General features: G+C 46.1%; 1 protein-coding gene across 2 annotated transcripts; it reads right to left on the bottom strand.

The window, feature by feature from the left end:
- Positions 1-239: 239 nt before the first annotated feature.
- On the bottom strand, positions 240-103,118 carry LOC148443084 (protein-arginine deiminase type-1-like). Of its 2 annotated transcripts, none has more exons than XM_088463249.1 (16): positions 102,892-103,118; positions 81,706-81,886; positions 29,829-29,901; positions 29,678-29,739; positions 29,485-29,602; positions 28,087-28,212; positions 26,147-26,310; positions 22,561-22,652; positions 18,045-18,156; positions 15,037-15,144; positions 10,563-10,717; positions 7,356-7,497; positions 5,213-5,306; positions 2,093-2,169; positions 1,867-2,007; positions 240-660 (listed from the first exon to the last, which is right to left on the bottom strand). In XM_088463249.1, exons 1-16 carry the CDS (start codon positions 102,981-102,983, stop codon positions 427-429), a joined length of 1,971 nt encoding a protein of 656 aa, XP_088319375.1. In that variant the 5' UTR covers positions 102,984-103,118; the 3' UTR covers positions 240-426. The 2 variants fall into 2 exon arrangements, with proteins under 2 accessions (XP_088319375.1, XP_088319376.1); XM_088463250.1 differs by having other exon boundaries at positions 639-660; positions 1,904-2,007.
- Positions 103,119-144,179: the final 41,061 nt, after the last annotated feature.

Here is a 144,179-nt window from a genome sequence, read left to right on the forward strand (position 1 = left end):
GCCATGGAACGCGTGGTCTGTGCATTACTTTGATTTATCCTTATTAGGGTTACACACCGGGTAAAGTGTAATGTAGCATAAGTGATGATCATGTTACATTGTATCTATGATAAATGAAGGATAGTGACATCACATGGGAGTCTGGTCATATGATGTCACTAATCCCTGACAAATGACTGTGAACACACACCTATCAGTACTATTAATAAGGTATTACACTACCTGGTACCTGTTTAATGTTACATTAAATGCAAGGTATAAGTCACAGTTCTAGTTAATACTTCAAACAGCCCACAGTGTCTCATTGTACCACCCACAGTATGTCCCTATATTTAATGTGGGTATAGCAGTCACTGACAGGTCCCACCCCCCAAATTGTTTATCTCCTGCACTATCTGGCACCATAGCCGAGAGGTGATGCTGGCGTTAGAGGACGCAGTCCCACCACTTGAAAGAAAATGGCTTCCGGACAACGTTGGTGCCGCAGTGCACTTCTCCGCTGTACTTATGGTAAGTAGAAAAATCATCGAGGAAGGTGCAGATGAGCCCCAGAGGCTCCAACAGCGAGCGCACCTTCTCCTCCAGGCAGCACACACCATCAATCTGTGGCCCGAACGGCTTCGGAATCCCCAGGTTCTTCCCCAGGACCAGCATGTTCACCTGGTGGGAGGGAGGGGAGAGACTGATTAGACAAAGGTGTATATAGCATGGGCTCTCACTTCACCTTAACGGGCACTTGTCAGGTCCCCCTCTGTGTACCCAGCAGCTGCCCGCTTTATAACCCAACAGTGATAGACTCTAGACCGTTAGTTACATTGTTCATTCGCTTCATCCTTATGTATATCCTCAAGGAAATGGCATGTATCCAAAGGGATGAGAAGATTACTGTATATTAAACCGCTGCAATTTACGTTTCCACTGTCTTATGTTTGGGCGTGGGGGGACGGGGAGTAGGAATAAGAAGTGTCAGCTTCTCTGCCGCACTCCGAGCTATCAGTTTCTGCAGAGAGCTGTAATATTGTTGGAACAAGAGAACAGTAACAATGCTGAATCTCTATAACGGGTCAGGGAACTTTTTTACCTTTTAGCCCAAAATATATTTAGATACGTCGACGTTACCGCCTTGATTTGAAAGGAAGGAAATCATATAGTAGTGCCCCCATAGTTATGCCCCTGTAGTAGTGCCCCCATATAATGCCATTGTAGTAGATCCCCCATAGTTATGCCCCTGTAGTAGTTCCCCCATATAATGCCCCTGTAGTAGTGCCCCCATATAGTGCCCCTGTAGTAGTTCCCCCATAGTTATGCCCCTGTAGTAGTGCCCCCATATAATGCCCCTGTAGTAGTGCCCTTGTAGTGCCACTTGTACAAACAAAAACACCTTAATCCCCGCTCCTGCATTCGCCGCCGTCCTGTCCGCCCGGCTGCTCCTCGGAACTATGGAAGAGATGTCATAGTGCGCATGGAGAGAGGCGGAAGCTGGAGTTTAGAAGAGAACTCCAGCCTCCGGCTAACGCAGCGCTGCAGGGAAGGAGCCGGGCGCCCGCTGGTAATAACACCTCAGCGGGCGTCCGGCTTAGAGCCTCCCTGCGGCACAGCCGGGCATGCATATGAATCATTATATATTATAGAATGATTCATATGCATGCCCGGCTGTCCATCCATTACCCCCAGGAATTTCATTTTTACCCCATGTGGGGTAATTTACCCCTGTTCCCTGACCACTGCTCTATAGGTACATTTATACAGCTATGGAGGCATATTAAATATTTCTGACAAGGTTAGTGGATAACTTGTATAGTAGCTATAGCCTCTGCTGTACATCCAGCTGTCCCCCCGTGTTCTACCCCTCTCCGTCACTCTCACCATGTTGGGGTAGAAAGCCCCGGCCTGTACGTCATACTTTTCAGATGAACTGCATTTGTACAGTACAGGTACATCGATGATATCCTCCTCGGACAGTCCCAGCTCCCGCCTCATAATCTTCCTGTTCATGTCAATGTACTCCTGAGGGGTGACACACAGGACATTGGGTCTCACACACCAGCAGACTTATAGTTACTATATACAGAGAATAAGCCCCAATACTTACCTGACACATATTGGTAGCCTTCGCCATTTTCTTGTCTGCCAGGATCTCGTCAATGGTATATTTTGTTGTTTTTAATCCTGAAAATAATACAAACACCATAATTTCTACCTACTGCGCCGGGTAAAATGCGCCCATCTCACCATAGGGTATATCCAAAAAGCAACAAATAGTCATATGTAAAATCCAGAAAGCTGTCATTTTGAATTGAATGGCCTCTCATAATACAGAACATGTGTGTAATACCACTGACAGGAGCCAGATTGTGGGCACAGTATGTAAGTGCCCTGCCACCTGCCCTGTGCAGAGCAGAATAAAACGGTTTACGCGGTGACATCACCCCATGTGCGCATATCAAGCAACTAGGAATTAAGGCTGTTGCACAACAAGCTGCCAGTAATATGCCAGGTTGGATTTCTCTAAAGAATTCAAGGATAATAGGAAAATGTTCATAAAATATGTTGAATATAAGCCACTGGCCTAACGTGTGTGTGTGATCTGTGTCCCAGCACCACAGAGGCTGCATACCACTAGCCTAACGTGTGTGTGATCTGTGTCCCTGCACCACAGAGGCTAGATACCACTGGCCTAACGTGTGTGTGATCTGTGTCCCAGCACCAGAGAGGCTGGATACCACTGGCCTAACGTGTGTGTGTGATCTGTGTCCCAGCACCAGAGAGGCTGGATACCACTGGCCTAACGTGTGTGTGATCTGTGTCCCAGCATCACAGAGGCTGGATACCACTGGCCTAACGTGTGTGTGATCTGTGTCCCAGCACCACAGAGGCTGGATACCACTGGCCTAACGTGTGTGTGATCTGTGTCCCTGCACCAGAGAGGCAGGATACCACTGGCCTAACGTGTATGTGATCTGTTCCCCAGCACCACAGAGGCTGGATACCACTGGCCTAATGTGTGTGTGATCTGTGTCCCAGCACCACAGAGGCTGGATACCACTGGCCTAACGTGTGTGTGATCTGTGTCCCTGCACCACAGAGGCTAGATACCACTGGCCTAACGTGTGTGTGATCTGTGTCCCAGCACCACAGAGGCTGGATACCACTGGCCTAACGTGTGTGTGTGATCTGTGTCCCAGCACCAGAGAGGCTGGATACCACTGGCCTAACGTGTGTGTGATCTGTGTCCCAGCATCACAGAGGCTGGATACCACTGGCCTAACGTGTGTGTGATCTGTGTCCCAGCACCACAGAGGCTGGATACCACTGGCCTAACGTGTGTGTGATCTGTGTCCCTGCACCAGAGAGGCAGGATACCACTGGCCTAACGTGTATGTGATCTGTTCCCCAGCACCACAGAGGCTGGATACCACTGGCCTAATGTGTGTGTGATCTGTGTCCCAGCACCACAGAGGCTGGATACCACTGGCCTAACGTGTGTGTGATCTGTGTCCCTGCACCACAGAGGCAGGATACCACTGGCCTAATGTGTGTGTGATCTTTGCCCCAGCACCACAGAGGCAGGATACCACTGGCCTAACGTGTATGTGATCTGTTCCCCAGCACCACAGAAGCTGGATACCACTGGCCTAACACGTGTGTGTGATCTGTGTCCCTACACCACAGAGGCTGGATACCACTGGCCTAACGTGTGTGATCTGTGTCCCAGCACCACAGAGGCAGGATACCACTGGCCTAACGTGTGTGTGATGTGTCCCAGCACCACAGAGACTGTATACCACTGGTCTAACGTTTGTGATCCGTGTCCCAGCACCACAGAGGCAGGATACCACTGGCCTAACACGTGTGTGTGATCTGTGTCCCAGCACCACAGAGACTGTATACCACTGGTCTAACGTTTGTGATCCGTGTCCCAGCACCACAGAGGCTGGATACCACTGGCCTAACGTGTGTGTGATCTGTGTCCCAGCACCACAGAGGCAGGATACCACTGGCCTAACGTGTGTGTGATGTGTCCCAGCACCACAGAGACTGTATACCACTGGTCTAACGTTTGTGATCCGTGTCCCAGCACCACAGAGGCAGGATACCACTGGCCTAACACGTGTGTGTGATCTGTGTCCCAGCACCACAGAGGCTGTATACCACTAGCCTAACGTGTGTGAGATCTGTGCCCTAGCACCACAGAGGCAGGATACCACTGGCCTAACGTGTGTGTGATCTGTGTCCCAGCACCACAGAGGCTGGATACCACTGGCCTAATGTGTGTGTGATCTTTGCCCCAGCACCACAGAGGCAGGATACCACTGGCCTAACGTGTGTGAGATCTGTGTCCCAGCACCACAGAGGCTGGATACCACTGGTCTAACGTATGTGTGATCTGTGCCCCAGCACCACAGAGGCTGGATACTACTGGCCTAACGTGTGTGAGATCTGTGTCCCAGCACCACAGAGGCAGGATACCACTGGTCTAACGTGTGTGTGATCTGTGCCCCAGCACCACAGAGGCTGGATACTACTGGCCTAACGTGTGTGAGATCTGTGTCCCAGCACCACAGAGGCAGGATACCACTGGCCTAATGTGTGTGAGATCTGTGTCCCAGCACCACAGAGGCAGGATACCACTGGCCTAATGTGTGTGTGATCTGTGTCCCAGCACCACAGAGGCAGGATACCACTGGCCTAACACGTGTGTGTGATCTGTGTCCCAGCACCACAGAGGCAGGATACCACTGGCCTAACACGTGTGTGTGATCTGTGTCCCAGCACCACAGAGGCAGGACACCACTGGCCTAACGTGTTCTTAAGAATAAAGCATATTTTTATGCTTTTGTAGTATGAATGGTGTATTTATTGATTACCAGTCATTTATATAGCACACACATATTTCGCAGCTCTTTACAGAGACTATTTCAGTCAATGTCAATCGTCCCTGTCCCTGCGGAGCTTGCACTCTATATTACCTGTCACATGGACACACACACACTAGGCTTAATATGGCAGAAGACATTAGCCTACACGTATATTTGTAGAGTATGGGATGAAACTAGTTCCCGGAAGAAACACATGGAGAACATACAAACTCCTGAGATTTGTGAAATCGGCTTCTCCGTGCCCACTAACCAGACCATTTCGCAATGAGAAAATGCATGTGCTCTGCCAAGATGAGGCGCATTCAGTAAGGATCCTGGTAGGCTGTACCCACCTTCAAACATGACCGCACTTCCGTGACCTTCTTCCTGCTTCTCTGTGAAAAGCTCCAAACATGCCCTGGGACTCGCCAAAAGCAGTCGGAAGCCCTGAGGAGCAAGAAAAAACATACACTCCTGATATGAGGGATAGACGGCAATCCGTGGCGGGTTCACGGCCGTTGCATTCGCACGTGCCACCTAAACCTTTCCTTCTTTGCAGGTCACTCACTGCCACCCCCTGCGGGAAGGTACTCGCCCCATGTCAAGCACTCCTCTGCGTGGACTTTTGCAGCTGTTAGAGACATAGGCCGTATTCAATTCGAAGCAGAAAAACGAGATACGCAGAAAAGTATGGCCGATTGCGACTTTTCATCAGGCAGAAACTTATCTCTGTATTCAATTGCAAACACTTTTCGCGTACGCGAAAATGCGATGTAATAGGCGAAAAAGATTTCCCTCTGAACAGCAGGAGAAAAAAAGTGCAAAATCGCGATTTAGGGGTGCAAAGGTGGGGAAACCACTCAGCACCCTTGGGACAGCCCCCCAAAGGATAGCCGTGTAAAAAAAAAAAACGAGGAACACCTCTAAAAAGCACTTTGAAAATGGGGGCGAAAAAGTGCAAAGTGGGGGTACAACTTAAAAACTAGCTAAATAGACTTTTGGGGGGTCTGCAAGTATGGGTGAGGTGTTTTTTTTTATTACAGGTGTTTGCTGAAGGTGCGTTTCATAAAACTTCACTTGAGCGACTTTTAAATATGCTTGCACCCATTTTCAAGTACCCCAAATTTGTCTGAATACTCATTTTCACCCCAAAAAACTGCTAAATGCCATTCTTCACCACTTGTGCAAACACGCTAATTAGAGGCCATTGGACCACCTTAAGCACCCCAAACAGTTTAATTAGGGCTAATCGGGTACTACTACATTGATCCCCAATGTTTCTGCATTTTTTGGGGGGGAGGTTCAGGTTAATTTCCCCAATTCTGGCACCACTTTTCGCGTTTTGCCGTTTTCGCATCTTTTGGAAATTTATAGGGCGAATTGCCGGTACGCGCACGATAGGTTTCCGCGGCTAAAATACACAATGTAGGCTAAAACTCCGGCATGCAAAACTTTTATCGCATACGCAAAACTAATTGAATACGGGCCATAGATGTAAAAATCCTAGTAGCGATTTCCCCGCTATTTATAACTGCCCCATCCCTTAGTGGGTAACAATCTGAAGCATGCTATCCTTAGCAACCCCCGAAATAGAAAGGGGGCTGCGGGTAGTATAGAAGCTACAGTTTCCATGACAGATTTGTTATTTACTTAATATACAGATTTGGAGATACAAGTGAACATGGTTAGTGATATCAGAGTAACTGACATGCTGTGCTTTACAGTTTGCACTTTTTGGATATCATCACATTCCACATCTTGTGGCTCAGAGAGGCGGCTACAGCCGTTTGGGATGGAGTGTGGAAAGATAACGTGAGAAAACCCAGGTGTAATGCTGCAGAACATTAAGATGGAGTCATGTATGCTACACGGTTTCCTAGCGTGGCGCTAGGTTTATGTCTGAAGTCTATGGACTATGGCCCTGATTCAGAGCCGGACGCTCTGACAGAACGCTCGCTCTGAATCAGGGCCGTCCTTCTCTGAGCGGCCTCCTGGTCGCTTGCATAGCTGTGGGTCAAGACCATCGCGACCATCGGGCTTGCGACAAGACCCTTGCGGTAGGGTCTCAATGCTGCAAACCCAAGAGTGCTTTTGGCCTCCGTCTGGGCAGACACGCCCCCGGCCCGCCCACCAAAGGGGGCATGCTGTCACTCAACATCGACAGCACGCCCCCTTTGTAGCGAGACCCGGAGCAACGGCTTGCCCGTCGCTATCCGGGACTTGCGCATGCGCACGACGGAGCCGGCTCCGTCGTGTGCATGCGCACTGGGCCAACATCAACCCGCTTGCGAGCGGGTCTGAATCAGGCCCTATGCCAACACTTCCGTTCAGGAAGAGTGTATAGAACTGGACGCATTCATTCTGACCGCTGCCCTGGCAGTGGGCGTGATCCTAGCACATAGTTACACCAAGTTCTATGGGAGATTCCGCAAGTACACAGGAAGCCACCGCTAAACAAGCTTTTGCCAGTTTGTGTAGCAGCTGTGCCATCCGTACCTTCCTATCAGGCGCTGGCACAAAGCTCAAGAATTCATCGATGTGGGACACATGGAGCCAGGTGGAGAAGAGATAAACCGGCGCCTGAACCTGCTGCGCGTGGAGGAAGTCGGTGACAACTTTGTTCATGTGACTGTCTGACCTGTAAATAAAATTAGGTTTATTTTTTATTTTTTTTCAAAATAATTTTTATTGAAACACTGGACACATTTACAATCACAAGTTCCAATAACACTAGTACAATAAGTATAACATCTGGTATGCATTGCAGATACATAGCATTATCAATATATCCATATAATATTGAGATCACATTCACCAAATAATTGCATTATTCTATCAAATGCTTTGCATTTATCATTTTGAAAAAGGTACAATATATTTGTTTTAACTGTAATACAATACAATTCTACAGATAACATGTGAAATTTTCAACATCATACCAGATATTATAAACATCAAATATTAACTAAAAAGAAAGAAAAGAAAAATAAATAAAATAAAAATACTCTCTCCCCCCCCCTACCCCCCGCACCCGGAAGAAACAAAGCTCCTCCCACATTTAATATGTTTAGGGACCAACAGAAGTGATATCTATTGGAGGATTGTTTTCAATTGTCTGAAGTGTATACCATGAGGTATCTTTTACACTATTGTAAATTTGACGTCGCATTTCTAGGGATAAAGTAGATATAAATGACTCCCACGTATTGAAAATTTTTTCTACTTTAGTTTCTTTTCTTAATACTACTTCTAACCAATCCATTCGAAAGATATTAAATAATTTTGCCTTGAATAACGCAAAAAATGGGGCAGTATTTGAGATCCATTCCTGCGGTATTGTCTTGCGTGCTGCCGCACTGATTGCTAAAAGCAGTCTCCTACGCCCCTTACTAGCCCTCATGTCTGTAGGAATAATGCCAAAAATGGCCCTCTCTGCTATAAGAGGGACGTAGTTAAGTATAGATGATGCCGCATATCTTTTTACTTGTACCCAAAATCCTCTAACTATTGGGCACGTCGTGTATGTAGGAAATTTCTGAACCCACTGTGAAAGTCCCCTAGTGTTGGATGTACGATCCGTAGTAGTTTTAAAGTGTTGATAATAATTAGAGACGGCCTTCTTCAAAATTGGTGGTTCAGAAGGAAGACTATCTATTGGATTATTCCAATCTCCCTCTGCAAACACCTGAATAAAAATGAGGTTTATTAAAGATATTTTTAAAAAACTATTTTCCACTCCAGGACTCTGCTGTCTTACAAGGTGCCGTGCGCCCAACTCTGTCATTCTACATAATTACATGTCATTATAGGGAGATACATGGAATGGGACATGTAGGCAGGTTACGCCCAGTGATTACAACTGTGGAGTTATTAAAATAAGGGTTTAAAGTTTACAGGCAGGAAATCCTACAACAATCTAATGAGGATGTGGTGATTTGTCTATACTTTCCTGTGGAGATAGAGTATTATTCACCCTCTTTATACACATGTAGGGCCTGATTCAGAGGTGAACGCGGGCTCGTCGCGGCTGCATATATTGGCATATATCTCCCGTCTGCGACTTTACTGCAAATGCAGCTGCAAGGTCCTTCCCTGGCGCACATCTCAACGTATGAATGTGCGAGGACTGAGATGCCCACTGTCAGCGTCCGTATACGCTGTAATACCGCCTGCTGCGTCTTTAGGTGCCGCCATCGGTTTCGCCCTCTAAACTTGTACCAGCCCTATGCCAGGTGCAGACTTTCAATCTGCGTACGGCCTCCGATGTGAGCCATTGAGTATATGCAAAGACGCCCGCGACACTCCCATAACACGCCCATAAGACGGACTATGGGCTGATTTAGCGCTTAACACAGGTTCCCGGCAAGGCCAGGGCTTGCGTCGATCATTGGCAACAATTATTTCGGCCATTAGGCCCCAAGAACCCTAAAGAGTAACTACACACTTGGGCATAAGGCCCTGCGTTGGGCATCGTTCGTGTTGGGCATAATGCCTTGGCAACAGACGCCTGGCACTAGGCCTAAAGACCACCATTATTTTTGTTTGAGGGCTCCAGCCCATGTCACATATCAGGGCGCTAAGCTCCAGTTTGTGAGGAGGAGGTCCTGGCCGCACTGTAGATATTAGTAGAAGGTCACCACAGGATAGGCCTAGAGGTGCCTGTGGGTGGTAAACCTACGCCCAGGCCTACAACACAGATAGAAGGTTGAAACCCATTCTTTGCTGTCTGGGCGCAAATCTCTAGACACCATGTAGGTGTAAATAGGCCCTTTTGCCACACAGAGCACCTCACCCATTTCCTGCCAAAATAGGCAGTTGCAGTAGCGGAAGTAAGGAGAGGGTTGCCCTGACCATACTCACAGTCATAGCAAACCAGGGGTAACCTCTGTTATGGTGGGTATGTAGCGGCCGCCGGTCACAATTCCGACAGCAGAATGCCAGCTAGGGATTCATGATAGGCGGGCCCGAACAAGGTAAGTCCGGGGCGCCCGTCCTATACGCTGCGGGGGGTTCTTAGGTTTAGGGCACCCCGAGGGGACTTAGGGTTAGGCTAGTGGAAGGAGGGGTTAGGGCTAGGTGCCACCGGGGGGAGGTTAGGGATAGGCACCCCGCCCCCCCCCCCCCCCCCCAGGAGGGTTAGGTTAGGGTGTGGGGAGGGGGGTTAGGTTTAGGCACCTCTGGGGGGAGGTTAGGGTTAGACACCCCTAAGGGAGGGTGAGGTTACTTACGTGCCGCTGTCGAGATTTCCTCCCTTCGGGCAGCCGCTGTCAGGATTTGAACAGCCGCCAGCATTTCAATCCCACTCCCACAATGGTGTACTGTGATTTATTACTAGTGTGCATTTACCAGGAGTGTTATGCAGACAAGGATAGTGCACTGCACTGGGAATGTATCATAGGGTCCTTGTGTTAGACTGGTGTGGATGGGAGATACTACACTGTGCAGTGCAGCCATGAGGGAGGGCTGTGTGTGTGTTTTGTTGAGGTACAATAACGTGACCATCATGAAAGTGATGAAGACATAACATACCTCCCAATTATCCACAGTCCCTATTCATGGGCTGTAAAATACATGGCGCTGGGTAGGATGTCATTTAGTGAAGCAGCTACTTGTACATTACTGGTTGCAGTGATCTGGGGTCTCTCTGTACAGGGAAGATATAAGAAAGAACTATATATGGTGGATGGTAGAAGAGATACCTACATGTCCAGCCCATCGCCAATGAGAATCCTCCCCAGGGGGTAGCTTTCTCCCCTCACAGTCACAGGGGGACTGACTTCCAGGTTCCCAAATGCATCCAGGGTGCTCACCGAATTACGGTCTTTCGGTTCCCGTGTCACATATCCAAAATCTGGCCCCTAGAGAAACAGAATCCTATAATACACACATAATACATAATATATATATATATTTTATTCATTATTCTAAAGCGAAAAACAATAAAGCAAAATATAGAAGGATCAGATAACACATAAAGTGTTAAATAAAGAGAACATAAGTAGCCAATAGCTGCGTGAGCTAAGGCCCTGCCGCAAGCCCCAGTGAGCTTCCGACTCTAATAGAGCGGGCCGCCCTCAAACGGCAGGCGTTCCTTTGGCGAACGCCTCCATTTGGCCAGCCACGCCCCCCTCCCCGCCTACAAAACTGGACGAGCTGTTGATCAACATCGACAGCCGCCCCGTTTTGCTGCGAGCCCCGGAGCAAGTGATTTCTCGCTCGCTCCGGGGCGAGCACACGAACGCACTGCCCGGCCATCGACCCGCTTGTGAGCGCATAGCGCTTGCGAGCGAGTCTGAATCAGGCCCTATGTGCCCCCACCAGTATAGGAGGATTATTCTCTACAAACCTTCGCACCACGATGTGCAGGAAAAGCACTGATAAAGTACACACTGTGCGCAGGGCGAGCGGGGTGCGTGCCCTGGGCACCGTTGGACCGGCGGTGCGGGGGGGGCGCCGCCGGCCACGGTACCGGCTCGCCCGCCCTAGTTAGCCAGTGTAGCACCAACCGCAATGAGTGCGGTCAGCGCTACACATTTACACAGGACCGGCGCTAGGCTTCCAGCGCCAGTCCTGTGCTGCACAGCTGAGCCCGTTCCCTCCCCCTGAGCGCTTGCCCAATAGCGCCAGGAGGCGGGCTCAGGCTGTGCATAACACACGTGCGTGTGTTAAACAGCAGCCAATGAGAGCCAGATAGACTCTCATTGACTGCTGCAGCACCCACTGCAAGAGCCAGACTTCCGTCCGGCTCCTGCAGTGGGTAATGGGACTGACGTCATGACGTCTGTCCCATAATGCTGAGCGCGCCAGCCCGGGCGGCGGCGGGAGCGGCGTCGCGGACAGGAGCAGCGTGGATTCAGGTAAGTATATTTTTATATATACATTTTATTTATTTTTTTAACCTATCTGCACAACGGGGGAGGGGGTGGCTACTACTGGGGGGACCTCTACTGGGGGAGGGGTGTCTCCTACTGGGGGCACAATTATTGGGAGGACCTCTACTGGGGGGGGCTACTACTGGGGGCACTTAATCGGGAGGGGGAACCTCTACTGGGGACTGCTACTTGGGGGGGAACTACCACTGGGGGCATTATAAAAGGGGCTTACTACTAGAGTCACTGCACTCGGGGGACCACTACTGGGGGGCAATAATAGGAAGGGCCACTACAGGGGGCACTGGATAGGGGGGATCACTACTGGGTGCCTGCATAAGGGGACCACTACTGGGAAAACTGCATGGGGGGGACTACTGCTGGGGGCACTATATAAAGGGCACTGCATTGGGGGGGGACTACTACTGGGGGCACCATATAAAGGGCACTGCATAAGGGGATACCGCTACTGGGCGCACTGCATTGTGGGGACTGCTACTGGGGGCACTGCATAAGGGGGAACACTACATGGGGCACTGCATTTGGAGGGGCCACTACTGGGGGTACTGAGTAAGGGGAACTAATTGGGGGCTGTATAAGGGGGACCACTACTGGGGATACTGTATAAGGGGCACTACTATGGGCCTGCATAAGAGGGGTACTACTGGGGTTAAGGTGCATATGGATAGGAATGTTCAGTGTGAAAATAAAGGGGTGTGTCATGTTGACACGCCCCATTTTTAAGTGACCACGCCCATTTTTTTGCCCAAGGCGAACGCACATAGGAGGATGGGGTGGGGGGGCTCCCTTTTCAAATTTGCCCTGGGCTCCAAATACCCTAGTTACACCACTGATCATGCCCCCTGCATACATTACTTATCCAAGCTGCTGTACAACGCAACATTGTATAATATGCGGGAACATCAGGCTAAGTGACCCATGAGGTCAGGGAAGCTGGCCGCCGCAGATGAGAGAAAGAGCCCAGGAAATCTCCGTCAGCCGATGGAAATCCTGGCCTCCTCCCTCCCCCCCCCCCCCCCCCAACAGCGGCGACACGCCTCTGTTTCAGGAAACGGAGGCCGCAGACGACGCCTCCCGTCCACAAACTGCAGCAGACTGTCACTCACTGACAGACTGCTGCCGATCTGTGTGCGATCAGATTCCGGACCATCGAGAATCTGCGTTCAGAAGTGCATTAGCGTGCATTGCCGAATAATGGCCTGTGATATGTAAATGCTTGCATTCGCATTGCGATCGCACCCTGACATAAGGACGCTCACTTCCCCTTACACACATCCTTATACTTGGCCAACATATCGAAACAATCGGTAACATGGAGTAACACTGGACCCATACGCACAGGTAAGGCAGGTCAGAACTCACTCAGGAATTGCTAACTTCTGCGCACGCTATGAGGCCTCAGGCTGTGTATGGTATTGCAGTGGATAATGTATGCACGCCCATGCAACGGCATTGAAACATACTGGCACGCCTGCGTTCACCCACAAACGGCACTTCCTGTCAATCACTCTATCATGAGTCTGCGTAGCCTCTGTGTACGCAGTTCTGCGTATTAGCAACCAAGTTCCTCGCTGAATCAGGCCCTGTGTACACAATGCGAGAATAGCTATATAGCTTTGCCAAACCTCAAACATTTACCCACTGTATACCCTTTGGCCCGGGAGGCTCCCACCCAGCCCTTTCTAAATAAATGAAATACATTTTATTGACCTCTATATGCCGGTGACACGTGAGTAGTGTCCGACTGCGCGACCTCAAAGCTGTAAAGCTGACTGGTGATTTCTCCGGCATTCAGGTGTATATTGGAACTCAGTCAGATGTGAACGCGATACAGATATTTACGCAGATCGAGCGATTGTTAGCCATTGCGAATGCGTGTAAACCGCACTGCGCAGCGATTAAACTGCAAAATCGCTCACACGGAGGATTACCTCTCAAAGGGAAAATAAATCAGCCCCGGCGTGTCTGAAGACCCGATATGTATGCAGCAGCTTAGATTTACTCAGAGGACTGATGGGCGCCTGGTCTGCGTTCCATGTCCGGTTTTGTGCGTGAGCGGCGGATGTGAGATGCTGTCAGTGGGTGTGTCTATGCACTGGGTGGTGAGTCAGTCATTAACATATATTCGCAATTGCGAATCCGTGAGAGATCGCAGCTGCGATGGCATTTGCGCCTACATTTGAATCGGGCTCATTATGCTTTTGTGATCAGCTTTCAGCAGTTTAATTGATCCTTAATAGTAAATGCATTAGTTTGAAATGAATGGTAAAAAACTTGGGTGCAAGTGGGACGTATGTGTCACTGGCGTAATCCAGACTGTCACCAGCCAGCACACATCATACGATATTGCCGCTTAGCATATGGTGGCTATTGTAGCGTTTTTAATTAACACAAATAGCGCCTGCGATTCTCAGTTGCGGCCAATTTTACAAGTGTAGGAAATGTATACATTGGACTGCTCTGAATGGACAGTCGAAACTTTTTTGTGGGTTACATGGGGTGCACTTTATAAATTACCTCAGATAGAGGCAGCCATTTTGTGGGCTGAACCAGTATTCAGCCTATTCCCTAAGAGCTAGCAACATAGTCAAAGCACTAATCTCTAATAAATTAATAGTCTGCACTCTAAAGCTGGGTATACACTAAATGTTATGTTGGTCAATCTTGCAATCCGTTGTATAGTGTGTACCCCCAATTCCACTCAGTTCATTGTTTGATGAATTGTGTGGTCCTATCTTTCTATCCGATGTGCTGCAAATCAAAAGGGGCGATGCGACAGACCACGTGGTATAGTTACATCAGTGGTAGCCAACCCTGGTCCTCAAGAGCTACCACCGGTGCATGTTTTGCAGGTCTCCTCACAGAATCACAAGTGATATAATTAGCTCCACCTGTGGATCTTTTCAAATGTGTTAGTTAGTAATGACTACACCTGTGCACCTGCTGGGTGGTCTGGAAAACGTGAACTGTTGGTAGCTCACGAGGACCGAGGTTGGCTACCCCTGAGTTCCATTAAGCATGTAACAATGCATTGCATCATCATAAAGCGGATTGTGCAGTGTGTATGGCGATGCAATATACGTATCTATACATCACATTGCCGCAGCGCTAAGTTGGGGCATCACTGAGGAGTGTACCCAGCTTCGGCCACCAATGTTGATGTCTTCACTGCACACAGGTGTTAGGTTACCTGTACAATAGAAGAAACTTCCTATGTCTATCTTGAAACATGAGACAAATCTCCAAATAATATACCTCATATAGAAAGGGGAACAAAATGAACAAACCAGAACTTCTTTGATGGGAAAATCTTTGAGTCCTCTGTTTCTTGGTGAGTCCAACACAACCGGGAAGCATTTGTGAGGGGCTTCTATATAGCCAAACTCCATCTCATCCTGCAGATTGAGAGAGAGGACAGGAAAGAGATGTTATTGGAGATGTAGAGGTGAACACTCCAAACTTACATTAGCTGGAGGTGAGATGGGAGACATGTTATAACCGTGTTATTGGAGATGTAGAGGTGTACAGTCCATCCTTACATTAGCTGGAGGTGAGACTGGGGACATGTCATAGCTGTGTTATTGGAGATGTAGAGGTGTACAGTCCATCCTTACATTGGCTGGAGGTGAGATGGGGGACATGTTATAACTGTGTTATTGGAGATGTAGAGGTGTACAGTCCATCCTTACATTAGCTGGAGGTGAGACTGGGGACATGTCATAGCTGTGTTATTGGAGATGTAGAGGTGTACAGTCCATCCTTACATTAGCTGGAGGTGAGATGGGGGACATGTTATAACCGTGTTATTGGAGATGTAGAGGTGTACAGTCCATCCTTACATTGGCTGGAGGTGAGACTGGGGACATGTCATAGCTGTGTTATTGGAGATGTAGAGGTGTACAGTCCATCCTTACATTGGCTGGAGGTGAGACTGGGGACATGTCATAGCTGTGTTATTGGAGATGTAGAGGTGTACAATACACTCTTATATAAGCTGGAGGTGAGAGAGTGGACAGGACAGAGCTGTGTTATTGGAGATGTAGATGTGAACTGTACAGTCCACTCTTACATTGGCTGGAGGTGAGATGGGGGACAGGTCATAGCTGTGTTATTAGAGATGTGGAGGTATAAAATCCATCCTTACATCGGCTGGAGGTGACATAAGGGACATGTCATAGCTGTGTAATTGGAGAGGTAGAGCTGTACAGTCCATCCTTATATTGCCTGGATGTGAGATAGGGGACATCATAGCTGTGTTATTGTAGCAGTAGAGGTGTACAGTACATTCTTACATTGGCTGGATGTGAGATAGGGGACATCATAGCTGTGTTATTGTAGCAGCAGAGGTGTACAGTACATTCTTATATTGGCTGGAGGTGAGATAGGGGACGTCATAGCTGTGTAATTGGAGATGCAGAGGTGTACAGTCCATCCTTACATCAGCTGGAGGTGACATAAGGGACATGTCATAGCTGTGTAATTGGAGAGGTAGATGTGTACAGTCCATCCTTATATTGCCTGGATGTGAGATAGGGGACGTCATAGCTGTGTTATTGTAGCAGTAGAGGTGTACAGTACATTCTTACATTGGCTGGATGTGAGATGGGGACAGATCATAGCTGTGCTATTGGCAATGTAGAGGTGTACAGTCCACTCTTACATAAGATGGAGGTAGAGGACAGAAACAGAGCTGTGTTATTGGGAATATAGAGGTGTACAGTCCCCTCTTACATAAGCTGGAGGTGAGATGGGGGACAGATCATAACTGTGCTATTGGCAACGTAGAGTTGTACAGTCCACTCTTTCATAAGATGGAGGTAGAGGACAGAAACAGCTGTGTTATTGGGAATGTAGAGGTATACAGTCCATCCTTACATCAGCTGGAGGTGAGATGGGGGACAGGTCATAGCTGTGTTATTGGGAATGTAGAGGTGTACAGTCCACTCTTACATAAGCTGGAGGTAGAGGACAGAAACAGAGCTGTGTTATTGGCAATGTAGAGGTGTACAGTCCACTCTTACATCAGCTGGAGGTAGAGGACAGGACAGAGCTGTGTTATTGGGAATGTAAGAGTCAGCTACACACATACTGTATACATCAGCAGGAGGTGAGACATATGACAGGACAGAGCTGTGTTATTGGTGATATTGAGGTGTACAGTCCACACTTACATCAGCTGTAGGTAAAAGCATAATAATCATGTATCCCAGTGATGTCTAACACTTTAACCACACAATAAGTGAGCTCAGGTCTCGCTGACAGTCAGACAAAAGTGAACCTATACATGATCTTAGCAAAGAGATGGATCACTTTGGCTGGATCTCTCTGCGATTTGGCAATACATGGGCATGACCAAATTGGACAGGATTCGGTCTGTTTTGCGTTGGGATCACTGCACATGGGTGCTGGGTAGCAGAGAAAGATGTTTCAAATTTCATCTGGGACCTCAAAGTTGTTTATTCTTTCTCAGCAAAGTAAATAGTGATGCAATTAGACTGACAGACAAGAGCTACGGAGGTAACACCTGCTGCGCAGCCTTATGGGGAATACAATAGATTATAGAACTACTGTCCTCCAAATGAATGGACATCTCCCAATCTCCTAGCAGATAATGGAAATTGGGTGTGGGTATGCAGTGATGATGCCTGTGTCACTCATGGCCTAAAGACAAACTAAGTATTGCTCCGCCAGTTTGGTACAGCGAACTGCGTTATCAGGTTACACCCGCTACACATCTCCTGGAGAGCTCTTTAGAAAACAAAAAAGCTTTTTGTCAATATGATTGAATAAACCTGCAATTTACAGTAGAAGCAAAATAGTACATCAGAAACGTTTAATTATTGTGCAAGGAATTCCATGTTAGATAATAATACCAAAGTGGCAGAATGGCATTAATAATTACAAAAAGTGTTCTGCAAAATCCCTGTTCATTTGTCTGTGAAGCCACCAGTTGCCATGTATGAAAGGTTGTGTGTTACTGGGCTTAGCAATGTACTGACGCGTTTCTCTCCTCTGCAGTAGGTGTCATGTTAGGAGTTTGGAGCTTCTGGATTGGCTGATTCATACAAAAGGGTGGGACCAGTGATGACACCGTAACACTCTAACAGGGGTGTAATACATTACAGCATCTGCAGTGGAATATCGGGGAAACACCAATCGATGTGTTCTTTCATGCTTCAAATTTTAATATTTAGGGTCCATACATTTCTTCCCTACTCTACATTACATTAGTTGATTGCAGGATTTACAGTCCAGTGCCCGTCCTCTCCCCTTGTAATATGACCGGCGGGCTCACCTGTATCCATTGGTCTCCTTGGTTTTCTGTGTATGTGCATACGTTCAGCGAAGACCGCGTCTTCTTCACAAACGCCGCTAACAACTTAACAAAGTCTTTATTGCCATCCACACTGGGCAAAAAGAAAAGTATGTTATGTCTGTAATTATCACATAAACAGATCACTGACACTAGTAGCTGGCAGTGCGAGAATAGGCGCTGAGAGGAAATCTTAAGTAAGTAGACATCTGTATATAGCAAATCATATGGACTACAGTGGATTTCAGGATGGAGATCTGCGTGGAGGCGCTGACTTATAAACTGTCTACTAACTTATATATTGTCCAGTCCAGAATGGAGAGTCCTATCAGCGGGTCCCTAGAGTAGCTCTTCTTGTAGACTCATTGTGCAGAATTGGGGAGGGGGCTTACAGTCACTGCCTAACTGGTACAGAGCGTGAGAGCCAGCCTCTAACGAACCCATGAAGATGCGCTGAAGCAGACACAGTAGCCAGGGGTGGCATAGCTATCAGGATTTAATAAACACAAAGAACCATGGGAACACCATCAAATGATTTTCCATAGAGTGTGCCCCCGCTGTAATAGTGCTGGTAGGACCTGTGCTGCTGCCTCATAGAGGGGTGGGGGGCGGAGGTGTACACACAGGTGGCACAGCCAGGGGAGGTGGTGCTGCCAAGAGGTTGAGGACCCCAGGGCCGGATTAAGGGGGGGGACGACAAGCGGCGGTCGTCCCGGGGCCCCCACACACAGAGGGGCCCCCACACTTGAGCACGCAGGGGGGGGGTTCTGAGTACCTAGAAACCCCCCCTGGTGGACCAACTCCCGTCATCACTGGCCATAATGGGGGTGGATCCAATACAACAAGCCCCACCCCCATATCAACCGCGAATCGTGGCATTACGACGTGAGGGGGCAGAACCTAATGATGTGAGGTGCCCGCTCCCATTAGCAACCTGCAGCTGCTGGATACAAGTAAGTGTATGTGTACTGTGTGTGTATATACAGTATTTGTATGTGCTATTGTATTTACAGTATGTGTGTATATGTGTATGCAAGTGTTAATGTGTATATATGTGTTAGTGTGTGTATACTGTGTATGTATATGTGTTAGTGTGTTTGTATGTGTATACTATATATGTGTGTGTTAGTATGTTATATATATATATATATATATAATATATATAAGTTTGCTACATATATAATATATATATATAACACACACACGTGGGGGAGGTAGGATTAGACTCCGTGGGGTGGGGGGAGCAGGCTCCGTGTTGCTTGGTGGGGCCTCCCTGTCTTAAAGCCCTAGAAGGCTTAATCCGGCTCTGCTACAGTGCATGGTCTGGGCCCCTTTAAATATAGTTTATAAAAATGCATACAGTACAATAAACCAGACTGATAATAGCAATGCACTGAAGTGCAAACACTATAGGTCTAGGATAGCAGTATAATGTATACATATGTATAATATTTAAGCATATGATGGTGATTTTGTCTATATATACCACATTAATGCACTGCACATGTAATAGGGGATTCTGCACTCACCAGCCCATGCATAAACCTCCATGAGAACTGCATTAGGTCCAGTAAAGGCCATTGTGAAAATATTTATATTATTTACGTTTTTACCACTGAGACGACTTTTTGCAACTACATTCTGAGTCTGCAACATGCTTAGGGTTTTCTAATTTTCACAACTATGATTTGCAAGAGGACCAAGCACCCATGTTCAACAATGGTCCTGCTACACCAGGTAACCTAGAAGAGGGGATGGAGCTCGCCCCCATGCAGTGGGGCCCACCAGGGATTTCCCCTGTTCCCCTGTGGGTCGGTCCGACACTGGGTGCTTGTGGTTGCATTATGGTCCCTGGAGCAGTGAGCAGGACTTGTGCGTAGAGAGAGCCCCCAGATCCTGCAGGACCCCCCTTACACTGACCGGTCATGGAGGAGTCACTTTTACACCTCTCTACTTCTGACATGTACATTTTATTGTCATATTGCCGAAAGTAAAAATACTTCTTGGGCGTCACTTTTCCTGACAGAGTTCTCCTCCCTTTTATTCTTCATTCGTTCTAATTAAATATAGGTGCGGGGCTCTGGAGACATTACTGGTGGGTGTGTATCTAGTTATTATACTATAGTTACTGCCAATCTGCTCATTGTAACTGGCTCCTAAGTGCTATGTACTGTCTTCTCCACCTCTGACCATTGTTCTGTGTTTGGAAACTGCTATACTTGTATATCATATGTAAAATACAATTAAGTAGGTGAGTCAATAGTTACAGATGCAGCAGAATCAGGTGTGAAAGTATTAGGGGCCTTTTTACCAAAACCTTTTTTCATAAAATGATGTAGAAACCGCAGTCATTTTATGTATTCCCGCTATGTACTAACAGCCTAATGCAGAAGATTTCACAGAAATCTCCTGCAAAAGGCTAATTAGCACTGCAGACCGCAGTCCCCAGTCCCCATTATCATCAATGGGGCTATGTTCTGACCCCTCTGTACCTAATTCCAAATAGCCCAGCTTTACAGAGTTTTGCCCCATTGGTTTACGCCATACTACCACTTTATGCCGATGGAGGCATTCTCCTAGGAGAGGGAGGGATCTTACGATCCCTCTCCTGCAGCCTCCGTCCGGATCCGGAAGCTGATACTATCTGCATCCGCAGTGTCAGATTATCAGGAGGAGTGTTTTGAAGACATGAAAGACCCCTGGGATGTAGGTGTAGCTGTAACGCTCAGGGACAGCGATTCTCTCAACATAAACATTAAGGGGATATTTTAAAGGAAAACTTGTGTTGCAATACAGACTGACAATAATTACAGCACTGCCACAATTATTATTACATAGGTCCCCTAAGACCACCTGTGACTGATTATCGCAATTCCCCGGTTCTGCCAGGGTCCCCAACTCGTCTGACATCAAGCAGAGGGGTCGGGGACCGGCAGCCCCAGAGATTACAGCTCAGGATGCGGTTAGAGCTGTTTGGTGCCCGCCTGGAGCGTTCAGCGGCACTGAAGCAGGGATTCTGGCTGCAGGGTGCCGTTCCAGCAAGGATAGCAACTGCGATTATGCACGCAATTGGCCGATTGTTGTGTTCTGCACATGCAGTGCGTGTGTGTGAACATCACACTGCGATTGGGACTGTGATCGCAGTGACTAGGCAGACATATCGCAGAGTGATTGACAGGAAGCGCCATTTGTGTAAGGTGACGGGGGGTGGTCGGGGAAGCGCAGGCGTACCAGGGCGTTTGAACGCCGTTGCAGGGGCGTGCATGAATTTCCCACTGCGATGCCGTACGCATAGTGATAGCACTCATAGCGTGTGACGAGATTAGTAAAGTGTGCGTGAGGCTGCGATGGTACTCCATGTTACCGATGGTTTCGCAGTCTTGCTAAGGATTACGGAAGGTAAGGTGGGCGTCCTTATGTTGTGCTGCGGCGGCATGGCGAGCGCGATGGATTAGCATACTATCGCAGTGAGGCTGCGTGTGTAATTGCTGTTGCATTCGCAGTTGCGATCCGTAATGAATCAGGCACCACTGGCACACCCCTAGTGACGGCCCTGTTGGCAGACACTACGGTGGTAGGTGGTAGGTGGTGTGCAAATGGGGAGGTTAATCCACACGGCAGATGACACAGGGCTAGCAATAATGCAGCAGGTACAGGATGAGAGATATCCCAGTTGCAGCCAAGACCGTACAGGGTATTCTGGGCATTGTAGTGCACCCGTGTTACTGTAATACACTGTGATATGCTTTTTGCATCTTTGGAGCAGTGGGATATACTGTATGTATATTAGATAGTAAGCGGTGGTGGCACAGTGGGTATTGGGGTCTCATGGGGCTCCAACAATTGTGGCACTACTCGGGGACGTCCGTATATGCCGGAGAGAGAGGAGAGGAAGAAAGCGCATGTCGGGTGGAGAGTCGCCAATGCTGCGCGTTAACAGATGCAGCACATAGCGCCTCCACAGTGCCCTGGCCGGCGGGGTCCCACTGAGAGAGGGTGCCGGGTGCACCCAGCCCCCATGCCCCCCTCCTTAATCTGGTTCTGATTCACAACAAAGCACAAATCGTACAATGTGCCAAAAGCAGCTTTAGACCAGCTGGGGACCTAGATTTATGCCAATGAACATGGCTTTACAGAGTAAGATGGCGGCGTTGGCAGACGAGTAGAACTTTGCCCAGCCAGAGGGGAGGAATTGGGCAGAGATGTTCCAGGTAAAGTCTGGAATAAAACATAAGTACCAGTTATTGAAAGGGGTGGATATAAAGTGATAGGCGGTGGCACTGTCATGTGACCCTTTTGCACAGTGCGCCTCTTTTCACCTCTCTGCGCACCTCTGCCCCCTTCTAGGTTCCGGGCGGCAGCTCCCAAGACCAGGCAAAAGACTTGCACTGTGGACTGTGGTGTGCTTTGTGACCCACTGCCACTCTCTTCTCCTAGTGTATCAGTAATAGGTGCCAGGAATTACATCGTGAGCTCATAATATCATATGTGTACGTACTTGCAGACATAGACTTCTAGGGGCTTCTGAGTGTTCGGTGTCATGATCCACGGAGAGACTCTGAAGACCACCTGCTCTTTGAAGATCTCGGTCTAATAAGAGGCACAAACGTATCAGCTGCAAATAATATATAGTAATAAACATACATTTTAAGACAAAACAACTGTTGAGCCCTGCCTCCTGTGCTCTGCCTCCCTCCTGTGCTCTCTGCCTGCCTCCTGTGCTCTGCTTCCCTCCTGTGCTCTGTCTGCCTCCTGTGCTCTGCTTCCCTCCTGTGCTCTGCTTCCCTCCTGTGCTCTGCCTGCCTCCTGTGCTCTGCTTCCCTCCTGTGCTGTGTCTCCCTCCTGTGCTCTGCCCTACTCCTGTGCTCCGCCTGCCTCCTGTGCTCTGCCTGCCTCCTGTGCTCTGTTTCCCTCCTGTGCTCTGTTTCCCTCCTGTGCTCTGTTTCCCTCCTGTGCTCTGTCTCCCTCCTGTGCTCTGTCTCCCTCCTGTGCTCTGCCTGCCTCCTGTGCTCTGCTTCCCTCCTGTGCTCTGTCTCCCTCCTGTGCTCTGTCCTACTCCTGTGCTCCGCCTGCCTCCTGTGCTCTGCCTGCCTCCTGTGCTCTGTTTCCCTCCTGTGCTCTGTTTCCCTCCTGTGCTCTGTTTCCCTCCTGTGCTCTGTCTCCCTCCTGTGCTCTGTCTCCCTCCTGTGCTCTGCCTGCCTCCTGTGCTCTGCTTCCCTCCTGTGCTCTGTCTCCCTCCTGTGCTCTGTCTCCCTCCTGTGCTCTGCCCTACTCCTGTGCTCTGCCCTACTCCTGTGCTCCGTCTCCCTCCTGTGCTCTGCTTCCCTCCTGTGCTCTGCTTCCCTCCTGTGCTCTGCCTCCCTCCTGTGCTCTGCCTCCCTCCTGTGCTCTGCTTCCCTCTTGTGCTCTGTCTCCCTCCTGTGCTCTGTCTCCCTCCTGTGCTTTGCTTCCCCCTGTGCTCAGGCTGCCTCCTGTGCTCTGCTTCCCTCCTGTGCTCTGCCGGCCTCCTGTGCTCTGTCTCCCTCCTTGGCTCTGTCTCCCTCCTTGGCTCTGTCTCCCTCCTGTGCTCTGATTCCCCCTGTCCTCTGCCTGCCTCCTGTGCTCTGCCTGCCTCCTGTGCTCTGCTTCCCTCCTGTGCTCTGTCTGCCTCCTGTGCTCTGTCTGCCTCCTATGTGCTCAGCCTGCCGCCGGTGTGCTCAAACTGCTGCCTGTGTTCTGCCTCCCTCCTGTGCTCTGCCTGCCTCTTGTGTTCTGCCTGCCTCCTGTGTGCTCTGCCTGCCTCCTGTGTGCTCTGCCTGCCTCCTGTGTGCTCAGCCTGCCTCCTGTGTGCTCAGCCTGCCTCCTGTGTTCTGCCTCCCTCCTGTGATCTGCCTCCCTCCTGTGATCTGCCTGCCTCCTGTGTGCTCTGCCTGCCTCCTGTGTGCTCTGCCTGCCTCCTGTGTGCTCTGCCTGCCTCCTGTGCTCTCTGCCTGCCTCCTGTGCTCTCTGCCTGCCTCCTGTGCTCTGCCTGCCTCCTGTGCTCTGCTTCCCTCCTGTGCTCTGTCTCCCTCCTGTGCTCTGTCTCCCTCCTGTGCTCTGTCTCCCTCATGTGTGCTCAGCCTGCCTCCTGTGTGCTCAGCCTGCCTCCTGTGTGCTCTGCCTGCCTCCTGTGTGCTCTGCCTGCCTCCTGTGCTCTCTGCCTGCCTCCTGTGCTCTCTGCCTGCCTCCTGTGCTCTGCCTGCCTCCTGTGCTCTGCTTCCCTCCTGTGCTCTGTCTCCCTCCTGTGCTCTGTCTCCCTCCTGTGCTCTGTCTCCCTCATGTGTGCTCAGCCTGCCTCCTGTGTGCTCTGCCTGCCTCCTGTGTGCTCTGCCTGCCTCCTGTGTTCTGCCTGCCTCCTGTGCTCAGCCTGCCTCCTGTGTGCTCAGCCTGCCTCCTGTGTTCTGCCTCCCTCCTGTGATCTGCCTCCCTCCTGTGATCTGCCTGCCTCCTGTGTGCTCTGCCTGCCTCCTGTGTGCTCAGCCTGCCGCCAGTGTGCTCAGCCTGCCTCCTGTGCTCTCTGCCTGCCTCCTGTGCTCTCTGCCTGCCTCCTGTGCTCTGCCTGCCTCCTGTGTGCTCAGCCTGCCTCCTGTGTGCTCAGCCTGCCTCCTGTGTGCTCAGCCTCCCTCCTGTGCTCTCTGCCTGCCTCCTGTGCTCTCTGCCCGCCTCCTGTGCTCTGCCTGCCTCCTGTGTGCTCAGCCTGCCTCCTGTGCTCTGCCTGCCTCCTGGATGCTCTACCTGCCTCCTGTGTGCTCTGCCTGCCTCCTGTGTGCTCTGCCTGCCTCCTGTGCTCTGCCTGCCTTCTGTGCTCTGCCTGCCTCCTGTGTTCTGCTTGCCTCCTGTGCTCTGCTTGCCTCCTGTGCTCTGCCTGCCTCCTGTGCTCTGCTTGCCTCCTGTGCTCTGCCTGCCTCCTGTGCTCTGAGGCCCTGATTCAGAGCCGGACGCTATTTGCGCTCGCTCGTTCAGAAAAAAGGGGTGGCTATTCAAATGAACCGTTCGCTCTTTGCGGTCTGTTGACGCCTCTATGTCTGAACGAGCGAACAAAACATGCGGTCGTAATTTTGAAAAAGACGCCCCAGGCCGCTCGCACCATACGTCATGTCCGCTATTTATTAGATTAATCGAGTACATCGAACAGCGTATGAACTGCTCGCTATTCTTGTGGTTGGTTTTTCCTACCGCAATCTTGCGAGCAGTTCTGACTATAAAATAACCCAGTGACGTGGTCAATGACGCTGCTGTATTAATTATGCACACCCATAAAACGCCCGTTTTGACCTTTAAGCACGCCTGCGTTCGGATCTCCACTCCCCGTTTTCAAGCACCTTCCCCTGCTACCACCCACATACGCCTCCTCCTGTCACTCAAAATAGCAGGCATTCGCTATTTAGCGAACAAACGATTTTCGGCCGCACTGACTGGTTCGCGCATGCGTATTACAATCCGTACGCATGCGCAGATGTTCGAACATCGCTCATAATGAACGAGCGGCTTTGAATGAAGCTCTGAATGCCTCCACTGCCCGGTCTCCCTCAGCTGGAAACGCGGTTTCTATAGCTATTGCCTAGCATTCAGACCACTGGAGACAGAGAAGCAGAGTCTAGTGCACCGGTGGTTTTCCCCAGTGACCCTGTAAGGAGATTTGGGCATTGCTGTACCCGGTATGCAGGTCGCTGCACCCACAATGTAACAATACATAGGATGCATTCACAACCATTTACACTTTAGATTAAAGTATAATTAACTTTCCTTGGATTAAACACTGGTTGTATTAATAGCAGCTACATCTGTCTCCTCTATACTAAAAAGCTCAGGACACTACACACCCTGTGACATATTCCTGTATTGAGCTAGGCAGTCCATCCCGTGGTGGATGGCAGCCTGTGACTGGTTATATATGGTTTAGGTTGTATTCAGTCATATGCCAGAAACCTTTAATATTTCAAGAAATGGCAACTGATTTGTTGGTAATCCTGGAAGCTAAAATAAAATATGTTGCAAACAGAAGATAACTGATGACCTCAGGACAGCTGTAAATGTCTACATCCATGTCCCATCCGATCACTTACCCCACATTCAATCTTCTGAAATGTTAGCTTGATATAAACCAGACCAGGGAAGTCAGCGTCCGGGAACTCAAGACCTTCCACGTAGAACGTTACCTCGTCCCTGTTCTTGCGCTGGACCTCATAGGACAGCTTCCCCTTCCCCAGCACATGGGAGTAATTTTTCTCTAAATCAGAGGAGCAAAGGTATCAACATCTGGCACCTCTGATATTCATCTTCTCATAATACTGATACAGGGACGCCGAATGGGATATTTATTTATTATTCAGTAACATTTACCATATTCTGCAGCACTTTACAATTTGGGAACAAAAACTCATATAATAATCTTACAATCTATAGGATAATTGCAGTGTGACACAAGAGGGTAAGTGCCACCTAAACCTGATGATGTAGATAGAGCCATGGGAACCATAGACTTGAGTGTGGAACAACATGTTTATTCCCTAATCACGGGAAGGTGTCATGACATGTGGATAGCCCTGCAGGCAGCGAATGTACATAAAGGTCTCAGGACGAGAATAAACTCAAGGCATCTACCGTATAACACAAAATTCAGTGAATGCAAAAGTATGAATGTCTATATCTCGTCAATTAATGTCTGTGGGTGTCCAAGTCGATGATGAGCACATAGCAATGGTAATTCTGCATAATTTAATGACAGAATTAGATTTCCTGGTAATAGCTTTAGAATCCACTATGGCAAAGCTATCAAACTGTAAGGACTAAACGGCAATTCCAAAAACACATACCGATTGAATTAACTGCTGAGAATACTGCATTGCACACAAAAAGTACTAAGCCTAAAAAACTTAAGTACTAGTGTTTCGTATGTCAGAAAGTTGGACACAAGGTCTCTGCATGCAAAATGAAAGATACAAATGACACGCAAGAAAAGAAGCGTGACAGGGAAAAGGAGCCAGCATTAAGTGCCACAAACAGCCGCAAAAGAGATTGCTGGTACATGGACTCGGGAGCCACAAGGCACTTCAGCTTTAATCAGTAATGGTTTACAATGGTAAGCAGTGCAACCTTATAACAGTCAGAGGAATTGGAGACAAGATTCTAACAGCCACAAAAGTCGGGACAATCATTGTCCGTCTAAGAATAAGAGCTGAAACCATAATCACAGGCATCCAAAGTGTGTTATTCGGACCAGATATGGGGACAAACCTCATGGCCATAAGTTTCCTAGAGAAGAAAGGGTTGTAGGTCAAGTTTTCAGAGGGGAAATTAGTTGTGCAGAATAAAAGAGGGACTGCGATAGTGACCCAATGCCAGCAACTGTACGTCCTGGACATGAAGGAGTGTTGTGCGATGATGGCCTCTGATACACAATCTATGGAACTCTGGCACAGGCGGCTAGTCCACCTGGGATATGATCACTTCCAGAAACTCCTTCATGATATGGTGACGAGAATAACCGTGAGTGAAACAGAGGCACCAACATGTGAAAGTTGTATAATGGGTAATAAGTAAGATTACAGATTACAAGAGATCAGTAGAAACTCAAACCGGTCAGAAGTTAAAAGTCTTGAGATGTGACAATGGTGGGGAATATGGGAATTTAGATGTAGCAGCCTTCCTAAAGAAGTATGGCACTGAGCACCAACTAACTATGGCATACAAGCCTGAGCAGAATGGTGTCAGTGAACAGCACAATTATTGGAATGGCTCGATCTATGCTACATGATCTGTCATTTATCTAGCACAGCCTATGAAATGTGAGTTATAGGCCTACTGGTTGCTTTGGGAAACTTCTCCACTATATCTCTCTCCAAATCTTGATACATCTCCCCCTAAAAGTCTTTATTAACATAAATGTGCTGGAGCCCACAAAATTTACATTGACACCCTTACAGCGTCACACTGACACCCTCACACTGACACGCCCACACTGACACAGGCACCTGCACTTGTCCCCTTATGCAGAGATACTTACTGCCCTTTTGATAGACTCTCAGCTTGCTGGAGTCAGGTACAGATGTGGACAGAATCACTCTATAGTCATCGAAGACATCATCAGGACCCTCAGCCGTGAGGACCATCGGGGACATGTCCTTCAAATCTGATGGAGAGAGAAGGTTACATCAGGACCAAGACAAAGTAATGAAACTTCTATTAAAGTGCAAAGAAATGATACAGAGTGAATGTGTTCCTGGTGACCTAGAAACCAAGGGTGTAGTAGGTATTACCGCCGGACGCATGGCCGGCGGTTCAAATCCCGACAGCGGCAGCCCGGCAAGGGTGAAAATCCCGATCGTCCCTAAGGTAAGTATCGCTAACCTAATTCTACCCCCTAACCCTCCCTTAGGGGTGCCTAACCCTAACCTCCCCCCCAAGTGCCTAACCCTAATCCCCCCTCTGTGTCTAACCCTAACCTCCCCTTCCCCTAGCCAAAACCTAACCCTCCCAGGGGGGTGCCTAACCCTAAGTCCCCCCAGGAGCCCTAAACATAACCCTCCCCCTCCTCGCGGCTGCCCGCGCCCGGCTTACCTTCGTTCAGTATGCCGGGCGTTGGTCTTCCGGCGTCTAGTTAATGACAGGCGTTGAATTTTCATTAGTACCACGCCGGGATTAGAAAGTCTGGAAGCCGGCGGTCAGCATTTAGACCGTCAGCTTCCAAACTACAACCCGAAACCATCAATAGGTGAGCATCCAAAATGGCTGCCCACACTGGGCCTAATGCACAGACCGGCGCAATGGCAATATTTACGCAGATCGAGCGATTGTTTGCCAGTGCGTTCGCTCAGAGGATCCACTCCCAAAGTGAGTGACAGTCAGCGTTTGGGGGGAGTAATGGGGTGGTCAGGAAAACGCAGGCGTGACTGACTGTTAGAACGCCGTTTCATGGGCGTGCATAAATTAGCCATTGCGATTGCATTCGCAGCCTGAGAGCTCTCAGCGTGTGAGGAAAGCTACAGGGTTTGCGGCGGGTGAGACTTTCCGCAAGGGCAAGATGGCTGCTCAATGTGAGTCGATGTTACTGATATTTACGCAGGTAAGCGACGTCGTACGCAGATGAGAAGGCAGCAGTGGGCGTCCCTATGTTCGGGTGATCTTAGCAACCATTAGCATATTTTTGCAGCTGCGTTCCGTGCGAAATCGCAGCTGAGATCGCATTGGCTTCCATCTCTGAATCAGTCCACTGTGCAGAGCTGGCAGGCGCACTTTAAGGTTAGATACTCTTTAAAATAAATACTGTATATTTAAAAATAAAATAAATGTATTGAGGTGAGAAAGTCAGGTACAACGGTAACACATGAAATGACGAATTATAATTAGTTTTTTTAATATATGATAAAACTTGGACTGTGATGATAAAAAGCAAGGTTGGTACCAGCAGCATTGGGAATCTCTGTGGTTTGGTTGTCGGGAAGACCGGAACTCTCTCGATCGCGATCACAATTCACCAGCAAAACCGCGCCCTTCCCACCGGGTCCCCAAGACCAGGAGTCCTGTGACACGTTAACATGAGATTACCGTGGATTCTACATCATAATGGACGTGCTGGAGACCGGAACACACGTTACCTTACTCTTTACCCCACGGGTCACCGCTCCGATGCGATTCACATCCACATCCAGGGAGATGCCTGGAACACAGCAGATCAGAGTGACGCAAACTTCTCAGCCCACTAACCCCATTGTCCTGAGGCTCCTTCCATTCCCCCTAATTACTCACCCACACACGTCAAGTACAGCATGGCGCTGCCCCGGACATCTGCCCGCCGAGATCCGTAATACCAGATTTTAATCTGGAGAAAAAATTTACAATAATAACAGGTCATAGCGTAATAGATACATAGTGATATATTCTGCAGATTATTACATGACTGGCCTCTCTAGTGATCTGCAGAACATTGCTCTGACCCATCTAACCCCTGACAGATGCACAGTGATATATTCTGCAGATTATTACATGACTGACCACTCTAGTGATCTGCAGAACATTGCTCTGACCCATCTATCCCCTGACAGATGCACAGTGATATATTCTGCAGATTATTACATGACTGACCACTCTAGTGATCTGCAGAACATTGCTCTGACCCATCTACCCCCTGACAGATGCACAGTGATATATTCTGCAGATTATTACATGACTGACCACTCTAGTGATCTGCAGAACATTGCTCTGACCCATCTACCCCCTGACAGATGCACAGTGATATATTCTGCAGATTATTACATGACTGGCCTCTCTAGTGATCTGCAGAACATTGCTCTGTCCCATCTACCCCCTGACAGATGCACAGTGATATATTCTGCAGATTATTACATGACTGGCCTCTCTAGTGATCTGCAGAACATTGCTCTGACCCATCTATCCCCTGACAGATGCACAGTGATATATTCTGCAGATTATTACATGATTGACCACTCTAGTGATCTGCAGAACATTGCTCTGTCCCATCTACCCCCTGACAGATGCACAGTGATCTATTCTGCAGATTATTACATGATTGACCACTCTAGTGATCTGCAGAACATTGCTCTGTCCCATCTATCCCCTGACAAGTACATAGTGATATATTCTGCAGATTATTACATTACTGACTTCTCTAGTGATCTGCAGAACATTGCTCAGTTCCATCTATCCCCTGACATATACATAATGATATACTCTGCAGATTATTACATTGCTGACCTCTCTAGTGATCTGCAGAACATTGCTCTGTCCCATCTACCCCCTGACAGATACACAGTGATATATTCTGCAGATTATTACATTACTGACCTCTCTAGTGATCTGCAGAACATTGCTCTGTCCCATCTATCACCCGACAGGTCCATAGTGATATATTCTGCAGATTATTACATTATTCATCTCTCTAGTGATCTGCAGAACATTGCTCTGACCCATTTACCCCCTGACAGGTATATAGTGATATATGCTGCAGATTATTACATTACTGATCTCTCTAGTGATCTGCAGAACATTACTCTGACCCATCTACCCCCTGACAGGTATATAGTGATATATGCTGCAGATTATTACATTACTGACCTCTCTAGTGATCTGCAGAACATTGCTCTGACCCATCTACCCCCTGACAGGTATATAGTGATATATTCTGCAGATTATTACATTACTGATCTCTCTAGTGATCTGCAGAACATTACTCTGACCCATCTACCCCCTGACAGGTATATAATGATATATGCTGCAGATTACTACATTACTGACCTCTCTAGTGATCTGCAGAACATTGCTCTGTCCCATCTATCCCCTGACAAGTACATAGTGATATATTCTGCAGATTACTACATTACTGACTTCTCTAGTGATCTGCAGAACATTGCTCAGTTCCATCTATCCCCTGACATATACATAGTGATATATTCTGCAGATAATTACATTGCTGACCTCTCTAGTGATCTGCAGAACATTGCTCTGTCCCATCTACCCCCTGACAGATACACAGTGATATATTCTGCAGATTATTACATTACTGATCTCTATAGTGATCTGCAGAACATTGCTCAGTTCCATCTATCCCCTGACATATACATAGTGATATATTCTGCAGATAATTACATTGCTGACCTCTCTAGTGATCTGCAGAACATTGCCCTGTCCCATCTACCCCCTGACAGATACACAGTGATATATTCTGCAGATTATTACATGACTGACCACTCTAGTGATCTGCAGAACATTGCTCTGACCCATCTATCCCCTGACAGATGCACAGTGATATATTCTGCAGATTATTACATGACTGACCACTCTAGTGATCTGCAGAACATTGCTCTGACCCATCTACCCCCTGACAGATGCACAGTGATATATTCTGCAGATTATTACATGACTGGCCTCTCTAGTGATCTGCAGAACATTGCTCTGTCCCATCTACCCCCTGACAGATGCACAGTGATATATTCTGCAGATTATTACATGACTGGCCTCTCTAGTGATCTGCAGAACATTGCTCTGACCCATCTATCCCCTGACAGATGCACAGTGATATATTCTGCAGATTATTACATGATTGACCACTCTAGTGATCTGCAGAACATTGCTCTGTCCCATCTACCCCCTGACAGATGCACAGTGATATATTCTGCAGATTATTACATGATTGACCACTCTAGTGATCTGCAGAACATTGCTCTGTCCCATCTATCCCCTGACAAGTACATAGTGATATATTCTGCAGATTATTACATTACTGACTTCTCTAGTGATCTGCAGAACATTGCTCAGTTCCATCTATCCCCTGACATATACATAATGATATACTCTGCAGATTATTACATTGCTGACCTCTCTAGTGATCTGCAGAACATTGCTCTGTCCCATCTACCCCCTGACAGATACACAGTGATATATTCTGCAGATTATTACATTACTGACCTCTCTAGTGAGCTGCAGAACATTGCTCTGTCCCATCTATCACCCGACAGGTACATAGTGATATATTCTGCAGATTATTACATTATTCATCTCTCTAGTGATCTGCAGAACATTGCTCTGACCCATCTACCCCCTGACAGGTATATAGTGATATATGCTGCAGATTATTACATTACTGATCTCTCTAGTGATCTGCAGAACATTACTCTGACCCATCTACCCCCTGACAGGTATATAATGATATATGCTGCAGATTATTACATTACTGACCTCTCTAGTGATCTGCAGAACATTGCTCTGACCCATCTACCCCCTGACAGGTATATAGTGATATATGCTGCAGATTATTACATTACTGATCTCTCTAGTGATCTGCAGAACATTACTCTGACCCATCTACCCCCTGACAGGTATATAATGATATATGCTGCAGATTACTACATTACTGACCTCTCTAGTGATCTGCAGAACATTGCTCTGTCCCATCTATCCCCTGACAAGTACATAGTGATATATTCTGCAGATTACTACATTACTGACTTCTCTAGTGATCTGCAGAACATTGCTCAGTTCCATCTATCCCCTGACATATACATAGTGATATATTCTGCAGATAATTACATTGCTGACCTCTCTAGTGATCTGCAGAACATTGCTCTGTCCCATCTACCCCCTGACAGATACACAGTGATATATTCTGCAGATTATTACATTACTGATCTCTATAGTGATCTGCAGAACATTGCTCAGTTCCATCTATCCCCTGACATATACATAGTGATATATTCTGCAGATAATTACATTGCTGACCTCTCTAGTGATCTGCAGAACATTGCTCTGTCCCATCTACCCCCTGACAGATACACAGTGATATATTCTGCAGATTATTACATTACTGATCTCTATAGTGATCTGCAGAACATTGCTCATTTCCATCTACCCCCTGACAGGTACATAGTGATATATTCTGCAGATTATTACATTATTCATCTCTCTAGTGATCTGCAGAACATTACTCTGACCCATCTACCCCTTGACAGGTACATAGTGATATATTCTGCAGATTATTACATTACTGACCTCTCTAGTGATCTGCAGAACATTGCTCTGACCCATCTACCCCCTGACAGGTATATAGTGATATATGCTGGAGATTATTACATTACTGATCTCTCTAGTGATCTGCAGAACATTACTCTGACCCATCTACAACTTGACAGGTATATAATGATATATGCTGCAGATTATTACATTACTGACCTCTCTAGTGATCTGCAGAACATTGCTCTGACCCATCTACCCCCTGACAGGTATATAGTGATATATTCTGCAGATTATTACATTATTCATCTCTCTAGTGATCTGCAGAACATTGCTCTGACCCATCTATCCCCTGACAGATGCATAGTGATATATTCTGCAGATTATTACATGACTGGCCTCTCTAGTGATCTGCAGAACATTGCTCTGACCCATCTACCCCCTGACAGGTATATAGTGATATATGCTGCAGATTATTACATTACTGACCTCTCTAGTGATCTGCAGAACATTGCTCTGACCCATCTACCCCCTGACAGGTATATAGTGATATATGCTGCAGATTATTACATTACTGATCTCTCTAGTGATCTGCAGAACATTACTCTGACCCATCTACCCCCTGACAGGTATATAATGATATATGCTGCAGATTACTACATTACTGACCTCTCTAGTGATCTGCAGAACATTGCTCTGTCCCATCTATCCCCTGACAAGTACATAGTGATATATTCTGCAGATTACTACATTACTGACTTCTCTAGTGATCTGCAGAACATTGCTCAGTTCCATCTATCCCCTGACATATACATAGTGATATATTCTGCAGATAATTACATTGCTGACCTCTCTAGTGATCTGCAGAACATTGCTCTGTCCCATCTACCCCCTGACAGATACACAGTGATATATTCTGCAGATTATTACATTACTGATCTCTATAGTGATCTGCAGAACATTGCTCAGTTCCATCTATCCCCTGACATATACATAGTGATATATTCTGCAGATAATTACATTGCTGACCTCTCTAGTGATCTGCAGAACATTGCCCTGTCCCATCTACCCCCTGACAGATACACAGTGATATATTCTGCAGATTATTACATGACTGACCACTCTAGTGATCTGCAGAACATTGCTCTGACCCATCTATCCCCTGACAGATGCACAGTGATATATTCTGCAGATTATTACATGACTGACCACTCTAGTGATCTGCAGAACATTGCTCTGACCCATCTACCCCCTGACAGATGCACAGTGATATATTCTGCAGATTATTACATGACTGGCCTCTCTAGTGATCTGCAGAACATTGCTCTGTCCCATCTACCCCCTGACAGATGCACAGTGATATATTCTGCAGATTATTACATGACTGGCCTCTCTAGTGATCTGCAGAACATTGCTCTGACCCATCTATCCCCTGACAGATGCACAGTGATATATTCTGCAGATTATTACATGATTGACCACTCTAGTGATCTGCAGAACATTGCTCTGTCCCATCTACCCCCTGACAGATGCACAGTGATATATTCTGCAGATTATTACATGATTGACCACTCTAGTGATCTGCAGAACATTGCTCTGTCCCATCTATCCCCTGACAAGTACATAGTGATATATTCTGCAGATTATTACATTACTGACTTCTCTAGTGATCTGCAGAACATTGCTCAGTTCCATCTATCCCCTGACATATACATAATGATATACTCTGCAGATTATTACATTGCTGACCTCTCTAGTGATCTGCAGAACATTGCTCTGTCCCATCTACCCCCTGACAGATACACAGTGATATATTCTGCAGATTATTACATTACTGACCTCTCTAGTGAGCTGCAGAACATTGCTCTGTCCCATCTATCACCCGACAGGTACATAGTGATATATTCTGCAGATTATTACATTATTCATCTCTCTAGTGATCTGCAGAACATTGCTCTGACCCATCTACCCCCTGACAGGTATATAGTGATATATGCTGCAGATTATTACATTACTGATCTCTCTAGTGATCTGCAGAACATTACTCTGACCCATCTACCCCCTGACAGGTATATAATGATATATGCTGCAGATTATTACATTACTGACCTCTCTAGTGATCTGCAGAACATTGCTCTGACCCATCGACCCCCTGACAGGTATATAGTGATATATGCTGCAGATTATTACATTACTGATCTCTCTAGTGATCTGCAGAACATTACTCTGACCCATCTACCCCCTGACAGGTATATAATGATATATGCTGCAGATTACTACATTACTGACCTCTCTAGTGATCTGCAGAACATTGCTCTGTCCCATCTATCCCCTGACAAGTACATAGTGATATATTCTGCAGATTACTACATTACTGACTTCTCTAGTGATCTGCAGAACATTGCTCAGTTCCATCTATCCCCTGACATATACATAGTGATATATTCTGCAGATAATTACATTGCTGACCTCTCTAGTGATCTGCAGAACATTGCTCTGTCCCATCTACCCCCTGACAGATACACAGTGATATATTCTGCAGATTATTACATTACTGATCTCTATAGTGATCTGCAGAACATTGCTCAGTTCCATCTATCCCCTGACATATACATAGTGATATATTCTGCAGATAATTACATTGCTGACCTCTCTAGTGATCTGCAGAACATTGCTCTGTCCCATCTACCCCCTGACAGATACACAGTGATATATTCTGCAGATTATTACATTACTGATCTCTATAGTGATCTGCAGAACATTGCTCATTTCCATCTACCCCCTGACAGGTACATAGTGATATATTCTGCAGATTATTACATTATTCATCTCTCTAGTGATCTGCAGAACATTACTCTGACCCATCTACCCCTTGACAGGTACATAGTGATATATTCTGCAGATTATTACATTACTGACCTCTCTAGTGATCTGCAGAACATTGCTCTGACCCATCTACCCCCTGACAGGTATATAGTGATATATGCTGGAGATTATTACATTACTGATCTCTCTAGTGATCTGCAGAACATTACTCTGACCCATCTACAACTTGACAGGTATATAATGATATATGCTGCAGATTATTACATTACTGACCTCTCTAGTGATCTGCAGAACATTGCTCTGACCCATCTATCCCCTGACAGATGCATAGTGATATATTCTGCAGATTATTACATGACTGGCCTCTCTAGTGATCTGCAGAACATTGCTCTGACCCATCTATCCCCTGACAGATGCACAGTGATATATTCTGCAGATTATTACATGACTGGCCTCTCTAGTGATCTGCAGAACATTGCTCTGACCCATCTATCCCCTGACAGATGCACAGTGATATATTCTGCAGAATATTACATGATTGACCACTCTAGTGATCTGCAGAACATTGCTCTGTCCCATCTACCCCCTGACAGATGCACAGTGATATATTCAGCAGATTATTACATGACTGGCCTCTCTAGTGATCTGCAGAACATTGCTCTGACCCATCTACCCCCTGACAGATGCACAGTGATATATTCTGCAGATTATTACATGACTGGCCTCTCTAGTGATCTGCAGAACATTGCTCTGACCCATCTATCCCCTGACAGATGCACAGTGATATATTCTGCAGATTATTACATGATTGACCACTCTAGTGATCTGCAGAACATTGCTCTGTCCCATCTACCCCCTGACAGATGCACAGTGATATATTCTGCAGATTATTACATGATTGACCACTCTAGTGATCTGCAGAACATTGCTCTGTCCCATCTACCCCCTGACAGATACACAGTGATATATTCTGCAGATTATTACATGATTGACCACTCTAGTGATCTGCAGAACATTGCTCTGTCCCATCTACCCCCTGACAGATACACAGTGATATATTCTGAAGATTATTACATTACTGACCTCTCTAGTGATCTGCAGAACATTGCTCAGTCCCATCTATCACCTGACAGGTACATGGTGATATATTCTGCAGATTATTACATTATTCATCTCTCTAGTGATCTGCAGAACATTGCTCTGACCCATCTACCCCCTGACAGGTATATAGTGATATATGCTGCAGATTATTACATTACTGATCTCTCTAGTGATCTGCAGAACATTACTCTGACCCATCTACCCCTGACAGGTATATAATGATATATGCTGCAGATTACTACATTACTGACCTCTCTAGTGATCTGCAGAACATTGCTCTGTCCCATCTATCCCCTGACAAGTACATAGTGATATATTCTGCAGATTACTACATTACTGACTTCTCTAGTGATCTGCAGAACATTGCTCAGTTCCATCTATCCCCTGACATATACATAGTGATATATTCTGCAGATAATTACATTGCTGACCTCTCTAGTGATCTGCAGAACATTGCTCTGTCCCATCTACCCCCTGACAGATACACAGTGATATATTCTGCAGATTATTACATTACTGATCTCTATAGTGATCTGCAGAACATTGCTCAGTTCCACCTATCCCCTGACATATACATAGTGATATATTCTGCAGATAATTACATTGCTGACCTCTCTAGTGATCTGCAGAACATTGCTCTGTCCCATCTACCCCCTGACAGATACACAGTGATATATTCTGCAGATTATTACATTTCTGATCTCTATAGTGATCTGCAGAACATTGCTCAGTCCCATCTACCCCTTGACAGGTACATAGTGATATATTCTGCAGATTATTACATTACTGACCTCTCTAGTGATCTGCAGAACATTGCTCTGACCCATCTTCCCCCTGACAGGTATATAGTGATATATGCTGCAGATGATTACATTACTGATCTCTCTAATGATCTGCAGAACATTACTCTGACCCATCTACCCCCTGACAGGTATATAATGATATATGCTGCAGATTATTACATTACTGACCTCTCTAGTGATCTGCAGAACATTGCTCTGACCCATCTACCCCCTGACAGGTATATAGTGATATATGCTGCAGATTATTACATTACTGATCTCTCTAGTGATCTGCAGAACATTACTCTGACCCATCTACCCCCTGACAGGTATATAATGATATATGCTGCAGATTACTACATTACTGACCTCTCTAGTGATCTGCAGAACATTGCTCTGTCCCATCTATCCCCTGACAAGTACATAGTGATATATTCTGCAGATTACTACATTACTGACTTCTCTAGTGATCTGCAGAACATTGCTCAGTTCCATCTATCCCCTGACATATACATAGTGATATATTCTGCAGATAATTACATTGCTGACCTCTCTAGTGATCTGCAGAACATTGCCCTGTCCCATCTACCCCCTGACAGATACACAGTGATATATTCTGCAGATTATTACATTACTGATCTCTATAATGATCTGCAGAACATTGCTCAGTTCCATCTATCCCCGGACATATACATAGTGATATATTCTGCAGATAATTACATTGCTGACCTTTCTAGTGATCTGCAGAACATTGCTCTGTCCCATCTACCCCCTGACAGATACACAGTGATATATTCTGCAGATTATTACATTACTGATCTCTATAGTGATCTGCAGAACATTTCTCAGTTCCATCTACCCCCTGACAGGTACATAGTGATATATTCTGCAGATTATTACATTACTGACCTCTCTAGTGATCTGCAGAACATTGCTCTGTCCCATCTATCACCTGACAGGTACATAGTGATATATTCTGCAGATTATTACATTACTGATCTCTCTAGTGATCTGCAGAACATTACTCTGACCCATCTACCACTTGACAGGTATATAATGATATATGCTGCAGATTATTACATTACTGACATCTCTAGTGATCTGCAGAACATTGCTCTGATCCATCTACCCCCTGACAGGTATATAGTGATATATGCTGCAGATTATTACATTACTGATCTCTCTAGTGATCTGCAGAACATTGCTCTGTCCCATCTATCACCTGACAGGTACATAGTGATATATTCTGCAGATTATTACATTACTGATCTCTCTAGTGATCTGCAGAACATTACTCTGACCCATCTACCACTTGACAGGTATATAATGATATATGCTGCAGATTATTACATTACTGACCTCTCTAGTGATCTGCAGAACATTGCTCTGACCCATCTACCCCCTGACAGGTATATAGTGATATATTCTGCAGATTATTACATTATTCATCTCTCTAGTGATCTGCAGAACATTACTCTGACCCATCTACCCCTTGACAGGTATATAGTGATATATTCTGCAGATTATTACATTACTGACCTCTCTAGTTATCTGCAGAACATTGCTCTGACCCATCTACCCCCTGACAGGTATATAGTGATATATACTGCAGATTATTACATTACTGATCTCTCTAGTGATCTGCAGAACATTACTCTGACCCATCTACCCCTTGACAGGTATATAATGATATATGCTGCAGATTATTACATTACTGACCTCTCTAGTGATCTGCAGAACATTACTCTGACCCATCTACCCCCTGACAGGTATATAATGATATATGCTGCAGATTACTACATTACTGACCTCTCTAGTGATCTGCAGAACATTGCTCTGTCCCATCTATCCCCTGACAAGTACATAGTGATATATTCTGCAGATTACTACATTACTGACTTCTCTATCGATCTGCAGAACATTGCTCAGTTCCATCTATCCCCTGACATATACATAGTGATATATTCTGCAGATAATTACATTGCTGACCTCTCTAGTGATCTGCAGAACATTGCTCTGTCCCATCTACCCCCTGACAGATACACAGTGATATATTCTGCAGATTATTACATTACTGATCTCTATAGTGATCTGCAGAACATTGCTCAGTTCCACCTATCCCCTGACATATACATAGTGATATATTCTGCAGATAATTACATTGCTGACCTCTCTAGTGATCTGCAGAACATTGCTCTGTCCCATCTACCCCCTGACAGATACACAGTGATATATTCTGCAGATTATTACATTTCTGATCTCTATAGTGATCTGCAGAACATTGCTCAGTCCCATCTACCCCTTGACAGGTACATAGTGATATATTCTGCAGATTATTACATTACTGACCTCTCTAGTGATCTGCAGAACATTGCTCTGACCCATCTTCCCCCTGACAGGTATATAGTGATATATGCTGCAGATGATTACATTACTGATCTCTCTAATGATCTGCAGAACATTACTCTGACCCATCTACCCCCTGACAGGTATATAATGATATATTCTGCAGATTATTACATTACTGACCTCTCTAGTGATCTGCAGAACATTGCTCTGACCCATCTACCCCCTGACAGGTATATAATGATATATGCTGCAGATTATTACATTACTGATCTCTCTAGTGATCTGCAGAACATTACTCTGACCCATCTACCCCCTGACAGGTATATAATGATATATGCTGCAGATTACTACATTACTGACCTCTCTAGTGATCTGCAGAACATTGCTCTGTCCCATCTATCCCCTGACAAGTACATAGTGATATATTCTGCAGATTACTACATTACTGACTTCTCTAGTGATCTGCAGAATATTGCTCAGTTCCATCTATCCCCTGACATATACATAGTGATATATTCTGCAGATAATTACATTGCTGACCTCTCTAGTGATCTGCAGAACATTGCCCTGTCCCATCTACCCCCTGACAGATACACAGTGATATATTCTGCAGATTATTACATTACTGATCTCTATAGTGATCTGCAGAACATTGCTCAGTTCCATCTATCCCCTGACATATACATAGTGATATATTCTGCAGATAATTACATTGCTGACCTCTCTAGTGATCTGTAGAACATTGCTCTGTCCCATCTACCCCCTGACAGATACACAGTGATATATTCTGCAGATTATTACATTACTGATCTCTATAGTGATCTGCAGAACATTGCTCAGTTCCATCTACCCCCTGACAGGTACATAGTGATATATTCTGCAGATTATTACATTACTGACCTCTGTAGTGATCTGCAGAACATTGCTCTGTCCCATCTATCACCTGACAGGTACATAGTGATATATTCTGCAGATTATTACATTACTGATCTCTCTAGTGATCTGCAGAACATTACTCTGACCCATCTACCACTTGACAGGTATATAATGATATATGCTGCAGATTATTACATTACTGACATCTCTAGTGATCTGCAGAACATTGCTCTGATCCATCTACCCCCTGACAGGTATATAGTGATATATGGTGCAGATTATTACATTACTGATCTCTCTAGTGATCTGCAGAACATTGCTCTGTCCCATCTATCACCTGACAGGTACATAGTGATATATTCTGCAGATTATTACATTACTGATCTCTCTAGTGATCGGCAGAACATTACTCTGACCCATCTACCACTTGACAGGTATATAAGGATATATGCTGCAGATTATTACATTACTGACCTCTCTAGTGATCTGCAGAACATTGCTCTGACCCATCTACCCCCTGACAGGTATATAGTGATATATTCTGCAGATTATTACATTATTCATCTCTCTAGTGATCTGCAGAACATTACTCTGACCCATCTACCCCTTGACAGGTATATAGTGATATATTCTGCAGATTATTACATTACTGACCTCTCTAGTGATCTGCAGAACATTGCTCTGACCCATCTACCCCCTGACAGGTATATAGTGATATATACTGCAGATTATTACATTACTGATCTCTCTAGTGATCTGCAGAACATTACTCTGACCCATCTACCCCCTGACAGGTATATAATGATATATGCTGCAGACTACTACATTACTGACCTCTCTAGTGATCTGCAGAACATTGCTCTGTCCCATCTATCCCCTGACAAGTACATAGTGATATATTCTGCAGATTACTACATTACTGACTTCTCTAGTGATCTGCAGAACATTGCTCAGTTCCATCTATCCCCTGACATATACATAGTGATATATTCTGCAGATAATTACATTGCTGACCTCTCTAGTGATCTGCAGAACATTGCTCTGTCCCATCTACCCCCTGACAGATACACAGTGATATATTCTGCAGATTATTACATTACTGATCTCTATAGTGATCTGCAGAACATTGCTCAGTTCCATCTATCCCCTGACATATACATAGTGATATATTCTGCAGATAATTACATTGCTGACCTCTCTAGTGATCTGCAGAACATTGCTCTGTCCCATCTACCCCCTGACAGATACACAGTGATATATTCTGCAGATTATTACATTACTGATCTCTATAGTGATCTGCAGAACATTGCTCATTTCCATCTACCCCCTGACAGGTACATAGTGATATATTCTGCAGATTATAACATTATTCATCTCTCTAGTGATCTGCAGAACATTACTCTGACCCATCTACCCCTTGACAGGTACATAGTGAAATATTCTGCAGATTATTACATTACTGACCTCTCTAGTGATCTGCAGAACATTGCTCTGACCCATCTACCCCCTGACAGGTATATAGTGATATTTGCTGGAGATTATTACATTACTGATCTCTCTAGTGATCTGCAGAACATTACTCTGACCCATCTACCACTTGACAGGTATATAATGATATATGCTGCAGATTATTACATTACTGACCTCTCTAGTGATCTGCAGAACATTGCTCTGACCCATCTACCCCCTGACAGGTATATAGTGATATATTCTGCAGATTATTACATTCATCTCTCTAGTGATCTGCAGAACATTGCTCTGACCCATCTATCCCCTGACAGATGCATAGTGATATATTCTGCAGATTATTACATGACTGGCCTCTCTAGTGATCTGCAGAACATTGCTCTGACCCATCTACCCCCTGACAGATGCATAGTGATATATTCTGCAGATTATTACATGACTGGCCTCTCTAGTGATCTGCAGAATATTGCTCTGACCCATCTATCCCCTGACAGATGCACAGTGATATATTCTGCAGATTATTACATGATTGACCACTCTAGTGATCTGCAGAACATTGCTCTGTCCCATCTACCCCCTGACAGATGCACAGTGATATATTCTGCAGATTATTACATGATTGACCACTCTAGTGATCTGCAGAACATTGCTCTGTCCCATCTACCCCCTGACAGATACACAGTGATATATTCTGCAGATTATTACATGATTGACCACTCTAGTGATCTGCAGAACATTGCTCTGTCCCATCTACCCCCTGACAGATACACAGTGATATATTCTGCAGATTATTACATTACTGACCTCTCTAGTGATCTGCAGAACATTGCTCAGTCCCATCTATCACCTGACAGGTACATGTTGATATATTCTGCAGATTATTACATTATTCATCTCTCTAGTGATCTGCAGAACATTGCTCTGACCCATCTACCCCCTGACAGGTATATAGTGATATATGCTGCAGATTATTACATTACTGATCTCTCTAGTGATCTGCAGAACATTACTCTGACCCATCTACCCCCTGACAGGTATATAGTGATATATGCTGCAGATTATTACATTACTGACCTCTCTAGTGATCTGCAGAACATTGCTCTGACCCATCTACCCCCTGACAGGTATATAGTGATATATGCTGCAGATTATTACATTACTGATCTCTCTAGTGATCTGCAGAACATTACTCTGACCCATCTACCCCCTGACAGGTATATAATGATATATGCTGCAGATTACTACATTACTGACCTCTCTAGTGATCTGCAGAACATTGCTCTGTCCCATCTATCCCCTGACAAGTACATAGTGATATATTCTGCAGATTACTACATTACTGACTTCTCTAGTGATCTGCAGAACATTGCTCAATTCCATCTATCCCCTGACATATACATAGTGATATATTCTGCAGATAATTACATTGCTGACCTCTCTAGTGATCTGCAGAACATTGCTCTGTCCCATCTACCCCCTGACAGATACACAGTGATATATTCTGCAGATTATTACATTACTGATCTCTATAGTGATCTGCAGAACATTGCTCAGTTCCACCTATCCCCTGACATATACATAGTGATATATTCTGCAGATAATTACATTGCTGACCTCTCTAGTGATCTGCAGAACATTGCTCTGTCCCATCTACCCCCTGACAGATACACAGTGATATATTCTGCAGATTATTACATTACTGATCTCTATAGTGATCTGCAGAACATTGCTCAGTTCCATCTACCCCCTGACAGGTACATAGTGATATATTCTGCAGATTATTACATTATTCATCTCTCTAGTGATCTGCAGAACATAACTCTGACCCATCTACCCCTTGACAGGTACATAGTGATATATTCTGCAGATTATTACATTACTGACCTCTCTAGTGATCTGCAGAACATTGCTCTGATCCATCTTCCCCCTGACAGGTATATAGTGATATATGCTGCAGATGATTACATTACTGATCTCTCTAGTGATCTGCAGAACATTACTCTGACCCATCTACCCCCTGACAGGTATATAATGATATATGCTGCAGATTATTACATTACTGACCTCTCTAGTGATCTGCAGAACATTGCTCTGAACCATCTACCCCCTGACAGGTATATAGTGATATATGCTGCAGATTATTACATTACTGATCTCTCTAGTGATCTGCAGAATATTACTCTGACCCATCTACCCCCTGACAGGTATATAATGATATATGCTGCAGATTACTACATTACTGACCTCTCTAGTGATCTGCAGAACATTGCTCTGTCCCATCTATCCCCTGACAAGTACATAGTGATATATTCTGCAGATTACTACATTACTGACTTCTCTAGTGATCTGCAGAACATTGCTCAGTTCCATCTATCCCCTGACATATACATAGTGATATATTCTGCAGATAATTACATTGCTGACCTCTCTAGTGATCTGCAGAACATTGCTCTGTCCCATCTATCACCTGACAGGTACATAGTGATATATTCTGCAGATTATTACATTACTGATCTCTCTAGTGATCTGCAGAACATTACTCTGACCCATCTACCACTTGACAGGTATATAATGATATATGCTGCAGATTATTACATTACTGACCTCTCTAGTGATCTGCAGAACATTGCTCTGACCCATCTACCCCCTGACAGGTATATAGTGATATATTCTGCAGATTATTACATTATTCATCTCTCTAGTGATCTGCAGAACATTACTCTGACCCATCTACCCCTTGACAGGTATATAGTGATATATTCTGCAGATTATTACATTACTGACCTCTCTAGTGATCTGCAGAACATTGCTCTGACCCATCTACCCCCTGACAGGTATATAGTGATATATACTGCAGATTATTACATTACTGATCTCTCTAGTGATCTGCAGAACATTACTCTGACCCATCTACCCCCTGACAGGTATATAATGATATATGCTGCAGATTATTACATTACTGACCTCTCTAGTGATCTGCAGAACATTACTCTGACCCATCTACCCCCTGACAGGTATATAATGATATATGCTGCAGATTACTACATTACTGACCTCTCTAGTGATCTGCAGAACATTGCTCTGTCCCATCTATCCCCTGACAAGTACATAGTGATATATTCTGCAGATTACTACATTACTGACTTCTCTAGTGATCTGCAGAACATTGCTCAGTTCCATCTATCCCCTGACATATACATAGTGATATATTCTGCAGATAATTACATTGCTGACCTCTCTATTGATCTGCAGAACATTGCTCTGTCCCATCTACCCCCTGACAGATACACAGTGATATATTCTGCAGATTATTACATTACTGATCTCTATAGTGATCTGCAGAACATTGCTCAGTTCCATCTACCCCCTGACAGGTACATAGTGATATATTCTGCAGATTATTACATTACTGACCTCTCTAGTGATCTGCAGAACATTGCTCTGTCCCATCTATCACCTGACAGGTACATAGTGATATATTCTGCAGAGTATTACATTACTGATCTCTCCAGTGATCTGCAGAACATTGCTCTGACCCATCTACCACTTTACAGGTATATAATGATATATGCTGCAGATTATTACATTACTGACCTCTCTAGTGATCTGCAGAACATTGCTCTGACCCATCTACCCCCTGACAGGTATATAGTGATATATGCTGCAGATTATTACATTACTGATCTCTCTAGTGATCTGCAGAACATTGCTCTGTCCCATCTATCACCTGACAGGTACATAGTGATATATTCTGCAGATTATTACATTACTGATCTCTCTAGTGATCTGCAGAACATTGCTCTGACCCATTTACCACTTGACAGGTATATAATGATATATGCTGCAGATTATTACATTACTGACCTCTCTAGTGATCTGCAGAACATTGCTCTTACCCATCTACCCCCTGACAGGTATATAGTGATATATGCTGCAGATTATTACATTACTGATCTCTCTAGTGATCTGCAGAACATTGCTCTGACCCATCTACCCCCTGACAGGTATATAGTGATATATACTGCAGATTATTACATTACTGATCTCTCTAGTGATCTGCAGAACATTACTCTGACCCATCTACCCCTTGACAGGTATATAATGATATATGCTGCAGATTATTACATTACTGACCTCTCTAGTGATCTGCAGAACATTACTCTGACCCATCTACCCCCTGACAGGTATATAATGATATATGCTGCAGATTACTACATTACTGACCTCTCTAGTGATCTGCAGAACATTGCTCTGTCCCATCTATCCCCTGACAAGTACATAGTGATATATTCTGCAGATTACTACATTACTGACTTCTCTATCGATCTGCAGAACATTGCTCAGTTCCATCTATCCCCTGACATATACATAGTGATATATTCTGCAGATAATTACATTGCTGACCTCTCTAGTGATCTGCAGAACATTGCTCTGTCCCATCTACCCCCTGACAGATACACAGTGATATATTCTGCAGATTATTACATTACTGATCTCTATAGTGATCTGCAGAACATTGCTCAGTTCCACCTATCCCCTGACATATACATAGTGATATATTCTGCAGATAATTACATTGCTGACCTCTCTAGTGATCTGCAGAACATTGCTCTGTCCCATCTACCCCCTGACAGATACACAGTGATATATTCTGCAGATTATTACATTTCTGATCTCTATAGTGATCTGCAGAACATTGCTCAGTCCCATCTACCCCTTGACAGGTACATAGTGATATATTCTGCAGATTATTACATTACTGACCTCTCTAGTGATCTGCAGAACATTGCTCTGACCCATCTTCCCCCTGACAGGTATATAGTGATATATGCTGCAGATGATTACATTACTGATCTCTCTAATGATCTGCAGAACATTACTCTGACCCATCTACCCCCTGACAGGTATATAATGATATATGCTGCAGATTATTACATTACTGACCTCTCTAGTGATCTGCAGAACATTGCTCTGACCCATCTACCCCCTGACAGGTATATAGTGATATATGCTGCAGATTATTACATTACTGATCTCTCTAGTGATCTGTAGAACATTACTCTGACCCATCTACCCCCTGACAGGTATATAATGATATATGCTGCAGATTACTACATTACTGACCTCTCTAGTGATCTGCAGAACATTGCTCTGTCCCATCTATCCCCTGACAAGTACATAGTGATATATTCTGCAGATTACTACATTACTGACTTCTCTAGTGATCTGCAGAATATTGCTCAGTTCCATCTATCCCCTGACATATACATAGTGATATATTCTGCAGATAATTACATTGCTGACCTCTCTAGTGATCTGCAGAACATTGCCCTGTCCCATCTACCCCCTGACAGATACACAGTGATATATTCTGCAGATTATTACATTACTGATCTCTATAGTGATCTGCAGAACATTGCTCAGTTCCATCTATCCCCTGACATATACATAGAGATATATTCTGCAGATAATTACATTGCTGACCTCTCTAGTGATCTGTAGAACATTGCTCTGTCCCATCTACCCCCTGACAGATACACAGTGATATATTCTGCAGATTATTACATTACTGATCTCTATAGTGATCTGCAGAACATTGCTCAGTTCCATCTACCCCCTGACAGGTACATAGTGATATATTCTGCAGATTATTACATTACTGACCTCTCTAGTGATCTGCAGAACATTGCTCTGTCCCATCTATCACTTGACAGGTACATAGTGATATATTCTGCAGATTATTACATTACTGATCTCTCTAGTGATCTGCAGAACATTACTCTGACCCATCTACCACTTGACAGGTATATAATGATATATGCTGCAGATTATTACATTACTGACATCTCTAGTGATCTGCAGAACATTGCTCTGATCCATCTACCCCCTGACAGGTATATAGTGATATATGCTGCAGATTATTACATTACTGATCTCTCTAGTGATCTGCAGAACATTGCTCTGTCCCATCTATCACCTGACAGGTACATAGTGATATATTCTGCAGATTATTACATTACTGATCTCTCTAGTGATCGGCAGAACATTACTCTGACCCATCTACCACTTGACAGGTATATAAGGATATATGCTGCAGATTATTACATTACTGACCTCTCTAGTGATCTGCAGAACATTGCTCTGACCCATCTACCCCCTGACAGGTATATAGTGATATATTCTGCAGATTATTACATTATTCATCTCTCTAATGATCTGCAGAACATTACTCTGACCCATCTACCCCTTGCCAGGTATATAGTGATATATTCTGCAGATTATTACATTACTGACCTCTCTAGTGATCTGCAGAACATTGCTCTGACCCATCTACCCCCTGACAGGTATATAGTGATATATACTGCAGATTATTACATTACTGATCTCTCTAGTGATCTGCAGAACATTACTCTGACCCATCTACCCCCTGACAGGTATATAATGATATATGCTGCAGATTACTACATTACTGACCTCTCTAGTGATCTGCAGAACATTGCTCTGTCCCATCTATCCCCTGACAAGTACATAGTGATATATTCTGCAGATTACTACATTACTGACTTCTCTAGTGATCTGCAGAACATTGCTCAGTTCCATCTATCCCCTGACATATACATAGTGATATATTCTGCAGATAATTACATTGCTGATCTCTCTAGTGATCTGCAGAACATTGCTCTGTCCCATCTACCCCCTGACAGATACACAGTGATATATTCTGCAGATTATTACATTACTGATCTCTATAGTGATCTGCAGAACATTGCTCAGTTCCATCTATCCCCTGACATATACATAGTGATATATTCTGCAGATAATTACATTGCTGACCTCTCTAGTGATCTGCAGAACATTGCTCTGTCCCATCTACCCCCTGACAGATACACAGTGATATATTCTGCAGATTATTACATTACTGATCTCTATAGTGATCTGCAGAACATTGCTCATTTCCATCTACCCCCTGACAGGTACATAGTGATATATTCTGCAGATTATTACATTATTCATCTCTCTAGTGATCTGCAGAACATTACTCTGACCCATCTACCCCTTGACAGGTACATAGTGAAATATTCTGCAGATTATTACATTACTGACCTCTCTAGTGATCTGCAGAACATTGCTCTGACCCATCTACCCCCTGACAGGTATATAGTGATATTTGCTGGAGATTATTACATTACTGATCTCTCTAGTGATCTGCAGAACATTACTCTGACCCATCTACCACTTGACAGGTATATAATGATATATGCTGCAGATTATTACATTACTGACCTCTCTAGTGATCTGCAGAACATTGCTCTGACCCATCTACCCCCTGACAGGTATATAGTGATATATTCTGCAGATTATTCCATTATTCATCTCTCTAGTGATCTGCAGAACATTGCTCTGACCCATCTATCCCCTAACAGATGCATAGTGATATATTCTGCAGATTATTACATGACTGGCCTCTCTAGTGATCTGCAGAACATTGCTCTGACCCATCTATCCCCTGACAGATGCACAGTGATATATTCTGCAGATTATTACATGACTGGCCTCTTTTGTGATCTGCAGAACATTGCTCTGACCCATCTATCCCCTGACAGATGCACAGTGATATATTCTGCAGATTATTACATGACTGGCCTCTCTTGTGATCTGCAGAACATTGCCCTGACCCATCTATCCCCTGACAGATGCACAGTGATATATTCTGCAGATTATTACATGACTGGCCTCTCTAGTTATCTGCAGAACATTGCTCTGACCCATCTACCCCCTGACAGAAGCATAGTGATATATTCTGCAGATTATTACATGACTGGCCTCTCTAGTGATCTGCAGAATATTGCTCTGACCCATCTATCCCCTGACAGATGCACAGTGATATATTCTGCAGATTATTACATGATTGACCACTCTAGTGATCTGCAGAACATTGCTCTGTCCCATCTACCCCCTGACAGATGCACAGTGATATATTCTGCAGATTATTACATGATTGACCACTCTAGTGATCTGCAGAACATTGCTCTGTCCCATCTACCCCCTGACAGATACACAGTGATATATTCTGCAGATTATTACATGATTGACCACTCTAGTGATCTGCAGAACATTGCTCTGTCCCATCTACCCCCTGACAGATACACAGTGATATATTCTGCAGATTATTACATTACTGACCTCTCTAGTGATCTGCAGAACATTGCTCAGTCCCATCTATCACCTGACAGGTACATGGTGATATATTCTGCAGATTATTACATTATTCATCTCTCTAGTGATCTGCAGAACATTGCTCTGACCCATCTACCCCCTGACAGGTATATAGTGATATATGCTGCAGATTATTACATTACTGATCTCTCTAGTGATCTGCAGAACATTACTCTGACCCATCTACCCCCTGACAGGTATATAGTGATATATGCTGCAGATTATTACATTACTGACCTCTCTAGTGATCTGCAGAACATTGCTCTGACCCATCTACCCCCTGACAGGTATATAGTGATATATGCTGCAGATTATTACATTACTGATCTCTCTAGTGATCTGCAGAACATTACTCTGACCCATCTACCCCCTGACAGGTATATAATGATATATGCTGCAGATTACTACATTACTGACCTCTCTAGTGATCTGCAGAACATTGCTCTGTCCCATCTATCCCCTGACAAGTACATAGTGATATATTCTGCAGATTACTACATTACTGACTTCTCTAGTGATCTGCAGAACATTGCTCAGTTCCATCTATCCCCTGACATATACATAGTGATATATTCTGCAGATAATTACATTGCTGACCTCTCTAGTGATCTGCAGAACATTGCTCTGTCCCATCTACCCCCTGACAGATACACAGTGATATATTCTGCAGATTATTACATTACTGATCTCTATAGTGATCTGCAGAACATTGCTCAGTTCCACCTATCCCCTGACATATACATAGTGATATATTCTGCAGATAATTACATTGCTGACCTCTCTAGTGATCTGCAGAACATTGCTCTGTCCCATCTACCCCCTGACAGATACACAGTGATATATTCTGCAGATTATTACATTACTGATCTCTATAGTGATCTGCAGAACATTGCTCAGTTCCATCTACCCCCTGACAGGTACATAGTGATATATTCTGCAGATTATTACATTATTCATCTCTCTAGTGATCTGCAGAACATAACTCTGACCCATCTACCCCTTGACAGGTACATAGTGATATATTCTGCAGATTATTACATTACTGACCTCTCTAGTGATCTGCAGAACATTGCTCTGATCCATCTTCCCCCTGACAGGTATATAGTGATATATGCTGCAGATGATTACATTACTGATCTCTCTAGTGATCTGCAGAACATTACTCTGACCCATCTACCCCCTGACAGGTATATAATGATATATGCTGCAGATTATTACATTACTGACCTCTCTAGTGATCTGCAGAACATTGCTCTGAACCATCTACCCCCTGACAGGTATATAGTGATATATGCTGCAGATTATTACATTACTGATCTCTCTAGTGATCTGCAGAATATTACTCTGACCCATCTACCCCCTGACAGGTATATAATGATATATGCTGCAGATTACTACATTACTGACCTCTCTAGTGATCTGCAGAACATTGCTCTGTCCCATCTATCCCCTGACAAGTACATAGTGATATATTCTGCAGATTACTACATTACTGACTTCTCTAGTGATCTGCAGAACATTGCTCAGTTCCATCTATCCCCTGACATATACATAGTGATATATTCTGCAGATAATTACATTGCTGACCTCTCTAGTGATCTGCAGAACATTGCCCTGTCCCATCTACCCCCTGACAGATACACAGTGATATATTCTGCAGATTATTACATTACTGATCTCTATAGTGATCTGCAGAACATTGCTCAGTTCCATCTATCCCCTGACATATACATAGTGATATATTCTGCAGATAATTACATTGCTGACCTCTCTAGTGATCTGCAGAACATTGCTCTGTCCCATCTACCCCCTGACAGATACACAGTGATATATTCTGCAGATTATTACATTACTGATCTCTATAGTGATCTGCAGAACATTGCTCAGTTCCATCTACCCCCTGACAGGTACATAGTGATATATTCTGCAGATTATTACATTACTGACCTCTCTAGTGATCTGCAGAACATTGCTCTCTCCCATCTATCACCTGACAGGTACATAGTGATATATTCTGCAGATTATTACATTACTGATCTCTCTAGTGATCTGCAGAACATTACTCTGACCCATCTACCACTTGACAGGTATATAATGATATATGCTGCAGATTATTACATTACTGACATCTCTAGTGATCTGCAGAACATTGCTCTGATCCATCTACCCCCTGACAGGTATATAGTGATATATGCTGCAGATTATTACATTACTGATCTCTCTAGTGATCTGCAGAACATTGCTCTGTCCCATCTATCACCTGACAGGTACATAGTGATATATTCTGCAGATTATTACATTACTGATCTCTCTAGTGATCTGCAGAACATTACTCTGACCCATCTACCACTTGACAGGTATATAATGATATATGCTGCAGATTATTACATTACTGACCTCTCTAGTGATCTGCAGAACATTGCTCTGACCCATCTACCCCCTGACAGGTATATAGTGATATATTCTGCAGATTATTACATTATTCATCTCTCTAGTGATCTGCAGAACATTACTCTGACCCATCTACCCCTTGACAGGTATATAGTGATATATTCTGCAGATTATTACATTACTGACCTCTCTAGTGATCTGCAGAACATTGCTCTGACCCATCTACCCCCTGACAGGTATATAGTGATATATACTGCAGATTATTACATTACTGATCTCTCTAGTGATCTGCAGAACATTACTCTGACCCATCTACCCCCTGACAGGTATATAATGATATATGCTGCAGATTATTACATTACTGACCTCTCTAGTGATCTGCAGAACATTACTCTGACCCATCTACCCCCTGACAGGTATATAATGATATATGCTGCAGATTACTACATTACTGACCTCTCTAGTGATCTGCAGAACATTGCTCTGTCCCATCTATCCCCTGACAAGTACATAGTGATATATTCTGCAGATTACTACATTACTGACTTCTCTAGTGATCTGCAGAACATTGCTCAGTTCCATCTATCCCCTGACATATACATAGTGATATATTCTGCAGATAATTACATTGCTGACCTCTCTATTGATCTGCAGAACATTGCTCTGTCCCATCTACCCCCTGACAGATACACAGTGATATATTCTGCAGATTATTACATTACTGATCTCTATAGTGATCTGCAGAACATTGCTCAGTTCCATCTACCCCCTGACAGGTACATAGTGATATATTCTGCAGATTATTACATTACTGACCTCTCTAGTGATCTGCAGAACATTGCTCTGTCCCATCTATCACCTGACAGGTACATACTGATATATTCTGCAGAGTATTACATTACTGATCTCTCCAGTGATCTGCAGAACATTGCTCTGACCCATCTACCACTTTACAGGTATATAATGATATATGCTGCAGATTATTACATTACTGACCTCTCTAGTGATCTGCAGAACATTGCTCTGACCCATCTACCCCCTGACAGGTATATAGTGATATATGCTGCAGATTATTACATTACTGATCTCTCTAGTGATCTGCAGAACATTGCTCTGTCCCATCTATCACCTGACAGGTACATAGTGATATATTCTGCAGATTATTACATTACTGATCTCTCTAGTGATCTGCAGAACATTGCTCTGACCCATTTACCACTTGACAGGTATATAATGATATATGCTGCAGATTATTACATTACTGACCTCTCTAGTGATCTGCAGAACATTGCTCTTACCCATCTACCCCCTGACAGGTATATAGTGATATATGCTGCAGATTATTACATTACTGATCTCTCTAGTGATCTGCAGAACATTGCTCTGTCCCATCTATCACCTGACAGGTACATAGTGATATATTCTGCAGATTATTACATTACTGATCTCTCTAGTGATCTGCAGAACATTGCTCTGAGCCATCTTCCACTTGACAGGTATATAATGATATATGCTGCAGATTATTACATTACTGACCTCTCTAGTGATCTGCAGAACATTGCTCTGACCCATCTACCCCCTGACAGGTATATAGTGATATATGCTGCAGATTATTACATTACTGATCTCTCTAGTGATCTGCAGAACATTGCTCTGTCCCATCTATCACCTGACAGGTACATAGTGATATATTCTGCAGATTATTACATTACTGATCTCTCTAGTGATCTGCAGAACATTGCTCTGACCCATTTACCACTTGACAGGTATATAATGATATATGCTGCAGATTATTACATTACTGACCTCTCTAGTGATCTGCAGAACATTGCTCTTACCCATCTACCCCCTGACAGGTATATAGTGATATATGCTGCAGATTATTACATTACTGATCTCTCTAGTGATCTGCAGAACATTGCTCTGACCCATCTACCCCCTGACAGGTATATAGTGATATATACTGCAGATTATTACATTACTGATCTCTCTAGTGATCTGCAGAACATTACTCTGACCCATCTACCCCTTGACAGGTATATAATGATATATGCTGCAGATTATTACATTACTGACCTCTCTAGTGATCTGCAGAACATTACTCTGACCCATCTACCCCCTGACAGGTATATAATGATATATGCTGCAGATTACTACATTACTGACCTCTCTAGTGATCTGCAGAACATTGCTCTGTCCCATCTATCCCCTGACAAGTACATAGTGATATATTCTGCAGATTACTACATTACTGACTTCTCTATCGATCTGCAGAACATTGCTCAGTTCCATCTATCCCCTGACATATACATAGTGATATATTCTGCAGATAATTACATTGCTGACCTCTCTAGTGATCTGCAGAACATTGCTCTGTCCCATCTACCCCCTGACAGATACACAGTGATATATTCTGCAGATTATTACATTACTGATCTCTATAGTGATCTGCAGAACATTGCTCAGTTCCACCTATCCCCTGACATATACATAGTGATATATTCTGCAGATAATTACATTGCTGACCTCTCTAGTGATCTGCAGAACATTGCTCTGTCCCATCTACCCCCTGACAGATACACAGTGATATATTCTGCAGATTATTACATTTCTGATCTCTATAGTGATCTGCAGAACATTGCTCAGTCCCATCTACCCCTTGACAGGTACATAGTGATATATTCTGCAGATTATTACATTACTGACCTCTCTAGTGATCTGCAGAACATTGCTCTGACCCATCTTCCCCCTGACAGGTATATAGTGATATATGCTGCAGATGATTACATTACTGATCTCTCTAATGATCTGCAGAACATTACTCTGACCCATCTACCCCCTGACAGGTATATAATGATATATGCTGCAGATTATTACATTACTGACCTCTCTAGTGATCTGCAGAACATTGCTCTGACCCATCTACCCCCTGACAGGTATATAGTGATATATGCTGCAGATTATTACATTACTGATCTCTCTAGTGATCTGCAGAACATTACTCTGACCCATCTACCCCCTGACAGGTATATAATGATATATGCTGCAGATTACTACATTACTGACCTCTCTAGTGATCTGCAGAACATTGCTCTGTCCCATCTATCCCCTGACAAGTACATAGTGATATATTCTGCAGATTACTACATTACTGACTTCTCTAGTGATCTGCAGAATATTGCTCAGTTCCATCTATCCCCTGACATATACATAGTGATATATTCTGCAGATAATTACATTGCTGACCTCTCTAGTGATCTGCAGAACATTGCCCTGTCCCATCTACCCCCTGACAGATACACAGTGATATATTCTGCAGATTATTACATTACTGATCTCTATAGTGATCTGCAGAACATTGCTCAGTTCCATCTATCCCCTGACATATACATAGTGATATATTCTGCAGATAATTACATTGCTGACCTCTCTAGTGATCTGTAGAACATTGCTCTGTCCCATCTACCCCCTGACAGATACACAGTGATATATTCTGCAGATTATTACATTACTGATCTCTATAGTGATCTGCAGAACATTGCTCAGTTCCATCTACCCCCTGACAGGTACATAGTGATATATTCTGCAGATTATTACATTACTGACCTCTCTAGTGATCTGCAGAACATTGCTCTGTCCCATCTATCACTTGACAGGTACATAGTGATATATTCTGCAGATTATTACATTACTGATCTCTCTAGTGATCTGCAGAACATTACTCTGACCCATCTACCACTTGACAGGTATATAATGATATATGCTGCAGATTATTACATTACTGACATCTCTAGTGATCTGCAGAACATTGCTCTGATCCATCTACCCCCTGACAGGTATATAGTGATATATGCTGCAGATTATTACATTACTGATCTCTCTAGTGATCTGCAGAACATTGCTCTGTCCCATCTATCACCTGACAGGTACATAGTGATATATTCTGCAGATTATTACATTACTGATCTCTCTAGTGATCGGCAGAACATTACTCTGACCCATCTACCACTTGACAGGTATATAAGGATATATGCTGCAGATTATTACATTACTGACCTCTCTAGTGATCTGCAGAACATTGCTCTGACCCATCTACCCCCTGACAGGTATATAGTGATATATTCTGCAGATTATTACATTATTCATCTCTCTAATGATCTGCAGAACATTACTCTGACCCATCTACCCCTTGCCAGGTATATAGTGATATATTCTGCAGATTATTACATTACTGACCTCTCTAGTGATCTGCAGAACATTGCTCTGACCCATCTACCCCCTGACAGGTATATAGTGATATATACTGCAGATTATTACATTACTGATCTCTCTAGTGATCTGCAGAACATTACTCTGACCCATCTACCCCCTGACAGGTATATAATGATATATGCTGCAGATTACTACATTACTGACCTCTCTAGTGATCTGCAGAACATTGCTCTGTCCCATCTATCCCCTGACAAGTACATAGTGATATATTCTGCAGATTACTACATTACTGACTTCTCTAGTGATCTGCAGAACATTGCTCAGTTCCATCTATCCCCTGACATATACATAGTGATATATTCTGCAGATAATTACATTGCTGATCTCTCTAGTGATCTGCAGAACATTGCTCTGTCCCATCTACCCCCTGACAGATACACAGTGATATATTCTGCAGATTATTACATTACTGATCTCTATAGTGATCTGCAGAACATTGCTCAGTTCCATCTATCCCCTGACATATACATAGTGATATATTCTGCAGATAATTACATTGCTGACCTCTCTAGTGATCTGCAGAACATTGCTCTGTCCCATCTACCCCCTGACAGATACACAGTGATATATTCTGCAGATTATTACATTACTGATCTCTATAGTGATCTGCAGAACATTGCTCATTTCCATCTACCCCCTGACAGGTACATAGTGATATATTCTGCAGATTATTACATTATTCATCTCTCTAGTGATCTGCAGAACATTACTCTGACCCATCTACCCCTTGACAGGTACATAGTGAAATATTCTGCAGATTATTACATTACTGACCTCTCTAGTGATCTGCAGAACATTGCTCTGACCCATCTACCCCCTGACAGGTATATAGTGATATTTGCTGGAGATTATTACATTACTGATCTCTCTAGTGATCTGCAGAACATTACTCTGACCCATCTACCACTTGACAGGTATATAATGATATATGCTGCAGATTATTACATTACTGACCTCTCTAGTGATCTGCAGAACATTGCTCTGACCCATCTACCCCCTGACAGGTATATAGTGATATATTCTGCAGATTATTCCATTATTCATCTCTCTAGTGATCTGCAGAACATTGCTCTGACCCATCTATCCCCTGACAGATGCATAGTGATATATTCTGCAGATTATTACATGACTGGCCTCTCTAGTGATCTGCAGAACATTGCTCTGACCCATCTATCCCCTGACAGATGCACAGTGATATATTCTGCAGATTATTACATGACTGGCCTCTTTTGTGATCTGCAGAACATTGCTCTGACCCATCTATCCCCTGACAGATGCACAGTGATATATTCTGCAGATTATTACATGACTGGCCTCTCTTGTGATCTGCAGAACATTGCCCTGACCCATCTATCCCCTGACAGATGCACAGTGATATATTCTGCAGATTATTACATGACTGGCCTCTCTAGTTATCTGCAGAACATTGCTCTGACCCATCTACCCCCTGACAGATGCATAGTGATATATTCTGCAGATTATTACATGACTGGCCTCTCTAGTGATCTGCAGAATATTGCTCTGACCCATCTATCCCCTGACAGATGCACAGTGATATATTCTGCAGATTATTACATGATTGACCACTCTAGTGATCTGCAGAACATTGCTCTGTCCCATCTACCCCCTGACAGATGCACAGTGATATATTCTGCAGATTATTACATGATTGACCACTCTAGTGATCTGCAGAACATTGCTCTGTCCCATCTACCCCCTGACAGATACACAGTGATATATTCTGCAGATTATTACATGATTGACCACTCTAGTGATCTGCAGAACATTGCTCTGTCCCATCTACCCCCTGACAGATACACAGTGATATATTCTGCAGATTATTACATTACTGACCTCTCTAGTGATCTGCAGAACATTGCTCAGTCCCATCTATCACCTGACAGGTACATGGTGATATATTCTGCAGATTATTACATTATTCATCTCTCTAGTGATCTGCAGAACATTGCTCTGACCCATCTACCCCCTGACAGGTATATAGTGATATATGCTGCAGATTATTACATTACTGATCTCTCTAGTGATCTGCAGAACATTACTCTGACCCATCTACCCCCTGACAGGTATATAGTGATATATGCTGCAGATTATTACATTACTGACCTCTCTAGTGATCTGCAGAACATTGCTCTGACCCATCTACCCCCTGACAGGTATATAGTGATATATGCTGCAGATTATTACATTACTGATCTCTCTAGTGATCTGCAGAACATTACTCTGACCCATCTACCCCCTGACAGGTATATAATGATATATGCTGCAGATTACTACATTACTGACCTCTCTAGTGATCTGCAGAACATTGCTCTGTCCCATCTATCCCCTGACAAGTACATAGTGATATATTCTGCAGATTACTACATTACTGACTTCTCTAGTGATCTGCAGAACATTGCTCAGTTCCATCTATCCCCTGACATATACATAGTGATATATTCTGCAGATAATTACATTGCTGACCTCTCTAGTGATCTGCAGAACATTGCTCTGTCCCATCTACCCCCTGACAGATACACAGTGATATATTCTGCAGATTATTACATTACTGATCTCTATAGTGATCTGCAGAACATTGCTCAGTTCCACCTATCCCCTGACATATACATAGTGATATATTCTGCAGATAATTACATTGCTGACCTCTCTAGTGATCTGCAGAACATTGCTCTGTCCCATCTACCCCCTGACAGATACACAGTGATATATTCTGCAGATTATTACATTACTGATCTCTATAGTGATCTGCAGAACATTGCTCAGTTCCATCTACCCCCTGACAGGTACATAGTGATATATTCTGCAGATTATTACATTATTCATCTCTCTAGTGATCTGCAGAACATAACTCTGACCCATCTACCCCTTGACAGGTACATAGTGATATATTCTGCAGATTATTACATTACTGACCTCTCTAGTGATCTGCAGAACATTGCTCTGATCCATCTTCCCCCTGACAGGTATATAGTGATATATGCTGCAGATGATTACATTACTGATCTCTCTAGTGATCTGCAGAACATTACTCTGACCCATCTACCCCCTGACAGGTATATAATGATATATGCTGCAGATTATTACATTACTGACCTCTCTAGTGATCTGCAGAACATTGCTCTGAACCATCTACCCCCTGACAGGTATATAGTGATATATGCTGCAGATTATTACATTACTGATCTCTCTAGTGATCTGCAGAATATTACTCTGACCCATCTACCCCCTGACAGGTATATAATGATATATGCTGCAGATTACTACATTACTGACCTCTCTAGTGATCTGCAGAACATTGCTCTGTCCCATCTATCCCCTGACAAGTACATAGTGATATATTCTGCAGATTACTACATTACTGACTTCTCTAGTGATCTGCAGAACATTGCTCAGTTCCATCTATCCCCTGACATATACATAGTGATATATTCTGCAGATAATTACATTGCTGACCTCTCTAGTGATCTGCAGAACATTGCCCTGTCCCATCTACCCCCTGACAGATACACAGTGATATATTCTGCAGATTATTACATTACTGATCTCTATAGTGATCTGCAGAACATTGCTCAGTTCCATCTATCCCCTGACATATACATAGTGATATATTCTGCAGATAATTACACTGCTGACCTCTCTAGTGATCTGCAGAACATTGCTCTGTCCCATCTACCCCCTGACAGATACACAGTGATATATTCTGCAGATTATTACATTACTGATCTCTATAGTGATCTGCAGAACATTGCTCAGTTCCATCTACCCCCTGACAGGTACATAGTGATATATTCTGCAGATTATTACATTACTGACCTCTCTAGTGATCTGCAGAACATTGCTCTCTCCCATCTATCACCTGACAGGTACATAGTGATATATTCTGCAGATTATTACATTACTGATCTCTCTAGTGATCTGCAGAACATTACTCTGACCCATCTACCACTTGACAGGTATATAATGATATATGCTGCAGATTATTACATTACTGACATCTCTAGTGATCTGCAGAACATTGCTCTGATCCATCTACCCCCTGACAGGTATATAGTGATATATGCTGCAGATTATTACATTACTGATCTCTCTAGTGATCTGCAGAACATTGCTCTGTCCCATCTATCACCTGACAGGTACATAGTGATATATTCTGCAGATTATTACATTACTGATCTCTCTAGTGATCTGCAGAACATTACTCTGACCCATCTACCACTTGACAGGTATATAATGATATATGCTGCAGATTATTACATTACTGACCTCTCTAGTGATCTGCAGAACATTGCTCTGACCCATCTACCCCCTGACAGGTATATAGTGATATATTCTGCAGATTATTACATTATTCATCTCTCTAGTGATCTGCAGAACATTACTCTGACCCATCTACCCCTTGACAGGTATATAGTGATATATTCTGCAGATTATTACATTACTGACCTCTCTAGTGATCTGCAGAACATTGCTCTGACCCATCTACCCCCTGACAGGTATATAGTGATATATACTGCAGATTATTACATTACTGATCTCTCTAGTGATCTGCAGAACATTACTCTGACCCATCTACCCCCTGACAGGTATATAATGATATATGCTGCAGATTATTACATTACTGACCTCTCTAGTGATCTGCAGAACATTACTCTGACCCATCTACCCCTGACAGGTATATAATGATATATGCTGCAGATTACTACATTACTGACCTCTCTAGTGATCTGCAGAACATTGCTCTGTCCCATCTATCCCCTGACAAGTACATAGTGATATATTCTGCAGATTACTACATTACTGACTTCTCTAGTGATCTGCAGAACATTGCTCAGTTCCATCTATCCCCTGACATATACATAGTGATATATTCTGCAGATAATTACATTGCTGACCTCTCTATTGATCTGCAGAACATTGCTCTGTCCCATCTACCCCCTGACAGATACACAGTGATATATTCTGCAGATTATTACATTACTGATCTCTATAGTGATCTGCAGAACATTGCTCAGTTCCATCTACCCCCTGACAGGTACATAGTGATATATTCTGCAGATTATTACATTACTGACCTCTCTAGTGATCTGCAGAACATTGCTCTGTCCCATCTATCACCTGACAGGTACATAGTGATATATTCTGCAGAGTATTACATTACTGATCTCTCCAGTGATCTGCAGAACATTGCTCTGACCCATCTACCACTTTACAGGTATATAATGATATATGCTGCAGATTATTACATTACTGACCTCTCTAGTGATCTGCAGAACATTGCTCTGACCCATCTACCCCCTGACAGGTATATAGTGATATATGCTGCAGATTATTACATTACTGATCTCTCTAGTGATCTGCAGAACATTGCTCTGTCCCATCTATCACCTGACAGGTACATAGTGATATATTCTGCAGATTATTACATTACTGATCTCTCTAGTGATCTGCAGAACATTGCTCTGACCCATTTACCACTTGACAGGTATATAATGATATATGCTGCAGATTATTACATTACTGACCTCTCTAGTGATCTGCAGAACATTGCTCTTACCCATCTACCCCCTGACAGGTATATATTGATATATGCTGCAGATTATTACATTACTGATCTCTCTAGTGATCTGCAGAACATTGCTCTGTCCCATCTATCACCTGACAGGTACATAGTGATATATTCTGCAGATTATTACATTACTGATCTCTCTAGTGATCTGCAGAACATTGCTCTGAGCCATCTTCCACTTGACAGGTATATAATGATATATGCTGCAGATTATTACATTACTGACCTCTCTAGTGATCTGCGGAACATTGCTCTGACCCATCTACCCCCTGACAGGTACATAGTGATATATTCTGCAGATTATTACATTACTGATCTCTCTAGTGATCTGCAGAACATTGCTCTGTCCCATCTACCCCCTGACAGGTATATAATGATATATGCTGCAGATTATTACATTACTGATCTCTCTAGTGATCTGCAGAACATTGCTCTGTCCCATCTATCACCTGACAGGTACACAGTGATATATTCTGCAGATTATTACATTACTGATCTCTCTAGTGATCTGCAGAACATTGCTCTGACCCATCTACCACTTGACAGGTATATAATGATATATGCTGCAGATTATTACATTACTGACCTTTCTAGTGATCTGCAGAACATTGCTCTGACCCATCTACCCCCTGACAGGTACATAGTGATATATGCTGCAGGTTATTACATTACTGACTTCTCTAGTGATCTGCAGAACATTACTCTGACCCATCTACCCCCTGACAGGTATATAGTGATATATGCTGCAGGTTATTACATTACTGACTTCTCTAGTGATCTGCAGGACATTACTCTGACCCATCTACCCCCTGACAGGTATATAATGAATATGCTGCAGGTTATTACATTACTGACTTCTCTAGTGATCTGCAGAACATTGCTCTGTCCCATCTATCCCCTGACAAGTACATAGTGATATATTCTGCAGATTACTACATTACTGACTTCTCTAGTAATCTGCAGAACATTGCTCAGTTCCATCTATCCCCTGACATATACATAGTGATATATTCTGCAGATAATTACATTGCTGACCTCTCTAGTGATCTGCAGAACATTGCTCTGTCCCATCTACCCCCTGACAGATACACAGTGATATATTCTGCAGATTATTACATTACTGATCTCTATAGTGATCTGCAGAACATTGCTCAGTTCCATCTATCCCCTGACATATACATAGTGATATATTCTGCAGATAATTACATTGCTGACCTCTCTAGTGATCTGCAGAACATTGCTCTGTCCCATCTACCCCCTGACAGATACACAGTGATATATTCAGCAGATTATTACATTACTGATCTCTATAGTGATCTGCAGAACATTGCTCAGTTCCATCTACCTCCTGACAGGTACATAGTGATATATTCTGCAGATTATTACATTACTGACCTCTCTAGTGATCTGCAGATCATTGCTCTGTCCCATCTATCACCTGACAGGAACATAGTGATATATTCTGCAGATTATTACATTACTGATCTCTCTAGTGATCTGCAGAACATTACTCTGACCCATCTACCACTTGACAGGTATATAATGATATATGCTGCAGATTATTACATTACTGACCTCTTTAGTGATCTGCAGAACATTGCTCTGACCCATCTACCCCCTGACAGGTATATAGTGATATATGCTGCAGAATTATTACATTACTGATCTCTCTAGTGATCTGCAGAACATTGCTCTGTCCCATCTATCACCTGACAGGTACATAGTGATATATTCTGCAGATTATTACATTACTGATCTCTCTAGTGATCTGCAGAACATTACTCTGACCCATCTACCACTTGACAGGTATATAATGATATATGCTGCAGATTATTACATTACTGACCTCTCTAGTGATCTACAGAACATTGCTCTGACCCATCTACCCCCTGACAGGTATATAGTGATATATGCTGCAGATTATTACATTACTGATCTCTCTAGTGATCTGCAGAACATTGCTCTGTCCCATCTATCACCTGACAGGTACATAGTGATATATTCTGCAGATTATTACATTACTGATCTCTCTAGTGATCTGCAGAACATTGCTCTGACCCATCTACCACTTGACAGGTATATAATGATATATGCTGCAGATTATTACATTACTGACCTCTCTAGTGATCTGCAGAACATTGCTCTGACCCATCTACCCCCTGACAGGTACATAGTGATATATTCTGCAGATTATTACATTACTGATCTCTCTAATGATCTGCAGAACATTGCTCTGTCCCATCTACCCCCTGACAGGTATATAATGATATATGCTGCAGATTATTACATTACTGATCTCTCTAGTGATCTGCAGAACATTGCTCTGTCCCATCTATCACCTGACAGGTACATAGTGATATATTCTGCAGATTATTACATTACTGATCTCTCTAATGACTGCAGAACATTGCTCTGACCCATCTACCACTTGACAGGTATATAATGATATATGCTGCAGATTATTACATGACTGACCACTCTAGTGATCTGCAGAACATTGCTCTGACCCATCTATCCCCTGACAGATGCACAGTGATATATTCTGCAGATTATTACATGACTGACCACTCTAGTGATCTGCAGAACATTGCTCTGACCCATCTACCCCCTGACAGATGCACAGTGATATATTCTGCAGATTATTACATGACTGGCCTCTCTAGTGATCTGCAGAACATTGCTCTGTCCCATCTACCCCCTGACAGATGCACAGTGATATATTCTGCAGATTATTACATGACTGGCCTCTCTAGTGATCTGCAGAACATTGCTCTGACCCATCTATCCCCTGACAGATGCACAGTGATATATTCTGCAGATTATTACATGATTGACCACTCTAGTGATCTGCAGAACATTGCTCTGTCCCATCTACCCCCTGACAGATGCACAGTGATATATTCTGCAGATTATTACATGATTGACCACTCTAGTGATCTGCAGAACATTGCTCTGTCCCATCTATCCCCTGACAAGTACATAGTGATATATTCTGCAGATTATTACATTACTGACTTCTCTAGTGATCTGCAGAACATTGCTCAGTTCCATCTATCCCCTGACATATACATAATGATATACTCTGCAGATTATTACATTGCTGACCTCTCTAGTGATCTGCAGAACATTGCTCTGTCCCATCTACCCCCTGACAGATACACAGTGATATATTCTGCAGATTATTACATTACTGACCTCTCTAGTGATCTGCAGAACATTGCTCTGTCCCATCTATCACCCGACAGGTACATAGTGATATATTCTGCAGATTATTACATTATTCATCTCTCTAGTGATCTGCAGAACATTGCTCTGACCCATCTACCCCCTGACAGGTATATAGTGATATATGCTGCAGATTATTACATTACTGATCTCTCTAGTGATCTGCAGAACATTACTCTGACCCATCTACCCCCTGACAGGTATATAATGATATATGCTGCAGATTATTACATTACTGACCTCTCTAGTGATCTGCAGAACATTGCTCTGACCCATCTACCCCCTGACAGGTATATAGTGATATATGCTGCAGATTATTACATTACTGATCTCTCTAGTGATCTGCAGAACATTACTCTGACCCATCTACCCCCTGACAGGTATATAATGATATATGCTGCAGATTACTACATTACTGACCTCTCTAGTGATCTGCAGAACATTTCTCTGTCCCATCTATCCCCTGACAAGTTCATAGTGATATATTCTGCAGATTACTACATTACTGACTTCTCTAGTGATCTGCAGAACATTGCTCAGTTCCATCTATCCCCTGACATATACATAGTGATATATTCTGCAGATAATTACATTGCTGACCTCTCTAGTGATCTGCAGAACATTGCTCTGTCCCATCTACCCCCTGACAGATACACAGTGATATATTCTGCAGATTATTACATTACTGATCTCTATAGTGATCTGCAGAACATTGCTCAGTTCCATCTATCCCCTGACATATACATAGTGATATATTCTGCAGATAATTACATTGCTGACCTCTCTAGTGATCTGCAGAACATAACTCTGACCCATCTACCCCTTGACAGGTACATAGTGATATATGCTGCAGATTATTACATTACTGACCTCTCTAGTGATCTGCAGAACATTACTCTGACCCATCTACCCCCTGACAGGTATATAGTGATATATGCTGCAGATTATTACATTACTGATCTCTCTAGTGATCTGCAGAACATTACTCTGACCCATCTACCACTTGACAGGTATATAATGATATATGCTGCAGATTATTACATTACTGACCTCTCTAGTGATCTGCAGAACATTGCTCTGACCCATCTACCCCCTGACAGGTATATAGTGATATATTCTGCAGATTATTACATTATTCATCTCTCTATTGATCTGCAGAACATTGCTCTGACCCATCTATCCCCTGACAGATGCATAGTGATATATTCTGCAGATTATTACATGACTGGCCTCTCTAGTGATCTGCAGAACATTGCTCTGACCCATCTATCCCCTGACAGATGCACAGTGATATATTCTGCAGATTATTACATGACTGGCCTCTCTAGTGATCTGCAGAACATTGCTCTGACCCATCTATCCCCTGACAGATGCACAGTGATATATTCTGCAGATTATTACATGACTGGCCTCTCTAGTGATCTGCAGAACATTGCTCTGACCCATCTACCCCCTGACAGATGCATAGTGATATATTCTGCAGATTATTACATGACTGGCCTCTCTAGTGATCTGCAGAACATTGCTCTGACCCATCTATCCCCTGACAGATGCACAGTGATATATTCTGCAGATTATTACTTGATTGACCACTCTAGTGATCTGCAGAACATTGCTCTGTCCCATCTACCCCCTAACAGATGCACAGTGATATATTCTGCAGATTATTACATGATTGACCACTCTAGTGATCTGCAGAACATTGCTCTGTCCCATCTACCCCCTGACAGATACACAGTGATATATTCTGCAGATTATTACATTACTGACCTCTCTAGTGATCTGCAGAACATTGCTCAGTCCCATCTATCACCTGACAGGTACATGGTGATATATTCTGCAGATTATTACATTATTCATCTCTCTAGTGATCTGCAGAACATTGCTCTGACCCATCTACCCCCTGACAGGTATATAGTGATATATGCTGCAGATTATTACATTACTGATCTCTCTAGTGATCTGCAGAACATTACTCTGACCCATCTACCCCCTGACAGGTATATAATGATATATGCTGCAGATTATTACATTACTGACCTCTCTAGTGATCTGCAGAACATTGCTCTGACCCATCTACCCCCTGACAGGTATATAGTGATATATGCTGCAGATTATTACATTACTGATCTCTCTAGTGATCTGCAGAACATTGCTCTGACCCATCTACCCCCTGACAGGTATATAGTGATATATGCTGCAGATTATTACATTGCTGACCTCTCTAGTGATCTGCAGAACATTGCCCTGTCCCATCTACCCCCTGACAGATACACAGTGATATATTCTGCAGATTATTACATTACTGATCTCTATAGTGATCTGCAGAACATTGCTCAGTTCCATCTATCCCCTGACATATACATAGTGATATATTCTGCAGATAATTACATTGCTGACCTCTCTAGTGATCTGCAGAACATTGCTCTGTCCCATCTACCCCCTGACAGATACACAGTGATATATTCTGCAGATTATTACATTACTGATCTCTATAGTGATCTGCAGAACATTGCTCAGTTCCATCTACCCCCTGACAGGTACATAGTGATATATTCTGCAGATTATTACATTACTGACCTCTCTAGTGATCTGCAGACCATTGCTCTGTCCCATCTATCACCTGACAGGTACATAGTGATATATTCTGCAGATTATTACATTACTGATCTCTCTAGTGATCTGCAGAACATTACTCTGACCCATCTACCACTTAACAGGTATATAATGATATATGCTGCAGATTATTACATTACTGACCTCTCTAGTGATCTGCAGAACATTGCTCTGATCCATCTACCCCCTGACAGGTATATAGTGATATATGCTGCAGATTATTACATTACTGATCTCTCTACTGATCTGCAGAACATTGCTCTGTCCCATCTATCACCTGACAGGTACATAGTGATATATTCTGCAGATTATTACATTACTGATCTCTCTAGTGATCTGCAGAACATTACTCTGACCCATCTACCACTTGACAGGTATATAATGATATATGCTGCAGATTATTACATTACTGACCTCTCTAGTGATCTGCAGAACATTGCTCTGACCCATCTACCCCCTGACAGGTATATAGTGATATATTCTGCAGATTATTACATTATTCATCTCTCTAGTGATCTGCAGAACATTACTCTGACCCATCTACCCCTTGACAGGTACATAGTGATATATTCTGCAGATTATTACATTACTGACCTCTCTAGTGATCTGCAGAACATTGCTCTGACCCATCTACCCCCTGACAGGTATATAATGATATATGCTGCAGATTACTACATTACTGACCTCTCTAGTGATCTGCAGAACATTACTCTGACCCATCTACCCCCTGACAGGTATATAATGATATATGCTGCAGATTATTACATTACTGACCTCTCTAGTGATCTGCAGAACATTGCTCTGACCCATCTACCCCCTGACAGGTATATAGTGATATATGCTGCAGATTATTACATTACTGATCTCTCTAGTGATCTGCAGAACATTACTCTGACCCATCTACCCCCTGACAGGTATATAATGATATATGCTGCAGATTACTACATTACTGACCTCTCTAGTGATCTGCAGAACATTGCTCTGTCCCATCTATCCCCTGACAAGTACATAGTGATATATTCTGCAGATTACTACATTACTGACTTCTCTCGTGATCTGCAGAACATTGCTCAGTTCCATCTATCCCCTGACATATACATAGTGATCTATTCTGCAGATAATTACATTGCTGACCTCTCTAGTGATCTGCAGAACATTGCTCTGTCCCATCTACCCCCTGACAGATACACAGTGATATATTCTGCAGATTATTACATTACTGATCTCTATAGTGATCTGCAGAACATTGCTCAGTTCCACCTATCCCCTGACATATACATAGTGATATATTCTGCAGATAATTACATTGCTGACCTCTCTAGTGATCTGCAGAACATTGCTCTGTCCCATCTACCCCCTGACAGATACACAGTGATATATTCTGCAGATTATTACATTACTGATCTCTATAGTGATCTGCAGAACATTGCTCAGTTCCATCTACCCCCTGACAGGTACATAGTGATATATTCTGCAGATTATTACATTATTCATCTCTCTAGTGATCTGCAGAACATAACTCTGACCCATCTACCCCTTGACAGGTACATAGTGATATATTCTGCAGATTATTACATTACTGACCTCTCTAGTGATCTGCAGAACATTGCTCTGACCCATCTTCCCCCTGACAGGTATATAGTGATATATGCTGCAGATGATTACATTACTGATCTCTCTAGTGATCTGCAGAACATTACTCTGACCCATCTACCCCCTGACAGGTATATAATGATATATGCTGCAGATTATTACATTACTGACCTCTCTAGTGATCTGCAGAACATTGCTCTGACCCATCTACCCCCTGACAGGTATATAGTGATATATGCTGCAGATTATTACATTACTGATCTCTCTAGTGATCTGCAGAACATTACTCTGACCCATCTACCCCCTGACAGGTATATAATGATATATGCTGCAGATTACTACATTACTGACCTCTCTAGTGATCTGCAGAACATTGCTCTGTCCCATCTATCCCCTGACAAGTACATAGTGATATATTCTGCAGATTACTAAATTACTGACTTCTCTAGTGATCTGCAGAACATTGCTCAGTTCCATCTATCCCCTGACATATACATAGTGATATATTCTGCAGATAATTACATTGCTGACCTCTCTAGTGATCTGCAGAACATTGCCCTGTCCCATCTACCCCCTGACAGATACACAGTGATATATTCTGCAGATTATTACATTACTGATCTCTATAGTGATCTGCAGAACATTGCTCAGTTCCATCTATCCCCTGACATATACATAGTGATATATTCTGCAGATAATTACATTGCTGACCTCTCTAGTGATCTGCAGAACATTGCTCAGTCCCATCTACCCCCTGACAGATACACAGTGATATATTCTGCAGATTATTACATTACTGATCTCTATAGTGATCTGCAGAACATTGCTCAGTTCCATCTACCCCCTGACAGGTACATAGTGATATATTCTGCAGATTATTACATTACTGACCGCTCTAGTGATCTGCAGAACATTGCTCTGTCCCATCTATCACCTGACAGGTACATAGTGATATATTCTGCAGATTATTACATTACTGATCTCTCTAGTGATCTGCAGAACATTACTCTGACCCATCTACCACTTGACAGGTATATAATGATATATGCTGCAGATTATTACATTACTGACCTCTCTAGTGATCTGCAGAACATTGCTCTGATCCATCTACCCCCTGACAGGTATATAGTGATATATGCTGCAGATTATTACATTACTGATCTCTCTAGTGATCTGCAGAACATTGCTCTGTCCCATCTATCACCTGACAGGTACATAGTGATATATTCTGCAGATTATTACATTACTGATCTCTCTAGTGATCTGCAGAACATTACTCTGACCCATCTACCACTTGACAGGTATATAATGAGATATGCTGCAGATTATTACATTACTGACCTCTCTAGTGATCTGCAGAACATTGCTCTGACCCATCTACCCCCTGACAGGTATATAGTGATATATTCTGCAGATTATTACATTATTCATCTCTCTAGTGATCTGCAGAACATTACTCTGACCCATCTACCCCTTGACAGGTACATAGTGATATATTCTGCAGATTATTACATTACTGACCTCTCTAGTGATCTGCAGAACATTGCTCTGACCCATCTTCCCCCTGACAGGTATATAGTGATATATGCTGCAGATGATTACATTACTGATCTCTCTAGTGATCTGCAGAACATTACTCTGACCCATCTACCCCCTGACAGGTATATAATGATATATGCTGCAGATTATTACATTACTGACCTCTCTAGTGATCTGCAGAACATTGCTCTGACCCATCTACCCCCTGACAGGTATATAGTGATATATGCTGCAGATTATTACATTACTGATCTCTCTAGTGATCTGCAGAACATTACTCTGACCCATCTACCCCCTGACAGGTATATAATGATATATGCTGCAGATTACTACATTACTGACCTCTCTAGTGATCTGCAGAACATTGCTCTGTCCCATCTATCCCCTGACAAGTACATAGTGATATATTCTGCAGATTACTAAATTACTGACTTCTCTAGTGATCTGCAGAACATTGCTCAGTTCCATCTATCCCCTGACATATACATAGTGATATATTCTGCAGATAATTACATTGCTGACCTCTCTAGTGATCTGCAGAACATTGCCCTGTCCCATCTACCCCCTGACAGATACACAGTGATATATTCTGCAGATTATTACATTACTGATCTCTATAGTGATCTGCAGAACATTGCTCAGTTCCATATATCCCCTGACATATACATAGTGATATATTCTGCAGATAATTACATTGCTGACCTCTCTAGTGATCTGCAGAACATTGCTCAGTCCCATCTACCCCCTGACAGATACACAGTGATATATTCTGCAGATTATTACATTACTGATCTCTATAGTGATCTGCAGAACATTGCTCAGTTCCATCTACCCCCTGACAGGTACATAGTGATATATTCTGCAGATTATTACATTACTGACCGCTCTAGTGATCTGCAGAACATTGCTCTGTCCCATCTATCACCTGACAGGTACATAGTGATATATTCTGCAGATTATTACATTACTGATCTCTCTAGTGATCTGCAGAACATTACTCTGACCCATCTACCACTTGACAGGTATATAATGATATATGCTGCAGATTATTACATTACTGACCTCTCTAGTGATCTGCAGAACATTGCTCTGATCCATCTACCCCCTGACAGGTATATAGTGATATATGCTGCAGATTATTACATTACTGATCTCTCTAGTGATCTGCAGAACATTGCTCTGTCCCATCTATCACCTGACAGGTACATAGTGATATATTCTGCAGATTATTACATTACTGATCTCTCTAGTGATCTGCAGAACATTACTCTGACCCATCTACCACTTGACAGGTATATAATGATATATGCTGCAGATTATTACATTACTGACCTCTCTAGTGATCTGCAGAACATTGCTCTGACCCATCTACCCCCTGACAGGTATATAGTGATATATTCTGCAGATTATTACATTATTCATCTCTCTAGTGATCTGCAGAACATTACTCTGACCCATCTACCCCTTGACAGGTACATAGTGATATATTCTGCAGATTATTACATTACTGACCTCTCTAGTGATCTGCAGAACATTGCTCTGACCCATCTACCCCCTGACAGGTATATAGTGATATATACTGCAGATTATTACATTACTGATCTCTCTAGTGATCTGCAGAACATTACTCTGACCCATCTACCCCCTGACAGGTATATAATGATATATGCTGCAGATTATTACATTACTGACCTCTCTAGTGATCTGCAGAACATTACTCTGACCCATCTACCCCCTGACAGGTATATAATGATATATGCTGCAGATTACTACATTACTGACCTCTCTAGTGATCTGCAGAACATTGCTCTGTCCCATCTATCCCCTGACAAGTACATAGTGATATATTCTGCAGATTACTACATTACTGACTTCTCTAGTGATCTGCAGAACATTGCTCAGTTCCATCTATCCCCTGACATATACATAGTGATATATTCTGCAGATAATTACATTGCTGACCTCTCTATTGATCTGCAGAACATTGCTCTGTCCCATCTACCCCCTGACAGATACACAGTGATATATTCTGCAGATTATTACATTACTGATCTCTATAGTGATCTGCAGAACATTGCTCATTTCCATCTACCCCCTGACAGGTACATAGTGATATATTCTGCAGATTATTACATTACTGACCTCTCTAGTGATCTGCAGAACATTGCTCTGTCCCATCTATCACCTGACAGGTACATAGTGATATATTCTGCAGAGTATTACATTACTGATCTCTCCAGTGATCTGCAGAACATTGCTCTGACCCATCTACCACTTGACAGGTATATAATGATATATGCTGCAGATTATTACATTACTGACCTCTCTAGTGATCTGCAGAACATTGCTCTGACCCATCTACCCCCTGACAGGTATATAGTGATATATGCTGCAGATTATTACATTACTGATCTCTCTAGTGATCTGCAGAACATTGCTCTGTCCCATCTATCACCTGACAGGTACATAGTGATATATTCTGCAGATTATTACATTACTGATCTCTCTAGTGATCTGCAGAACATTGCTCTGACCCATCTACCACTTGACAGGTATATAATGATATATGCTGCAGATTATTACATTACTGACCTCTCTAGTGATCTGCAGAACATTGCTCTTACCCATCTACCCCCTGACAGGTATATAGTGATATATGCTGCAGATTATTACATTACTGATCTCTCTAGTGATCTGCAGAACATTGCTCTGTCCCATCTATCACCTGACAGGTACATAGTTATATATTTTGCAGATTATTACATTACTGATCTCTCTAGTGATCTGCAGAACATTGCTCTGACCCATCTTCCACTTGACAGGTATATAATGATATATGCTGCAGATTATTACATTACTGACCTCTCTAGTGATCTGCGGAACATTGCTCTGACCCATCTACCCCCTGACAGGTACATAGTGATATATTCTGCAGATTATTACATTACTGATCTCTCTAGTGATCTGCAGAACATTGCTCTGTCCCATCTACCCCCTGACAGGTATATAATGATATATGCTGCAGATTATTACATTACTGATCTCTCTAGTGATCTGCAGAACATTGCTCTGTCCCATCTATCACCTGACAGGTACATAGTGATATATTCTGCAGATTATTACATTACTGATCTCTCTAGTGATCTGCAGAACATTGCTCTGACCCATCTACCACTTGACAGGTATATAATGATATATGCTGCAGATTATTACATTACTGACCTTTCTAGTGATCTGCAGAACATTGCTCTGACCCATCTACCCCCTGACAGGTACATAGTGATATATTCTGCAGATTATTACATTACTGATCTCTCTAGTGATCTGCAGAACATTGCTCTGTCCCATCTACCCCCTGACAGGTATATAGTGATATATGCTGCAGGTTATTACATTACTGACTTCTCTAGTGATCTGCAGAACATTACTCTGACCCATCTACCCCCTGACAGGTATATAGTGATATATGCTGCAGGTTATTACATTACTGACTTCTCTAGTGATCTGCAGAACATTGCTCTGACCCATCTACCCCCTGACAGGTATATAGTGATATATACTGCAGATGATTACATTACTGATCTCTCTAGTGATCTGCAGAACATTACTCTGACCCATCTACCCCCTGACAGGTATATAATGATATATGCTGCAGATTATTACATTACTGACCTCTCTAGTGATCTGCAGAACATTACTCTGACCCATCTACCCCCTGACAGGTATATAATGATATATGCTGCAGATTACTACATTACTGACCTCTCTAGTGATCTGCAGAACATTGCTCTGTCCCATCTATCCCCTGACAAGTACATAGTGATATATTCTGCAGATTACTACATTACTGACTTCTCTAGTGATCTGCAGAACATTGCTCAGTTCCATCTATCCCCTGACATATACATAGTGATATATTCTGCAGATAATTACATTGCTGACCTCTCTATTGATCTGCAGAACATTGCTCTGTCCCATCTACCCCCTGACAGATACACAGTGATATATTCTGCAGATTATTACATTACTGATCTCTATAGTGATCTGCAGAACATTGCTCAGTTCCATCTACCCCCTGACAGGTACATAGTGATATATTCTGCAGATTATTACATTACTGACCTCTCTAGTGATCTGCAGAACATTGCTCTGTCCCATCTATCACCTGACAGGTACATACTGATATATTCTGCAGAGTATTACATTACTGATCTCTCCAGTGATCTGCAGAACATTGCTCTGACCCATCTACCACTTGACAGGTATATAATGATATATGCTGCAGATTATTACATTACTGACCTCTCTAGTGATCTGCAGAACATTGCTCTGACCCATCTACCCCCTGACAGGTATATAGTGATATATGCTGCAGATTATTACATTACTGATCTCTCTAGTGATCTGCAGAACATTGCTCTGTCCCATCTATCACCTGACAGGTACATAGTGATATATTCTGCAGATTATTACATTACTGATCTCTCTAGTGATCTGCAGAACATTGCTCTGACCCATCTACCACTTGACAGGTATATAATGATATATGCTGCAGATTATTACATTACTGACCTCTCTAGTGATCTGCAGAACATTGCTCTTACCCATCTACCCCCTGACAGGTATATAGTGATATATGCTGCAGATTATTACATTACTGATCTCTCTAGTGATCTGCAGAACATTGCTCTGTCCCATCTATCACCTGACAGGTACATAGTGATATATTCTGCAGATTATTACATTACTGATCTCTCTAGTGATCTGCAGAACATTGCTCTGACCCATCTTCCACTTGACAGGTATATAATGATATATGCTGCAGATTATTACATTACTGACCTCTCTAGTGATCTGCGGAACATTGCTCTGACCCATCTACCCCCTGACAGGTACATAGTGATATATTCTGCAGATTATTACATTACTGATCTCTCTAGTGATCTGCAGAACATTGCTCTGTCCCATCTACCCCCTGACAGGTATATAATGATATATGCTGCAGATTATTACATTACTGATCTCTCTAGTGATCTGCAGAACATTGCTCTGTCCCATCTATCACCTGACAGGTACATAGTGATATATTCTGCAGATTATTACATTACTGATCTCTCTAGTGATCTGCAGAACATTGCTCTGCCCCATCTACCACTTGACAGGTATATAATGATATATGCTGCAGATTATTACATTACTGACCTTTCTAGTGATCTGCAGAACATTGCTCTGACCCATCTACCCCCTGACAGGTACATAGTGATATATTCTGCAGATTATTACATTACTGATCTCTCTAGTGATCTGCAGAACATTGCTCTGTCCCATCTACCCCCTGACAGGTATATAGTGATATATGCTGCAGGTTATTACATTACTGACTTCTCTAGTGATCTGCAGAACATTACTCTGACCCATCTACCCCCTGACAGGTATATAGTGATATATGCTGCAGGTTATTACATTACTGACTTCTCTAGTGATCTGCAGAACATTACTCTGACCCATCTACCCCCTGACAGGTATATAGTGATATATGCTGCAGATTATTACATTACTGACCTCTCTAGTGATCTGCAGAACATTGCTCTGACCCATCTACCCCCTGACAGGTATATAATGAATATGCTGCAGATTACTACATTACTGACCTCTCTAGTGATCTGCAGAACATTGCTCTGTCCCATCTATCCCCTGACAAGTACATAGTGATATATTCTGCAGATTACTACATTACTGACTTCTCTAGTAATCTGCAGAACATTGCTCAGTTCCATCTATCCCCTGACATATACATAGTGATATATTCTGCAGATAATTACATTGCTGACCTCTCTAGTGATCTGCAGAACATTGCTCTGTCCCATCTACCCCCTGACAGATACACAGTGATATATTCTGCAGATTATTACATTACTGATCTCTATAGTGATCTGCAGAACATTGCTCAGTTCCATCTATCCCCTGACATATACATAGTGATATATTCTGCAGATAATTACATTGCTGACCTCTCTAGTGATCTGCAGAACATTGCTCTGTCCCATCTACCCCCTGACAGATACACAGTGATATATTCAGCAGATTATTACATTACTGATCTCTATAGTGATCTGCAGAACATTGCTCAGTTCCATCTACCCCCTGACAGGTACATAGTGATATGTTCTGCAGATTATTACATTACTGACCTCTCTAGTGATCTGCAGATCATTGCTCTGTCCCATCTATCACCTGACAGGTACATAGTGATATATTCTGCAGATTATTACATTACTGATCTCTCTAGTGATCTGCAGAACATTACTCTGACCCATCTACCACTTGACAGGTATATAATGATATATGCTGCAGATTATTACATTACTGACCTCTCTAGTGATCTACAGAACATTGCTCTGACCCATCTACCCCCTGACAGGTATATAGTGATATATGCTGCAGATTATTACATTACTGATCTCTCTAGTGATCTGCAGAACATTGCTCTGTCCCATCTATCACCTGACAGGTACATAGTGATATATTCTGCAGATTATTACATTACTGATCTCTCTAGTGATCTGCAGAACATTGCTCTGACCCATCTACCACTTGACAGGTATATAATGATATATGCTGCAGATTATTACATTACTGACCTCTCTAGTGATCTGCAGAACATTGCTCTGACCCATCTACCCCCTGACAGGTACATACTAGTGATATATTCTGCAGATTATTACATTACTGATCTCTCTAATGATCTGCAGAACATTGCTCTGTCCCATCTACCCCCTGACAGGTATATAATGATATATGCTGCAGATTATTACATTACTGATCTCTCTAGTGATCTGCAGAACATTGCTCTGTCCCATCTATCACCTGACAGGTACATAGTGATATATTCTGCAGATTATTACATTACTGATCTCTCTAGTGATCTGCAGAACATTGCTCTGACCCATCTACCACTTGACAGGTATATAATGATATATGCTGCAGATTATTACATTACTGACCTCTCTAGTGATCTGCAGAACATTGCTCTGACCCATCTACCCCCTGACAGGTACATAGTGATATATTCTGCAGATTATTACATTACTGATCTCTCTAGTGATCTGCAGAACATTGCTCTGTCCCATCTACCCCCTGACAGGTATATAGTGATATATGCTGCAGGTTATTACATTACTGACTTCTCTAGTGATCTGCAGAACATTACTCTGACCCATCTACCCCCTGACAGGTATATAGTGATATATGCTGCAGGTTATTACATTACTGACTTCTCTAGTGATCTGCAGAACATTACTCTGACCCATCTACCCCCTGACAGGTATATAGTGATATATGCTGCAGATTATTACATTACTGATCTCTCTAGTGATCTGCAGAACATTGCTCTGACCCATCTACCCCCTGACAGGTATATAGTGATATATGCTGCAGATTATTACATTACTGACCTCTCTAGTGATCTGCAGAACATTGTCTGACCCATCTACCCCCTGACACATACATAGTGATATATTCTGCAGATTATTACATTGCTGACTTCTCTAGTGATCTGCAGAACATTGCTCAGTTCCATCTATCCCCTGACATATACATAGTGATATATTCTGCAGATTATTACATTGCTGACCTCTCTAGTGATCTGCAGAACATTGCTCTGTCCCATCTACCCCCTGACAGATACACAGTGATATATTCTGCAGATTATTACATTACTGACCTCTCTAGTGATCTGCAGAACATTGCTCAGTTCCATCTACCCCCTGACAGGTACTTAGTGATATATTCTGCAGATTACTACATTACTGATCTCTATAGTGATCTGCAGAACATTGCTCTGTCCCATCTACCACCTGACAGGTATATAATGATATATGCTGCAGATTATCACATTACTGACCTCTCTAGTGATCTGCAGAACATTGCTCTGACCCATCTACCCCCTGACAGGTATATAGTGATATATGCTGCAGATTATCACATTACTGACCTCTCTAGTGATCTGCAGAACATTACTCTGACCCATCTACCCCCTGACAGGTATATAGTGATATATGCTGCAGATTATTACATTACTGACCTCTCTAGTGATCTGCAGAACATTGCTCTGACCCATCTACCCCGACAGGTATATAGTGATATATGCTGCAGATTATTACATTACTGATCTCTCTAGTGATCTGCAGAACATTACTCTGACCCATCTACCCCCTGACAGGTATATAGTGATATATGCTGCAGGTTATTACATTACTGACCTCTCTAGTGATCTGCAGAAAATTGCTCTGACCCATCTACCCCCTGACAGGTATATAGTGATATATGCTGCAGGTTATTACATTACTGACTTCTCTAGTGATCTGCAGAACATTACTCTGACCCATCTACCCCCTGACAGGTATATAATGATATATGCTGCAGATTATTACATTACTGACCTCTCTAGTGATCTGCAGAACATTGCTCTGACCCATCTACCCCCTGACAGGTATATAATGTTATATGCTGCAGATTATTACATTACTGACCTCTCTAGTGATCTGCAGAACATTGTTCTGGCTATGTGGACTCTCTCAGTCATTCCTTTGTTCTTCTCTCATAATTTTTATTAAACATTTCTATGTTGTAACTTGGTTGTCATGAGGTCTATTTATTGAGGGGTGAAAATCCGTAAACACCATCTCCCCTTGCTGGTTGTAAAGTAATAAACTTATATATAAAATTCATTGGTCTGTTTGTTTTGTCTGTCCCGTTATGCATTTGGAAACCCCTGCACCGATTGGAATGAAACCATTGCAAGGTGATCCAGTTGGTTCCTGGCCAGGTTTTAGGGGGTTAGGGTCCCGGTCGGACCTCCTGTTGGTTTACCCTGGGCAATATTTTGACCCGGGGATTCTGGGCAGAACTTGGATTTGGATGAAAACTTCACAGAGGGGTGGCAACTGGTCTGGGATGCCTAACTTAATAACTTGAAGAATGAAACCTAGGAAACACCGGGTACTTCAGTTAGTAATAATATAAATAAAACATTAATTAGAGGAACTGAAAGTTCCAGCCAGCCCGGTCATGCATGTGCAGGTCTCCTAAGACTGGCCCGGTGGAGCAGTAAATTAACCCTTAACACTGTGTACTGGTATGATTAGGATGGCTGAGTATCTCTAAGCTGCCCCAATGCTGTATTAATGATAAATAGTCCATCATGGAATTTTATTGAATAGACCCTTATATGCTTCAAGAGGATTACACGCTGAGCCGAGGTGGCCATCCCTGCATCACACAGTAGATAACGGACATATTATATGACATCGTATATCACCTTGGTGTCGTTCAGGTCCTTGCTGGGCTGTTGTGGTGAGATCACGACTTTGATGCTTTTGTTTAGGGGCCATTTTTCCTCATTTCGGGGCTTGGTCACAGTTTTGGGGTTGTAGACAAGGGTGACGTCCAGTGCGCTCGAACCGCGGACATCGAATGACTCGGCCCCTTTTGGAGCAGACCTGAAAAGGGTAAAATAATAATTTGTTATAGAGGAACGTTGTGAAGAGTCCCGGCCCTCTAGCTGTGCCATCAGCCATGGTTGTATCACACATGGGGTAAGCATGGTGACTATATAAATTGAATACTACTTTCTGTGGCTAGTCTCTGCAGCATGACAAGTCTATCTGCATCTTGTCAGCTATTGCGGAACTACAAGTGCTATCATACCCCTGGTCGAACGCCCCCAGGAGCCGGCCCTGTTCGCAGCTTACTCAATCTGGTCGCCGGAACCCACCTGCCAGGTCCAGGAAGACAGACCCTGGGCTTGGTGCTCTGACAACACAGGGGCAACATGCCGCGGTTTTGTACAATGGTCCTGGTTGTTGCACCCGCTTTGCCCACAGCTAAGGAAACACTGCGAGCAGTCACACAGGAATCATTCTGCATTTGCGCAGAACAGGTCCTACGCCTGCGCAGACCCAGAACCATCTAATTTCTATGTACGCCATTGGGTTTGCATACAAATCCAAATAAGGCCCTTTGTTCTACAAGAAAAGAAGTGTAAGAAAAATACTAGTGTAACTTTAACATACTTAGCATGGGCTGTATTAGAACTAAATTATTCCTGTTCCCCTGTCTTACAGTGCACACAGTTTTCTATAACAGCCATTTAATATAGTTATCACTCATCTCCAAACATATTATAACCTCATTCCCCATTCCCTGGATCTGGTGCATTCCTGAGACTGATATCACGCATACATTAGCATGATATAATATGACACAGATTGGCGCGTTTCACCGATTACTGATACAACAATCCACAGGCCATGACTGGGAAGTCTCCTGAAACTGGGTCAAGGAGAAGAGATTTGAAACAGGGAAGGGTGGAAATTGTCCTTTGTAGGGAAAGATTTACAGACAAAACAAGACACAACATTTTGCAGAGGAAGTTTATTACATGGATATAGATGTCCAAACAGAAGTATGGCTGTAAGGTGGATACACATTAGGCGACCTCCCGATGCGTCGCCCGATATGTTGTTCACCAGCACCATTGAACTTGTCGGTGTTGGCAGCTGGGTCACGCCGTCATCCGTGCATGCACAGACAATGGAACGACATCAATGTCGGGCAGCAGGTGAAGGCGCATAATGGGTATAATGGGTGTAATAGATATATCTCAAATTTTGCCCCAGTGTTTGACAAGCTTCTGCCTCGTAGCACCTAGACGGGTACAATATCATCTATTGTACCCGTCTAGGTGCTAAAAGACAGAAGCTTGTCAAACACTGGGGCAAAATTTGAGAGCACTTAAAAAAAAAAGGCACACAGCAAAAGGGGTATGGCTTGCATGATTATAGGGGTGTTGCTTTGCATCATTATGGGGTGTGGCTTTGCAACATTATGGGGGTGTGGCTTTGCAACATTATGGGGGTGTGGCTTTGCAACATTATGGGGTGTGGCTTTGCATCATTATGGGGGTGTGGCTTTGCAACATTATGGGGGTGTGGCTTTGCATCATTATAGGGGTGTGGCTTCGTGATCTGCTCTATGTAACCATGTCGGCCGAGCAGAGAGCCATAAGGCGGAACTGCTCGGCCAGACATTTGCTAATAGTGCGAGATGGCCAGTCCGTCCTTGTGTACACCTATAGCAGCTGCATCTCCCTTAATGTTCTATAACCATACCAATGCTTGGACGCTACCAGGACTTAAGCTCAAAGTAGTAAAACCTTGAGCCTGATTCGATGGTGACCATACATCTCCAATGGTAAGGGGTCAGAACCCGCACAGGGCATGTTCTGTGCAGGTGCAGGACAGGTCCTGCAATTTACGCTTGCAGACCCCCCCCCCAAGCGTTTTGGGGGGCGGAACAGGGGCATGGCTTGTTACCATTCCCGGAAATGGGGGCATGTTGCCCCCGTTTCCCGTGAGGGACGAGGCCAGGGTCTGGGTCGGTGGACACAGATTCCTGGTGTCTGAAGTGACTAATCACCCAGTCAGGCTGCGGGAAGCTTCGGCTCCCGCAGTCTGACCAAAGGAGCAACTGTTGCGACAAATCGGACGCAATGGTTGCCTTGGTGCTTGCAAGTGCAGAAAGGAGGTGTCTGACCCATACTTGCATTATAATGGATGGAATTGCAAAGCTGCTTGTGTGCGGCTCTACACAGTGCCGTAACTAGGATGGTGCAGCCGGTGCCACCACACAGAGCGCAACAGCCCTAAGGGCGGAACACCGGCCGCCCACCTCATTCTCTCTCTGCTGGCACTGGGCGGCCGCGGCTTAATCTACGATGCGTGGCTGTGGCGCCCAGCAGTGTACAGGAGCGGAAGACAGTCAGCCGCAGCCTCCCCCATGTGACACTCACTGTGACTCAGTCTGAGTCTCCACCTCACGAGTCCCGGCGCCGGCATCTTAAAGCCGTGGCTGCATCTATTGGGGCGGGAGAAAGACGTCATTATATCATGACGTCTCCCCGCCCAAGGCTCCCACAGTTCCTTGAGAGAAGTCACTGTCACTCTTAGGAGCTGCTGCCGTTGGGTGGGTCGGGCAGGGAGCGGCGCGCTGCGCAGCAAGTGGCACGGCGCTGTGTGGGGCTCAGTGGACACTGGACAGAACCTGCCAGGTGAGGTCACCCCCAACCCTGAATTGCTAGTACATGTGCAGCAGCACAGGTAGGCCGTTTGCAACGAAGGTGTGGGACTACAAGTCTCAGCAGCTTGCCTTTTGCCTGGTCTACACACAACTGGATGACAATAAGCACAGCTAGCAGACACCCAGCCACCAGCACAATAGTACTCTATCAGTAGCCACATCAATAAAGCTTGTTATGTGGCTTTATTGCACTCAGCTCACACGGGAGAATGAGAGGTGTGTATTTGTGGGACATGCAAATTTCCCTCTCAGATGTGCATATATGTATTTGTCTATTATGTGCCATCATTGTAATAAATTAATACATCATCATTATGTTAATTACTCATCGCTCGCCCACAGCCAAAAGTCACACAAATATTTGTATACATAGGGCCTGTTTCAGAGCCAGACGCAATTAGCGCTCGCTCGTCCTGAAAATAGGGGTGGCTATTCAAATGAACCGTTCGCTGTTTGCGGTCTGTTCACGCCTCTAGGTCTGAACGAGCGAACAAAACTTGCGGTCGTTTTTTGGGAAACTACGCCCCCTGGCCGCTCGCATTCCTACGTCATGTCCGCTATTTATTAGATTCATCGAGTACATCGCTGCTCGCTATTCTTGTGGTTGGTTTTTGCTACCACAATTTTGCGAGCAGTTCTGGCTAAAAAAAACCCCAGTGACGTGGTCAATGACGCTGCTGTTTTAATTATGCACACCCATAAAACGCCCGTTTTGACCTTTAAGCACGCCTGCGATCGGATCTCCACCCCCCGTTTTCAAGCACCTTCCCCTGTTACCACCCACATACGCCTCCTCCTGTCACTCTAATTATCAGGCATTCGCTATTTCGCGAGCACATGAATTTCGGCCGCACTGACTGGTTCGCGCATGCGTATAACGATCCGTACGCATGCGCAGTTGGGCAAACATCGCTCGGAGCAAACGAGCTGCTGCTTACGAGTGGCTCTGAATCAGGCCCATAATCTATATAAAGCAGGTCAGATGATCCTCCTGTCTTATGTAGCACATTCCGATGCTGGTGATTATTGTTATATAGGCAGTTTGGGGGGGGGGGGACCAATGCTCTATCTCGCACAGGGCACCAGAATGTCTAGAACTGCTCTGCGACTACGAATCCTGCCCCTTATCACCACAGGTACTGCCGGCTGGGCACGGACAGGACACCGGTGCTGGGAACACCATCTATGGACTTTGGACTTTGAGATTGAAACCCCTCCATGAACATGGTCTCGTTTGAATTAGTGTTTTGTTTCCCTTCTCCATCCTGGCAGCGGTTCCGTCTCTTCCATCCGCATTTTTTCCTCCTTTCTTTTTAACTTCTCATATCAGATGCATTTTATTTCTATATTTTATTTCTATATTTTATTTCTATATTTTATTATTATATTTTATTATTGTATGTACATTTTGCCGTGGGCTCCGGATGAAAGGTAAAAGGTCGACAAGTAATAGGTCGTCATCAGATGGTCGACAGGGACACAAGGTCTACAGGTACAAAATGTCGACACAAAATTGGTGGACATTTTTATTTTTTGTTAGGGTTAGGCACTAGGAGGGAAGGTCCCAGGGGTTAGAAGGGACGGGTAGGGTTAAGCACCAAGAAGGTGGTTAGGGTAATGGTGAAGACTAGGGATTATTAAACAAATAAAAACACGTGTTGACCATTTTTGTGTCAACCATACCCATGGCGACCTACATCCATGTCGACCTTTTGTGTATCAACCTTTTGTACTTGTCGACGTTTCGTCCTTGTTGGCCATCTGATGTCGACCTATTGCTTGTTGATCTTATTACTGTCGATCTAACGAACCACACCCCTTTGCCACTTATGCCTCGCAGCCTTGCTCTCCCCTGTCACCCCGTCCCTTCCCGTGCCCCCTTTCTCACGCTCTTTCCTGGTCACGCCCCGAAATTACCCCTAGATTGTATTGATTCTTGTTGCTTTACATGTATTTGTGCTGTTATTCCTATTTAAAACAATATATATCTCGGTCACTGGATATGCCGGAGTCTGCGGGATTACAAGGCAGCGGGTGGGATTCAGAGTCCCACGCTGTGCCGATATGAGTGCAGTTCGCCGATGTATTAAGTACTCTGCATGCACCTGCGTCGCACCGCGCCTGCATCCTGATTGTTACCGCACTGAGATGCAGAACCAATTTGGGCGCAGGGAGTGTGGCTTATAAGGAGGCGTTCCCGGTAGGTGGCAGGGGGGTGTCTAGGCAGACGCGGGCATGCCCCTGACAGCGGCTGCATCTAAAGACGTACAACCGCTCACACAGGACGCCATACTTATATGGAGAAGCTGCCATAGGGCTGGCGCAAGTTTCTATCGTGCGTCCGATGGTGCATCTAAAAACTCACCAAGATGGATTTTCACGGACTCAAGGCGCGGCATGTGGGTACCTCAGTTTTTAAAGAAATCTGCCGTGGCATTAGCATATAAACGTGGCTGCTGCAATAGACGCAACCCCATCTGCGTGTAACTCACAGTGTTGTCAACTGTTGTCAGTACTCAGGGTAAGTGCACTGATAGTACTCAGGGTAAGTGCACTGACAGTACTCAAGGTAAGTGCACTGATAGTAGTCAGGGTAAGGGCACTGACAGTACTCAGGGTAAGGGCACTGACAGTACCCAGGGTGAGTGCACCGACAGTACCCAGGGTGAGTGCACCGACAGTACCCAGGGTGAGTGCACCGACAGTACCCAGGGTGAGTGCACCGACAGTACCCAGGGTGAGTGCACCGACAGTACCCAGGGTGAGTGCACCGACAGTACCCAGGGTGAGTGCACCGACAGTACCCAGGGTGAGTGCACCGACAGTACCCAGGGTGAGTGCACCGACAGTACCCAGGGTGAGTGCACCGACAGTACCCAGGGTGAGTGCACCGACAGTACCCAGGGTGAGTGCACCGACAGTACCCAGGGTGAGTGCACCGATAGTACTCAGGGTGAGTGCACCGATAGTACTCAGGGTGAGTGCACCGATAGTACTCAGGGTGAGTGCACCGATAGTACTCAGGGTGAGTGCACTGATAGTACTCAGGGTAAGATGAAACAGAAACATTGGATCACGGTCCGGGGTCATAGCCGGAGGAGAGACAGAGAGTTATCCAGGAAACAAGCCGAGGTCAGAGCCAGAAAATGGGAGAATCCTTGATACCCGGGCATGACCCCACGCCGAGTGTCCCCCTACCATAGTGTCACCAGCCCTGGCTGGTTCAGCCTACTGCTGGTAGTGAAAAATAAGGGAGACCCTACGTCACTTAAAAGCCGAGGGCCGTGCCAGAGCCTTTGCCATCTTGTGCCCTTGCTCCATCTTCCCAAATATCACTGGTAAGATTGTGCCGCAGAGGACGGGGAACCCATTCTTACCGGCACCAGGTAGGATGTGGGAAAGCCTCAAGTCAGCGGAGGGGGCCCATTGCACACAGGCCCCCTCGGACTTTAATACCCCCCCTGCATCCAACTCTGCATTTGTCACTGTATTTCTGGGTTAAAAATATATAAATATTATATCCCGAAAAAGAGAGAAGTGATCCTGTGTGGTGTTAGCGGTGATGAAACTCTACACAAAGGTCTTTAAGTTTAGCCCATAGGTAAAAAAAATAAATAAATCCCTGGATTATATTCTTGGCAGAGTCTTGTAGCTCCGGCAAACGCCCCTCTCTGCACCTGTGATTGAGCTATTGTACAATGTGAAGTAACACTGGAGGTTATGAAAACCAGCCGTGCCTCTTCAGGTCCAGACTTGCACAAGGTTCAATGGGTTTAGATCTAGTGTAATCCAGCTTTTGGGGACTCTTACCTTTTGACTTGTTTATACGCTGATACGTGTGTATCTAATGCTGGGTACACACTTAGCGCTGTTTACCCAGCACAACTTAGCCGGCGACGGGATCCAGCATGCGGCAGGTGCATACACACTTGCCAATGCCGGGTCCGGCGGGGGGGAGGTACGTGTCATGTTACATTCTGCGGCATGGCCTCGTTAGCGACATCCCCCATCAGTCCTGCCGTAGGGCTGACGGGCGATGTCCCTAGAGACCCGCGGGAGCGCGCATATCATGGGTGCACAGTAGACGATGTACCCGGTATGTCGCTCAGATCCGCGGGATCGGAACACATATTGTCTAGTGTGTATACGGCTCCTGTAGGATAGAGACAGGTGTGGGAGACATCACCGGTTCAAGTGTGACCCATTTGAGAGGGTTTCTACGCTGTATTGTCAGGTAGGGGTTTGATCTTTAGGAAATGAAATATAACAATGTGGAGCTAACTTGTGGTTAGGTGGAAGGTAGAAGCTCCCAGTGACCCAGCTCAGTGTTACAGGTGCCCCTCGCTCTGTGAATTAGGCCGGTGTAACCACATGGTTTTAGTTTACTGGGACTGTGAGTTTACAACTGGAAAGTGCCCACCTCTATTATTAGTTACCAATTACAAGCACTATGCTGATCTATACACCCTTCCTAATCAGAACGTATAATAAGCAAAATGCCTCCAACAGCGATACCTGGGACCGAGCCTATGCTGCATATAAAGGATAAATCTCTCAGTACTTGTGGTGAATTAACTGGTGCTACAAGTTTTTGCTGCTAGTATTGTGCATTCTAAGCTGCATGAACTGAAGACAGGGGTGGAGATGGGAACAACCCAGGGCATGCCATAGGAAATTAATATAAGGGAAAGGCTCATCCTGACCTAATCATTTAATATATAGTTTAGTACATTTCAGTGGGGTATTCAATGTTTAACGCTTTCTACTAGGATTGCACACAATCATGTTCCAGTCACCCTGTTATATCGCTATAGGGATTCAGGGAGCCCTAGAGCTTCTCTCAATGCAGCTTGTTAATGTTCAGGGACTCTGACCAGCCCGAAGAACTGCGCCTCTCCTGACACGCAGAGCTCTCATCACAATAGCTCATTTATGCACGGCCACAAAACAGCGTTCAAACGGTCAGACACGCCTGCGCTTTTCTACCCACCCCCCAAACGCTGACTACCTGTCACGTACTTTGTGAGTGGTTCCTTTGTATGAGCGTAATCACAATGCAATTACTGTGCGAGGAGTGTGGCTTTTGCAAATGTGCAATGGCAAACAATCGCTCCATCTGCGTAAATATCGGCTTTGCGGAAATCTCTGAATCAGGCCCTTTGCCCCCAGTGCTAGGTTTTGGCTCCTGGTGCCAGGGTGAGCTTGTTCCTTCTTCTGAGATTGGAAAGATGGTGAAATGAATGGTCAGAGCCCAAAACATAAACAGAACACAATTAACACCACAATTCTCCATACACAATACAGCTGGGAAGGTGAAGGCTGTCATTGAAGTGCAAGAGAAGAGGGCTGTGAGAACAGGAAGGAGGAGGACCCTGCTCCTAGGAGCTTACAATCGGGGGGGGGGGGGGAGACGGACAGATGACATGAGGCATCCAACCATACAGTGAATAGTAGACCTGCATTCTAATGGTAGGATTACAGATAAGACCTACAATACAGGGGCTGGTATAAAAGTAGACCTACAATACAGTGGTTAATATATAGGGCAGACCTACAATACAGTGGCTAATATACAGGGCAGACCTACAATACAGTGGTTAGTATACAGAACAGACCTACGATACAGTGGTTAGTATACAGAGCAGGCCTACAATGCAGTGGTTAGTATACAGAGCAGACCTACAATACAGTGGTTAGTATACAGGGCAGACCTACAATGCAGTAGCTAGTATATAGAGCAGACCTACAATACAGTGGCTAATCTACAGGGCAGACCTACAATACAATGGCTAGTATACAGAGCAGACCTACAATACAGTGGCTAATATACAGAGCAGACCTACAATACAGTGGCTAGTATACAGAGCAGACCTACAATACAGTGGTTAGTATACAGGGCAGACCTACAATGCAGTGGTTAGTATACAGCGCAGGCCTACAATACAGTGGCTAGTATACAGATCAGACCTACAATACAGTGACTAGTATACAGGGCATACCTACAATACAGTGGCTAGTATACAGGGCAGACCTACAATACTGTGGCTAGTATACAGAGCAGACCTACAATAGAGTGGCTAGTATACAGAGCAGACCTACAACACAGTGGTTAGTATACAGAGCAGACCTACAATACAGTGGCTAGTATACAGAGCAAACCTACAATACAGTGGCTAATATACAGATCAGACATACAATATAGTGGCTAGTATACAGAGCAGACCTACAATATAGTGGCTAGTTTACAGAGCAGACCTACAATACAGTGGCTAGTATACAGAACAGACCTACAATACAGTGGCTAGTATACAGAGTAGACCTACAATACGGTGGCTAGTAAATGGAACAGACCTACATTATGGTGGCTAGTATACAGAGCAGACCTACAATACAGTGGCTAGTATACAGAGTAGACCCACAATACGGTGGCTAATATACAGAGTATATCTACAATACGGTGGCTAGTAAATGGAACAGACCTAAATTATGGTGGCTAGTATATAGAGTAGACCTACAATATGGTGGCTAGTATATAGAGTAGACCTATATTATGGTGGCTAGTAAATGGAACAGACCTACATTATGGTGGCTAGTATACAGAGCAGACCTACATTATGGTGGCTAGTATACAGAGCAGACCTACAATATGGTGGCTAATGTCAAGAACCTCAGCCAGAATCTCTGGCTTGCACTCTGGCTATAGACAGAGCTCCGTACACTTTCTTGTACTGCTACTATCTGTGTTACTTAAAGGGGCCACAGGTCCCCTCGCTCTACAGCACAGTTGCGCAGGTTCGGCAACACAATTCCCATTCAGTTTAATTGGTTGCTCCCTGCTTCTAGCAATTCATAACAGTTAAAGTGCGACCTCCATCACAATTGCACAGGCCCGGCGACTCAAACTCTCACTCAGTCTGGACACCCCCTGCTTCTAGTAATTAACAATACTGTAGAAGTAGTGTAGCCCTAATGGTCTAATAATCTCTTCAAAGACTGGGTTTTGGACCATATATTAAAATAGACACAAAAAGAGTATAATGTTTAGTTATAAAAAGGTTACAAAGGTGCATACATGTATTGCAATTTAAAATAAGCAAAAACTTAACAAATAACAGAATCTTTGGAAAGAATGGTAAGAAATGCAGGTTAAACTTCAATGCAACATTGATCTCTCAGTCTGAACCCCTTGTTATCTAATCCCCAGAGTATTTAAACTTTAACCACTGGGTGGACCACTCTGAAAGGAGGTCCAGATGCTAATAGGAAGGAGGAAATTGCAGCTATGTGTGAATTATTGTCACAAAATAATTAATTTTATCAGAAACATAATTCCAACACCACTATATTTCCCTTCCTTAATTACAGACTCATCCAACTGTCCCTAAAATACCTTCAGGCCCCCCAGTTGAACCTTTTGTGCCATCAGATCCCTCCACATGCTCTTTATGTGCCATCAGACCCCTCTACATGCCCCTTATGTGCCATCATCCTACACCTGCCTCTTATGTGCCATCAGACCCCTCCAGCTGTCCCTTATGTGCCATTAGATTCCTCCAGTTGCCACTTATATGCCATCAGACCCCTCCAGCTACCCCTTATGTGCTATCAGACCCCTCCAGCTGCCCCTTATGTGCCATCAGACCCCTCTACATGCCCCTTATGTGCCATCAGATACCTCCACATGGCCCTTATGTGCCATCATCCTACACCTGCCTCTTATGTGCCATCAGACCCCTCCAGCTGCCCCTTATGTGCCATTAGATCCCTCCAGTTGCCACTTATATGCCATCAGACCCCTCCAGCTGCCCCTTATGTGCCATCAGACCCCTCCAGCTGCCCCTTATATGCAATTAGACCCCTCCAGCTGCCCATTATGTGCCATCAGACCCCTCCAGCTGCCCCTTATGTGCCATCAGACCCCTCCAGCTGCTCCTTATGTACGTCAGACCCCTCCAGCTGCTCTTTATGTACATCAGACCCCTCTAGCTGTCCCTTTTGTGCCCTCAGACCCTTCCAGCTGCTCCTTATGTACGCCAGACCCCTCCAGCTGCTCCTTATGTACATCAGACCCCTCCAGCTGTCCCTTATGTGCCATCAGACCCTTCCAGCTGCTCCTTATGTACATCAGACCCCTCCAGCTGCTCCTTATATTCAATTAGACCCCTCCATCTGCCCCTTATATGCCATTAGATCCCTCCAGTTGCCACTTATGTGCCATCAGACCCCTCCAGCTGCCCCTTATATGCAATTAGACCCCTCCCCTTAGTACAGATTATACTCCCCCCCCTCAATCCCCCCCCCCACACACACACACACAGAGTATTTATCCTTCTATGCCAGTGATTCCCAACCTCGGTCTTCAAGGCACACTTACAGACCTGGTTTTAGTGATATCCATGATTGTGCACCGATGGTTAAATCAATATAACTGAGGTACTAATTAAGTCACTTGTGCTCAAGTATGGCTATCCCTAAAACCTGGACTGTTAGTGTGCCTTGAGGACCGTGGTTGGGAACCCCTGTTCTATGCACCCTTATGTTGATGTTCCTCTTGGAAGAAGAAATAGACACACCTAATCTGTCTCATAGTGGAACATACCACTCATCACAAAGCGGATGATAAGTCAGACTCTCATATATTATTATTTAAAATATATATATTTTTTTAATATATAATGTTTACAAATTGGTAGCAAAACTATATTTCTGTCCGAGGATGGAAAATATCAGGAAAGGGGGAGTAGGGGGCAGCACCGATGCTCTGATTTACCTATATACTGGGAATTATATCAAGCATACAACATAAACACATATACTAAGAATTACACAGATACTGAGAATTATTCCCAGCATACAGCATTACGGGGCTGATTCAGCAGAGGACGGAGTTGCAGAGCCGCACACAAGGGGTTTTATATTTCTGTCCTGCTAAATGCTAATGCTGCAGGGGGCGTCTGAGGTGAAGAGAAGCCTCCCGTGAGCAACTGTGATCCCAGCGCTGCGACCGAGATCGCAGTCTGACATCGCGACCATCGGTGAGCATGCGTGCGATCTCGCAGGACCCGTTCTGCACATGCGCAGATACCAGATCATCGGGAATCTGCGTGAAAACAAGAATCTGTTTTCTCTGCTGAACCAGCCCCTATACAGTATCTGATACTAAACACTACATATACTGAGAATTACACCCAGCATATAGTATGACAGATAAAATGACATACAGTGTAATAATAAATACTAAGCATTGCACACAGAGGGCCTGATTCAGAGCCGGACGCTCTGAACGAGCGCCCGCTCTGAATCAGGGCGTGTTTTTTTTTTTTTTTTGCGAAGCGGCCTCGTGGAAGCTCGCATAGCTGTGGGTTACCACCCACAGCTTATGCGAGCGTCCATGATGATGGTCGCGATGGTCAAGACCATCGCGACCATCGGGCTTGCGACGAGACCCTTGCGGTAGGGTCTCGTCTGCCGCAAGCCCTGGAGTGATTTTGGCTCTATCAGAGCCAAAATCACTCCCACTGACATCACTAGTGATGTCAGTGGGGCCGGACCCAGACGGTAGGCGTTCCCATGGGAACGCCTCCGTCTGGGCAGCCACGGCCCCGGCACGCCCACCAAAGGGGGCGTGCTGTCACTCACCATCGACAGCACGCCCCCTTTGGTGCGAGACCCATAACGACGGCTACCCCGTCGTTATTCGGGTCTCGTGCATGCGCACGACGGAGGCGCCTCCGTCGTGCACATGCGAATTTGGGCAACATCGACGCGCTTGCGAGCGCTCAGTGCTGGTGAGCGGGTCTGAATCAGGCCCAGTATACAGTGGTACTGTGGGTGCTGTATATATTGTACATAAAGTGCAGATGCTGATAAATACACTATTTCCTTTCTGCAATGCTGGAGAGCTATAAATGGCAAAGGCGTATTTTATTGCTGAGTTAATAAATTGCTAATTATACATTTTAGTGCAGCATTGTAATTAATAATTATAACAACATTTCTAACCTTCCTGTGACCCCCCTGTTGACATGCGGCGTGTGGTTGTCACTGACAAATGCCCATGGCATGCAGAGTATTTCAGCCTGGATCTGTAACACGGTGTGTATCATTTCTCATATCTGGATGGATGCTGTAGAGAAATGTGGGGACCTCCGGTGACCGTTTCCTTACAATGTGACATATAGGGCGTAATTCTATTCTTTCCAGCCCCTATCGCGCCCAACGGAGATATTCAATTCTTGCTCCTGACGGGCACGATGAGCTGCCAGCGCTACATTTCAGCTCGCAGCCCCTGGGGGATGAGAGCTGAAATGTGCGATCAGCACGAAAATCTTGAACAATTGCATAGCGGCCTGCGATCACCTGTCACTTTAGACGGGAGATGCGGGCCGCAAAAACAATTGAATTCCGCCCATAATTAGAGTAAGTGCACACTAGAAACTGGCTCATACTTAGCTACTCTCCCGGAGTAAGTGCACACTAGAAGCCGGCTCATACTTAGCTACTCTCCCGGAGTAAGTGCACACTAGAAGCTGGCTCATACTTAGCTACTCTCCCGGAGTAAGTGCACACTAGAAGCCGGCTCATACTTAGCTACTCTCCCGGAGTAAGTGCACACTAGAAGCCGGCTCATACTTAGCTACTCTCCCGGAGTAAGTGCACACTAGAAGCTGGCTCATACTTAGCTACTCTCCCGGAGTAAGTGCACACTAGAAGCCGGCTCATACTTAGCTACTCTCCCGGAGTAAGTGCACACTAGAAGCCGGCTCATACTTAGCTACTCTCCCGGAGTAAGTGCACACTAGAAGCCGGCTCATACTTAGCTACTCTCCTGGAGTAAGTGCACAGTAGAAGCCGGCTCATACTTAGCTACTCTCCTGGAGTAAGTGCACAGTAGAAGCCGGCTCATACTTAGCTACTCTCCCGGAGTAAGTGCACACTAGAAGCCGGCTCATACTTAGCTACTCTCCTGGAGTAAGTGCACACTAGAAGCCGGCTCATACTTAGCTACTCTCCCGGAGTAAGTGCACACTAGAAGCTGGCTCATACTTACCTACTCTCCCGGAGTAAGTGCACACTAGAAGCCGGCTCATACTTAGCTACTCTCCCGGAGTAAGTGCACACTAGAAGCCGGCTCATATTTAGCTACTCTCCCGGAGTAAGTGCACACTAGAAGCCGGCTCGTACTTAGCTACTCTCACCCGGAGTAAGTGCACACTAGAAGCAGGCTCATACTTAGCTACTCTCCCGGAGTAAGTGCACACTAGAAGCCGGCTCATACTTAGCTACTCTCACCCGGAGTAAGTGCACACTAGAAGCAGGCTCATACTTAGCTACTCTCCCGGAGTAAGTGCACACTAGAAGCTGGCTCATACTTAGCTACTCTCCTGGAGTAAGTGCACAGTAGAAGCTGGCTCATACTTAGCTACCCTCCCGGAGTAAGTGCACACCAGAAGCTGGCTCATACTTAGCTACTCTCCCGAAGTAAGTGCACACTAGAAGCCGGCTCATACTTAGCTACTCTCCCGGAGTAAGTGCACACCAGGAGCCGGCTCATACTTAGCTACTCTCCCGGAGTAAGTGCACACTAGAAGCCGGCTCATACTTAGCTACTCTCCCGGAGTAAGTGCACTCTAGAAGCCGGCTCATACTTAGCTACTCTCCTGGAGTAAGTGCACACTAGAAGCCGGCTCGTACTTAGCTACTCTCACCCGGAGTAAGTGCACACTAGAAGCTGGCTCATACTTAGCTACTCTCCCGGAGTAAGTGCACACTAGAAGCCGGCTCATACTTAGCTACTCTCCCGGAGTAAGTGCACACTAGAAGCCGGCTCATACTTAGCTACTCTCCCGGAGTAAGTGCACACTAGAAGCCGGCTCATACTTAGCTACTCTCCCGGAGTAAGTGCACACTAGAAGCCGGCTCATACTTAGCTACTCTCCCGGAGTAAGTGCACACTAGAAGCCGGCTCATACTTAGCTACTCTCCCGGAGTAAGTGCACTCTAGAAGCCGGCTCATACTTAGCTACTCTCCTGGAGTAAGTGCACACTAGAAGCCGGCTCATACTTAGCTACTCTCACCCGGAGTAAGTGCACACTAGAAGCCGGCTCATACTTAGCTACTCTCCCGGAGTAAGTGCACAGTAGAAGCCGGCTCATACTTAGCTACTCTCCCGGAGTAAGTGCACACTAAAGCAGGCTCATACTTAGCTACTCTCCTGGAGTAAGTGCACACTAGAAGCCGGCTCATACTTAGCTACTCTCCCGCAGTAAGTGCACACTAGAAGCAGGCTCATACTTAGCTACTCTCCCGGAGTAAGTGCACACTAGAAGCTGGCTCATACTTAGCTACTCTCCCGGAGTAAGTGCACACTAGAAGCCGGCTCATACTTAGCTACTCTCCCGGAGTAAGTGCACACTAGAAGCCGGCTCGTACTTAGCTGCTCTCAACCGGAGTAAGTGTACACTAGAAGCCGGCTCATACTTAGCTACTCTCCCGGAGTAAGTGCACACTAGAAGCCGGCTCATACTTAGCTACTCTCCCGGAGTAAGTGCACACCAGGAGCCGGCTCATACTTAGCTACTCTCCCAGAGTAAGTGCACACTAGAAGCTGGCTCATACTTAGCTACTCTCCTGGAGTGAGTGCACACTAAAGCAGGCTCATACTTAGCTACTCTCCTGGAGTAAGTGCACACTAGAAGCCGGCTCATACTTAGCTACTCTCCCGGAGTAAGTGCACACTAGAAGCAGGCTCATACTTAGCTACTCTCCCGGAGTAAGTGCACACTAGAAGCTGGCTCATACTTAGCTACTCTCCCAGAGTTAGTGCACACTAGAAACTGGCTCATACTTAGCTACTCTCCCGGAGTATGTGCACACTAGAAGCTGGCTCATACTTAGCTACTCTCCCAGAGTAAGTGCACACTAGAAGCTGGCTCATACTTAGCTACTCTCCCATAGTAAGTGCACACTAGAAGCTGGCTCATACTTAGCTACTCTCCCAGAGTTAGTGCACACTAGAAGCTGGCTCATACTTAGCTACTCTCCCGGAGTAAGTGCACACTAGAAGCCGGCTCATACTTAGCTACTCTCTCGGAGTAAGTGCACACTAGAAGCCGGCTCATACTTAGCTACTCTCCCAGAGTAAGTGCACACTAGAAGCCGGCTCATACTTAGCTACTCTCCCGGAGTAAGTGCACACTAGAAGCCGGCTCATACTTAGCTACTCTCCCAGAGTAAGTGCACACTAGAAGCCGGCTCATACTTAGCTACTCTCCCAAAAGCTCCGGGAGACTCCTACTTTTTCGGGTACTAAAGTGGGCAGGAATGGGAGTATAATGACAGGAACTGCAGATCCGTGTGGCGCAGTCGGGGCCAATATGAAGCGATTCAATGAGAAACGCATAATTTTGGCACCGTCCCCCCCGTTAGACCTGTACCGTGATGGGGACTAGGCCTAATGACACAAAACACATTGGGCACGATTCTATTCTATGCGATGTGAATAGCGCCGGGAGATAGCTCCCGGAGCTATTCAATTGTGCGCGGTGTTTAGTCGGAGAATGCCCATTCTCGCGACTAAACACCCTGTTAAGGCGCGATAACGGGCATTCCCCGACCTAACTTCCCGGCGCGATGCGGTTTTCCCGGCGCTAAGGGCAGAAACCAGCCTTGCGCCGGGACTTTTGTCGGATTTCTGCTCTCATCCCCGGGGGGATGCAAGAAGAAATCCTAGTCGGACTTGTCAGCGCGGTGTATTGAATAGCTCCGGGAGCTCACTCCCGGCGCTATTCACATCGCATAGAATAGAATCGTGCCCATTGAGGAGAGTTCAAAATTTTGCAAGTAGGAGTTTCTGCCCATGCTCAGTGTCTTCACTAGATGTGTGTGGGGGGAGGGGGGGGTGCGGACCACACCAGGTGTCATCCTCTGCTGCACTGTGACATTAGTGTTCACGGCCCGGCTGTAGATCACCGAGGAGGAGCCGGCATTGCAGGGAGAGTCTCTCCGGGTAGCCCAGCATCTCCAGGAGTGATGAAGCCTGGCACACCCTTTCCCCATGAAGTTACAGCACCTTTTTGGCTGTGCATGCCGTAGGCATGTGCAGGGGGTTTACTTTCCGCCCTGGGTGTCACCTACTGTACCTTACCTCAGCCTAAAGCAGTGTGTCCCAAACTCAGTCCTCATTAGTGATTTCCCTGCTTCAGTACAAGTGGGGGTATAGCCAACTGATTGAGGTAATAATTGAGCCACTGTTACTTATGCACTGAAATCCCAAATGTCTGGACTGTGAGTGGACCATAAGGACCGGGTTTGAGAGACACTGTCCTAGGGGATCGCTGATATTTAATCACTGAACATTGATGATGATGGACTATGGGCCCATTGAGTTGTGTTCATTAGGAACTGTAATGATGAGAAAATACATTTTGTGGATAATAGATTTTAAAAAGAAATAAGGGTCTGATGGGAGCCCTACATATGAGCTCTGCTAGTGTGCCCACAGGCTCTGAGGGTGTATGAAGGAGAAGTCGTATTGGTCAGGATGAGTGTTAGGGTGGTGTGCCTACAGGCTCTGAGGGTGTATGAAGGAGAAGAATTAGTGGTTAGGGTGAGGGTGGTGTGCCTACAGGCTCTGAGGGTGTCTGAAGGAGAAGAATTAGTGGTCAGGGTGAGGGTGGTGTGCCTACAGGCTCTAATGGTGCCTGAAGGAGAAGAATTAGTGGTCAGGGTGAGGGTGGTGTGCCTACAGGCTCTAATGGTGCCTGAAGGAGAAGAATTAGTGGTCAGGGTGAGGGTGGTGTGCCTACAGGCTCTGAGGGTGTATGAAGAAGAAGAATTAGTGGTCAGGGTGAGGGTGGTGTGCCTACAGGCTCTAATGGTGCCTGAAGGAGAAGAATTAGTGGTCAGAGTAAGGGTGGTGTGCTACAGACTCTGATGGTGTCTGAAGGAGAATAATTAGTGGTCACGGTGAGGGTGGCGTGCCTACAGGCTCTGATGGTGTCTGAAGGAGAATAATTAGTGGTCAGGGTGAGAGTGGTGTGCCTACAGACTCTGATGATGTCTGAAGGAGAAGAATTAGTGGTCAGGGTGAGGGTGGTGTGCCTACAGGCTCTGATGGTGTCTGAAGGAGAAGAATTAGTGGTCAGGGAGAGGGTGGTGTGCTACAGGCTCTGATGGTGTCTGAAAGAGAAGAATTAGTGGTCAGGGTGAGGGTGGTGTGCCTACAGGCTCTGATGGTGTCTGAAGAAGAAGAATTAGTGGTCACGGTGAGGGTGGTGTGCTACAGGCTCTGATGGTGTCTGAAGGAGAAGAATTAGTGGTCAGGGTGAGGGTGGTGTGCCTACAGGCTCTGATGGTGTCTGAAGGAGAAGAATTAGTGGTCAGGGAGAGGGTGGTGTGCTACAGGCTCTGATGGTGTCTGAAGTAGAAGGTGAGACACCATCAGAGCCTGTTTGTACACCACCCTCACCCTAACCACTAAGTCTTCTCCTTCAGACACCATCAGAGCCTGCAGCACACCACCCTCTACATACTGCTATCCCATGACTTTTGGCAAATATGTATATACACACACACACATCATCAGTTCTTGGGCGGCACTCCATGCAATAAAACAGGCAATCAGCAATGTTGAACCAAAGTGTCAATGTTTTATCTAAACATTCCTGTCATTGTGCATTCGGCTGAGAATTGACTTGAATACACGTTTGGTATAGGGGTCAGGGTTTAAGACACCTACATTTGTTCTACTTAATTACCTATGAGGAGTGCTGCCTGCAAGGTTGCTATATATATATATATATATATATATATATATATTATATATAAATATACATATATATATATATATATAAAAAAAAATATATATATATATATATATATATATATATAAAAACAGAAAACCAGACCATGTGCTCACAACCAGCTGATCTGCAGATGTTAATTAAAATCCCATCCAGCAACCAGACCAGGTGTATTGGTCAGTTCATCAGACTCTTTATAGACACCAAATCCTTTTTCCTTCATAACTTGGACCGCTGCTCCCTCTGTAAAAAGATCAAGCCCAGATCCGTAATTCTGTTATAATATGGGCTGGTTACCGCATGGTGTTTTTAAAATACTACCACCGCCAATCACCACCTGGAAGCTGTCGGGTTCACACACCCCGCTGCTCACCGCTACTCAAGAGGCTGCCGCTGCTCAGACCACCGAACTGGTAACCATGGAGTTGGGGGGAGCCGGTGGAGTCTCAGTGTCACGTCACGAGACCACGCTCTAACGTGTTTCATCAGAGACTTCGTCAGAGGGCTGCGGCGGTGGGGGTGCCCAACATCCCGAATTGACCACCCGCGGGACACTTCGACACGCAATGAAATCGGGATGTTGGGAGGGGTGCGCCCTCGATGGGGTGGCACCCCCGTTCGACCGCACTGGTCGAACACAACCCAAGAGTCGGCCCTGCAAGTATATAACAGCTAGATAATGGGAGTAAGGCACAATCAGAGAGACTGCTGCTATTTCAGGGAGTCTCCATGACAATCAGGGAGAGTTGGCAAGTATGGGTAAAGGAGTGATATATTGGGGCAACATAAGTGGTGGGGGATAGGGTTAGATGTGTACATTGCCACCATTGGGTGGGACTGCTGGGACTGGGTCCTGGGTCTACACATTCGAACAGTGAGGGGGGGCCCAACTGCTCCTACCACCCACCCATTACTACCGCCGTCTATTAAAGTAAGAGGGAGAACCGTGGTCGCTGCCACCACCCGCCCGTCCACTCCTACAGTGGTCACAGTGCAATATAAAGTGAGGCGGGGGGCCCACACCTGCTGCACGCCTGCTCCTATCACTGGGCCAGCGCAGTGCAATAAAGTTTTTTTTTTTTGAGAGCCGGCGTGCGTGATATCACACCATGCCTCTGAAAGAGCGATGATCTTTGGCGCGTGAGGATCAGCCACAACAGAGGAAGGTAAGTCTCATGGGGATGCGGAGACTGGCTAGGACTGGAGATGAGACAAAGCAGGTCTGGAGAGACATAAGGGGACTGGCTGGGGCTATGGAGACAGCGCAAGGCTGGAGAGATAGAAGGGTTATGGGTGGAGAGACAGAAGGGGCACAGGTTGGAGAGACAGAATGGGAGCCAGCTGGAGGGACATAATGGGGGCCAGCTGGAGAGCCTGAATGGGGCCGGCTGGAGAGACAGAAGGGGCACAAGTTGGAGAGACAGAATGGGGGCCAGCTGGAGAGCCTGAACGGGGCCGGCTGGAGAGACAGAAGGGATTGGGAAATATTTAGTGGTGGGAGGAAAGAGTGAATGGTGACATATACAGTATTTAAAAAGGGTTTAAGGGGGGAAGGGAGTACAGGGAGTTATATGAGGGTGGGAAGGGGGGGGTTGGGGCAGTAGAGGAATATCCATGGAACTTTGCCTGAGACTACACCACACATTTCTCTCTGCAGTCTAACAGATTTGCTTAAGCAATTATTTAAAAAAAAACATAATCTACATTAAATACCTGACATGTTCCGTTTTCCACCCAATCCCCCTATTTAACCAGTGGAAGTGGAGCAGAACTCTGCAACATTGTTACACAAACATTTCTACTACTTCCTCTCTACCAGTCCAGTCTTCATGTGGCTGTAGGAATACAGAGCTAGTACATAATAAGATATGACAAAATATGGGCATATATACACACACACACACACATATATATCTATATATATAATGTATACCTCCTCCAGCCACACTTAGGGTATCTCTGTAATATGCATTATATGATATCTTTTGTTCACATTTATTTAACTAAACTACACTTCTTAACGTTTATGAACTCTCTCAAACTCTTTTGAACTCTTGTGCAGAATGTCATTCAGGTGACAATTACAATGCCTTGAAATACGCCTAAAAAAAATCTCAGAATCTAGACGTGGCCTGAGAACTACTTCCCACTATTCAGTGGTATCACATACACAGCGGTACGGTACATCAGGGCGGTGGTGGCGGTGGGGCGTGCGTGATCGGCGGTCTGCAGACCCGTCTAAGCAATCCATACAGGCTCTGACTTTAGGGCAAATCTGGTGCAGTAACATGGGCATGTATCTATAATGGGTGCAGGGTGTGTGGTGCATACAGTCCCCAGGGTCCAGGGGCTCCAAATTCGCACACCCTGCAGATTCACAATATTTACCGACCTCTCCATCGGTGCCACAGAAATCTCCAGGAACACGTGGCTGGGGTAATATCCTGAAGATCTGCGCAGTACTGAAAACGGGACAGGCGAAAGTGCAAACCAATAGGAAGTCTGCGCTCGGACCTGCATGAAACTTTGTCGTAGCCCAATAATCCCCCAATGGTTATCTTACCGGTAGATATCGATGGTGGTCTCTTCCCCAACCACACAAACTTCAGAGGTGGGATTCAGGCACGAGATTGGGATAGACCTCCCCTGAGACATGTCTGTTCGGTATTTCCAGCCTGAAGAATGACAGGTGATGACTGTCTCCCTGTGCTACCGGTCGGGATGATGAGCTCGCCCCAGCCGGATTGGGGTAATTGATGTCATTAAGAGGATCCTGTCACGTCGAGTGCATATCACTAGTGTGGGCTGGGCTGTAGTAGCATTCCTATACTACACCTCACTCATTTTATTCCTGCCTCACAAGAGGTGTGCTCAGCTCCTGGCTGGTGGCCAAATTTATTATAGGAAGAAGCACCAAGGATTGAATGACTGGGAGCTGTTCGTTCTGACACAATCACCTCAGCAAATGAAACAAAAACCCAAATAATAACCTCAAACTACAAACCGCTTTAAATCCAGCAGAAAAGGCCCATTTACATGCCTACCCTCCCAGTTTTCGCGGGAGGCTCCCAATTTTTTTGGGTAAACCCCCGCACCCCCTGAAGGGTAGGCACTTCTCCCTCATACAAATATCCTCAAAATGGTTCAGATATTGCTGGATGACAGTGCAACGATTTGTGCACAAAGTTCTCCAGAATGCAAAAACAAGACTTCAAGTTATGCAGAAAGATATTTAGATGGGCTTTAAAATTCCTTTGTCTCCGGCTTCCTGCGTCCCAACGTTCCCCTCCTCACGTCGCAGTCACACAAGTGGACAGGTCGCTGCCTCCTGCAAGATCAACACACTCATTCCATGAAACACTCGGTGCTTTGCAAACAATATATATGCATATATGCGTGTATATATTATAAGGGCAGGGTGTTTAAGGGGCTGCACCTCAAAAGCTATAGGAAGTACCGAGCTGAAATTTGGCATGGGCGGGTAGAACAATCTCTTGGTGCTGCATGCCAAATTTTAGGGCAAAAAATTAAAAAATGAGGATTTGGGAGTAATCTAAATTTCCAACTGTCACTTTTTTCTGACATTCTCAATTAGGACCACTTTTCTGCTGTTCTCTATGGGGGATTTTTGGGAAGGCATAACTCAGGGTAGGGGGTGCTGTTAGACTAGGTTTATTTATTAGGCAGCTCTTGCTCCAGGGTAGGGCCTTTTGGGGTTCAGGTAATTGAGAAAGTTACAGTTTTTAAACTATTACCTCACAATTGCGCCATTATAGAGATCGGAAGTTTCAATTCATTGCGTACCCTCAGTAGGTGCCTTTAGCAGGTGTTCTCACTGTGGCTTCACCTGGGTGCAATAAGATGGCGGTCCAGTGCGGGCGTTAGCGATGGGACGACGTGGCAATGGCAGCGGGCGGAACCAGTGGCGGGGACCCGGCGGCGGTGGAGCAGGCGTAAACGGTTGGCAGTGGAGCGGGCGGTGGCAGCATCGGTGTGAGCTTCGGCGGCGGCAGTGAGGGCTGCGGGACTCGGCAGCAGACAGATGCAGCATGCACGGATCTGGGAGATCCGTGATGCCTGCACCTGTGTGTGATAAATATAAACACAGATGCACGGACGGGCTCAGAGAGTTCCGTCTGTGCTGCTGTGTTTAAAAAAATTAAAGTGTAAAATGAAAAAAATTTAAAAATGGCATGCCCAGTCCTGGTGGTGCTAAATACTGGGCACAAACGATGTAGGGGTCCCACGTATAAAGCACAACCAGCACTGGGCTATTTAATAGCAGTCCTGGTTGCCAAAAATACAGGGGACAAACTACATAGGGGTCCCCCGTGTTCAGCGCAACCAGCACTGGGCTCTGAGCTGGTCCTGGTTCTGGAAATACAGGGGAAAACAATGCACAGGGTTCCCCTGTATTTACCAGAACCAGCACCGGACCCTTTCTAGCAGGGGGGGGGGAGTAGTTAATGCCACAGCCAGGGGAGCCCCTTCACCAGACCCCCCAGCCAAAGCATCACCCCTGAATGCTAGTGAGCCCAGGTTGGGGATCCCTGGGGACCCACCAAAAAAGGAGTCCCCCTCTCCGGCACCCCTGGTGGGTGGGTGTCAGGTTGATTGTGAATGGTGTGGTGCACGTAAAGAGTTACTTCCGCCTCTCAGCCAATGAGCGGTTCTCACCATTGACTCCAATGGTGAGAACCGCGATGCCCATTTAAAAAATGGCGCCCCAGCACCAAATTTTAAATTTAAAGATGGCCGCCGCAAACCAAACACAGCTCACAATGTCATCGCCCGCCCCCTCCTCTGGCTTATATAAGCCAGTGCGAGCAGTGGCGGGCTGGGCCAGGGGCAGGGTGCCATGTGCCCCCCGGGCTGCAGCGTCATGCAGGGCTGCAGGCCGGGGCAGTCTGTGTCACTGTGACACAGACTGCACCGCGTGTGTAGCGCTGACCGGACGGAGTTCGGTCAGCGCTACACAAGTGACAAACACACAGCCGCCGGCTCCGGCAGCTGTGTGTTTGTTGTAAACAGCAGCCAATGAGAGTCTGTCAGACTCTCATTAGCTGCTGCTGCGCCCACTGCAGGAGCCGCTCCATCTTCCGGCTCCCGCAGTGGGCAATGGGAGAGGCGTCATGATGTCATATGACGTCTCTCCCATAATGCAGAACGGCCCGGCCCGGGAGTACAGACGGGGGAGTAGATGGCGGTGGCAGGAGCGGGGATTCAGGTAAGTGTTTTTTTTTATTTTGTTTTTTATATTACATGTGTCTACTGGGGGGGGGGGTCTGGCACTACAATGAGGAGACCACTACTGGGGGCACTACAAAGGGGGGGACTACTACTACTGGGGGCCCTACAAATGGGGGGGGACTACTACTACTGGGGGCACTACAAAGGGGGGGACTACTACTACTGGGGGCACTACAAATGGGGGGGACTACTACTACTGGGGGCACTACAAGGGGGGGACTACTACTACTGGGGGCACTACAAGGGGGGGGACTACTACTACTGGGGGTACTACAAGGGGGGGACTACTACTGGGCACTACTACTACTGGGGGCACTACAAGGGGGGGCTACTGCTACTGGGGGCACTACAAGGGGGGCTACTGCTACTGGGGGCACTACAAGAGGGGGTACCACTACTGGGGGCACTACAAGGGGAGGGGACTACTACTAGGGGCACTACATAGGGGGGAGGGGACTACCACTGGGGGCACTGCATCGAGGGACCACTGCTGGGGGCGCTATATAAAGGGCAATACTGGGGGTACTGCATAGGGGGGAGAATACAACTGGGGCCGCTGCTCCCTCTGTAAAAAGATCAAGCCCAGATCCGTAATTCTGTTATAATATGGGCTGGTTACCGCATGGTGTTTTTAAAATACTACCACCGCCAATCACCACCTGGAAGCTGTCGGGTTCACACACCCCGCTGCTCACCGCTACTCAAGAGGCTGCCGCTGCTCAGACCACCGAACTGGTAACCATGGAGTTGGGGGGAGCCGGTGGAGTCTCAGTGTCACGTCACGAGACCACGCTCTAACGTGTTTCATCAGAGACTTCGTCAGTGGGCTGCGGCGGTGGGGGTGCCCAACATCCCGAATTGACCACCCGCGGGACACTTCGACACGCAATGAAATCGGGAACACAACCCAAGAGTCGGCCCTGCAAGTATATAACAGCTAGATAATGGGAGTAAGGCACAATCAGAGAGACTGCTGCTATTTCAGGGAGTCTCCATGACAATCAGGGAGAGTTGGCAAGTATGGGTAAAGGAGTGATATATTGGGGCAACATAAGTGGTGGGGGATAGGGTTAGATGTGTACATTGCCACCATTGGGTGGGACTGCTGGGACTGGGTCCTGGGTCTACACATTCGAACAGTGAGGGGGGGCCCAACTGCTCCTACCACCCACCCATTACTACCGCCGTCTATTAAAGTAAGAGGGAGAACCGTGGTCGCTGCCACCACCCGCCCGTCCACTCCTACAGTGGTCACAGTGCAATATAAAGTGAGGCGGGGGGCCCACACCTGCTGCACGCCTGCTCCTATCACTGGGCCAGCGCAGTGCAATAAAGTTTTTTTTTTTTGAGAGCCGGCGTGCGTGATATCACACCATGCCTCTGAAAGAGCGATGATCTTTGGCGCGTGAGGATCAGCCACAACAGAGGAAGGTAAGTCTCATGGGGATGCGGAGACTGGTTAGGACTGGAGATGAGACAAAGCAGGTCTGGAGAGACATAAGGGGACTGGCTGGGGCTATGGAGACAGCGCAAGGCTGGAGAGATAGAAGGGTTATGGGTGGAGAGACAGAAGGGGCACAGGTTGGAGAGACAGAATGGGAGCCAGCTGGAGGGACATAATGGGGGCCAGCTGGAGAGCCTGAATGGGGCCGGCTGGAGAGACAGAAGGGGCACAAGTTGGAGAGACAGAATGGGGGCCAGCTGGAGAGCCTGAACGGGGCCGGCTGGAGAGACAGAAGGGATTGGGAAATATTTAGTGGTGGGAGGAAAGAGTGAATGGTGACATATACAGTATTTAAAAAGGGTTTAAGGGGGGAAGGGAGTACAGGGAGTTATATGAGGGTGGGAAGGGGGGGGTTGGGGCAGTAGAGGAATATCCATGGAACTTTGCCTGAGACTACACCACACATTTCTCTCTGCAGTCTAACAGATTTGCTTAAGCAATTATTTAAAAAAAAACATAATCTACATTAAATACCTGACATGTTCCGTTTTCCACCCAATCCCCCTATTTAACCAGTGGAAGTGGAGCAGAACTCTGCAACATTGTTACACAAACATTTCTACTACTTCCTCTCTACCAGTCCAGTCTTCATGTGGCTGTAGGAATACAGAGCTAGTACATAATAAGATATGACAAAATATGGGCATATATACACACACACACACATATATATCTATATATATAATGTATACCTCCTCCAGCCACACTTAGGGTATCTCTGTAATATGCATTATATGATATCTTTTGTTCACATTTATTTAACTAAACTACACTTCTTAACGTTTATGAACTCTCTCAAACTCTTTTGAACTCTTGTGCAGAATGTCATTCAGGTGACAATTACAATGCCTTGAAATACGCCTAAAAAAAATCTCAGAATCTAGACGTGGCCTGAGAACTACTTCCCACTATTCAGTGGTATCACATACACAGCGGTACGGTACATCAGGGCGGTGGTGGCGGTGGGGCGTGCGTGATCGGCGGTCTGCAGACCCGTCTGAGCAATCCATACAGGCTCTGACTTTAGGGCAAATCTGGTGCAGTAACATGGGCATGTATCTATAATGGGTGCAGGGTGTGTGGTGCATACAGTCCCCAGGGTCCAGGGGCTCCAAATTCGCACACCCTGCAGATTCACAATATTTACCGACCTCTCCATCGGTGCCACAGAAATCTCCAGGAACACGTGGCTGGGGTAATATCCTGAAGATCTGCGCAGTACTGAAAACGGGACAGGCGAAAGTGCAAACCAATAGGAAGTCTGCGCTCGGACCTGCATGAAACTTTGTCGTAGCCCAATAATCCCCCAATGGTTATCTTACCGGTAGATATCGATGGTGGTCTCTTCCCCAACCACACAAACTTCAGAGGTGGGATTCAGGCACGAGATTGGGATAGACCTCCCCTGAGACATGTCTGTTCGGTATTTCCAGCCTGAAGAATGACAGGTGATGACTGTCTCCCTGTGCTACCGGTCGGGATGATGAGCTCGCCCCAGCCGGATTGGGGTAATTGATGTCATTAAGAGGATCCTGTCACGTCGAGTGCATATCACTAGTGTGGGCTGGGCTGTAGTAGCATTCCTATACTACACCTCACTCATTTTATTCCTGCCTCACAAGAGGTGTGCTCAGCTCCTGGCTGGTGGCCAAATTTATTATAGGAAGAAGCACCAAGGATTGAATGACTGGGAGCTGTTCGTTCTGACACAATCACCTCAGCAAATGAAACAAAAACCCAAATAATAACCTCAAACTACAAACCGCTTTAAATCCAGCAGAAAAGGCCCATTTACATGCCTACCCTCCCAGTTTTCGCGGGAGGCTCCCAATTTTTTTGGGTAAACCCCCGCACCCCCTGAAGGGTAGGCACTTCTCCCTCATACAAATATCCTCAAAATGGTTCAGATATTGCTGGATGACAGTGCAACGATTTGTGCACAAAGTTCTCCAGAATGCAAAAACAAGACTTCAAGTTATGCAGAAAGATATTTAGATGGGCTTTAAAATTCCTTTGTCTCCGGCTTCCTGCGTCCCAACGTTCCCCTCCTCACGTCGCAGTCACACAAGTGGACAGGTCGCTGCCTCCTGCAAGATCAACACACTCATTCCATGAAACACTCGGTGCTTTGCAAACAATATATATGCATATATGCGTGTATATATTATAAGGGCAGGGTGTTTAAGGGGCTGCACCTCAAAAGCTATAGGAAGTACCGAGCTGAAATTTGGCATGGGCGGGTAGAACAATCTCTTGGTGCTGCATGCCAAATTTTAGGGCAAAAAATTAAAAAATGAGGATTTGGGAGTAATCTAAATTTCCAACTGTCACTTTTTTCTGACATTCTCAATTAGGACCACTTTTCTGCTGTTCTCTATGGGGGATTTTTGGGAAGGCATAACTCAGGGTAGGGGGTGCTGTTAGACTAGGTTTATTTATTAGGCAGCTCTTGCTCCAGGGTAGGGCCTTTTGGGGTTCAGGTAATTGAGAAAGTTACAGTTTTTAAACTATTACCTCACAATTGCGCCATTATAGAGATCGGAAGTTTCAATTCATTGCGTACCCTCAGTAGGTGCCTTTAGCAGGTGTTCTCACTGTGGCTTCACCTGGGTGCAATAAGATGGCGGTCCAGTGCGGGCGTTAGCGATGGGACGACGTGGCAATGGCAGCGGGCGGAACCAGTGGCGGGGACCCGGCGGCGGTGGAGCAGGCGTAAAAGGTTGGCAGTGGAGCGGGCGGTGGCAGCATCGGTGTGAGCTTCGGCGGCGGCAGTGAGGGCTGCGGGACTCGGCAGCAGACAGATGCAGCATGCACGGATCTGGGAGATCCGTGATGCCTGCACCTGTGTGTGATAAATATAAACACAGATGCACGGACGGGCTCAGAGAGTTCCGTCTGTGCTGCTGTGTTTAAAAAAATTAAAGTGTAAAATGAAAAAAATTTAAAAATGGCATGCCCAGTCCTGGTGGTGCTAAATACTGGGCACAAACGATGTAGGGGTCCCACGTATAAAGCACAACCAGCACTGGGCTATTTAATAGCAGTCCTGGTTGCCAAAAATACAGGGGACAAACTACATAGGGGTCCCCCGTGTTCAGCGCAACCAGCACTGGGCTCTGAGCTGGTCCTGGTTCTGGAAATACAGGGGAAAAAAATGCACAGGGTTCCCCTGTATTTACCAGAACCAGCACCGGACCCTTTCTAGCAGGGGGGGGGAGTAGTTAATGCCACAGCCAGGGGAGCCCCTTCACCAGACCCCCCAGCCAAAGCATCACCCCTGAATGCTAGTGAGCCCAGGTTGGGGATCCCTGGGGACCCACCAAAAAAGGAGTCCCCCTCTCCGGCACCCCTGGTGGGTGGGTGTCAGGTTGATTGTGAATGGTGTGGTGCACGTAAAGAGTTACTTCCGCCTCTCAGCCAATGAGCGGTTCTCACCATTGACTCCAATGGTGAGAACCGCGATGCCCATTTAAAAAATGGCGCCCCAGCACCAAATTTTAAATTTAAAGATGGCCGCCGCAAACCAAACACAGCTCACAATGTCATCGCCCGCCCCCTCCTCTGGCTTATATAAGCCAGTGCGAGCAGTGGCGGGCTGGGCCAGGGGCAGGGTGCCATGTGCCCCCCGGGCTGCAGCGTCATGCAGGGCTGCAGGCCGGGGCAGTCTGTGTCACTGTGACACAGACTGCACCGCGTGTGTAGCGCTGACCGGACGGAGTTCGGTCAGCGCTACACAAGTGACAAACACACAGCCGCCGGCTCCGGCAGCTGTGTGTTTGTTGTAAACAGCAGCCAATGAGAGTCTGTCAGACTCTCATTAGCTGCTGCTGCGCCCACTGCAGGAGCCGCTCCATCTTCCGGCTCCCGCAGTGGGCAATGGGAGAGGCGTCATGATGTCATATGACGTCTCTCCCATAATGCAGAACGGCCCGGCCCGGGAGTACAGACGGGGGAGTAGATGGCGGTGGCAGGAGCGGGGATTCAGGTAAGTGTTTTTTTTTATTTTGTTTTTTATATTACATGTGTCTACTGGGGGGGGGGTCTGGCACTACAATGAGGAGACCACTACTGGGGGCACTACAAAGGGGGGGACTACTACTACTGGGGGCCCTACAAATGGGGGGGGACTACTACTACTGGGGGCACTACAAAGGGGGGGACTACTACTACTGGGGGCACTACAAATGGGGGGGACTACTACTACTGGGGGCACTACAAGGGGGGGGACTACTACTACTGGGGGCACTACAAGGGGGGGGACTACTACTACTGGGGGTACTACAAGGGGGGGACTACTACTGGGCACTACTACTACTGGGGGCACTACAAGGGGGGGCTACTGCTACTGGGGGCACTACAAGGGGGGGTACTACTACTGGGGGCACTACAAGGGGAGGGGACAGACGGGGGAGCAGATGGCGGCGGCGGGAGAGGGGAATCAGGTAAGTGGTTTTTTTAATTTCATCTTTTTTATTACATGTGTCTACTGGGGGGGGTCTGGCACTACAATGAGGAGACCACTACTGGGGGCACTACAAAGGGGGGGACTACTACTACTGGGGGCACTACAAAGGAGGGGGGACTACTACTACTGGGGGCACTACAAGGGGGGACTACTACTGGGGGCACTACAAGGGGGGGACTGCTACTACTGGGGGCACTACAAGGGGGGAGACTACTTCTGGGCACTACAACTACTGGGGGCACTACAAGGGGGGCTACTGCTACTGGGGGCACTACAAGAGGGGGTACTACTACTGGGGGCACTACAAGGGGAGGGGACTACTACTAGGGGCACTACATAGGGGGGAGGGGACTACCACTGGGGGCACTGCATCGAGGGACCACTGCTGGGGGTGCTATATAAAGGGCAATACTGGGGGTACTGCATAGGGGGGAGAATACAACTGGGGCCACTATTTAAGGGGCACTGCATAAGGGTTGCCACTATTGGGGGCACTGCATGGGGGGTGGACTGCTACTGGGGGCACTATATAAGGGGCACTGCATAGGGGGTACCACTAATGGGGGCACTATATAAGGGGCTTACTACTGGGGGCACAAGGGGCACTGCATAGGGGGGATCACTACTGGGGGCACTACTGGAGGCCTGCATAATGGTGTCCTCTCCTGTGGCACACAGGGGCACTGCATATGGGCACTACGATAGGGGGCTGCTCCAAACGTGCGTGCTATGGTGCCTGGGGGGGCCATAGCACGCACATTCTTCAGGCACGCTGGCTACACGCTACTCCTCTGCCAGGGCCACCTGCATGCATTTGCCCCCCAGGCTAAATGTTGCCAGCCAGCCCCTGAGTGCGAGGATACGGCATGGCAGTCCGTCGGCCGGGTGGCAGCAGAGATGAGCTGCCAAAGAAATAAGACACTGCGATTGCGGGGGGCGGGGCTTAGCACCGGGGGGGTAGCAGCGGCAGCCTTATCACAGTATTTTTTGCGAAAATACCGTGATAAGGCTCCGAAGGGGATTCGCAGGGACAGAGCTTTATCGCAACCTCTGTCCCTGTAAGGGATTTGTAGTAAATCCCTGTGATATTGCCTGAATTCACAATGCGAATTCACTCGGTAATATCACACTACAATCTGCATTACAAATGCGGATTGTAGTAAATAGAGCGCCATGTGAGAAACAGATTTATGCGTTATCTGTGTGTTACTGTAATTCTCAGTACTCAGCAATGTGTCTGAGAGCTGCACTCTGCTACCTGGTGCCTGTAATTCTCAGTAATCAGCAATGTGTCTGAGAGCCGCACTCTGCTACCTGGTGCCTGTAATTCTCAGTAATCAGCAATGTGTCTGAGAACCGCACTCTGCTACCTGGTGCCTGTAATTCTCAGTAATCAGCAATGTGTCTGAGAGCCGCACTCTGCTACCTGGTGCCTGTAATTCTCAGTAATCAGCAATGTGTCTGAGAGCAGCACTCTGCTACCTGGTGCCTGTAATTCTCAGTAATCAGCAATGTGTCTGAGAGCAGCACTCTGCTACCTGGTGCCTGTAATTCTCAGTACTCAGCAATGTGTCTGAGAGCCGCACTCTGCTACCTGGTGCCTGTAATTCTCAGTACTCAGCAATGTGTCTGAGAGCAGCATTCTGCTACCTGGTGCCTGTAATTCTCAGTACTCAGCAATGTGTCTGAGAGCAGCATTCTGCTACCTGGTGCCTGTACTTCTCAGTAATCAGCAATGTGTCTGAGAGCCGCACTGTGCTACCTGGTGCCTGTAATTCTCAGGAATCAGCAATGTGTCTGAGAGCCGCACTCTGCTACCTGGTGCCTGTAATTCTCAGTAATCAGCAATGTGTCCGAGAGCCGCACTGTGCTACCTGGTGCCTGTAATTCTCAGTAATCAGCAATGTGTCTGAGAGCGGCGCTCTGCTACCTGGTGCCTGTAATTCTCAGTACTCAGCAATGTGTCTGAGAGCCGCACTGTGCTACCTGGTGCCTGTAATTCTCAGTACTCAGCAATGTGTCTGAGAGCCGCACTGTGCTACCTGGTGCCTGTAATTCTCAGTACTCAGCAATGTGTCTGAGAGCCGCACTCTGCTACCTGGTGCCTGTAATTCTCAGTAATCAGCAATGTGTCTGAGAGCCGCACTGTGCTACCTGGTGCCTGTAATTCTCAGTAATCAGCAATGTGTCTGAGAGCCGCACTCTGCTACCTGGTGCCTGTAATTCTCAGTAATCAGCAATGTGTCCGAGAGCCGCACTGTGCTACCTGGTGCCTGTAATTCTCAGTAATCAGCAATGTGTCTGAGAGCGGCGCTCTGCTACCTGGTGCCTGTAATTCTCAGTACTCAGCAATGTGTCTGAGAGCCGCACTGTGCTACCTGGTGCCTGTAATTCTCAGTACTCAGCAATGTGTCTGAGAGCCGCACTGTGCTACCTGGTGCCTGTAATTCTCAGTACTCAGCAATGTGTCTGAGAGTCACACTCTGCTACCTGGTGCCTGTAATTCTCAGTAAACAGCAATGTGTCTGAGAGCCGCACTCTGCTACCTGGTGCCTGTAATTCTCAGTACTCAGCAATGTGTCTGAGAGCAGCATTCTGCTACCTGATGCCTGTAATTCTCAGTACTCAGCAATGTGTCTGAGAGCCGCACTCTGCTACCTGGTGCCTGTAATTCTCAGTACTCAGCAATGTGTCTGAGAGCCGCACTGTGCTACCTGGTGCCTGTAATTCTCAGTAATCAGCAATGTGTCTGAGAGCCGCACTCTGCTACCTGGTGCCTGTAATTCTCAGTACTCAGCAATGTGTCTGAGAGCCGCACTCTGCTACCTGGTGCCTGTAATTCTCAGTACTCAGCAATATGTCTGAGAGCCGCACTCTGCTACCTGGTGCCTGTAATTCTCAGTAATCAGCAATGTGTCTGAGAGCCGCACTCTGCTACCTGGTGCCTGTAATTCTCAGGAATCAGCAATGTGTCTGAGGGCCGCACTCTGCTACCTGGTGCCTGTAATTCTCAGTAATCAGCAATGTGTCCGAGAGCCGCACTGTGCTACCTGGTGCCTGTAATTCTCAGTAATCAGCAATGTGTCTGAGAGCCGCGCTCTGCTACCTGGTGCCTGTAATTCTCAGTAATCAGCAATGTGTCTGAGAGCCGCACTCTGCTACCTGGTGCCTGTAATTCTCAGTACTCAGCAATGTGTCTGAGAGTCACACTCTGCTACCTGGTGCCTGTAATTCTCAGTAAACAGCAATGTGTCTGAGAGCCGCGCTCTGCTACCTGGTGCCTGTAATTCTCAGTACTCAGCAATGTGTCTGAGAGCCGCGCTCTGCTACCTGGTGCCTGTAATTCTCAGTACGCCGCAATGTGTCTGAGAGCCGCGCTCTGCTACCCGGTGCCTGTAATTCTCAGTACTCAGCAATGTGTCCGAGAGTCGCACTCTGCTACCCGGTGCCTGTAATTCTCAGTACTCAGCAATGTGTCTGAGAGCCGCACTCTGCTACCTGGTGCCTGTAATTCTCAGTAATCAGCAATGTGTCCGAGAGCCGCACTGTGCTACCTGGTACCTGTAATTCTCAGTAATCAGCAATGTGTCTGAGAGCCGCGCTCTGCTACCTGGTGCCTGTAATTCTCAGTACTCAGCAATGTGTCTGAGAGCCGCACTGTGCTACCTGGTGCCTGTAATTCTCAGTACTCAGCAATGTGTCTGAAAGCCGCACTGTGCTACCTGGTGCCTGTAATTCTCAGTACTCAGCAATGTGTCTGAGAGTCACACTCTGCTACCTGGTGCCTGTAATTCTCAGTAATCAGCAATGTGTCTGAGAGCCGCACTCTGCTACCTGGTGCCTGTAATTCTCAGTACTCAGCAATGTGTCTGAGAGCAGCATTCTGCTACCTGATGCCTGTAATTCTCAGTACTCAGCAATGTGTCTGAGAGCCGCACTCTGCTACCTGGTGCCTGTAATTCTCAGTACTCAGCAATGTGTCTGAGAGCCGCACTGTGCTACCTGGTGCCTGTAATTCTCAGTAATCAGCAATGTGTCTGAGAGCCGCACTCTGCTACCTGGTGCCTGTAATTCTCAGTACTCAGCAATGTGTCTGAGAGCCGCACTCTGCTACCTGGTGCCTGTAATTCTCAGTACTCAGCAATATGTCTGAGAGCCGCACTCTGCTACCTGGTGCCTGTAATTCTCAGTAATCAGCAATGTGTCTGAGAGCCGCACTCTGCTACCTGGTGCCTGTAATTCTCAGGAATCAGCAATGTGTCTGAGGGCCGCACTCTGCTACCTGGTGCCTGTAATTCTCAGTAATCAGCAATGTGTCCGAGAGCCGCACTGTGCTACCTGGTGCCTGTAATTCTCAGTAATCAGCAATGTGTCTGAGAGCCGCGCTCTGCTACCTGGTGCCTGTAATTCTCAGTACTCAGCAATGTGTCTGAGAGCCGCACTCTGCTACCTGGTGCCTGTAATTCTCAGTACTCAGCAATGTGTCTGAGAGTCACACTCTGCTACCTGGTGCCTGTAATTCTCAGTAAACAGCAATGTGTCTGAGAGCCGCGCTCTGCTACCTGGTGCCTGTAATTCTCAGTACTCAGCAATGTGTCTGAGAGCCGCGCTCTGCTACCTGGTGCCTGTAATTCTCAGTACGCCGCAATGTGTCTGAGAGCCGCGCTCTGCTACCCGGTGCCTGTAATTCTCAGTACTCAGCAATGTGTCCGAGAGTCGCACTCTGCTACCCGGTGCCTGTAATTCTCAGTACTCAGCAATGTGTCTGAGAGCCGCACTCTGCTACCTGGTGCCTGTAATTCTCAGTAATCAGCAATGTGTCCGAGAGCCGCACTGTGCTACCTGGTACCTGTAATTCTCAGTAATCAGCAATGTGTCTGAGAGCCGCGCTCTGCTACCTGGTGCCTGTAATTCTCAGTACTCAGCAATGTGTCTGAGAGCCGCACTGTGCTACCTGGTGCCTGTAATTCTCAGTACTCAGCAATGTGTCTGAAAGCCGCACTGTGCTACCTGGTGCCTGTAATTCTCAGTACTCAGCAATGTGTCTGAGAGTCACACTCTGCTACCTGGTGCCTGTAATTCTCAGTAATCAGCAATGTGTCTGAGAGCCGCACTCTGCTACCTGGTGCCTGTAATTCTCAGTAATCAGCAATGTGTCTGAGAGCCGCACTCTGTACCTGGTGCCTGTAATTCTCAGTAATCAGCAATGTGTCTGAGAGCCGCACTCTGCTACCTGGTGCCTGTAATTATCAGTACTCAGCAATGTGTATGAGAGCCGCACTCTGCTACCTGGTGCCTGTAATTCTCAGTAATCAGCAATGTGTCCGAGAGCCGCACTCTGCTACCTGGTGCCTGTAATTCTCAGTACTCAGCAATGTGTCCAAGAGCCGCACTCTGCTACCTGGTGCCTGTAATTCTCAGTACTCAGCAATGTGTCCGAGAGCCGCACTCTGCTGCCTGGTGCCTGTAATTCTCAGGAATCAGCAATGTGTCTGAGAGCCGCACTCTGCTACCTGGTGCCTGTAATTCTCAGTAATCAGCAATGTGTCTGAGAGCCGCACTCTGCTACCTGGTGCCTGTAATTCTCAGTAATCAGCAATGTGTCTGAGAGCCGCACTCTGCTACCTGGTGCCTGTAATTCTCAGTACTCAGCAATGTGTCTGAGAGCCGCACTCTGCTACCTGGTGCCTGTAATTCTCAGTACTCAGCAATGTGTCTGAGAGCCGCACTCTGCTACCTGGTGCCTGTAATTTTCAGTAATCAGCAATATGTCTGAGAGCCGCACTCTGCTACCTGGTGCCTGTAATTCTCAGGAATCAGCAATGTGTCTGAGAGCCGCACTCTGCTACCTGGTGCCTGTAATTCTCAGGAATCAGCAATGTGTCTGAGAGCCGCACTCTGCTACCTGGTGCCTGTAATTCTCAGTAATCAGCAATATGTCTGAGAGCCGCACTGTGTTACCTGGTGTCTGTAATTCTCAGTAATCAGCAATGTGTCCGAGAGCCGCACTGTGCTACCTGGTGCCTGTAATTCTCAGTAATCAGCAATGTGTCCGAGAGCCGCACTCTGCTACCTGGTGCCTGTAATTCTCAGTAATCAGCAATGTGTCTGAGAGCCGCACTCTGCTACCTGGTGCCTGTAATTCTCAGTAATCAGCAATGTGTCTGAGAGCCGCACTCTGCTACCTGGTGCCTGTAATTCTCAGTAATCAGCAATGTGTCTGAGAGCCGCACTCTGCTACCTGGTGCCTGTAATTCTCAGTAATCAGCAATGTGTCTGAGAGCCGCACTCTGCTACCTGGTGCCTGTAATTATCAGTACTCAGCAATGTGTCCGAGAGCCGCACTCTGCTACCTGGTGCCTGTAATTCTCAGTACTCAGCAATGTGTCTGAGAGCCGCACTCTGCTACCTGATGTCTGTAATTCTCAGGAATCAGCAATGTGTCTGAGAGCCGCACTCTGCTACCTGGTGCCTGTAATTCTCAGTAATCAGCAATGTGTCTGAGAGCCGCACTCTGCTACCTGGTGCCTGTAATTCTCAGTACTCAGCAATGTGTCTGAGAGCCGCACTCTGCTACCTGGTGCCTGTAATTCTCAGTACGCAGCAATGTGTCTGAGAGCCGCGCTCTGCTACCCGGTGCCTGTAATTCTCAGTACTCAGCAATGTGTCCGAGAGCCGCACTCTGCTACCCGGTGCCTGTAATTCTCAGTACTCAGCAATGTGTCTGAGAGCCGCACTCTGCTACCTGGTGCCTGTAATTCTCAGTAATCAGCAATGTGTCCGAGAGCCGCACTGTGCTACCTGGTGCCTGTAATTCTCAGTAATCAGCAATGTGTCTGAGAGCCGCACTCTGCTACCTGGTGCCTGTAATTCTCAGTACTCAGCAATGTGTCTGAAAGCCGCACTGTGCTACCTGGTGCCTGTAATTCTCAGTACTCAGCAATGTGTCTGAGAGTCACACTCTGCTACCTGGTGCCTGTAATTCTCAGTAATCAGCAATGTGTCTGAGAGCCGCACTCTGCTACCTGGTGCCTGTAATTCTCAGTAATCAGCAATGTGTCTGAGAGCCGCACTCTGCTACCTGGTGCCTGTAATTCTCAGTAATCAGCAATGTGTCTGAGAGCCGCACTCTGCTACCTGGTGCCTGTAATTCTCAGTACTCAGCAATGTGTCCGAGAGCCGCACTCTGCTACCTGGTGCCTGTAATTCTCAGTACTCAGCAATGTGTCCGAGAGCCGCACTCTGCTACCTGATGTCTGTAATTCTCAGGAATCAGCAATGTGTCTGAGAGCCGCACTCTGCTACCTGGTGCCTGTAATTCTCAGTAATCAGCAATGTGTCTGAGAGCCGCACTCTGCTACCTGGTGCCTGTAATTCTCAGTACTCAGCAATGTGTCTGAGAGCCGCACTCTGCTACCTGGTGCCTGTAATTCTCAGGAATCAGCAATGTGTCTGAGAGCCGCACTCTGCTACCTGGTGCCTGTAATTTTCAGTAATCAGCAATGTGTCCGAGAGCCGCACTCTGCTACCTGGTGCCTGTAATTCTCAGTACTCAGCAATGTGTCTGAGAGCAGCACTCTCCTACCTGGTGCCTGTAATTCTCAGTACTCAGCAATGTGTCTGAGAGCCGCACTCTGCTACCTGGTGCCTGTAATTCTCAGTACTCAGCAATGTGTCTGAGAGTCACACTCTGCTACCTGGTGCCTGTAATTCTCAGTAAACAGCAATGTGTCTGAGAGCCGCGCTCTGCTACATGGTGCCTGTAATTCTCAGTACTCAGCAATGTGTCTGAGAGCCGCGCTCTGCTACCTGGTGCCTGTAATTCTCAGTACGCCGCAATGTGTCTGAGAGCCGCGCTCTGCTACCCGGTGCCTGTAATTCTCAGTACTCAGCAATGTGTCCGAGAGCCGCACTCTGCTACCCGGTGCCTGTAATTCTCAGTACTCAGCAATGTGTCTGAGAGCCGCACTCTGCTACCTGGTGCCTGTAATTCTCAGTAATCAGCAATGTGTCTGAGAGCCGCACTGTGCTACCTGGTGCCTGTAATTCTCAGTAATCAGCAATGTGTCTGAGAGCCGCGCTCTGCTACCTGGTGTCTGTAATTCTCAGTACTCAGCAATGTGTCTGAGAGCCGCACTCTGCTACCTGGTGCCTGTAATTCTCAGTACTCAGCAATGTGTCTGAAAGCCGCACTGTGCTACCTGGTGCCTGTAATTCTCAGTACTCAGCAATGTGTCTGAGAGTCACACTCTGCTACCTGGTGCCTGTAATTCTCAGTAATCAGCAATGTGTCTGAGAGCCGCACTCTGCTACCTGGTGCCTGTAATTCTCAGTAATCAGCAATGTGTCTGAGAGCCGCACTCTGTACCTGGTGCCTGTAATTCTCAGTAATCAGCAATGTGTCTGAGAGCTGCACTCTGCTACCTGGTGCCTGTAATTATCAGTACTCAGCAATGTGTCTGAGAGCCGCACTCTGCTACCTGGTGCCTGTAATTCTCAGTAATCAGCAATGTGTCCGAGAGCCGCACTCTGCTACCTGGTGCCTGTAATTCTCAGTACTCAGCAATGTGTCCGAGAGCCGCACTCTGCTACCTGGTGCCTGTAATTCTCAGTACTCAGCAATGTGTCCGAGAGCCGCACTCTGCTACCTGATGTCTGTAATTCTCAGGAATCAGCAATGTGTCTGAGAGCCGCACTCTGCTACCTGGTGCCTGTAATTCTCAGTAATCAGCAATGTGTCTGAGAGCCGCACTCTGCTACCTGGTGCCTGTAATTCTCAGTAATCAGCAATGTGTCTGAGAGCCGCACTCTGCTACCTGGTGCCTGTAATTCTCAGTACTCAGCAATGTGTCTGAGAGCCGCACTCTGCTACCTGGTGCCTGTAATTCTGAGGAATCAGCAATGTGTCTGAGAGCCGCACTCTGCTACCTGGTGCCTGTAATTTTCAGTAATCAGCAATGTGTCCGAGAGCCGCACTCTGCTACCTGGTGCCTGTAATTCTCAGTACTCAGCAATGTGTCTGAGAGCAGCACTCTCCTACCTGGTACCTGTAATTCTCAGTAATCAGCAATGTGTCTGAGAGCCGCACTGTGTTACCTGGTGTCTGTAATTCTCAGTAATCAGCAATGTGTCTGAGAGCCGCACTCTGCTACCTGGTGCCTGTAATTCTCAGTAATCAGCAATGTGTCTGAGAACCGCACTCTGCTACCTGGTGCCTGTAATTCTCAGTAATCAGCAATGTGTCTGAGAGCCGCACTCTGCTACCTGGTGCCTGTAATTCTCAGTACTCAGCAATGTGTCTGAGAGCCGCACTCTGCTACCTGGTGCCTGTAATTCTCAGTACTCAGCAATGTTTCTGAGAGCCACACTCTGCTACCTGGTGCCTGTAATTCTCAGTACTCAGCAATATTTCTGAGAGCCGCACTCTGCAACCTGGTGCCTGTAATTCTCAGTAAACAATTCTCAGTAATCAGCAATGTGTCTGAGAGCCACACTCTGCTTCCTGGTGCCTGTAATTCTCAGTAATCAGCAATGTGTCTGAGAGCCGCACTCTGCTAACTGGTGCCTGTAATTCTCAGTAATCAGCAATGTGTTTGAGAGCCGCACTCTGCTACCTGGTGCCTGTAATTCTCAGTACTCAGCAATGTGTCTGAGAGCCGCACTCTGCTACCTGGTGCCTGTAATTCTCAGTACTCAGCAATATGTCTGAGAGCCGCACTCTGCTACCTGGTGCCTGTAATTCTCAGTAATCAGCAATGTGTCTGAGAGCCGCACTCTGCTACCTGGTGCCTGTAATTCTCAGGAATCAGCAATGTGTCTGAGAGCCGCACTCTGCTACCTGGTGCCTGTAATTCTCAGTAATCAGCAATGTGTCCGAGAGCCGCACTGTGCTACCTGGTTCCTGTAATTCTCAGTAATCAGCAATGTGTCTGAGAGCCGCGCTCTGCTACCTGGTGCCTGTAATTCTCAGTACTCAGCAATGTGTCTGAGAGCCGCACTCTGCTACCTGGTGCCTGTAATTCTCAGTACTCAGCAATGTGTCTGAGAGTCACACTCTGCTACCTGGTGCCTGTAATTCTCAGTAAACAGCAATGTGTCTGAGAGCCGCGCTCTGCTACCTGGTGCCTGTAATTCTCAGTACTCAGCAATGTGTCTGAGAGCCGCGCTCTGCTACCTGGTGCCTGTAATTCTCAGTACGCAGCAACGTGTCTGAGAGCCGCGCTCTGCTACCCGGTGCCTGTAATTCTCAGTACTCAGCAATGTGTCCGAGAGCCGCACTCTGCTACCCGGTGCCTGTAATTCTCAGTACTCAGCAATGTGTCTGAGAGCCGCCCTCTGCTACCTGGTGCCTGTAATTCTCAGTAATCAGCAATGTGTCCGAGAGCCGCACTGTGCTACCTGGTGCCTGTAATTCTCAGTAATCAGCAATGTGTCTGAGAGCCGCGCTCTGCTACCTGGTGCCTGTAATTCTCAGTACTCAGCAATGTGTCTGAGAGCCGCACTCTGCTACCTGGTGCCTGTAATTCTCAGTACTCAGCAATGTGTCTGAAAGCCGCACTGTGCTACCTGGTGCCTGTAATTCTCAGTACTCAGCAATGTGTCTGAGAGTCACACTCTGCTACCTGGTGCCTGTAATTCTCAGTAATCAGCAATGTGTCTGAGAGCCGCACTCTGCTACCTGGTGCCTGTAATTCTCAGTAATCAGCAATGTGTCTGAGAGCCGCACTCTGCTACCTGGTGCCTGTAATTCTCAGTAATCAGCAATGTGTCTGAGAGCCGCACTCTGCTACCTGGTGCCTGTAATTATCAGTACTCAGCAACGTGTCCGAGAGCCGCACTCTGCTACCTGGTGCCTGTAATTCTCAGTACTCAGCAATGTGTCTGAGAGCCGCACTCTGCTACCTGATGTCTGTAATTCTCAGGAATCAGCAATGTGTCTGAGAGCCGCACTCTGCTACCTGGTGCCTGTAATTCTCAGTAATCAGCAATGTGTCTGAGAGCCGCACTCTGCTACCTGGTGCCTGTAATTCTCAGTACTCAGCAATGTGTCTGAGAGCCGCACTCTGCTACCTGGTGCCTGTAATTCTCAGTACGCAGCAATGTGTCTGAGAGCCGCGCTCTGCTACCCGGTGCCTGTAATTCTCAGTACTCAGCAATGTGTCCGAGAGCCGCACTCTGCTACCCGGTGCCTGTAATTCTCAGTACTCAGCAATGTGTCTGAGAGCCGCACTCTGCTACCTGGTGCCTGTAATTCTCAGTAATCAGCAATGTGTCCGAGAGCCGCACTGTGCTACCTGGTGCCTGTAATTCTCAGTAATCAGCAATGTGTCTGAGAGCCGCACTCTGCTACCTGGTGCCTGTAATTCTCAGTAATCAGCAATGTGTCTGAGAGCCGCACTCTGCTACCTGGTGCCTGTAATTATCAGTACTCAGCAATGTGTCCGAGAGCCGCACTCTGCTACCTGGTGCCTGTAATTCTCAGTACTCAGCAATGTGTCTGAGAGCCGCACTCTGCTACCTGATGTCTGTAATTCTCAGGAATCAACAATGTGTCTGAGAGCCGCACTCTGCTACCTGGTGCCTGTAATTCTCAGTAATCAGCAATGTGTCTGAGAGCCGCACTCTGCTACCTGGTGCCTGTAATTCTCAGTACTCAGCAATGTGTCTGAGAGCCGCATTCTGCTACCTGGTGCCTGTAATTCTCAGGAATCAGCAATGTGTCTGAGAGCCGCACTCTGCTACCTGGTGCCTGTAATTTTCAGTAATCAGCAATGTGTCCGAGAGCCGCACTCTGCTACCTGGTGCCTGTAATTCTCAGTACTCAGCAATGTGTCTGAGAGCAGCACTCTCCTACCTGGTGCCTGTAATTCTCAGTAATCAGCAATGTGTCTGAGAGCCACACTCTGCTACCTGGTGCCTGTAATTCTCAGTAATCAGCAATGTGTCTGAGAGCCGCACTGTGTTACCTGGTGTCTGTAATTCTCAGTAATCAGCAATGTGTCTGAGAGCCGCACTCTGCTACCTGGTGCCTGTAATTCTCAGTACTCAGCAATGTTTCTGAGAGCCACACTCTGCTACCTGGTGCCTGTAATTCTCAGTACTCAGCAATATTTCTGAGAGCCGCACTCTGCAACCTGGTGCCTGTAATTCTCAGTAAACAATTCTCAGTAATCAGCAATGTGTCTGAGAGCCACACTCTGCTTCCTGGTGCCTGTAATTCTCAGTAATCAGCAATGTGTCTGAGAGCCGCACTCTGCTAACTGGTGCCTGTAATTCTCAGTAATCAGCAATGTGTTTGAGAGCCGCACTCTGCTACCTGGTGCCTGTAATTCTCAGTAATCAGCAATGTGTCTGAGAGCCGCACTCTGCTACCTGGTGCCTGTAATTCTCAGTAATCAGCAATGTGTCTGAGAGCCACACTCTGCTACCTGGTGCCTGTAATTCACAGTACTCAGCAATGTGTCTGAGAGCCGCACTCTGCTACCCGGTGCCTGTAATTCTCAGTACTCAGCAATGTGTCTGAAAGCCGCACTGTGCTACCTGGTGCCTGTAATTCTCAGTACTCAGCAATGTGTCTGAGAGTCACACTCTGCTACCTGGTGCCTGTAATTCTCAGTAATCAGCAATGTGTCTGAGAGCCGCACTCTGCTACCTGGTGCCTGTAATTCTCAGTAATCAGCAATGTGTCTGAGAGCCGCACTCTGTACCTGGTGCCTGTAATTCTCAGTAATCAGCAATGTGTCTGAGAGCCGCACTCTGCTACCTGGTGCCTATAATTATCAGTACTCAGCAATGTGTCTGAGAGCCGCACTCTGCTACCTGGTGCCTGTAATTCTCAGTAATCAGCAATGTGTCCGAGAGCCGCACTCTGCTACCTGGTGCCTGTAATTCTCAGTACTCAGCAATGTGTCCGAGAGCCGCACTCTGCTACCTGGTGCCTGTAATTCTCAGTACTCAGCAATGTGTCCGAGAGCCGCACTCTGCTACCTGATGTCTGTAATTCTCAGGAATCAGCAATGTGTCTGAGAGCCGCACTCTGCTACCTGGTGCCTGTAATTCTCAGTAATCAGCAATGTGTCTGAGAGCCGCACTCTGCTACCTGGTGCCTGTAATTCTCAGTAATCAGCAATGTGTCTGAGAGCCGCACTCTGCTACCTGGTGCCTGTAATTCTCAGTACTCAGCAATGTGTCTGAGAGCCGCACTCTGCTACCTGGTGCCTGTAATTCGCAGGAATCAGCAATGTGTCTGAGAGCCGCACTCTGCTACCTGGTGCCTGTAATTTTCAGTAATCAGCAATGTGTCCGAGAGCCGCACTCTGCTACCTGGTGCCTGTAATTCTCAGTACTCAGCAATGTGTCTGAGAGCAGCACTCTCCTACCTGGTACCTGTAATTCTCAGTAATCAGCAATGTGTCTGAGAGCCGCACTGTGTTACCTGGTGTCTGTAATTCTCAGTAATCAGCAATGTGTCTGAGAGCCGCACTCTGCTACCTGGTGCCTGTAATTCTCAGTAATCAGCAATGTGTCTGAGAACCGCACTCTGCTACCTGGTGCCTGTAATTCTCAGTAATCAGCAATGTGTCTGAGAGCCGCACTCTGCTACCTGGTGCCTGTAATTCTCAGTACTCAGCAATGTGTCTGAGAGCCGCACTCTGCTACCTGGTGCCTGTAATTCTCAGTACTCAGCAATGTTTCTGAGAGCCACACTCTGCTACCTGGTGCCTGTAATTCTCAGTACTCAGCAATATTTCTGAGAGCCGCACTCTGCAACCTGGTGCCTGTAATTCTCAGTAAACAATTCTCAGTAATCAGCAATGTGTCTGAGAGCCACACTCTGCTTCCTGGTGCCTGTAATTCTCAGTAATCAGCAATGTGTCTGAGAGCCGCACTCTGCTAACTGGTGCCTGTAATTCTCAGTAATCAGCAATGTGTTTGAGAGCCGCACTCTGCTACCTGGTGCCTGTAATTCTCAGTACTCAGCAATGTGTCTGAGAGCCGCACTCTGCTACCTGGTGCCTGTAATTCTCAGTACTCAGCAATATGTCTGAGAGCCGCACTCTGCTACCTGGTGCCTGTAATTCTCAGTAATCAGCAATGTGTCTGAGAGCCGCACTCTGCTACCTGGTGCCTGTAATTCTCAGTACTCAGCAATGTGTCTGAGAGCCGCACTCTGCTACCTGGTGCCTGTAATTCTCAGGAATCAGCAATGTGTCCGAGAGCCGCACTGTGCTACCTGGTTCCTGTAATTCTCAGTAATCAGCAATGTGTCTGAGAGCCGCGCTCTGCTACCTGGTGCCTGTAATTCTCAGTACTCAGCAATGTGTCTGAGAGCCGCACTCTGCTACCTGGTGCCTGTAATTCTCAGTACTCAGCAATGTGTCTGAGAGTCACACTCTGCTACCTGGTGCCTGTAATTCTCAGTAAACAGCAATGTGTCTGAGAGCCGCGCTCTGCTACCTGGTGCCTGTAATTCTCAGTACTCAGCAATGTGTCTGAGAGCCGCGCTCTGCTACCTGGTGCCTGTAATTCTCAGTACGCAGCAACGTGTCTGAGAGCCGCGCTCTGCTACCCGGTGCCTGTAATTCTCAGTACTCAGCAATGTGTCCGAGAGCCGCACTCTGCTACCCGGTGCCTGTAATTCTCAGTACTCAGCAATGTGTCTGAGAGCCGCCCTCTGCTACCTGGTGCCTGTAATTCTCAGTAATCAGCAATGTGTCCGAGAGCCGCACTGTGCTACCTGGTGTCTGTAATTCTCAGTAATCAGCAATGTGTCTGAGAGCCGCGCTCTGCTACCTGGTGCCTGTAATTCTCAGTACTCAGCAATGTGTCTGAGAGCCGCACTCTGCTACCTGGTGCCTGTAATTCTCAGTACTCAGCAATGTGTCTGAAAGCCGCACTGTGCTACCTGGTGCCTGTAATTCTCAGTACTCAGCAATGTGTCTGAGAGTCACACTCTGCTACCTGGTGCCTGTAATTCTCAGTAATCAGCAATGTGTCTGAGAGCCGCACTCTGCTACCTGGTGCCTGTAATTCTCAGTAATCAGCAATGTGTCTGAGAGCCGCACTCTGCTACCTGGTGCCTGTAATTCTCAGTAATCAGCAATGTGTCTGAGAGCCGCACTCTGCTACCTGGTGCCTGTAATTTTCAGTACTCAGCAACGTGTCCGAGAGCCGCACTCTGCTACCTGGTGCCTGTAATTCTCAGTACTCAGCAATGTGTCTGAGAGCCGCACTCTGCTACCTGATGTCTGTAATTCTCAGGAATCAGCAATGTGTCTGAGAGCCGCACTCTGCTACCTGGTGCCTGTAATTCTCAGTAATCAGCAATGTGTCTGAGAGCCGCACTCTGCTACCTGGTGCCTGTAATTCTCAGTACTCAGCAATGTGTCTGAGAGCCGCACTCTGCTACCTGGTGCCTGTAATTCTCAGTACGCAGCAATGTGTCTGAGAGCCGCGCTCTGCTACCCGGTGCCTGTAATTCTCAGTACTCAGCAATGTGTCCGAGAGCCGCACTCTGCTACCCGGTGCCTGTAATTCTCAGTACTCAGCAATGTGTCTGAGAGCCGCACTCTGCTACCTGGTGCCTGTAATTCTCAGTAATCAGCAATGTGTCCGAGAGCCGCACTGTGCTACCTGGTGCCTGTAATTCTCAGTAATCAGCAATGTGTCTGAGAGCCGCACTCTGCTACCTGGTGCCTGTAATTCTCAGTAATCAGCAATGTGTCTGAGAGCTGCACTCTGCTACCTGGTGCCTGTAATTATCAGTACTCAGCAATGTGTCCGAGAGCCGCACTCTGCTACCTGGTGCCTGTAATTCTCAGTACTCAGCAATGTGTCTGAGAGCCGCACTCTGCTACCTGATGTCTGTAATTCTCAGGAATCAACAATGTGTCTGAGAGCCGCACTCTGCTACCTGGTGCCTGTAATTCTCAGTAATCAGCAATGTGTCTGAGAGCCGCACTCTGCTACCTGGTGCCTGTAATTCTCAGTACTCAGCAATGTGTCTGAGAGCCGCATTCTGCTACCTGGTGCCTGTAATTCTCAGGAATCAGCAATGTGTCTGAGAGCCGCACTCTGCTACCTGGTGCCTGTAATTTTCAGTAATCAGCAATGTGTCCGAGAGCCGCACTCTGCTACCTGGTGCCTGTAATTCTCAGTACTCAGCAATGTGTCTGAGAGCAGCACTCTCCTACCTGGTGCCTGTAATTCTCAGTAATCAGCAATGTGTCTGAGAGCCACACTCTGCTACCTGGTGCCTGTAATTCTCAGTAATCAGCAATGTGTCTGAGAGCCGCACTGTGTTACCTGGTGTCTGTAATTCTCAGTAATCAGCAATGTGTCTGAGAGCCGCACTCTGCTACCTGGTGCCTGTAATTCTCAGTACTCAGCAATGTTTCTGAGAGCCACACTCTGCTACCTGGTGCCTGTAATTCTCAGTACTCAGCAATATTTCTGAGAGCCGCACTCTGCAACCTGGTGCCTGTAATTCTCAGTAAACAATTCTCAGTAATCAGCAATGTGTCTGAGAGCCACACTCTGCTTCCTGGTGCCTGTAATTCTCAGTAATCAGCAATGTGTCTGAGAGCCGCACTCTGCTACCTGGTGCCTGTAATTCTCAGTAATCAGCAATGTGTCTGAGAGCCGCACTCTGCTACCTGGTGCCTGTAATTCTCAGTACTCAGCAATGTGTCTGAGAGCCGCACTCTGCTACCTGGTGCCTGTAATTCTCAGTAATCAGCAATGTGTCTGAGAGCCGCACTCTGCTACCTGGGGCCTGTAATTCTCAGTACTCAGCAATGTGTTCGAGAGCCGCACTCTGCTACCTTGTGCCTGTAATTCTCAGTACTCAGCAATGTGTCTGAGAGCCGCACTCTGCTACCTGATGTCTGTAATTCTCAGGAATCAGCAATGTGTCTGAGAGCCGCACTCTGCTACCTGGTGCCTGTAATTCTCAGTAATCAGCAATGTGTCTGAGAGCCGCACTCTGCTACCTGGTGCCTGTAATTCTCTGTACTCAGCAATGTGTCTGAGAGTCGCACTCTGCTTCCTGGTGCCTGTACTTTTCAGTAATCAGCAATGTGTCCGAGAGCCGCACTCTGCTACCTGGTGCCTGTAATTCTCAGTACTCAGCAATGTGTCTGAGAGCAGCACTCTGCTACCTGATGCCTGTAATTCTCAGTACTCAGCAATGTGTCTGAGAGCAGCACTCTGCTACCTGGTGCCTGTCATTCTCAGTAATCAGCAATGTGTCTGAGAGCCACACTCTGCTACCTGGTGCCTGTAATTCTCAGTAATCAGCAATGTGTCTGAGAACCGCACTCTGCTACCTGGTGCCTGTAATTCTCAGTAATCAGCAATGTGTCTGAGAGCCGCACTCTGCTACCTGGTGCCTGTCATTCTCAGTAATCAGCAATGTGTCTGAGAACCGCACTCTGCTACCTGGTGCCTGTAATTCTCAGTAATCAGCAATGTGTCTGAGAGCCGCACTCTGCTACCTGGTGCCTGTAATTCTCAGTACTCAGCAATGTGTCTGAGAGCCGCACTCTGCTACCTGGTGCCTGTAATTCTCAGTACTCAGCAATGTTTCCGAGAGCCACACTCTGCTACCTGGTGCCTGTAATTCTCAGTACTCAGCAATATGTCTGAGAGCTGCACTCTGCAACCTGGTGCCTGTAATTCTCAGTAAACAATTCTCAGTAATCAGCAATGTGTCTGAGAGCAGCACTCTGCTACCTGGTGCCTGTAATTCTCAGTAATAAGCAATGTGTCTGAGAGCAGCACTCTGCTACCTGGTGCCTGTATTTCTCAGTAATCAGCAATGTGTCTGAGAGCCGCACTCTGCTACCTGGTGCCTGTAATTCTCAGTAATCAGCAATGTGTCTGAGAGCCGCACTCTGCTACCTGGTGCCTGTAATTCTCAGTACTCAGCAATGTGTCTGAGAGCCGCACTCTGCTACCTGGTGCCTGTAATTCTCAGTAATCAGCAATGTGTCTGAGAGCCGCACTCTGCTACCTGGTGCCTGTAATTCTCAGTACTCAGCAATGTGTCTGAGAACCACACTCTGCTACCTGGTGCCTGTAATTCTCAGTACTCAGCAATGTGTCTGAGAGCCGCACTCTGCTACCTGGTGCCTGTAATTCTCAGGAATCAGCAATGTGTGTGAGAGCCGCACTCTGCTACCTGGTGCCTGTAATTCTCAGGAATCAGCAATGTGTCTGAGAGCCGCACTCTGCTACCTGGTGCCTGTAATTCTCAGTAATCAGCAATGTGTCTGAGAACCGCACTCTGCTACCTGGTGCCTGTAATTCTCAGTAATCAGCAATGTGTCTGAGAGCCGCACTCTGCTACCTGGTGCCTGTAATTCTCAGTACTCAGCAATGTGTCTGAGAGCCGCACTCTGCTACCTGGTGCCTGTAATTCTCAGTTCTCAGCAATGTTTCTGAGAGCCACACTCTGCTACCTGGTGCCTGTAATTCTCAGTTCTCAGCAATATGTCTGAGAGCTGCACTCTGCAACCTGGTGCCTGTAATTCTCAGTAAACAATTCTCAGTAATCAGCAATGTGTCTGAGAGCCACACTCTGCTTCCTGATGCCTGTAATTCTCAGTAATCAGCAATGTGTCTGAGAGCCGCACTCTGCTAACTGGTGCCTGTAATTCTCAGTAATCAGCAATGTGTCTGAGAGCCGCACTCTGCTACCTGGTGCCTGTAATTCTCAGTAATCAGCAATGTGTCTGAGAGCCGCACTGTGCTACCTGGTGCCAGTAATTCTCAGTACTCAGCAATGTGTCAGAGAGCCGCACTCTGCTACCTGGTGCCTGTAATTCTCAGTACTCAGCAATGTGTCTGAGAGCCGCACTCTGCTACCTGGTGCCTGTAATTCTCAGTAATCAGCAATGTGTCTGAGAGCCACACTCTGCTACCTGGTGCCTGTAATTCTCCGTACTCAGCAATGTGTCTGAGAGCCGCACTCTGCTACCTGGTGCCTGTAATTCTCAGTAATCAGCAATGTGTCTGAGAGCCGCACTCTGCTACCTGGTGCCTGTAATTCTCAGTACTCAGCAATGTGTCTGAGAGCCGCACTCTGCTACCTGGTGTCTGCAATTCTCAGTAATCAGCAATGTGTCTGAGAGCCACACTCTGCTACCTGGTGCCTGTAATTCTCAGTACTCAGCAATGTGTCTGAGAGCCACACTCTGCTACCTGGTGCCTGTAATTCAATGTGTCTGAGAGCCGCACTCTGCTACCTGGTGCCTGTTGTTCTCAGTAATCAGCAATGTGTCTGAGAGCCGATCTCTGCTACCTGGTTCCTGTAATTCTCAGTAATCAGCAATGTGTCTGAGAGCCGCACTCTGCTACCTGGTGCCTGTAATTCTCAGTAATCAGCAATGTGTCTGAGAGCCGCACTCTGCTACCTGGTGCCTGTAATTCTCAGTACTCAGCATTGTGTCTGAGAGCCGCACTCTGCTACCTGGTGCCTGTAATTCTCAGTAATCAGCAATGTGTCTGAGAGCCGCACTCTGCTACCTGGTGCCTGTAATTCTCAGTACTCAGCAATATGTCTGAGAGCCGCACTCTGCTACCTGGTGCCTGTAATTCTCAGTACTCAGCAATGTGTCTGAGAGCCGCACTGTGCTACCTGGTGCCTGTAATTCTCAGTAATCAGCAATGTGTCTGAGAGCCGCACTGTGCTACCTGGTGCCTGTAATTCTCAGTAATCAGTAATGTGTCTGAGAGCCGCACTGTGCTACCTGGTGCCTGTAATTCTCAGTAATTAGCAATGTGTCTGAGAGCCGCACTCTGCTACCTGGTGCCTGTAATTCTCAGTACTCAGCAATGTGTCTGAGAGCCGCACTCTGCTACCTGGTGCCTGTAATTCTCAGTACTCAGCAATGTGTCTGAGAGCCGCACTCTGCTACCTGGTGCCTGTAATTTTCAGGAATCAGCAATGTGTCTGAGAGCCGCACTCTGCTACCTGGTGCCTGTAATTCTCAGTACTCAGCAATGTGTCTGAGAGCCGCACTGTGCTACCTGGTGCCTGTAATTCTCAGTAATCAGCAATGTGTCTGAGAGCCGCACTCTGCTTCCTGGTGCCTGTAATTCTCAGTACTCAGCAATGTGTCTGAGAGCCGCACTCTGCTACCTGGTGCCAGTTCTGGCAGGTTACTATTACAGCGACATTATACCCTGGTGACTGCTCTGATAATTACTACTGTGCTGTTAGGAATCTGCTTCCTAATAACACATATCTCTAAACCATTCACACCATGCAGTACTTACCTACTCTCCTGGAAAGTGCGCAAATCTCATGATTTTTCGGGTTGTCCCCGCGGAAAAGCGATTGGATCTACCACATCCCATCCACTTCCTAGTGAAGTGGGCAGGGCAGGGAGATATTTGCTGGGAATCGCGGGTAGGAATGCCCATTGAGGGTTAGCAAGCATTGATGGTTGCCCACTGATGTGGCAGATGGTTTTATCATCGATAGTGGACATGCATATAGTTTACCGCTATGGCCATGCTAATCGTTGGTCCGTAGGGAGGGGACGGGGCTAAAATGTTGCGAATCACATGATGATAATCCAACCCTGCCCCCTAAAGTGGTCAGCTGCGTCTCCTCTGCGGTGTTCTCCAGCAGAGGAGAAACCAAAAGTAGTAAAGTATGATTCAGTAGCGCACACTGGACCTTAATCAGCATTGTACGCAAGTGCACTGCTGAACGCGGGTTACCGATTATCTGGAATCTTTGAATGCGCAGGACCTAGTCTGCGAGTGTGCAGAATGGTTCCTGCGTAGTCACATGCAGACCCTTCTATGTCCCTGCCTGATTTACAAGCAGAGGCATTTAGGGGGTGGTGCGGGGCAGGGTTGGCCGGCGTCCCCCAAAACGGGGGGGGGGTGTCCGGCCAGCCTGAGTACGCTGAGGCTTACTCAACTGGCTGGCAGCCCGATGCCGTCCACCATCGCGACCATCAACCACCGATGGTTGCGATGGTGATCCCAGCCTGCGACCTCCTGCTGCATTTGCATAATAGCAAGGACGTAATTGCAAAGCTGCCTGCGTGCCGTAGGTTGCACTGGTGTACAGCCAGATTTAACACATAGGGGCCTATTCATGATGTTAATTATTAGGGTCTGAACGGACCCCGATAATTAACATTCTAACTCGCCGCGGAATCCGGCACAATTCATCTTGCGAGCAGGGCCCTCTTATCCGTATGAATGTATGTCTGTATGTCTGTCTGTATGTATGTATGTATGTCTTTTACAACCCAGTAAAATGTTAATGTTGATTTAAATTGTAAAGCGCAACGGAATTTGCTGCGCTCTATAAGAAACTGTTAATAAATAAAATAAATAATTGTTCCGGCACGTTGACAGCTGATGCGAAATCAGCTGTCCCCTCGAGCGGCTTCACTGCTTCTTTCAGAGCAGTGACGGGGCTGTACATGCTCGACCTACAGGTCGCGCATGCTCACAGGACCTCCGATGTCCGGCGGAAGTAGCCTCTTCACGACCCGAGTATCAGGAGCATTCGCCAGCTTATCCCAAGCGTGTTTAAATTGTTCAACCGTCTTATCTTCAACCACCTCTGATGGGGGCTATTCCACTTATCCACTACCCTTTCTGTGAAGTAGTTTTTCCGCAAATATCCTGTGAGCCTCCCTCCCTCCAATGTCAGTGCATGTCCTCGTGTTCCTGTACTTCTCTTCCTTTGAAAATGCTTCCCTCCGGTACCTTGTTAAAACCCTTCATGTATTGGCATTACCGTACAATTCTGAATCAAGCCCATTGTTATGAGATGTTGTTGCCAAACACTCGATGTAAGAACCCCTCAGGGAGTTTCTAGGAAAACGTATAGGTGACACCTACACCACTGACATGCCGTCAGGGGAGGCCTCCTCTGTCGTATTCTACTCATCTGATGTTTAGATTCATTCAAAGAAGATATTTATATATACAGGGAGAGACGAGAGGTGAGGCAGCGACAAGCTCAGCCTCCCCTCTGACAATCACAGAAATAGCATCAAGATGTGTGTCGCTGTCAACGTCTCCCAAATTTGTTATTATTTTCCGAGTCAGGCGCACCTGCGGTCGCTTTTCCATACGGCTCTGGGATACTACGTACTTTCATATGCTAATGTGGGAATCTACCTCTGGCCTGATGGGAAATTAGAATGAAATAGAGAACATTATACACGAGAGAGGTCTCATTACCTTACTTATTGATCCACAGGTGGAGCTAATTATTTCACTTGTGGTTCTGTGAGGAGACCTGGAAAACATGCACTGTTTGGTGTCCTGAGGACCGAGTTTGGGAACCTGTGCTATAAATAAATGTATATATATTTTTGGATTTGTATCCTGAAACGTAACCAGTTATTAGAATTATTGTTAATAATTTTAGGCTCTAAAATGTAATGACATGTTAACACATTCTTCTTTTGAAGAATGTGGATTTATATGTATTCCGTTTCGTATGTATAATAATTATATATGTGCTCTGTAATGAATGTAGTACAAGGTATGTGTTGCTTTTTAATTGTATTGGTGACTCCTAAATAATTCTGTCATTGGCCCATAGTTATCATATAATGCATATATCAAGTGAAATGGTTTCCAGCGCCGCATGAGAATTTGGATGTGTCTGCAGTACGATAGCGCCCTGGGGACAATGTGTAATTACAGGATTACGTAGCTTACATTAAAGGAAAAATAATTAATTGCTGGGAGAAAAATATCCAACTTGCTGTTATTACTGATTGAACATTTGCGCCTGATCATGTCTGAACTCAGCGGCAAGATGGTCTCCTGCGAGGAGGGGGAATCTTGGCTCTGGGTGACGTCACTTTGAGGTTTGGAATATTCTTACGATTACGGGACTGGAAACGGGCTTAGAATTAGCTGCAGACTCACTAAATACGCCTAATACGCCTCACTGTAACACTATTCCGAGAAGTGACTTGGGCCCCAGTTTTGCTTAGGGTGTCCTCTGTAATGGAAGTTAATTTATGGGCATGAACGTCAAATATCATAATTTAAAAAGTGACCTATAACACCACACTGAGGAGGGGTGTGATATGATTTACCGCCGGACGTGAGCCCGGTGGTTGTAAGTGCCGAAGATCGCGGATACCGACGGAGATAAGTAAACTATCTAACACCACACTGAGGAGACCTATACCACCACACTGAGGAGACCTATAACGCCACACTGAGTAGACCTATAATGCCACACTGAGGAGACCTATACCACCACACTGAGGAGACCTATACCACCACACTGAGGAGACCTATACCGCCACACTGAGGAGACCTATAACGCCACACTGAGGAGACCTAGACCGCCACACTGAGGAGACCTATACCACCACACTGAGGAGACCTATACCACCACACTGAGGAGACCTATAAAAACACCACACTGAGGAGACCTACACTGTAACACCACTCTGAGGAGACCTATAACGCCACACTGAGGAGACCTATAACACCACACTGAGGAGACCTATAACACCACACTGAGGAGACCTATACCACCACACTGAGGAGACCTATACTATAACACCACACCGAGCAGACCTATAACACCACACTGAGGAGACCTATAACACCACACTGAGCAGACCTATAACACCACACTGAGGAGACCTATAACACCACACTGAGGAGACCTATAACACCACACTGAGACCTATAACACCACACTGAGGAGACCTATACCACCACACTGAGGAGACCTATACTATAACACCACACTGAGCAGACCTATAACACCACACTGAGGAGACCTATAACACCACACTGAGGAGACCTATAACACCACACTGAGCAGACCTATAACACCACACTGAGGAGACCTATAACACCACACTGAGCAGACCTATAACACCACACTGAGGAGACCTATAACACCACACTGAGGACCTATAACACTGAGCAGACCTATAACACCACACTGAGGAGACCTATAACACCACACTGAGGAGACCTATAACACAGACCTATAACACACTGAGGAGACCTATAACACAGACCTATAACACTATAACACTGAGCAGACCTATAACACCACACTGAGGAGACCTATAACACTGAGCAGACCTATAACACCACACTGAGGAGACCTATAACACCACACTGAGGAGACCTATAACACCACACTGAGACCTATAACACCACACTGAGGAGACCTATACCACCACACTGAGGAGACCTATACTATAACACCACACTGAGCAGACCTATAACACCACACTGAGGAGACCTATAACACCACACTGAGGAGACCTATAACACCACACTGAGCAGACCTATAACACCACACTGAGGAGACCTATAACACCACACTGAGCAGACCTATAACACCACACTGAGGAGACCTATAACACCACACTGAGGAGACCTATAACACCACACTGAGACCTATAACACCACACTGAGGAGACCTATACCACCACACTGAGGAGACCTATACTATAACACCACACTGAGCAGACCTATAACCACCACATTGAGGAGACCTATACCACCACACTGAGGAGACCTATAACACTACACTGAAGAGACCATACCACCACACTGAGGAGACATATATTGTAACACCACACTGAGGAGACCTATACCACCACACTGAGGAGACCTATAACACCACAGTGAGGAGACCTATAACACCACAGTGAGGAGACCTATACCACCACACTGAGGAGACCTAAAACACCACACTGAGGAGACCTATAACATCACACTGAGGAGACCTATAACACCACACTGAGGAGACCTATAACACCACACTGAGGAGACCTATAACACCACACTGAGGAGACCTATAACACTACACTGAGGAGACCTATAACACCACACTGAGGAGACATATACTGTAACACCACACTGAGGAGACCTGTAACACCACACTGAGCAGACCTATAACACCACACTGAGGAGACCTATACCATCACACTGAGGAGACCTATAACACCACACTGAGGAGACCTATACCACCACACTGAGGAGACCTGTAACACCACACTGAGGAGACCTATAATGTCACACTGAGGAGACCTATACCGCCACACTGAGGAGACCTATACCGCCACACTGAGGAGACCTATACCGCCACACTGAGGAGATCTATGCCACCACACTGAGGAGACCTATACCACCACACTGAGGAGACCTATACCACCACACTGAGACCTGTAACACCACACAGAGGAGACCTATAACGCCGCACTGAGGAGACCTATACCGCCACACTGAGGAGACCTATACCACCACACTGAGGAGACCTATACCACCACACTGAGGAGACCTATACCACCAATCTGAGGAGACCTACACTGTAACACCACACTGAGGAGACCTATACCACCACACTGAGGAAACCTATAACACCACACTGAGGAGACCTATAACACCACACTGAGGAGACCTAAAACACCACACTGAGGAGACCTATAACACCACACTGAGGAGACCTATAACACCACACTGAGGATACCTATAACACCACACTGAGGAGACATATACTGTAACACCACACTGAGGAGACCTGTAACACCACACTGAGGAGACCTATAACATCACACTGAGGATACCTATAACACCACACTAAGGAGACATATACTGTAACACCACACTGAGGAGACCTGTAACACCACACTGAGGAGACCTATAACATCACACTGAGGAGTCCTGTAACACCACACTGAGGAGACCTATAACACCACACTAAGGAGACCTATACCACCACACTGAGGAGACCTATAAGATCACACTGAGGGCTGAGTTGCTGGTGCAGAGCGGATTTTGTGTCTATTCGCACCGCACTTACTCTGGAACCAAGCAACTACAGGAGAAGCAGAGCCATACGCATTTCATCCCTTCTCCACTTGCTGGGTGTAACTGGACTGGTGCAGACGTTCTCACATAAGCAAAGGTCAGTGAGGCCGCGTAGATGGAACCACGGCCTATGCAGAGCTGGACAGAAGTATAGATACACCTATTTCCTGGTGTAACGTTTGCACCAAGTACAGGCTGGCGCAGTTGCGCCCTGGTGATGTTGACAAGTATGAGACAAAGGTGCATGTGCATATATCCGCATTCTTTTCCATTCAGGCAGAGTGGATGAATCTGTGAGGTACGTTCTGATTCTTGGGGTCTGTAAACATTAGGAGTACAGATCTCTGATTATTCTACAGAACGGACCATGTGGGGCTGATTAATTTAATAAGGCCCCACTATGGACCAAGTTGGGTTGAGGGGCCCGGGGCCATCTTTATGAAAGGCAGCTATCTTGAGACATATAGAAGCTGCATCGTTTTTGGTGCTCCAGCATTGGTTTAGGATGTTTCTTTCCTGAGTGGTTAGCCCTCAGACTATGTGGCTCTGTCCGCTTTTACACATACTTGCCAACTTTATCTGTGCCCACTGTGGGAGAGTCCTGGACTCTGTGGCTGGGCAGCGGGCACTGGACTCTGGCCGGGCAACGGGCACTGGACTCTGGCCGGGCAGCATGCACTGGACTCTGGCTGGGCAGCGGGCACTGGACTCTGTGGCTGGGCAGTGGGCACTGGAATCTAGCTTGGCAGTGGGAACTGTTTGGGCAGTGGGCACTGGATTCAGTGGCTGGGCAGCAGGCACTGGACTCTGTGTCTGGGCAGCGTGTACTGGACTATGTGGCTGGGAAGGGGGCACTGGACTATGTGGCTGGGCAGCGGGCACTGGACTAGAAACCACTTTTAAGTACATACAAGAGATGGGATCATTTTCTAACCTGTCATGGTTGTTATCTCCTTCCTCTCTATCCTTTCCTTCCTGTCTATCCTCGCCATCCTCTCTATCCTCCTCTCTATCCTCTCCTTCATCTCTATCCTCTCCGTCCTCTCTATCCTCTCCTTCCTCTCCATCCTCTCCTTCCTCTCCATCCTCTCTATCCTCTCCTTCCTCTCTATCCTCTCCTTCCTGTCTATCCTCTCTATCCTCTCCATCCTCTCCTTCCTCTCCATCCTCTCTATCCTTTCCTTCCTGTCTATCCTCTCCTTCCTCTCTATCCTCTCCTTCCTCTCCAAGCTCTCTATCCTCTCCTTCATCTCTATCCTCTCCTTCCTCTCCAAGCTCTCTATCCTCTCCTTCCTCTCTATCCTTTCCTTCCTCTCTATCCTCTCCTTCCTTCTATTCTTTCCTTCCTCTCTATCCTTTACTTCCTCTCTATCCTTTCGTTCCTCTATATCCTCTCCTTCCTCTCCATTCTTTCCTTCCTCTCTATCCTCTCCTTCCTTTCCATCCTCTCTATTCTCCTTCCTCTCTATCCTCTCCTTCCTCTCTATCCTCTCCTTCCTCTCTATTCTTTCCTTCCTCTCTATCCTCTCCTTCCTCTCTATCCTCTCCTTCCTCTCTATCCTTTACTTCCTTTCTTTCCTCCCCTTCCACTCTATCCTCTCCTTCCTCTCTATGCTCTCCATCCTCTCTATCCTCTCCTTCCTCTCTATCCTCTCCTTCCTCTCTATCCTTTACTTCCTCTCTTTCCTCTCCTTCCTCTCTTTCCTCTCTATCCTCTCCTTCCTCTCTATGCTCTCCATCCTCTCTATCCTCTCCTTCCTCTCTATACTCTCCTTCCTCTCTATCCTTTACTTCCTCTCCTTCCTCTCTATCCTCTCCTTCCTCTCTATCCTTTACTTCTCTCTATCCTTTCCTTCCTCTCTATCCTTTCCTTCCTCTCTATCCTCTCCTTCCTCTCTATTCTTTCCTTCCTCTCTATCCTCTCCTTCCTCTCTATCCTCTCCTTCCTCTCTATTCTTTCCTTCCTCTCTATCCTCTCCTTCCTTTCTATCCTCTCCTTCCTCTCTATCCTCTCCTTCATCTCCTTCCTCTCCATCCTCTCCTTGCTCTCTTTCCTCTCCTTCCTCTCTGTCCTCTCCTTCCTCTCTATTCTTTCCTTCCTCTCTATCCTCTCCATCCTCTCTATCCTCTCCATCCTCTCTATCCTCTCCTTCCTCTCTATCCTCTCCTTCCTCTCTATCCTTTACTTCCTCTCTTTCCTCTCCTTCCTCTCTTTCCTCTCTATCCTCTCCTTCCTCTCTATGCTCTCCATCCTCTCTATCCTCTCCTTCCTCTCTATCCTCTCCTTCCTCTCTATCCTTTACTTCCTCTCCTTCCTCTCTATCCTCTCCTTCCTCTGTATCCTTTACTTCTCTCTATCCTTTCCTTCCTCTCTATCCTTTCCTTCCTCTCTATCCACTCCTTCCTCTCTATTCTTTCCTTCCTCTCTATCCTCTCCTTCCTCTCTATCCTCTCCTTCCTCTCTATTCTTTCCTTCCTCTCTATCCTCTCCTTCCTTTCTATCCTCTCCTTCCTCTCCATCCTCTCCTTGCTCTCTCTCCTCTCCTTCCTCTCTGTCCTCTCCTTCCTCTCTATTCTTTCCTTCCTCTCTATCCTCTCCTTCCTCTCTATTCTTTCCTTCCTCTCTATCCTCTCCATCCTCTCTATCCTCTTCTTCCTCTCTATCCTCTCCTTCCTTTCTATTCTCTTTATCCTCTCCTTCCTCTCTATTCTTTCCTTCCTCTCTATCCTCTCCTTCCTTTCTATCCTCTCCTTCCTCTCCATCCTCTCTATCCACTCCTTCCTCTCCAAGCTCTCTATCCTTTCCTTCCTCTCAATCCTCTCCATCCTCTCTATCCTCTCCTTCCTCTCTATCCTCTCCTTCCTTTCTATCCTCTCTTTCCTCTCTATCCTCTCCTTCATCACCTTCCTCTCCTTCCTCTCTGTCCTCTCCTTTCTCTCTATCCTCTCCTTCCTTTCTATCCTATCTATCCTCTCTATCTTCTCCTTCCTCTCTATTCTTTCCTTCCTCTCTATTCTTTCCTTCCTCTCTATCCTCTCCATCCTCTCTATCCTCTCCTTCCTCGCTATCCTCTCCTTCCTCTCCAAGCTCTCTATCCTCTCATTCCTCTCTACCATTTCCTTCCTTTCTATCCTCTCTATCCTCTCCTTCCTCTCTATCCTCTCCTTCCTCTCTATCATTTCCTTCCTTTCTATCCTCTCTATCCTCTCCTTCCTCTCTATCCTCTCCTTCCTCTCTATCATTTCCTTCCTGTCTATCCTCTCTATCATTTCCTTCCTGTCTATTCTTTCCTTCCTCTCTATCCTCTCCCTCCTCTCTATTCTTTCCTTCCTCTCTATCCTCTCCTTCCTTTCTATCCTCTCCTTCCTTTCTATCCTCTCTATCCTCTCCTTCCTCTCTATTCTTTCCTTCCTCTCTATCCACTCCTTCCTTTCGATCCTCTCCTTCCTCTCTATCCTCTCCTTCCTCTCTATACTCTCCATCCTCTCCTTCCTCTCTATCCTCTCCAACCTCTCTATCCTCTACTTCTGCTCCAAGCTCTCTATCCTTTCCTTCCTCTCCTTCCTCTCTATCCTCTCCATCCTCTCTATCCTCTCCTTCCTCTCTATCCTCTCCTTCCTCTCTATTCTTTCCTTCCTCTCTATCCTCTCCTTCCTTTCTATCCTCTCCTTCCTCTCCATCCTCTCCTTCCTCTCTATCCTCTCCTTCCTCTCCAAGCTCTCTATCCTCTCATTCCTCTCTATCATTTCCTTCCTTTCTATCCTCTCTATCCTCTCCTCCCTCTCTATCCTCTCCTCCCTCTCTATCATTTCCTTCCTTTCTGTCCTCTCCTTCCTCTCTATCCTCTCCTTCCTCTCTATCATTTCCTTCCTGTCTATCCTCTCTATCATTTCCTTCCTATCTATTCTTTCCTTCCTCTCTATCCTCTCCTTCCTTTGTATCCTCTCCTTCCTCTCTATCCTCTCCTTCCTCTACATCCTCTCCTTTCTCTCCATCCTCTCCTTCCTCTCTATCCTCTCCTTCCTGTCCAAGCTCTCTATCCACTCATTCCTCTCTATCATTTCCTTCCTTTCTATCTATCCTCTCTATCCTCTCCTTCCTCTCTATCCTCTCCTTCCTCTCTATAATTTCCTTCCTTTCTATCCTCTCCTTCCTCTCTATCCTCTCCTTCCTCTCTATCTTTTCCTTCCTGTCTATCCTCTCTATCATTTTCTTCCTGTCTATTCTTTCCTTCCTCTCTATCCTCTCTATCCTCTCCCTACTCTCTATTCTTTCCTTCCTCTCTATCCTCTCCTTCCTTTCTATCCTCTCCTTCCTTTCTATCCTCTCCTTCCTCTCTATTCTTTCCTTCCTCTCTATCCACTCCTTCCTTTCTATCCTCTCCTTCCTCTCCATCATCTCCTTCCTCTCTATCCTCTCCTTCCTCTCCATCCTCTCCTTCCTCTCTATTCTCTCCATCCTCTCTATCCTATACTTCCGCTCCAAGCTCTCTATCCTTTCTTTCCTCTCCTTCCTCTCTATCCTCTCCTTCCTCTCTATTCTTTCCTTCCTCTCTATCCTCTCCTTCCTTTCTATCCTCTCCTTCCTCTCTATCCTCTCCTTCCTCTCCATCCTCTCCTTCCTCTCTATTCTTTCCTTCCTCTCTATCCTCTCCATCCTCTCTATCCTCTTCTTCCTCTCTATCCTCTCCTTCCTTTCTATTCTCTTTATCCTCTCCTTCCTCTCTATTCTTTCCTTCCTCTCTATCCTCTCCTTCCTTTCTATCCTCTCCTTCCTTTCTATCCTCTCTATCCTCTCCTTCCTCTCTATTCTTTCCTTCCTCTCTATCCACTCCTTCCTTTCGATCCTCTCCTTCCTCTCTATCCTCTCCTTCCTCTCTATACTCTCCATCCTCTCCTTCCTCTCTATCCTCTCCAACCTCTCTATCCTCTACTTCTGCTCCAAGCTCTCTATCCTTTCCTTCCTCTCCTTCCTCTCTATCCTCTCCATCCTCTCTATCCTCTCCTTCCTCTCTATCCTCTCCTTCCTCTCTATTCTTTCCTTCCTCTCTATCCTCTCCTTCCTTTCTATCCTCTCCTTCCTCTCCATCCTCTCCTTCCTCTCTATCCTCTCCTTCCTCTCCAAGCTCTCTATCCTCTCATTCCTCTCTATCATTTCCTTCCTTTCTATCCTCTCTATCCTCTCCTCCCTCTCTATCCTCTCCTCCCTCTCTATCATTTCCTTACTTTCTGTCCTCTCCTTCCTCTCTATCCTCTCCTTCCTCTCTATCATTTCCTTCCTGTCTATCCTCTCTATCATTTCCTTCCTATCTATTCTTTCCTTCCTCTCTATCCTCTCCTTCCTTTGTATCCTCTCCTTCCTCTCTATCCTCTCCTTCCTCTACATCCTCTCCTTTCTCTCCATCCTCTCCTTCCTCTCTATCCTCTCCTTCCTGTCCAAGCTCTCTATCCTCTCATTCCTCTCTATCATTTCCTTCCTTTCTATCCTCTCTATCCTCTCCTTCCTCTCTATCCTCTCCTTCCTCTCTATAATTTCCTTCCTTTCTATCCTCTCCTTCCTCTCTATCCTCTCCTTCCTCTCTATCTTTTCCTTCCTGTCTATCCTCTCTATCATTTTCTTCCTGTCTATTCTTTCCTTCCTCTCTATCCTCTCTATCCTCTCCCTACTCTCTATTCTTTCCTTCCTCTCTATCCTCTCCTTCCTTTCTATCCTCTCCTTCCTTTCTATCCTCTCCTTCCTCTCTATTCTTTCCTTCCTCTCTATCCACTCCTTCCTTTCTATCCTCTCCTTCCTCTCCATCCTCTCCTTCCTCTCTATCCTCTCCTTCCTCTCCATCCTCTCCTTCCTCTCTATTCTCTCCATCCTCTCTATCCTATACTTCCGCTCCAAGCTCTCTATCCTTTCTTTCCTCTCCTTCCTCTCTATCCTCTCCTTCCTCTCTATTCTTTCCTTCCTCTCTATCCTCTCCTTCCTTTCTATCCTCTCCTTCCTCTCTATCCTCTCCTTCCTCTCCATCCTCTCCTTCCTCTCTATCCTCTCCTTCCTCTCCATCCTCTCCTTCCTCTCCAAGCTCTCTATCCTTTCCTTCCTCTCCTTCCTCTCTATCCTCTCTATCCTCTCCTTCCTCTCTATCCTCTCTATCCTCTCCTTCATCACCTTCCTCTCCATCCTCTCCTTCCTCTCCATCCTCTCCTTCTTCTCTATCCTCTCCTTCCTTTCTATCCTATCTATCCTCTCTATCTTCTCCTTCCTCTCTATTCTTTCCTTCCTCTCTATTCTTTCCTTCCTCTCTATCCTCTCCATCCTCTCTATCCTCTCCTTCCTCTCTATTCTCTCCTTCCTCTCTTTCCTCTCTATCCTCTCCTTCCTCTCTATCCTTTACTTCCTCTCCTTCCTCTCTATCCTCTCCTTCCTCTCTATCCTTTACTTCTCTCTATCCTTTCCTTCCTCTCTATCCTTTCCTTCCTCTCTATCCTCTCCTTCCTCTCTATTCTTTCCTTCCTCTCTATCCTCTCCTTCCTCTCTATCCTCTCCTTCCTCTCTATTCTTTCCTTCCTCTCTATCCTCTCCTTCCTTTCTATCCTCTCCTTCCTCTCTATCCTCTCCTTCCTCTCCTTCCTCTCCATCCTCTCCTTGCTCTCTCTCCTCTCCTTCCTCTCTGTCCTCTCCTTCCTCTCTATTCTTTCCTTCCTCTCTATCCTCTCCATCCTCTCTATCCTCTCCTTCCTCTCTATCCTCTCCTTCCTCTCTATCCTTTACTTCCTCTCTTTCCTCTCCTTCCTCTCTTTC

The sequence above is a fragment of the Taudactylus pleione genome, unplaced genomic scaffold, assembly GCF_031769625.1.
Source record: "Taudactylus pleione unplaced genomic scaffold, aTauple2 ptg001334l, whole genome shotgun sequence".
NCBI lineage: Eukaryota > Metazoa > Chordata > Amphibia > Anura > Myobatrachidae > Taudactylus > Taudactylus pleione.

Bases quoted from the DNA above. Each gene is read 5' to 3' on its own strand.
- LOC148443084 (XM_088463249.1), bottom strand. From the start codon at position 102,983: ATGTCTCAGGGGAGGTCTATCCCAATCTCGTGCCTGAATCCCACCTCT. The intron at 29,902-81,705 runs GTGATATACGAT...TTTTTTCTCCAG, and splicing joins AGGACCTGAACGACACCAAG to ATTAAAATCTGGTATTACGG. The intron at 2,170-5,212 runs GTGGGTACAGCC...TATTATTTTCAG, and splicing joins AAGTGCGGTCATGTTTGAAG to GATTAAAAACAACAAAATAT.